Below are 144,179 nucleotides of genomic sequence, written 5' to 3'. Positions count from 1 at the left end.
TCTATGACGTAATAAGGGGTGATAATTCTTATCTTATTTGTGCTTTGGTAGACAACTTGGTATTTAATCTATAACGTTTTCAAAGTGGTTTTTTTCTGCATCAATGAGTGTGTAGAGCCTTGAGCTAAATTCCGTGATGACTTTCTGAAGAACATCAATTTCGGCTGCACGAATCTCTCTGGAAACTGCAGTACGAACAGCCTGGAATATTGCAGGAACACCTTTGAAGAATCTGTCCTTTAAATATCCCGTAAGGAACAATCACACAGTTTGAGATTGTGACTATAAGGCCTCCATCCCACACGATGTCTCATGAACGTTGAGGTGTCGAGGACGGCGATCCTATATCTGAAAGTCGCGTGAAGAAAACTGAAGACGTCTGCAATGTCTGCAGTACGGTGCGGAAGTGCTCCATCCTGCATGAACCAGTAGTTTCAGAGCATTCGGCGTCGTCGTGCAGCCGGTACACATTCATGTTGCAAGACTTGTCTGTTTTTCTTTTCTGTGACAGGTCGCTCAATAAAAATGAGCCCAATGCGTTGTGCACAGATTGGGCACCAAACAGTGCCTTTTTGTGGATGAAATGGAGCAACAGCTTGAACGTGTTGGTTCATGGTACCGTTGTTCCAAAGTTACTGCTTCCATTCTGAAGCGTGAATTGAGACATCAGTGAGTGAGCTATAGAGTTTTCATAGTCACAATAGAGCAATATCACATGAAGAATCCTTTACGCCATACGATTAAACCACAGTAGACAAACACTTTGTAACGCGTATTTTGCGCCATCCTGTAGGAGTATTATTAAGAAGCGACATGTGTAGGATGAGCACATAAAAGCAATATAAGGAAAGGTGATTGTATGAATAGATTCACCGACCCTAATAGCCACGCGCATTAACATGCCACTTCCAAGATTCGGGAGGGGGAGGGGGGGGAGGGGGGGGGCAGGGGTACGCCGGCCGTACAGAATCCACCCGACGGATTAACGATGAGGGTAGATGTGCCGGCAAGCAAGGATGTGGTTTCAAGGTGGTCTCCCACATTCGAGTAGATGAGTATTGCTGCTAAACACGTCCGGCCTCAGTTACACGATTCGCAAACACTTAGAAAACGTTCCAACACTTTCACATGAGATGACACGAGCCGCAGACAGATCAGGGACACAAGTTACGCTCCGGCAGGGGAAAGAGTGGTGACATTAACGGCGTCAGGCCACCCTCTACCACTAACATCGCCAAATCCTATACACAACATGCTGACCCCGTGAAGACGCGGGATAAGGCGAGGGAAAAAGGAGGAGATTTTATAATCTAGGTTTGTTAAATGAGTTCTCGGAAAGTACAATCTACACTCATGTTCAGAAAGAAAAAACAGAACACCTTGAACGACTAGAGATAGGACGTTCATATTCACAGGACATATACATTAGTATGTCGTACAAAAAAAATTCGCATTTGAACAACGTCGCCTTGCGGGTTCAAGGTCAACATCGATATCGCGGCGCAACACCACCTACCGGTAAGATGTGCCAGCGGCTCTCGTTGTCGCTATAAACCGAAGGTAAGCGATCAGTGTGACTTGAGCAGACGTGCAGGATGCCTCGCAGACGTTTGTGGGAACCGTACTGTCAAGTCAGTGAGTCTGAAAGAGGGCGCATCATTGACTTGAGAGAACGTGATGCATCCATCCAGGAAATTCTGCTCGTGTAGGACGAAATGTTTCGGCTGTGCAACGCGTGTATGCAGAATGGTCGGAAGGCCGTATAACACGAATAGATGGGTCAGGGCGCACACCCAGACCACCCACCCCCAAAGGAGATCGACACCTCATCCGGGTGGCATTGCAGGACAGATCTGCGTCCTCCTCGGCTCTGGAGCAACACGGAACATCGTAACACATCGTACACTATCAGGGGTGACAGTCCATCGCCGTTTATTACGGCATGGGTTATGTGCACGTTGTCCACTTCTCCGCCTACCTTTGACGATTGTACAGAAACTTGTCAGATGGCGATGGTGTGTAGAACGACATCAGCAGGGACAGGAATGGCATCATGTAGTGTTTTTGGACGAATCCAGGTTCTATTTGTTTGAATGTGGTGGCCGCATTTTGGTTCGCTTCAGACAGAGGGAGCGACATTACAGAGATTGTGTTCACACAAGACATACAGCGCCAACTCAAGACCCTATGGTGTGGGAAGCTACTGGATACAACCACAAATCACAGACGGTGCGTGTACACGGCACTATGACCAACGTGACCTACAGGAGTGACATCCTGCGACCCGTAGCCAAACCCTTTATGCACATAATCCCAGACGCCATTTTTCAGCAGGACAATGCACGACCACATGTTGCTGCATGAACACGTGCCTTCTTTACGTCACAGGATGTCCAGCCTTTTGCCCTGATCCACCAGACCATCAGACTTGTTGCCAGTCGAAACTGTGTGGAAAATGGTGAAACGACTGGTGCAGCGCTTTGGCTCAACGCCACCTACCACAGATGAACCTTCAAACCAGGTGAATTCAGCATGCATGGCTATACCACAGGTTGCCTTTCGTGACTTATACGCGTCGATTCCATCTCGCATGAAACAAGTTATCGGGGTCCATGGTGGACCCTGGACCTGCTTGGCAACAGGACATATGCTGAACTGAGGTAACTGAAATGCTAATCAGTTTCGCAGAACATTCTAATGTACATATCGTCTTAATATGAACGTCCTGTCTCTAGCCGTTCAATGTGTTCTGCTTTTTTCTGAACATGAGTGCATATATAATAGGTAATGTCGTGAGTGACAAACTGACTTATCATCGTCCAGCCCAAACTGCTAAGGATAGAAACCTGAAGTTGGAGAGGGTGTGGATGTTATACTGCACCCACCGTTTAAGAAAGGATTGTCCGAAATTCCACTCCTAAGGAGGTGAACAAGGAGATGAAAGGCTTTTTGAAAGTATGTCGCTATTAAGAGAATTTTGATGTTAGAAGTACGAAAACTGGTATTTGGTTTCTCAGCCAGAAAATAAAAAACATATGTTTCAGTATTTTTGGAAATTCGATCACTATGTGGGTAAAACATTGGGTGAAAGTTTTCTTGAAAATAATTAATTACTGAAGAACTACTAAAGGATTTTAAAGGCTACATCAATGCAGTTGGTATTTGATTTCTCTCTTAGAAATTAAAAAAAAATACATGTTTCAGTGTTATTGGAAATTCAACCCCTAAGGAAATGCATTCGGGGATAAAAATTTTTGAGAAAATATTTCATTACATCAAAAAAAATTTTAAAGTTAAATTTATGAAAATTGGTATTTCAGTTCTCGGTTTGATGTAAAGAAATATTTGTTAGGGGATGAAAGTTGCTGTGGAAATATCGCCACAAGAATGCAAAAGGCATGATTAACAAAAACTTTGGACTCCAGCTACCGGAATCGGTTTTTGGTCAGAAGTAAATTCGGAAAAGACCATGATTATACAGCCTTATCTAGCGTGAAAAGCTTAGAAAGTGTTGCAATATGTGATCAACATAAAAAGTCCATTAAATAAAAACAAAAAAAATCTGTGCAGGCCATACAGTCTACGCGAGAGAAGCAGCGGGCGCTAACCTAGTCGATGTGTAGAATGATCCCATAAAAGCCACTACTCTATCCGACTAAGAAGTATTGTTCCAACGATTCGAGTACCTCTCAAGTAGGCGCGGCGGGCTGACAGGAAGTAGACTGTGTTACCAAGGACACGATCGTTCCTGCTGCACGTGATCGTCTTACAACCACTGCCATAGTAAAAGCTTCCCTGTACGAGGCATAATATTAGAGTGAGAGTGATCCTGTTCTAGGCTATTTATACGACGGCATTTCGGCTAATGATGTCAGCAACGTACGTTGGCATTTGCTTTCATGTTTCCACACCGATAGTTCACCACTCTCTTACCTTCTGACAGTATTGTTCTACGGGGTCAGACCGGGGAGTAGGTCTGCATGTAAGGTATGTGTCTAAAATCTTAATAAATTTTTGCTGGTACACTGTCCTACACAGTCGCTCAAAGTTCGGGTTCAATGTACCTTTTCACAAACTTTAGTGTATTTTTAAAAACTCAATTTTTGCTTAAAAACGTTTCGTAAAAACCACTGCATGTGTGTAAGGATATAAGAAGATAAACAGCACTGTTATTGTTACTCTTACTGTGTATTCTGAGACGAATATAATTAAAACAGAAATACCTAAAGAAGACTTAACTACTAACCCACTGAACACAACAATCACTGTCTCTCATTCATCTTCCCAATCATACCTGATCACGAAGATAATAATAATTAGTTCAAATGAGCTGCTAAAATTATATTTTATGCAAAATCTTAACCCAGGAATGTTTGGCTGGCTGATCACTTACAAGAAACGCACACTGATTACACATTAAAACCTTATCTATACTAATAGTAAAACTATAAAAGTGTCGTGTCTTTCTGTTTGTCTTGTTGAACATGCTAATTTCCAAAACTGCTAGAGGAATTATCATGGGATTTTCACAAGTATCTTGAGCTTAGCCTGAGGCAGCGTCTAGGCTTTATTTCATTTAAATAGGATCACAGAGAAAAGATACCGCAATTTAAAGTTTTATCTAAAATCCTCTGCTCAGCTTGATAGTGTGGATGTTTAATCACACGCATACACCAAAGAACCAATAGATGGTCTGTTAGTTTTTTATCTCAGTCATAGATGTATTTTCGGAACTTTGCGTCAGTAACAGAATTAAGCGCCACAATCTTATCTTTGCAAATACAAACTAACATTGAATTTACTTGGCTAGGTGATACGAATTTATTGATCTCACTTTGTATATTAAAAACTTAATGACATTTCTTACCTTCTCTCGGTAGGTTTTATTTATATTATTTGCTAGGAAAAATGTATTTGTTAAGTTTTATTGGTGATTTTATTGCCTACTCATTACATTTTGACTTCGTTTTGTTTGCGAATAAAAATACCTAGAAAACGGTCGAGTCTTTCTGAGCACATCAGAACGGCTAAAAGACTGAGGACTATACACGGCCTCAAGAATGCTATGGAGATCGTGTGGCGAGTCTTGCTGCAGCTCGAGAACATTAGGTTTTAACTCACTCTTTGAAAGCTTCTTCCCAAAGAGAGGCGTGACTTAACTCTGATCGAAAGATTCGAGCAATACCTCGCCCTCACAACCTTTCACTCACAGACTTTTCTCCAGTGTAAAATCACACAAGCGGAAATTTTGGTCGGTAGTGACACAAGCGAGTGAGTCTTTATACCCCGAATTCCACTTATTCTTAACAATTTACCGTTTCGCTTTAAACGTGTACAATTTTTGCTGAGCTTATGTTACGCCATGACTGGAAACAAAGCACAGGACCAGACGCTGCATATTGCAGGCGTGAACCTTATGAATTACTTTTCGCACGGCCAGCTCTGCGAGGCTCACGCCCGTGTTAGTGAAGCAAACAGCTGTTTCAAACGTCGTATACAAAGAAGCTTTATACGTCAAAAATAAATTGCTCGCGTACGAAGTCTTCGCCACAGCAATAAACAATACCCAGGCATCGCCATGTTTCTCATCTAGCCCCTAATAACTTACGGAGGAAGTCATACATTTCGCAAAATTTTAAAACTCGTAAAAGTTCGTTTCTCTGTCTGCTAAAAAAGAAGACTGATCAGCTGGTAAACTAGCATCTCCCCTCTTGTCTGAATATAAAATAGATTCGAGTAATGTGGCGTACTGAAATGTATACACCACAAGCACCAGTCGTTGGAGGGTTCCCTCGCAGCATTACAGAGACGTGCCTCATTGGGCAGTGCGCTCTCAGTAGTCAGTTGAGAATTTCATCTCACCTCAGTAGCCAGAAATAAGTATGCCACGGCCCATTTATTGATTTTGTCGGCCACATCTTACAGTCCGTCACTTCCATCACCCTTCTTCTGACCGAAATATGAACCTGAACCTCAAGAGTGTGAAAATAACGCTTAGGAGGCGGGCGCTTTGAGCGACTGAATTTTTAATACGTGATGGCTTGGCTGCCACATCTTATAAATCATTTCCCCGAATTTTGTGCTGCACAGTAGAATGACAACACTTTGCTCACCCATTATAGGTGGAGTAGGAAGCTATGGACAATGCCATAATTCTAGAAGTTACCTGCAGGTGGCATTAGATGAACTAAGGAAGGAAAAAAGTGAAATAAAAAAGTGAACCATCTACTCTGGGACAAATTTGAATCTTATTATTAATCACTTTACGAATTAGGCTTTTAGTCTTTCTCCGTCACTACTAATTCCTATTCCGATATTTTTCCTCTCTTGTGGTTTTTCAAACTAAGGCTCAGCTGAGGAAATTTTTACCATCCATCCATTGTATGTGTTGATACCAATTATTTCGTTACTTGGTCGTCTCCTCCCTGGCCTGACTATCCCCCCCCCCCTCACTCACCCCTGCCCCCCCCCCCCCCCTTCAATGTCTCTAGTTCTTGCTGTGTTATTTCGTTTATTATGTGTTTTATTTTAGAGTAGACTTTTGTTTTTCTGAGAAATTTCATTTCGCCACACTCTGTTCAACTTAGTCTAAACCCCAAGCAATGCACTCCTCTCTGAGGGTAGCAAACGGGTAAGGCTGAAACCCCTCACAGAAAAAGATAACAGACAGGATTAAAGGTCTAGAGACGTATCTCTCATCACAGAACTATCCTGCCTGGTGGGAGTTCGATGTCCTCTCCTGGAAGAATGTTAGCCAAGCACTCCAGTTCCTCCCAGAAAAGACATCTGGACACATCAAAACATTGAGCCTAGTAGCTCCGGTAGAATTCTGCAGAATATACAACATCTTCAAGCCATTACTTAAAACAGAGGGCAGGTCATTATCTAAGCTAATCGCTGCCTTCTTTTAAGAACAGAAGGAGCAATCAGTTAAAATATACACATCGAAACTGCCATACCACTGGCACCGCTTACTTGTGATTAGGCGTCCCTGTGCCTGTGTGAACGTTCGATGTGGCTAGTTTACCACGTAAGCTGACCCGCAATCAAAAACCCATCAGCAGAATTACTTTTTCGGTTCTTGAGTACCCGTATTATGTTGAACGGGTCCTCCTTCCGATCATAGCAAGAACGTGGCTATGGCAGATATTGAAATAAGCAGTCATTGAACAGAAAAACCAACTAAAATCGCATCGTAGTTGTAGGACAGCCAGATGTGGTGCAGATTATGTTCTACACAGATTATGTAAAAGAACCTGTTCTCCTATGTAAAAGAACCTGTTCTCCCTCTAGTACAACGGTTTCTAAACCTTTCCTCTGGCAGAAAACTTTGGGAATACTGGTAATTTGATAGAACACCTTGTTTATTTCCGAAATAAATAAAATTTTTAAAAATTAGAAAAACTTGGTTTATTCAGTGATTACATCAATTTTAAATCGTAAGTAATAATAAAGACATAGTAATAAAATTTTAAAAAATAATTAATAGCGTCTAAACGTTGAAAAAATACCATGTTATTAATAGCTTTTCGTAGAGTTCTTATTCATTTCCCGCGGAATGCCAATGTTTCGCGGAACGCAGTTTGGGGGACATCTTGCTGTAGCAGCTCATTATTTGATGTAGTTGGAACAACAGAGGGTACCATGTGAATGGAAGAAAGTTTACGTCATTCCCGTTTTAAACAATGGTTGTTGGACACATTGTTGTAATTTACACCTACCAGTATAACGCTGATGACAGTGAGTTGTAGAATTATGCAGCGCGTTGTTTTCTTACCTTCTGTACCACTCTTCCATAGACATTCAAACACCTCATTGAAAGTGTCTCCAGCAGATGTCAAGCCGTCATAAAGGCAATGGACGAACACACCATATATTAATGTCCACTAATAGATGTCCGAATACATTTAGTCACATAGAGTATTTACCACCAATCCTGGAATCGTATATTATAGCGTTATATCTCTCTGTTGTAGGCTTTTTTTCGCTTATCCCATTTAAAGAGAGAGATTATTCATTATATCAAGTGGATATTTTGTCCAAGTCTCTCTACATTTCGTACGATCGTCCAACGAGGACATTTGCTGCGGTCAACAGCATCGTCAGCGAACAATTAGTCATTGTTGCAGACCCGACCAGATAAACAGTTCATTTATATTGAGAACATTTCAAGTGCTATTAAAGTTACTTGGAGCACACCCAGTGTTACATTTGTTCCTGTTGAACGTTTGCCGTCCAGATCGAAGTACGGAGCTAGGTAAATATTCATAAAGCCAGTTATACCAACTGGTTAATGATTCCCTTGAGAAAATATTTTATTTTGTATAATATATTGCTCTTTTGTAATCTGTGCCTTGGAACAAGAGGATCTTTGCGTACCATACATACACACATAAATACATACATCCAGCGGAAGCTGCCATAGAGTAGTTTCAGAAAGACACATGTGGCTGAATGCACCCAGCACTGATTGTGCGGTTTTTCCAAGGAGCTAATCTAGAGGCGTGAGATCCAAGTAATGTACAGTGTTCCACGCCTCCTGTGGCAGCCAGTGGAACGAAAAGCTCTCTCTTAGTCTCGAACATAACAGACGGTTCCTGAGACCATTTGTCCACCCCCGTTCTATGGTGGTGCACTCTTCTTGCCAAATACCTTCGATTCACCACTAACTTTACTAAACCTCACGTGCCACACTAGAAACCACTCACAGATCTCCAGCCAATTTCTGTCAGCTCTTCTCCTCCCCAGCAGACTGGTTACAGGATTCAGTCCCTTAACTCTGGCTCCAAGGCCCGTACTTGAGGTAACCCCCTCTGTCTCCTTCCGAAACACCTGTTAATCATTTAATCCATCCTTGCCCACTGCCTAGCTGCTCATTCGTCCTATGAACACAATAGTTTATCTGTGAAGGTATTAGGAAGCATTTTATGAATGTATTTGTCTGCAGTTTAACCTTGCACGGAATTCAAATGTGCACAATAAACAGTTCAGGCGAGAAGACAACAGAAGCATTTCAAATGTGGCGTTGCAGAAGAATACTCAAGATTAGACATGCAGATGGAAAAACTAATGAGGAGATACTGAGTATAAATGGGGAAAAAGGAATTTTACGGTACAACTTGAAAAAAGAGTAAGGTCAGATTGGTAAAACATCAAGGAATTGTCAGCGAGGTGAGTGGTGGTGTAAAAGTGGTAGGAGATGACCTTCAAGAAATTAGCAAGCAGTTCGGGAAAGAATTCTAGTGTGCACTCTTAATGTTTTGCCAGGAGGTCTCAACCGAGTGCAACCGGATGCAAATCGTGGCTGATGTCAGCATCAATGACGCTTGCCACTTGAGTCCTGAGGTCACCCTTGGTTCCTTTCGACAGTCGGCTGATTTGGTGAAGGCAGCTAACACCGCATGTGGGGAACAGGTTAAGTTCATTATTTGTAGCTTTGTACCGACAGTTGTCGCTGTTTTCTGGTCTGAAGCTGAGTGGAAGGTCTAAAGCAAAGGGTCTGACGATTCTGCAATGATATCGGATGCAGATTTCTCGAGCTCCATTGTAGGATGGAGAATTGTAGGGCCCTCCTCCATAGATCAGGCATGCTCCATATGCAGGAAACGGCTACTGGATTCTTCCACCACCAATGTAGATTTTTTCCAAGTGCGTAAGTTCTTACCAACGGCGGAAACATTCCATTATATTCCACGAGTCCCACGGAGAGGTATTACTGGGACGTAGAAATAAGAGAAAAATGCACATTTTTATCTAGCTAAAACACAATTAAATGACTTAACAATATGAAATACTGCATTCCAGTTCTGTGTTGTAAACTAGAATGAAAGATTAGTTTTAAAGTGGTTTTCAATGGAGTACAAAGAGCTGCTTAATAGAAAGTGTTTTAATTCAATCTTAAGCTCCAACACATTATCCGTCATACATTTAATATGTTTAATATGATGAACATATGTTTACACGTGTATGTCACTTTCTTCGGTACTAATGTAACTAATGGAGTTCTATGACAAGTGCTGAATTGTATGTACTGAGTCTTGACAAAATTTAATGATAATCCATTTGCCTCAATCCACATGTTAATGTTTTCAAGTGATTCGCTAGTTGCCTCATAGGAAGAGAAATAGCACTGCTTTCTGTTCCTAATTAGTATCACCTGCAAAAGGTCAAATGATGCATCTGCTAACAGTGTTAAAAAATATCGTATATATATATATATATATATATATATATATATATATATATATATATATATATAAACATTTTCATTAGGATATCATGGTTCACGACATCAAAAAATTAGCTAACTCACAAAATATTGCCAACGGTGACAACTGCTGATTTATTGACTCTAGTATACCGTATCTGTCAAGAAAAAAACCTTTGTAAGCGTGTCTTGCCCTCCAACCGTCTCTAATGATGTTAACCATTACGAATAGTCTTCCTCCAGTCTTTGACAGGAGATGCACATACGCAGCAACGAATTTCGACAAATGCCTCATACGCCACGTTACGTAGCTGCTGTCGTCTCAGCGTGGCGGCTGCTTACCTGCGGCGCTCTGGACTGCGCGCCCGACTAATGTTAAATCGATTCAGATGTTGCCTGTCGTCGTTAACCCCCTTCCCATTTTAATGAGCGACACGGGAATTACTCGAGCGTTATCTCGCGTGACTCCAAGTGGCAATAACGGCAAGAAGGCAATCGAAACTGGGCCTTGAGATGAAGGTTCTGAGACTCCGTCGCAGAAACACGAAGGAAAACTGGAAGTATCAACGTTCTTTATGTTTCTACTACCACATATACATCTAAGTTCAAACTTCGCCGAAATGCAGGTTCCTATTATTATAAAAAACAGTATTTCTGCTTATTTAAAACTTGACTTTAATACTGATCCTATTTACTGTATCGAATTCAAGAAGAGCATAAATCCTATATGGTAATTAAAAAGTCATTACCACGTAACTTTTTTGTCTTCGCACTGACCAGTTGGCATCACGTAACAACTAAAATTTCTCTGCTTTCCGTGTTGTTTAATCTTTTTTTCTAGTCCTCTTGCTGCTTTTTCTTTCTTCTGTCCGTACAGATCCTGTAGTTTACTTCCTTTCTCCTGCCGTCGTAGCCTTCTTAATTGATAACCATGTGTATAAAAGATTTTCTATCTGTTGTTTCTAATTCTTTGGTGTTGTTTCTTTCCAGTTCCTCCCTTGTTTCTGTGACCCAGGCTATCATTGACCTCATTTTCTAGAAATAAAAGAATATTTAACCATCTGTTTTACATAATTTCGAATTCTAATCCATTCTGTTGTATGGTTTCTCCAATATATTTTAATTCACTAACGTCTACTGTTTTGCTTGCTTATATTTCTATACATTCTGGTGACTTCTTTGTATTTGTCATAAATTACGTTGTTTCTGCTGAAATTCAGAGACCAGTTTTCTTTCAAGATTTATTTTTCTTTCTTCTGTTAGATTTGCTGGGTGTACTGCGAAGTCATCATTAATTACTAGCTGTTGTTGTTGTTGTTGTTGCTGCTGTGGTCTTCAGTCCTGATACTGGTTTGATGCAGCTCTCCATGCTACCCTATCCCGTGCAAGCTTCTTCATCTCCCAGTACTTACTGCAACCTACATCCTTCTCAATCTGCTTAGTGTATTCATCTCTTGGTCTCCCTCTATGATTTTTACCCTCCACACTACCCTCCAATGCTAAATTTGTGATCCCTTTATGCCTCAGAACACGCCCTACCAACCGGTCTCTTCTTCTTGTCAAGTTGTGCCACAAACTCCTCCCCAATTCTATTCAATACTTCCTCATTAGTTATGTGATCTACCCATCTAATCTTCAGCATTCTTCTGTAGCACCACATTTCGAAAGCTTCTATTCTCTTCTTGTCCAAACTATTTGTCGTCCATGTTTCACTTCCATACATGGCTACACTCCGTACAAATACTTTCAGAAACGACTTCCTGACATTTAAATCTATACTCGATGTTAACAAATTCCTCTTCTTCAGAAACGCTTTCCTTGCCATTGCCAGTCTACATTTTATATCCTCTCTACTTCGACCATCATCAGTTATTTTACTCCACAAATAGCAAAACTCCTTTACTACTTTAAGTGTCTCATTTCCTAATCTAATTCCCTCAGCATCACCCGACTTAATTCGACTACATTCCATTATCCTCGTTTTGCTTTTGTTGATGTTCATCTTATATCCTCCTTTCAAGACACTGTCCATTCCGTTCAACTGCTCTTCCAAGTCCTTTGCTGTCTCTGACAGAATTACAATGTCATCGGCGAACCTCAAAGTTTTTATTTCTTCTCCATGGATTTATATACCTACTCCGAATTTTTCTTTTGTTTCCTTTACTGCTTGCTCAATATACAGATTGAATAACATCGGGGAGAGGCTACAACCCTGTCTCACTCCCTTCCCAATCACTGCTTCCCTTTCATGCCCCTCGACTCTTATAACTGCCATCTGGTTTCTGTACAAATTGTAGTAGCCTTTCGCTCCCTGTATTTTACCCCTGTCACCTTTAGACCAGTCAACATTGTTAAAACTTTCTCTAATTCTACAAATGCTAGAAACGTAGGTTTGACTTTCCTTAATCTTCCTTCTAAGATAAGGCGTAAGGTCAGTATTGCCCAACATGTTCCAACATTTCTACGGAATGTTAATACTTTGCAGCTGTGACTTATTAAACTGATAGTTCGGTAATTTGCACATCTGTCAACACCTGCTTTCTTTGGGATTGGAATTATTATATTCTTCTTGAAGTCTGAGGGTATTTCACCTGTCTCATACATCTTGCTCACCAGATGGTAGAGTTTTGTCATGACTGGCTTTCCCAAAGCCGTCAGTAGTTCTAATGGAATGTTGTCTATTCCCGGGGCCTTGTTTCGACTCAGGTCTTTCAGTGCTCTGTCAAACTCTTCATGCAGTATCGTATCTCCCATTTCATCTTCACCTACATCCTCTTCCATTTCCATAATATTGTCCTCGAGTACATCGCCCTTGTATAGACCCTCTATATACTCCTTCCACCTTTCTGCTTTCCCTTCTTTGCTTAGAACTGGGTTTCCATCTGAGCTCTTAATATTCATATAAGTGGTTCTCTTTTCTCCAAAGGTCTCTTTAATTTTCCTGTAGGCAGTATCTATCTTACCCCTAGTGAGATAAGCCTCTACATCCTTACATTTATCCTCTAGCCATCCCTGCTCAGCAGTTTTGCACTTCCTGTCAATCTTATTTTTGAGACGTTTGTATTCCTTTTCGCCTGCTTCATTTACTGCGTTTTTATATTTTCTCCTTTCATCAATTAAATTCAATATTTCTTCTGTTACCCAAGGATTTCTACTAGCCCTCGTCTTTTTACCTACTTGATCCTCTGCTGCCTTCACTACTTCATCCCTCAAAGCTACCCATTCCTCTTCTACTGTATTTATTTCCCCCGTTCTTGTCAATTGTTCCCTTATGCTCTCCCTGAAACTCTCTACAACCTCTGGTTTAGTCAGTTCATCCAGGTCCCGTCTCCTTAAATTCCCACCTTTTTGCAGTTTCTTCAGTTTTAATCTACAGTTCATAACCAATAGATTGTGGTCAGAGTCCACATCTGCCCCAGGAAATGTCTTACAATTTAAAACCTGGTTCCTAAATCTCTGTCTTACCATTATATAATCTATCTAATACCTTTTAGTATCACCAGGGTTCTTCCATGTATACAACCTTCTTTCATGATTCTTAAACCAAGTGTTAGCTGTGATTAATTTATGCTCTGTGCAAAATTCTAACAGACGGCTTCCTCTTTCATATCTTACTCCCAGTCCGTATTCACCTACTATGTTTCCTTCTCTCCCTTTTCCTACTCTCGAATTCCAGTCACTCATGACTATTAAATTTTCGTCTCCCTTCAATACCTGAATAATTCCTTTTATCTCATCATACATTTCATCTATTTCTTCATCATCTGCAGAGCTAGTTGGCTTATAAGCTTGTACTACTGTAGTAGGCTTGGGCTTCGTGTCTATCTTGGCCACAATAATGCGTTCACTATGCTGTTTGTAGTAGCTTACCCGCACTCCTATTTTTGTATTCATTATTAAACCTACTCCTGCATTACCCCTATTTGATTTTGTATATCTAACTTTAGCCTATTCATTTCCGTTTTTAAATTTTCTAATCTAACTGCCCGATTAAGGGATCTGATATTCCACGCTCCGATCCGTAGAACGCCAGTTCTACTAGCTAGTTGATCTTAATTCCACTCAGCTTCCTCCATGGGGTTATTGTTTAAATGTTGTGAGTTTGGGTCCCATATTTCAGACCCTTACACTCTCCTGTAAACCACAGTTAAACAGCAAAGGTGATAACCCTTCCTCCTGCGTTACACTAATGTTTATGTTAAATGGCTGAGATTTTTTCCTTGAAGAACCCTATTTATTTGTAAGGCTAGATTGGACCATGTGGTTCGTAACCAAGGCGCGCTTTCACAGTATTACGTAATCCTAATGCTATGAATGTATTTTCTGTTTAGCATCCAATTCGCACTTCTCAAGGGCGCAGTTTCAACAGTAAGTGACTAATGTGAGGCGGAAGCTTTGATTAAAGTACCGTTATTATCTGTAGATTTCTCCAGAATCCATGTCTAAGTGTTCTGTATCTTTCAGAATTAATTTTTTATTTTTCTATGGAGAAAATGCAGAATATTCGTTACGCGAGTCGTAAGGTGTCCATCCTGATTGTATATTTTCCTATAGCTGTTGTGATGGTACATCTTTGAGTGTGCATTTCTTTGCTGTAGATAAGAGATCGCAGGTCCGCTTCCTCTCTCTTTCAGGCCGTCCGTCTCTGATGTGCTTTTATGCTTCCCGCCTCTACTTCCTCTCCAGTAGCGAACTCTTCATCTCAGAGTAGCAGCTACAGCTACTGTCGTAAATTACTTATTATAGTAGACCAATCTCTGTCTTCCTATAAAACTTTTGCGCTCTATTGCTTCCTCTAGTACTGTGAATGCTATTCCCTGCTGTCTTAACAGATGTCAGTTTTCCACGTAATCCTTCCCTCAGTGATTCTGAGGAGAACGAGCTCGTTTTCCTTAACAGAAACTTGGCTTTTGTCAGGGTCTTAGGATCTCTCGGTTTCATTTTCGGAGTCACCTTTCGTGAGTCATGTTTAGGCATTCGGAAACATGCAGTGTAGAAGGCACGGTAGTGTGCAAGATTAAGTGACAAGAATTTAGATTTATTTTCACTCTTACAGAGATGATAAGTTTTTTACAGTCTGGTACAGCAGTTTATTGCAAGGTTTACTTTTGTCCCTGAGATGTCCGTTACACAAGGTAACTGAAGAAATTAGCCTCTCATATCACTATGTCGCCGAGTGAGACTGATTCGGACGCCTATCTAATTTTGATGAGGAACCCTGTTTTAGTAACCACATTAGGTACTTTAGCTGCTATGTCATTGAGTGAGTGGAAATGACTTTTGGATTTTTTCACGTATGATCCCCAGAGTGCAACGTTAACGAGAAAGGATCAAAGGGAAATAATAGTACACATCGTGTCGGGCGGTGGCAGAATGCTCAACTGTTCTGTGCATCCACTGCAAATAACCGCCGACAGACAATGAGATTTATTCTTACTCCGGCCTCTGGGACGTGATCACCGACTACACGACAATGGCTGCTCTCTTCCAGGATTACAACGTGGCCATACTTACGCACTAATACAGTTTCATCCCTGTTGTCCACAACAACACTTTGTTTTGCTTGGAAACTTGAAAGGTGTTTGCTCCCCACCGCCATCACCACGTGTAAGCAAACATCATCTCCTTCACGCTTCTCTATCGCTCTCTCTCTCTCTCTCTCTCTCTCTCTCTCTCTCTCTCTCTCTCTCTCTCTCCCTCTCTCTCTCCCTCTGCACAGAGGTGCCTGATGACGTATGCACCCTACAATGGAGGGATAAAAGGCCGACTTATAGTTGGACCAAAACTTAATCTTTCACATCCTATTACAGCCGTGGATCGCATTTCTGCTGTGTAACTGTGAACTAACTATGGTATTGTTACTATTTTTCTGCCTCCTGACTCATTCTTTTTCATCCCTCTTGTGCTGTGGTGTATCTTTTATGACACCTGTTTGTTCTTGCGAAAATTATTTGTAGTTTTCCAACATTTTGGCAAGCTCTCTTTGTTCAGCGTTCCATTATCTTGTGATATTAATTATTTTATAACAAAACTCTTCTTTAGACATTTCAGGTGCTTCTCCATCATTCGTCGGAGCTCGAGTGGATCCGTCTTATCTTCATATGCTATTTCTTCCTCACGATTTGCATATTCAACTATTTAGTAGGTACGAGTAAGTCTTTGTATGTGGGACGATGATGTCTTCTCGCAAGAAAACTTAATTTTTTTTCTCCTTCTTCTCGGCGTACTCTCACTTCATTTCTTGCGTATTCTGTTTCTTTTTAATTCTTCTTTACATCATTTCACTTCATTTCTTCCACAGTCCGTTTCTTCTTAATTCTTCTCTATTTCATTTCACGTCTTTTCTTACGTAGTCTGTTTCTTCTTAATTCTTCGTTACATCATTTCACGTCATTTCTTCCGTAGTCTGTTTATTTTTTTATTTTTTTACATAATTTCGCATAATTTAGTCCAAAGTCTGTTTCTTCTTTATACACCTTCAACCACTTTGATTCGACAATAACTTCTTCTTACAAATACGGTACGATGGCTGTGTGCGAGCAGTACAATTCATCTTTAATTTCAAATTCTCCAACGGTACTTTTTATTTTCAAAGCCACTAACTGGTAAACTCGCGATATACAGGGCTATTCAAAACGAAGGAACAGATTTCAAACATTTATTGCTTCGAAACAACAAAAGATAGAAACACAGTTTTACGTTCCTGGAAAGAGAAAAGTTCAAGTTTTTATGCATTCAATATGTGCATCAAAGTGTTGGAGAATTTCTCAAAGGACGACCGACGTCATCTGAATGACACCATTTCAGGACGTTGGATTGGAAGAGGAGGAGCAGAAGATGAACTTCATAGCCGGTGGCCTCCCAGGTCTCCAGACCTCACTCCTTGTGAGTTTTATCTGTGGGGTTACGTAAAAGACCGCGTTTTTTTTTTTTTATCCCACACTATTCCTGACACTCTTGAAAGTCCGTGACATCGAATTGTTGAAGCTGTGCATTCGATAACGAGAGACCAGCGGCTTCGTGTGTGGCAGGAAATCGGCTACCGTTTTGATATTTGTCGTGTAACACTTGGTACTCACATTGAATGCACAGAAATTTGAACTTTACTCTTTCCAGGTATGTTGGAATTGTGGTTATATCTTCTGTAGTTTGAAAGCAATAAATGTCTGAAACCTGTTACTCTTTTTTGAATGGCCCTGTACAATCTTGTCTTGAATACTTCATTATGAAAGCTGTTTGCTACTGTACAAAACTGACACTTCAGATCATTTAAATTTTAGTTTTTTGCCACAAAGTTTAACTTTAACAATTTGAGTAACTACCACATTATTCCTTATTATGATCTTCTAGTAAGCTGTATTGTTCGTCATTTAATTTCTCCTTATTTAGTTGTAAACTGATTGCACGCTACTAGCCACACTCTTATGACCCTGCAGATAGATTTCGTTCCAAAAACCAGCGGAAGTTTCTTGTCCCCCATTCTTCATATTCTTCTTCGCTCGTCCGGCATCGTTTTTCCCTCTCTTATGCCTGTCATCTGCGCTTCACTGTCTCTGAAAGGATATCCTCCGTATTCACGATTCTTTGCCCACTGTTTATTATCTGCTTCTCTGAGGTAGCGCAGATCGCTGATCTGATTCCTTTCCGCTTTGCGACGGACAGTTTATCGCTGTCCGTCCCCATCGAAGACCTTGTTTTGCGCGTTTGGGTGTCTCTTTATGCATCTTTGTTACGTTTCTATAATTCTTTCTTATTCCATCGGTTCTGCCTCCTTGCCTGTCAGGTAGCTGCGTACTTCGTGTTCGACCTGTGCCCTTATTATAAGTTCTTGTTCCATGCTTTCCATTATCGTGACTGATTGATGGTTGCAAATTTTGCGTGGGAGTACCTTCTCTGTCTAGTGTCATCCTGCACGTCTAGAAACTTATTCTGAATGCAGACAATTCGCATTTCGCAAGCTTTTCCCACCGTTTCTTTTGGTGTGGAGCATCTACATCTACATACCTTTGGGAGCTAACATCCCAAATATGTTCGGGCTCATATGCGGTTCCTCTTCGTCGAAATGTCTTGGCTCAAACTCGTCTAGGGGTTGAACCGCACGTGTCGCAATACACACACTAAATTAGACACTTGCGACCCTTTGGTTAAATTGTCTGGCTGATGGCAAGTTGGCGAAATACGAAGTAAACATAAAATAGAATAAAAATAATAATAATATCGGGAACTAAATTAACGACCCAGAAATGACTTAGGCCACGCAGTTGCGATTTGGTTAGAATAATGTTTATTCAGAAAGCAAATTAACCGCGAAAGTGGTCGTATTTAAAGTTTCTGTTAAACTTCAGCGCATATCCATTTGACACAGTTCGATCATTCACAATCTCATAGCAAAATACAAGTTATCTACGCAAAAAGTTGGAGTTCACACCAGGCACGCGACTGCTCACCGCTCAGAGACTAAGTCCCGCGATACCACACAACGCAAAATTTCCTAAGTCGTTTCACTTCCTAAAGACCGACCGTCTGCCTCCGTGTCTCAATCCGACCTGTGGCCTTTGGTGTTTCCAACCAAACTGTCCGCTTTCGCGTCAGCACCAGCACTGCCCTCTGCCCGTCCCCGACCGCGTTTTCCCGCGGGCCGAATATCCTCGCTCAACTGACTAGGGCAGTTCCCTTCTTGAAGCCGTCCATGCGATTGGCTACAGCTTACTCTACGTTATTTTACATTTTACCATATTTAAATAATCAAAACTTGACCACTTTCACGTTGTAAATAAACTAACAATAATATCCATTACATAATAAACGTTAAATTCTTTTACATAAAACCAATACAATTTCCTTCTTAGCTTATCCCGCGGCCAGTAGCCTTGCACCAATGTGCTTACTGGTAAACAAATAAAGAAAAAAAGTAACTATTATCACTAGACTATTATACACTAAACAACTATTCTATTACCTAATAATTCAATAAGGTATCATGCTGTCATCGTTCAATGTGTTTTGTGCGGAGGAAATAATGATCTGATGCTTAACTGAAAATACGGATATTTTAAGTTTACTATATCTTTTAAACAAATAAAGTTACAGAGTTGATATTTACAACGTTTGTCATTTTAATGATGCGCTTCTGTATGAAATGTCGATTGTTAAGATCAACCAAAGCGTTCAGATTTTAGCATTCAGGTCTTGTTACAAAACTTGTTAATTTCACTTTAATAGTAAATCCTAAACTATTATACATATGATCACTATTCAAGTTTTATTAGTATCACTACGAAAATTTATGGAGGATGGCAGATTAAAACTACTGTGGCTCGATTCCCTGCATTACTACAGAATTAAATAGTTTTCATAAATGTATCCCTTTATAGCCGTTCTTAGGTCCGCCATATTTGACACTGCTACGTCTCCTCGGCCACAAACGGCTTCTATTGGGTTTCCCTATGACGTAGGTTCTCGCCTGTCTCATGCGCGCACTACAGCACTCAGGCCTCAATAGACAATAGACGCCTTTGAGTTTCCCCATCTCGTAGTGAGTCTGCCCCCTTTGTGGCACGCGCTGCTGCACGACACGGTTCGTTTCACAATTCCTGTAGGCTGACTCTTTCGGCCATATATTTAAATGAGACCGCAATGCTCGTTAACTCACACACTGACGGGACAGAAGTCGTGATATACCTCCTAATATCGTGTCGGACCACCTTTTGCCCTAAGCAGTCCAGCAGATCGATGTGGCTTGGACTCCACAAGTCATTTGAAGTCCTGTGCAGAAACATTGAGCCATGCTACCTGTATAGCCGTCTGTAATTAAGAAAGTGTTGCCGGTGCAGGATTTTGTGCGCGAATTGACGGCACGGTTACGTCCTATAAATGATCGATGGGATTCATGTCGGGATCTCGAATCATCCAGAATGTTCTTCAAACCAATAGCGAACAATTGTGGCTGGTAACATGACGCACTATTATCCATACAAATTTCGTCCTTGTTTTGGGAACGTGAAGTCCATGAATGACTGAAAATAATCTACAGGTAGCCGAACGTAACCATTTCTAGTCAATGATCGATTTAGTTGGATCAGAGGACCCAATCCATTCCGTGTAAGCATTGCCCACACCAGTGCCTTATTAACAACCGGAGTCCGTGGCTTCGTAGGGTGTGCGCCACACTCGAACCCTACCATCAGTTCTTACCAACTGAAACCGGGACTCGTGTGACCAGATCACGGTGTTCCAGCCGTCTAGGTTCCAACCGATATGGTCACGAGCCCAGGAAAGGCGCTACAGGCGATGTCGCGCTGTTGGCAAAGGCACTCGTCTCGGGCGCCAGCTGCCGTAGCCCACTAACGTCAAATTTCGCCACATTTTCTTAGCGGATACGTTCATCGTACTTCTCAGATTGATTTCTGCGGTTATTTCCCGCAGTGTTGCTTGTCTGTTAGCACTGACAATTTTACACAAACTCCGCTGCTCTCGGCTGTTAAGTGAAGAGCTACGGTCAGTGTGTTGTCCGTGGTGAGAGATAATACCAACGTAAAAATTTCCGAAGTGGAATGTAGTATACGTCTAGCTCCAACGACCATCCCGTATTCAAAGTTGGTTAATTTCTGTCGTGCTGCCATAATCACATCGGAAACCTTTTCACATTAACCACCTCGGTATAAGTTACGCAAATGCTTTGCCCTTTTATGCCTTGCGTACGCGGTACTACCGCCACCTGCATATGTGCATATGGATATCCTATGATTTTTGTCACCTCAGTGTACATACATCGCAAGCTATACAGTGCATGGCAGAGTGTACCTTGTACTGTTAGTGGCCATTCCCTTCCCCGTTCCATTCGTTAACTGAGCGAGGAGAAAAACGATTGCCTATATGCCTCTGTCAGAGCCCTAATTTCTCATATCTTGTCTCCGCGGTCCTTAGGTGAAATGGTGCCTGTATGATCTATCTATTGTCTGCCACAAATGCCGGTTTTTAAATTTGCCCACTGGTGTTTCAAGAACAGAACGCATTCTTCCCTGCGGAGATTCCCTTTTGAGTTCGCGAAGCATCTCCGGAAAACCTGCACACTGATCGAACCTATCGTAACAAATTTAGCGGCACGCTTCTGAATTACTTCAATGTCTTCCTTTAACCCGCTTCCAAACACTCGAGCAGTATCCAAGAACGGGTCGCACTAATGTTCTATATGTGGTCTCATTTATAAAAAAAATTGTTCAAATGGCTCTGAGCACTATGGGACTTAACATCTATGGTCATCAGTCCCCTAGAACTTATAACTACTTAAACCTAACTAACCTAAGGACATCACACAACACCCAGTCATCACGATACAGAGAAAATCCCTGACCCCGCCGGGAATCGAACCCGGGAACCCGGGCGCGAGAAGCGAGAACGCTACCGTCTCATTTATAGATGAGCTACAGTTTCATAGAATTCTCCGAACAAACCGAAGTCGACCATTCACCTTCCCCACTACTGACCTTACATCCTCTTTTCAGTCGTGACCCTATCGCTTTGCATGTTCAGTATGTCGCGTATCTCCATTGTTTTCTGGATATTGAATGCATGTAGAAGAGTCCATGAATCCGATTCTATACGTGGTATAATAAAATGATAGTGACAGACTTCGAGAGATTGTACATAGTGTCATAGGAGACAAATTGAAGGTAGGAACTCATTCCAGAATCGTTATCCAGAGATGCTACAGACCGGCACCTGCTGCTAGATCAATCCTTCGGCTCTGAACTTGAGCTCTATAGCATTGTGCCAGACTTGTACGGGTTCGACGCCCACTAATGGAATGAATGCTGTCGCGACAGGCACACAGCGAGAAATTCTGCTTGTGGCACTTAGTCTTCCAACTCACGTTTTCTGTCAAAGGGGTAGCCTACCGGCAGGCGTTGATACCTGCAACTTCGAAGCACTGTAGCGTCATTGTCTAACGTTCCCGCACACGGCTTTCTGTCTTCAATTTGTTTCGCAAGAGTCCCTTTACAACCCCTCGGATTTGGTCAGTATCGTTTTGTTGTACGCAGCAGAGCTCGCAACAACAGGTATGTCCCAATTCTATTCGGATATTTGATGAAAAGTGTCTCCTCGGCAGATTCCTCCAGCTATGCAACTGTATTCTAGATACGGTGCACTGGCTGAAGTATATAAAAGCCGATCTTAATGTTGGAATGTTTGCCACTACCCTTGACATTGCCGGTATTCCTCCTTTCTTAAAGCGTGGAGTAAAGAAACTCTGTAAGTGCGAAATTGGTCCGAAAAGTAAGGTAACAAGTCACTCTGTGAGAAAAGAGATAGGATAAGTTACTAAGGCCCTGGTACGTATTACTTTCGCACCTTGGTCACCATGTTGTCTAAGCATTTGTTTATTCTTTAAACCAACCTGTCGAAACCGGCATAAAAAATTAGGGTCCGGGTCTAGGAATAGGAACCATTTAACAACTGCCTGCCGAACTTTGGAGTCTGTTCTTAAGTGGCGATCGGCCAGGTGCTTCTGTAACGATGTGAAACGAGGAAATTCGTCTGGAATAGGCATCAACATAACATCATTTCCGCCCTTTTTATTGCTCATGAAGACCACACATTGCATGTTGTACCACCATACACCGAGACCTTCAGAGGTGTTGGTTCAGATTGCTGTACACACCGGTACCTCTAACACCCATTAGCACGTTCTCTTGCATTGACGCATGTCTGTATTCGTTGTGGCATACTATCGACAGGTTCATCAAGGCACTGTTGGTCCAGACTGTTCCGCTCCTCAACGGCGATTCGGCGTAGATCCCTCAGAGTGGTTGGTGGATCACGTCGTCCATAAACAGCCGTTTTCATTCTATCCAAGGTATGTTCGATAGGGTACATGTCTGGAGAACATGCTGGCCACTCTAGTCGAGCGATGTCGTTATCCTGCCGGCCGCGGTGGTCTAGCGGTTCTAGGCGCGCAGTCCGGAACCGCGCGACTGCTACGGTCGCAGGTTCGAATCCTGCATCGGGCATGGATGTGTGTGATGTCATTAGGTTTGTTAGGTTTAAGTAGTTCTAAGTTCTAGGGGACTGATGACCACAGATGTTTAGTCCCATAGTGCTCAGAGCCATTTGAACCATTTGAATTGTCGTTATCCTGAAGGAAGTCATTCACACACGTGCACGATGAGGGCGCGAATTGTCGTCCATGAAGACAAATGCTTCGCCAATATGCTGTCGATATGGTTGCACTATCGGTCGGAGGATGGCATTCTCGTATCGTACAGCTGTTACGGCGCCTTCCATGACCACCAGCGGCGTACATCGCCCCACATAATGCCTCTCCAAAAACAGCAGAGAAGCTCCACCTTGCTGCACTCGCTGGACAGTATGTCTAAGGCGTTCAGCCTGCCGGGTTGCCTCCAAATACGTCTCCGACGATTGTCTGGTCGAAGCCATGTGCGACACTCGTCGGTGAAGAGAACGCGATGCCTATCCTGAGCGGTCCATTCGGCATGTTGTTGGGTTCATCTGTACTGCGCTGCATGTTGCCGTGGTAGCAAAGATGGACTTCGCCATGGACGTCTGGAGTAAAGTTGCGCTTCATGCAGGATACTCTGCACAGTTTGAGTCGTAACACGACGTCCTGTGGCTGCACGAAAAGCATTGTTCAAGTTGGTGGCGTTATTGTCAGGGTTTCTCCGAGTCTTATCGGCAGGTAGCGGTCATCCACTGCAGTAGTATCCCTTGGGCGGCCTGAGCGAGGCATGTCATCAGTTCCTGTCTCTCTGTATCTCCTCCACGTCCGCACAACACCGCTTTGGTTCGCTCCTAGACGCCTGGACACTTCCCTTGTTAGCCGGCCGGAGTGGCCGTGCGATTCTAGGCGCTGCAGTCTGGAACCGAGCGACCGCTATGGTCGCAGGTTCGAATCCTGCCTCGGGCATGGATGTGTGTGATGTCTTTAGGTTAGTTAGGTTTAATTAGTTCTAAGTTCTAGGCGACTGATGACCTCAGAAGTTAAGTCGCATAGTGCTCAGAGCCAGAGCCACTTCCCTTGTTGAGAGCCCTTCCTGGCACAAAGTAACAATGCGGACGCGATCGAACCGCGGTATTGACCGTCTAAGCATAGTTGAACTGCAGACAACAGGAGCCGTGTACCTCCTTCCTGGTGGGATGACTGGAACTGATCCGGCTGTCGGACGGCCTCCGTCTAATAGGCGCTGCTCATGCATGGTTGTTTACATCTTTGGGCGGGTTTAGTGATATCACTGAACAGTCAAAGGCACTGTGTCTGTGATACAATATCCACAGTCAACGTCTATCTTCAGGAATTCTGGGAACTGGGGTGATGCAAAACTTGTTTTGATGTGTGTACGTGCCATGCTTGACAGTGTCGAGCTGTGACTGTTGCATCCTCCAACAGCTGCCAGAGGAGTTCAACAGTCAGCCGTGCCACACAACACAGCCGGCGCCTCCATCAACCCATGCTCGCCACGAGCGACGACACAGCCGAGCGGTAAAACCCCCGAGTCAGATATCACGTAACATTGCGTAAACCTACCATCACTAGCTGGACTTGAAAGAACCAATCCAGTCCCGGAATCGCCAGTCTTCAGCCTCTTCAAGGAAACGATATAAAACATAAGCTGGCTTTTTCCGTTACGTCCTGTATTAGCAGTTTCCGTGGAGTTAATCGGATTTGATTTTAGCCGGCGGTATTGTGATCACATTAAGATAACCTAGCAGGGACTTCATATTAATTTGTGTGTGTGTGTGCCTACTTAATTACTAATTTAATGGCATTTGGCTCAAAAGCAGCAACATGTCTGCCACCAGCCCGACTCTCCCCCCAACTGAATTCACATAGCGAATCCGAGAGAGCGGCCTACATTCCCCATCAGCCGCTGTTCACTTAACGTTTGCGACACTGCGCAGGCGTGGCTTTCCGCGTAAGCCTCACTACAGATACCGGTTAGTAGACCCGGCAAAGCCGGCCGTTGTGGCCGAGCGGTTCTAGGCGCTTCGGTCCGGAACCGCGCTGCTGCTACGGTCTGCGAATCCTGCCTCGGGCATGGGTGTGTGTGATGTCCTTAGGTTAGTTGGGTTTAAGTAGTTCTAAGTCTAGGGGACTGATGACCTCAGGTCTTAAGTCCCATAGTGCTTAGAGCCAATTGAACCATCTGAAGGCCCGGCACCAGCAACGCCTCCCCCCCCGGGCTGTCTACACTGGAGGTAAAGTCTGACACTATTGACAACTACTTTTCTTTTCATTTTATAAACGCCGAGTTTTGGTTAAATATTTTAATTATTTTTTATTATAAATTATTAATTTTAATAGCTACTACGGTCTTACTTTGACGTTTTTACAGGTTCTTTTTTTAGATTGGGGATGGCCTTAGCCCCGAATACGTTTTATCACAGACGCTCACACCTTCGCGAGTCAGAAGCTTTTAATACGTGAGTATCAATGTTGGGAATGGCTGTACGCTGTTTAAATAGAAGCTTAATCATTTGACTGTAAATAGACAGACATTATCGCTTTTCTTTGTCCATTTCTTGGCATGGCTAAATTTCTGATAAGTTCTTTTATTCTTTTGTATACAGTGAAGTACCTGAAGATGCAAATTTAATTTGCGAAAGTGGTCATGTTCTCCAATAAAGAATTCTAACTATCGCGGCGGCCTTGTTTATTCAAATCGTGGAAAATTTTGCCTGACGTTGCCTGCATATAAAGCAGTGTTCTGTCGACGTGGCATGGCCTAACTTGCTTTCATGCGGGCGAGCAGTCGCCGAATGCGACTCAACAGGCGCGTGGCGCCTGCCACGCAGCTAAGGAAAGCTCGTGATTAGTTACCTCACGTTGCAACGCGAGGCGCACAGAAAGGGCAATGATCGTGCATGCACTGCAACTTTGCGGCCTAAGCGTTCACGCGTAAGGTCTGCGGGCCATATAAGCCAAGCAGGTGATTGTCTCATTTGGTGGATACTGTGGGTCATCTTCGGCAACCTTCGCAAAGCTGTGTGAAGTTTAGTGCCGCCCTCTCTTTCGAACATTGCAGCCGTGTGTACAGGGGCGGTTCGAAGCGACATATCTTTTGGCGTCCTCCAACGACCATTTCCTCATACTAGTTGCCTTTCTTTGGCTTTTGTTAAGACTGTTTAAAGACATAGGTTATAATGTTAAACGTACCTGTACAAAATATGTAATAGTGCACGTGTTAATTGATGCAACAATAACCCGCACACAAAACTTCGGAGGACTGAGGCAAACACTCGCTTTCAATGCATTCACAAAGCTACCTTTATGTGAAGCTCTATGAGTTTATGATATGGAGAGATGGATAGTCGCGAGCAAAACAGTCGAGTCTCTGTTGCATTCATCAATTTTTAAAAAGCATTTACTTTAATTTCTTTGATTACAAACCTAAATAGTGATTGCAATCGTACATTGACATAAAAAAAATCCCAACACCAAGAAGGAATTGAGCGACATACACGAAAGCTGGTAGGCCTTTTTTGTACATCTGAAAGATTATGTCCAATCACATTTCGCGGCAGTCGCGCTAGTAGAGCCACTGTGAGGATGCACATCAGGTTCGTTTTAAGTACACGCTTCAACGGTCTTGAGCGTTAGTTAACTCTTATATTGGTTGCGGTTAGTTGATGTTAGTCAAGAATGCCTTTAAGGCGGTGGTCACGAGCACGTACATTCGTATGAGCGTATTCCATGCATCCTGTGATGCCATTCATGAGCACAATTCTGGCGGATGTTTTCCTACAGGATAACGCTCGCCCACATACCGCTGCTGTAACCCAATATGCTCTACAAAGTCTCGACATGTTGCCGTGGCCTGCTCCATCATCAGATCTGTCTCAGATCTGATCAAGCACACGTAGGACATCGTCGGACAACGACACAATCGTTATCTACAAACAGCGTTAACGGTCCCTGTATTGACCGACCAAATGCCACAGGCACGGAAACCCACCCCACAAACAGACATCCAGCACTTGTACAACACAATCCTTTCAAGTTTGCATGGTTGTTTCAACATTCTGGTTGTTACACTGGTTATTAATGTATCAATATTTCACATTTGCAATGCCTTATCTCGCGGTTACATTAACCTGTGATCAGGCAATGTAAATCACTTAAATATGTTACCTAGACAAATGTATTCCTAAAATTTCGGTACTGTATAGTAATTATTTTTTGGTGTTGAGGTTTTTGCGATCAGTGTTAATAATTACACTAATAAGCATTTATCATATAAGATGAACAATTTTTTAGAAACAACTGACTCAATTTGGCAACAAGTAAATATAATAAGCACTTACCAGCACTAGTAATGGTTCCACTCTTGAGGAGATAGTTGTAGCTGTAGGGCGGTCATGACCGTACCTCACAGTATTTCTATTTGGAAAGCTGGCATCTTTACAATATTTTTCGCTGCTCGCTCTTAGACGGCGATGTAAAAAAAAATCTTTCATAGCATTAGTTTGCTCATTATTTTCCCTCTTTTTTGCTCACTTCTTTTTCGATAATATGCACCAGACCGTTTTTTTTCCGACATATTTTCTTCAGTTGGGTCGTCGTTATGAAGGCAATACATATACGCAGTAACATCACAAAAGTGCTACACATGCAAACACGGAATGTACTATAGTTGGAGTCACGAACGATGGCTTCTTCTGCGCACCTACGACAAGCATTCTCTGACAGCCAATGAGCGTTCAGTAGCGTTCTGAGCGCCCTGCTGTGAACGCGAGTATTAAACGACACAGTATTGGGTTATTTAGTGAATTTTTATTTCGTTAGTTGCGAGTTGTCATTGCTGATGGTGGTGGTAAACGGCAAATTCTTCAAAATCAAGCGAGAGACGTAATTTGCAGGATTCAGCCATTCTTCAAGCTCAAAGCACGTGTATGCGCGTATCGCAGCTGTCGCCCGGAACGGGCAACAATGCAATCCCCGGAGTTCGTGAGTCTTGCTTGGAGTTCCGGTCGGCGTGTTGTGGCATGCGGAGGTGGCTAAGGGTGAGTATTGTACCAGGTATGTCCGGATAGTAAGTACCGTTTTGAAAAAGAAACTCATAAAAAGGTTTTTCTCAAACCGAAATTTATTTTTACAAGAAAGAGGAGTTCTTAAACTCTTTCTCTACACAGTTGCCACATTTGTTCAGACATTTTTCATAGTGGGAAACCAACTTTTCAGCGCCCTCTTCATAGAAAGATGCCGCCAGTAAAAAAATCACTGCTGAACACCGTTTTTCGTATCGTCATCGCTATCAAAGCACCTTCTTCCAAAATCAGACTTGAGGTCCAAGAATAAGTGGTAATCAGGAGGTGCGAAATCGGGGCTACACAACTGATGATAGAACTGCTCCCAACTGAATTGTTTGAATGGGGTTTTGAGTGACACCAGCAGAATTTGGACGCGCATTGTCCTGAAGCAACACAAGGCCTTCAGCGAGCATTCTACGCCTTTTGAACTGCGCGCTGAAATTTTCTCAAAGTTTCCAGTGTCGTACTGCATTGACGATTCCACCTCTGGGAAGGAACACAACAAGCAGATTACCCTGTTTGTCCCAGAATATAGTGCACATGATTGCTGACAACGTTTTTGTGAATGTCTGTTTTTTGGGGAATCATGAGTGCCTCCAGTCCATCGACTACTACACTCCTGGAAATGGAAAAAAGAACACATTGACACCGGTGTGTCAGACCCACCATACTTGCTCCGGACACTGCGAGAGGGCTGTACAAGCAATGATCACACGCACGGCACAGCGGACACACCAGGAACCGCGGTGTTGGCCGTCGAATGGCGCTAGCTGCGCAGCATTTGTGCACCGCCGCCGTCAGTGTCACCCAGTTTGCCGTGGCATACGGAGCTCCATCGCAGTCTTTAACACTGGTAGCATGCCGCGACAGCGTGGACGTGAACCGTATGTGCAGTTGACGGACTTTGAGCGAGGCCGTATAGTGGACATGCGGGAGGCCGGGTGGACGTACCGCCGAATTGCTCAACACGTGGGGCGTGAGGTCTCCACAGTACATCGATGTTGTCGCCAGTGGTCGGCGAAAGGTGCACGTGCCCGTCGACCTGGGACCGGACCGCAGCGACGCACGGATGCACGCCAAGACCGTAGGATCCTACGCAGTGCCGTAGGGGACCGCACCGCCACTTCCCAGCAAATTAGGGACACTGTTGCTCCTGGGGTATCGGCGAGGACCATTCGCAACCGTCTCCATGAAGCTGGGCTACGGTCCCGCACACCGTTAGCCCGTCTTCCGCTCACGCCCCAACATCGTGCAGCCCGCCTCCAGTGGTGTCGCGACAGGCGTGAATGGAGGGACGAATGGAGACGTGTCGTCTTCAGCGATGAGAGTCGTTTCTGCCTTGGTGCCAATGATGGTCGTATGCGTGTTTGGCGCCGTGCAGGTGAGCGCCACAATCAGGACTGCATACGACCGAGGCACACAGGGCCAACACCCGGCATCATGGTGTGGGGAGCGATTTCCTACACTGGCCGTACACCACTGGTGATCGTCGAGGGGACACTGAATAGTGCACGGTACATCCAAACCGTCATCGAACCCATCGTTCTACCATTCCTAGACCGGCAAGGGAACTTGCTGTTCCAACAGGACAATGCACGTCCGCATGTATCCCGTGCCACCCAACGTGCTCTAGAAGGTGTAAGTCAACTACCCTGGCCAGCAAGATCTCCGGATCTGTCCCCCATTGAGCATGTTTGGGACTGGATGAAGCGTCGTCTCACGCGGTCTGCACGTCCAGCACGAACGCTGGTCCAACTGAGGCGCCAGGTGAAAATGGCATGGCAAGCCGTTCCACAGGACTACATCCAGCATCTCTACGATCGTCTCCATGGGAGACTAGCAGCCTGCATTGCTGCGATAGGTGGATATACACTGTACTAGTGCCGACATTGTGCATGCTCTGTTGCCTGTGTCTATGTGCCTGTGGTTCTGTCAGTGTGATCATGTGATGTATCTGACCCCAGGAATGTGTCAATAAAGTTTCCCCTTCCTGGGACGATGAATTCACGGTGTTCTTATTTCAATTTCCAGGAGTGTATTTTGATTCTGGAGTGACATGACGAACCCAAGTTTCATCATCGGTCACCGTTGTTTTTAAGAATTCATCTCCTTCATCCTTGTATTGGGTAAGAAATTTCAAAGCACTGGCAAGTCGCTTCATTTTGTGGATATCCGTAGACATTTTCGGAACCCAACGGGAACAAAATCTCGAAAATTTAAGCAATTTCTGATAATCTCATGTAAAACAGTTTTTGAAATTTGTGCACCGTCTGTTTTCACGAATTTTCTCATTTACTTTCTTAACCAAACCATCATTAACGAAAGAAGGGCGCCACTCCGTGCTTCGTCATAAACACTGGTTCGTCAATCATTGACCTGTCTCTCCTACTTCCTCAACATTTCATCAGTCATTACATTTTTAGCATCAATCTCTACAGTTTGATGATAAATTTCAGCTGGCGTAACATTATTTATTACAGAACGCATTTCACGGACAGCGGACTTGGATATTATCTTAAACATTTTGAACCCTTACTGACGAGTATAAACACGATACAATCCGGCTGTAATGGCTTCTGTGGAAAGACAGTAAACCAAAAAGACGAGTGCGAATGTGTGGAACTGCGACACTAGTGCTTGCGGTGGCTGCAAAACGAAACGGTACTTCCTTTCCGGGCAGTCCACGTATTAACTGTTGATAATTTTGAGATTTCGTGTTTGCAATGCGCGGCTTGGCGTATTACTACTTCCTGTGTTTCGAGATCTTTAACGTGCATTATTTGTGTTGAAACGTAACGTACCTTGTTAAGTGAGATGGTCAGTTTTCGAAACATGGTACAGTAGTCCACCCCAATATTAGGGCCTTGGAATTAATCACACCCTCGTTCTTAAAACTTCTTTTAACTCTTCTACAGAGGGGAGTTTCTTTTGTTTAAAACTTTCTTTTGTGGTGATCTCTTGTACCATGCGTTTCATGCACCGACGATTGTGTGTTCCATTGTGGCCGCGATTTGCTTTAGATTAAACTATAGTCTCTTGAATCAAAACGTAAGTGGTTTATTCGTTATCTCATGTCACTGTTTAAGGGTTCTAATATTTTTACGATTGAGTGTGTACTTTGCAATCTGTATCGTGCTACCTTACGTAATGCCACAGATTTTGTGCCTTCAGTAAGATAACAGCCATACTGAGCCACTTTTCCAACCAGTATACACGTTTCTCAAAACTCCTGGCACCAGAACACTTCTTTGCATGCGTTTCAGGCCGGAGTGCAAATCAGCGACAGGAAATGACCAAAGTACAAAGGACAACTAAAACAAGCAGAAAGATGTATATGTTCAGTAAACTAGATAGAAAATCAGTAGGGTCATACCTCAATGAGGAACTTGAAACTTTCAGCATAGGGCAGGAGCATGTAGATGAACTGTAGCTCAAGGTTAAAAGAATAGTTGACCATGGACTGGATAGACATGTACCCAGCAGTATAGTTCATAATGAGCGGGAGCCTCCATGGCATACCGTCACTGTGAACAAACTTCTAAAGAAACAGAGATTAATACATAATAGGTGTAAAATAAAGCGTAGGTCTGTGGATAGAGATATGCTGAATTAAACGTATTTGGCTGTCAAGACAGCAATGCGTGATGCCTTTAACGACTACCATAGCAAAATAATGTCACGTGATCTTTCCCAGAACCGAAAGAAATTCTGGTCATGTGCAAAGACTGTTAGTGGCACCAAAATTAATGTCCAGTCCCTAGCGAATGAGACAGGAACTGAAATTGAGGGTAGCAAAGCAAAAGCTGAAATCGCTTTTCAAATGTTCCTTTACAAAGGAAAACTTAGGAGGATTGACCCAATTTAGTCCTCGTACCACCGAAAAGATGAATGAAATAAGTATTAGCGTCAGTGGTGTTGAGAAATCATTGAAGTTGAACAAAGCACCAGGCCCCGATGGAATCCCTGTCAGATTCTATACTGAATTTGCGGGTGAGTTAGCCCCTCTTCTGCATATAATCTATAGAAAATCTCTCGGAAAAAAAACCGCACCCATTTCTTGCGAAAAGGCACGGGTGACACCGGTCTGCAAGAAGGGTAGAAGAAGTGATCAACATAACTACCGTCCAACATCCTTGATATCCGTTTGTTGTAGAATCTTAGAACATATTCTGAGCGCAAACATAATGAGGTATCTTGAACAGAGTAACCTCCTCAATGTCAACCACTACGGATTTCGAAAACATCGATCATGTAAAACCCAACTCGCACTTCTCTCACATGACATAGTAAAAGCTTTGGATTAAGGCTACTACCTAGATGCAGTATCTCTTTTAATCCAGAAAGCATTTGACTCCGTACCGCACCTACGCTTATTTTTAAAAGTACGATCATATGCAGTATCGAGCGAAAATTGTGACTGCTGGTTTGAGGACATTTTGGTAGGAAGGGCACAGAATGTTACCTTGGATGGTGAGTCATCGTCAGATGTAGAAGTAACTTTGGGTATGCGTAGGGAAGTGTATTGGGTCCCTTCCTGTTCATATTGTATATTAATGACCTTGCATTGCCGGCCGGTGTGGCCGTGCGGTTAAAGGCGCTTCAGTCTGGAACCGCGTGACCGCTACGGTCGCAGGTTCGAATCCTGCCTCGGGCATGGATGTGTGTGATGTCCTTAGGTTAGTTAGGTTTAATTAGTTCTAAGTTCTAAGCGACTGATGACCTCAGAAGTTAAGTCGCATAGTGCTCAGAGCCATTTTGACCTTGCATACAGTATTAATAGTAAAATCGGGCTTTTTGCAGATGATGCAGTTATCTATAATGAAGTGCTATCTTAAAGAGGCTGCTTAAATATTCATTCAGATCTTGATGACATTTCAAGGTGGTCCAGAGACTGGAAAATTGCTCTAAATGATCAGAAATGTTAAATTATGCACTTCAAAAAACTAAAAAATGTAGTATCCTATGACTATAATATCAATGAGTCACTGTTAGAATCGACCAACATATTCAAATACCTGGGTATAACACTTTCTAGGAATATGAAACAGTATGATCACATAGGTTCAGTCGTGGGTAAAGTAGATGGTAGACTTCGGTTTATTGGTAGAATCCTGGGGAAGAGCAACCAATCTACAACGAAGATTGCTTACAAATCACTAGTGCGACCGGTTCTAGAATATTGCTCAAGTGTGTGGGACCCATATCAGATAGGACTAACTGGGGATGCTGGAAGTATACAGAGAAGGGCAACACGAATGATCACAGGTTTGTTTAATCCGTGGGAGAGTGTCATAGAGATACTGAAAGAAGTGAACTGGAAGACTCTTCAAGATAGACATAAACTATCCCGAGGAAGACTATTAACAAAGTTTCAAGAACAAGCTTTAAATGATGACTCTAGGAATATACTACGACTCCCTTTGTATCGCTCAACTAGGGATCGTGAGGATAAGATCAGAATAATTGCTGCACGCTTAGAAGCATTCAAACAATCATTCTTCCCGCGCTCCATTCGTGAATGGAACAGGAAGAAACACTAATAACTAGTAGAATGGGCCGTACCCTCTGCCATGCACCTCACGGTTGTTTGCAGAATATAGATATAAATGTAGATTTCCTGTAATATGTAATGACTGGCGTCACGAGTGAGTTCGAATGAATTGGATGCCTGTCTGAGGCACGGTTGATGAGTTCACCTCGTCATCTTCTGAACAACGTTCGTTGATCCGCCGGCGAACGACTGCTGCAGCTTTTTGCATCTCAGAGTGAGAGGGTGGACGCTCGAAGGGAGAACCAGTGCGATGAAAATTCGTCAGAGAGAAGCTGTAACGAGAAGTTGCAGTCTATTAGTCAAATGCCCTGACGTTAATATTATTTATACTCATGTTACAAATATTATAATTCCTATCTGTAGCTGAATGGTAGTGTTCAAGTGGAGGATCTGGGTTCGATTACTGGTGATACTACCAATTTACACTAAGATGGCATCATATAAAAAATGTGTACCAACTATAAGCCACAAGACTTTAATTATTTGCACTAAGTGACAAAGAAAGTTGTATAGAAATGCATATTCAAATACAGAGATATATAAACAGGCAGAATACGGCGCTGACGTCGGCAACGCCTATATAAGACAATTGTCTGACGCAGCTGTTGGTTACTGTTGCTACAATGGCAGCTTATCAAGATTTAAGTGAGTTTGAACGTGTTATTATAGTCGGCGCAGGAGCGATGGGACACAACATCTCCTAGGTAGCGATGAAGTGGAGATTTTCCAGTACGACTATTTCACGAGTGTACCGTCAATATCAGGAATCCGGTAAAACATCAAATCTCCTACATCGCTGTGGCCGGTAAAAGATACTGCAAGAATAGGACCAATGACGACAGAAGAGAATCGTTCAATGCGACAGAAGTGCAGCCCTTCCGTAAATTGCTGCAGATTTCAAAACTGGGACATCAACAAGTGTCAGCATGAGAAGCATTCAACGAAACGTCACCGATATAGGCATTCGGAGCCGAACGCCAATCTTGTACCCTTGATGGCTGCACGACACAAAGCTTTACGCCTCGCCTGAGGCCGTCAGCGTCGATTGGACTGTAGACGACTGGAAACATGTTACCTGGTGGAACGAGTCTCGTTTCCAAATTGTATCGCACGGATGGATTTGTACGGGCATGAAGACAACCTCATGATTCCATGGACTCTGCTTGTCGGCAGGGGACTTTTCAAGGTGGTAGAGGCTCTGTAAAGGTGTGGGGCGTGTGCAGTTGGAGTGAAATAGGTTCCCTGATACTTCTAGATACGACTCTGGCAGTGACACGTATTTAATCATCCTGTCTGATCACCTGCATCCTTTCATGTCCATGCCCTACTCGATATTAGATAGGTGTACCAGTTTCCTTAGCGCTCTAGTGCATTTATCTGTAAGCTTTATAATGAAAATTTTGTTATTATGCAGGTGCTCGAGACAAATATCGAAACACCACGAAAAATGCATTCTCGCAAATAAACGCAGATGCTAGCAAAGTCTGCAGGTTGCGCTGTTGTATCTGACAGCGAGCCGCACCTGTGCAACATCCTCAATACGTCACAAATGTGTTCTCTCTAGTTTTGAGTGCGTTATGTCGGAGCTCACTGCATTCGAAAGTGGGCAAATTGTTGGTGCTCATTGTGGTGTGTGCTTCCCTGAACAAGGTAGCCGAAGTTTTCGGTGTTTCAACAGGCACGGTATCGATGCTTTATACCGCCTGCAGGGAAAGCGGAAAAACATCATCCGCTAAATCGCGACATGGACGGAAGTGTTTGGTGAGTGATCGTGACAGTCACTAAAGACGATTACGACGAAAAATAAGAGGACGACAGCTCCAAAAGTCCCAGCAGACCTGAATGTCGCACTCGTAAACTTCGTCAGCACCGAAACAACACGAAGGGAGCTCCATCAGCAGGGAAATGCAAGGCGGGCTGGAATTCAAAACCAGTGATCAGCGACGCAACGCCCAAATCAGGAAAACGTGGCGCCAGAGCCATAAAAACTGGATTATAGAGCAACAGAAGAATATCGTTTTGCATCTGACCCAAGCCGTCCCAAGCCTATAATGCAAACAGCTTGCTGCCAAGACTGGAACATGGCGGGGTTCAAATGGCTCTGAGCACTATGGGACGTAACATCTATGGTTCAAATGGTTCAAATGGCTCTGAGCACTATGGGACTTAACATCAGTGGTCATCAGTCCCCTAGAACTTAGAACTACTTAAACCTAACTAACCTAAGGACATCACACACATCCATGCCCGAGGCAGGATTCGAACCTGCGACCGTAGCAGTCGCGCAGCTCCGGACTGAGCGCCTAGAACCGCGTGACCACCGCGGCCGGCTAATATCTATGGTCATCAGTCCCCTAGGACTTAGAACTACTTAAACCTAACTAACCTAAGGACATCACACAACATGGCGGGGATTCGGTGATGATTTAGGCCGTCCTATTATGGCATTCCATAGACTTCATTGTTACTCTGAAAGGTCGTGTTACTTTCAAGGATTAAATGACTACTTTGGCTGTTCAGGTCCATCCCACGGTACAATGTTTGTTCCCCCAATGTTGCTGCTGCATTCCAAGACTACAGGAAACCTGCTCACACTGCTCGCAGCGTCCAGGACTGGTCTTGTGATCATGGCAATGAACTGTCTCATCTCCCGTGGCCACCACAATCAACAGATATCAATATCATTGACTCTTTGTGGTCTACTTTGGAGAGAAGAGTGCGTCATCCTTGTCCACCTGCATCACTGTCACCCGAACTTGCCATCGTGTTGCAGGAAGAGTGGTATAAAACACCTTTGATAACTGTACAGCACTCGTATTTACCGATTGCTAGACGATTGAAAGCTGTTTTAACCCGCCTAGGTAGCCGAGAGCGCTAATGCGCTTCTTCCTGGACTCGGGTAGGCGCGCGGGCCCCACATAGAATCCGCCCGGCGGACTAACGACGACGGCCGGTGTGCCGGCCCGCCTGGAAGTGGTTTTTAGGCGGTTTTCCACATCCTCCTAGGTGAATACCGGGCTGGTCCCCACGTCTCAGTTACACGACTTGCAGACATTTGAAAGACATTCACATTCTTTCACGATTTACATTAGAAGCAGACAGCTGGGGTACACTAATTCCGTCCTGGGGGGTATGTGGTGGCGGCAGGAAGGGCATCCGTCCACCGCTAACAGTTAACCATGCCAATTCCGTACTTAACCCTGCCGACCCTGCGCACAATGCGGGATAAAGGCAGTAGCAGAAGAAAGAAAAGAAAGAAAGAAAGACGATTGAAAGCTGTTTTGAATGCCAACGGGTTTACGATGCTGTGTTAGGCACGGTAATGTGTTGTGTTTTTGGTGTTTACATATTTTCAATTTTTACGTTTCTTACACTGAAAACAAAGAGAAATAATGCTCAGATATTGCATTTAGTAATATTTTCATTTAATATGTAAAAAAGAAAGGTGAAATAAAATTTGACACTTTCAAGAAAAGATTGTACTTAACAGCGTCCGCGAGGACTCTGCAAATAACTTTCCAAGAATGGTTTGTCACTGAAGCAACCAGAACTTTATATTTTCACCTTCGAGCAGAACCTCGGCAGCTGCACACCAACAGTTGGTTCCAGGTGAAAGTAAAGTAGGTCCAACAAGACAGAAAAAGAAATTGTATCCCGAGAAGACCACATCAAAACGCATTCCATTGCGCAGCACCGCTTACAGTCGCCAGTGTTTGGTGAAATGCTGCGTTAGTCCTGGTTTACTGCCAAAATGCGCAATGAGAGATAATCCTTTATGAATGTAAACAAAGACTGTTTTTCTGTAGAAACTTTAAAAAATGATTTCGTTCCTCATAATCGATGTTTTTGAAAGCCTTGCAACAGTGTCATCATTCATGATTTAAACAATAAAAAACTACGCCAGTTATTTATTTGTTCACACTTAGAACAACACCTTTCGAGTATTTATTCTCATTTTAAAGTGCATTTGTTACATAAAGATGTTTTGTGGCGTCTGCATGCGTGATTTTCTGCCTCTCTTGTTTTGTAGACAACTAGAATCCAAGGGAGGGGAAAAATCACAGACTGAAACATCACAAAAAATGTTGCAGAGCCATTTCAACTGATTTATTTTTGCTTCTGTCGTATACTTTCACACATGTCATTTATCGCTATTAATTTTGATCACTTCTGTAAATAAATCTGAGCAGTTGGGCACATCTGGCGCCCCTCTCAGCTTGGCGCGCCAAGACGTCTCTTGTGCCACTTGACCGTTAAGGGGAGTTAGAACGGAATTAATTCCACATTTTCGGATTTTTATCTCATTATAAAATTTGTAATTTTCAGAATAAAGTGCATATACATCACTTACAAACTCACATGCGAAGTATTTTACTTTATTTTTTTAAATATAATCTACACCGGTTGAAAATGTTAAAATTTTTATGAGCGTTACTTCAAGATAGAATAAAATCGGTAATTTTTTACATAGAAGGCTGTGCATTGCTGGAATGTGTGGTCATGTCCAGAAGAGGGTGGGCACCAGGTTGAGGAAGTTGAAACAAAGTTTGAGAGAGAAGAAACTTTATGATGGTAAAACCATAAGAGACAGGCTGACAGACAAAATGATTGATGAACTACAGCAGTATTATGGGGTGGCCATTAGAAATAGTACTGAGGATTTGTTGAAAATGAAGCAGGCGGTATAGGCTACCTTCTTTCACAGATTGTCAACCGATGAAAAACCAGTACACCACCTTTGACCTCCTGGACCTGATTCATGGTGCAACTATCACAATGCCCAGTGCTCAAACAGTTCGTACAGCCATAAACATTCCATCCCAGCTGCAGTCATGGATTTCATAAAACCTATTTACAGGGACCTGGCAAATCCTGAATTACTGAAGAAGTGTCTGCATGGTAAGATTCAAAACCCCAATCTTATATGGACTCTCTTACCAAAAAATGTTTTTGTTGGAATGTTGGAATGAAGACACTAAAGTGGAGGCAGGGGGGTGTCAGTGATGCTATTATTGCTTTTAATTATGGCAACATTGATAGGGTGAAAGTGCTACAGCATATGGGAATCAATCCTGGAGCAAATTGCATTAGAGAACTTGATCGGATGGACAAGGTTCGCATTAATAAAGCAGAGTATGCAGCACAGTTGACCACTAAGGTGCCATAAAGAAGAAAAAACTTGAAAAAAGATCAAGAGGATGATATACAGTATGGTGCATGGTGCTTCTGAGTGACTAAAAACTTTAGAAGCCATTCCTGAAATGTTTCAATTTCTGTTCCATGTTTCCCTGTAAAGTATTCAAATTTTTAGGGAATAATAACATACATATCCTGAGTCTACTGAACTAAAAGGAGAACATAATGTTATGTACAATTAAAATTATTTAGGATGACGTATAAAAAAGCACACAACATTTTAACGTGTACGTAATTAAAAAATTGTATTTCCGAAAGCAGTGGCTGAAATGCAGTTATTGTAGTTCAGTAGACTCAAAACATACAGTTTAATGTCCTGTAAAAGTTTCATGTCAGTGGCTACAGTGGTTCCTGAAATACGGGAAAGGCAATTCACTAACTTTAACATTGTCGGGCTAGGGCGTTCCAACTCCCCTTAAATCAGCCCTGCGTGTCAACACCATGCGGTTTGGGCACACGCTTGCAGTGCTCAAAAACCATCACCCTACCGTCTGTGGGGAGAACGAAGTGATCAGTAAGGGAAAAAACCTTGTTACGTTTATTATTGAATAACTTGGATGCAATGCTTGTTACGCCATATTAAATGAGTGTCCATGTGCACATATTCAACAAAAGTTTTCCATATCTCCTTTATTTCCCAATTCATGGCACAGAAAACAGACTTTGGCTCTGAGGCATGCGTATGTTTTCATTTGCAGTGTATCCAGAGCACCAAATCAGAAAACAAACATTTTTGTGACGACTGAGTCGTCTGATATCCTTGGTGTGTTTCTCACAGCAATCCCGAAAAACGTCAGTGCTTGGTGACGTGGTGGACCGTCCACTTGCTCGGAAGAAGCCTTGCATCCGTCGTAGCATACCATAGATGAGGTCATCAAACCAGTGTTGGTCCGAATTGTCCGACCCTTCAATGGTAATTGTGCGTAAGCCACGTAGAATACATGGTCGCTTGTCGACGTCGAAAAACAGCTCGTTTCAATTGATCCCAAACGTGTTCAGTTGGATTCATGTCCAGGGACAGGCAAGCCACTGCCAAAGAGGCAATACGATCCCACTATTGGTTGTGGCCGGCCTGGCACGAAGTCGCAAAGGTGTTCTACAGGCTGACCGCTACGGTCGCAGGTTCGAATCCTGCCTCGGGTGTGGATGTGTGTGATGTCCTTAGGTTAGTTAGGTTTAAGTATGACCTCTTATGTTAAGTCCCATAGTGCTCAGAGCCATTTGAACCCCACCGACCGACATCGCTACCTCTCCTCAGTGTAGCACTCCGTGACGAATGGGCTGCCATTGTCCAAGAAACCTTCCAGCACCTGACTTAACGTAAGCCAGCGAGAGTGGAAGGTGTCTTCAAGGCTAAGGGTGGGCCAAAACCATGTTGAATTCCGGCATTACCAATGGAGGGCGCCACGAACTTGTAAGTCGTTTTCAGCCAGATGTTCGGATACTTTCGATCACATAGTGTATGTTACCAAACAACATCAGGGGTGACACTCTGATCAGTGAGGGACATTCACAAAAGCATCACGCCAGCACGACGCGTCCAGGATGATGCAAAACTTTTGATGTGTGTACTACACTGAAGAGCCAAAGAAACTGATACACCTGCCTAATATCGTGTAGGGACACCGCCAGCACACTGAAGTGCCGCAACATGACGTGACATGGATTCGAGTAATGTCTGAAATAGTGCTGAAGGTAATCGACATCACGACTCCTACAGATCTGTCCATAAATCCGTAAGAGTAAGAGCGGGTGGAGATCTCTTCTGAACAGCACGTTGCAATGCATCCCGGATATGCTCAGTTATGTTCATCTGGGGTGTTTAGTGCCCAGCGGAAGAGTTTAAACTCAGAAGAATGTTCCTGGAGCCACTCTATAGCAATTGTGGACGCCACACGGGATAGCCGCGTGGTCCAGGGCGCCTTGTCACGGTCCACGCAGCTCCATCCGTCGGAGGTTCGAGTCCTCCCTCGGGCATGGGTGTGTGTGTTGTCCTTAGCGTAAGTTAAAGTTACATTAAGTAGAACGTAAGCCTAGGGACCGATGAACTCAGCAATTTGGTCCCATATGACATTACCACAAATTTCAAATTTCAATTATGGACGTGTTGGGTGTCGCATTGTCCTGCCGGATTTGCCAAAGTCCGTCGAAATGCACAATTGACATGAATGGAAGCAGGTGATCAGAGAGAATTTTTCCGTAGGTGTCACCTATCAGAGTCGTATCTAGACGTATCAGGGATCCCACATCATTCCAACTGAACGCGCCCCATATCGTTACAGAGCCTCCACCAGCTTGAACAGTCCCCTGCTGACATGTAGGGACCATGGATTCAATACCCTTACAATTCCATCCGCTCGATACTATTTGAAACGAGAGTCGTCCCACCAGGCAACATGTTTGCTGTCATCAACAGTCCAATGTAGGTGTTGACGGGCCAGGCAAGGCGTAAAGCTTTGTGTCGTGCAGTCATCAAGGTTACACGAATGGGCCTTCGGCTTCGAAAGCCCATATGGATTATGTTTCGTTGAAAGGTTCGTACACCGTCACTTGTTCATGGCCCAGCACTGAAATCTGCTGCGATCTACAAAGTGCTGTTACGTTGGCCAGCCGGTGTGACCGAGCGGTTCTAGGCGATACAGTCTGGAACCGCGCGACCGCTACGGTCGCAGGTTCGAATCCTGCCTGGGGCGTGGATGTGTGTCATGTCCTTAGGTTAGTTAGGTTTAAGTAGGACTAAGTTCTAGGGGACTGATGACCTCAGAAGTTAAGTCCCATAGTGGTCAGAGCCATTTTTTTCTGTTAGGTTGAACGATTCACTTCGGTCGTCGTTGGTCCCGTTCTCGTAGTATCTTTCTCCGGCCGCAGTGATGTCAGAGATTTCATGTTTTGCCGGATTCCTGATATTCCCTGTACATTTGTGAAACGGTCGTACGGGAAAATCTCCACTTCACCACTACCTAGGACATGCTGTGTCCTATCGCTCGTGCGCCGACTATAAGAGAACGTTCAAACTCACTTAAATCTCGATAACCTGCCATTGTAGCAACAGTAACCGATCCAACAATGAGGCAGACATTTGTTGTCTTACATAGACGTTGCCGACCGCAGCATCCATTTCTGCCTGTTTGCATAACTGTGTATCTGAACATGCATGCCTACAAAAATGGTTCAAATGGCTCTGAGCACTATGGGACATCTGAGGTCATCAGTTCCCTAGAACTTAGAACTACTTAAATCTAACTAACCTAAGGGCATGACACACATCCATGCCCGAGGCAGGATTCGACCCTGCGACCGTAGCGGTCGCGCGGTTCCAGACTGTAGCACCTAGAACCGCTCGTCCACCCCGGCAGGCATGCATGCCTACACTAGTTTCTTTAGAGCTTCAGTGCATTTTCAATTTGTGCGTGGTTTTAAGGGACGGCTCGTGTGTGTGCAGGCGCAGGCCTGACGGAGGCGATGAATGCGACCGGCGTGGGCGCCGCGCCTCCGACCGCCGCCGCCGCCGCCGACACGACAGCCGCCGCCGCTTCCGCCCCCGCCTCCGCCTCCGACGCCGCCGCCGACGGGTCGACGACGATGAGCCCGCGCGAGGTGGCGCGTGCCGAGTTCTACGGCACGTACGACCCGATGACGGGCATCCGTATCGCGGGCACGCTGGGCGGCTTCTTCAGCCTGATGGTGCTGCTGGTGGTGTACAAGAGCCGGTGCAAGGGCGGCAGCTCGCGCTGCAGCCTGGCGGGCGACCCGGCCGTGCAGCGCGCCTGGGCGGAGCGGCTGCAGCGCGAGGCCGACGCCGCCGAGGAGGCGGAGGACCGCAGCCGCCGCGAGCAGCTCGCCAAGCTGTACGCCGCCGCCGCCGCAGAGCGCCTCTCGCACCGCGTAAGCCAGCGCTGCCGCCGACACCCGTTTCTCGTTCCTGTAAATTGAAGGGGAAGGGGCAGGGGAGGAAAGAAAGAGAAGGGATTGCCTTATCATTTTAAATCATTCACTAATCGAGCAGTCGCTCGGCAACAGCTACAGTTAGCAAACAATGTTGCTAGAATGTAAAAGGTGAACGACCTGTGACGTAACTTGTTTATTGTCGAAGCGCCGTCAGAGATGCAGCGAGTTACTGACTCTGAAAACCGCGGCGCGACAAACGGACAGAAGAAGAACACTTTTACACATTCTTTTGATGTACGAGATACGAGGGCTGTCCAGAAAGTAAGTTACGGTTGATCGCGAAATGAAAATCACAGTGAAAATCATAAATGTTTCATTTGTAACAGTTAGCTACACCTTTCAGCTACTTCTCTACGTAGTCGCCGTTCTGACTCAGACATTCGTCGTAGCGTTGTACCAACTTGACAATATCCTCATCATAGAAGGCAGCCGCCAGTGCTTTCCGCCAATTGTCAACGCTGGCCTAAAGATCGTTGTCTGTGCCAAAATGTTGCCTTCATAGCCAGCGGTTCGTTTGAGCAGAGATGAAACTCAGTGCGAGACAATTACGGGCTGTATTGTGGGTAACCAAACATTTCCAATTGAAACGATGCAGGAACATCTTCATTGCCCCTGCAGAATGAGGCTGAGAATTCTTTTGAAGAAGAAACCGCACGACAGTTATGTAAAGTTGGTTGCATAGCTTCAGGGGAAAATTCTCACCAGGCCCTCGTACTTGGCGGGAGACACTATTTTCTATAACATCTTTATGCGCTCACTAAGAGCTCAGGAATGAAAAGAGCGACATAATTCTACCTACAGTCATACTAGAGACACTGCCCAACACATCTTGGCAAAGCTTTATCGGATTTTCATACTCGTTTCCATTTCGCGACCGATAGTAACTTACTTTCTGGACAGCCCTCGTATTCTCGATGAACAGTTACTCAGTTACTCATTTTTTTTCTCTTGTCTCTTGTAACTCGTGTCGGACGTGCATGTCTAGCCGCCGTATTATTATTGTTAAAAATAATATTATTTTAGTGTAAAGTAAAAGTGCAATACTAAAAGTGCAATACTGCGTAGCAGTAGATTTATTGTGCGACTTGTATACGAAAACGTCAAAGGAATTATTTTCATTACGAGAAATGCCAGTCAAAACGGCATCCACGTTAAATCCTTCACTGCAGTGTAAGTTCATCTATTGATTGCCATAAATTCAGAGTTAAATGGAACTGGTGTATGGACTATTTATTTAGTATAGAATCTATGTCTCACTCCTTCATGAAGTTATTTAATTTTCTTTACGTTTATGCCAAATAGAGAGTTCATAGTCACGAATTCTTTCGTCGAAATCGGACGGAAGTTGCATGGGGCGAAATATTTTCTCCGCGCCATATTCTACTGGTAAATACATGATAAACTACGGTCCCTTAGGAAATTCTTGTTGAGCTATCCAAAACTAATTATATTTTGAATAGGCATTTACTCTCCTCTGCAATGCAGCTTCCGACTGATCAGACGATACAACAAGAACCAGCCGCACACGGTCGGCGTTCGCAAATATATTTCCATCGCTGATTAAAGCTAGATGTTACAGCACAAAAGTAAACATATTGTTATAATTAGCGACTACGAACGGGGACATTTATAACTGTATGTTTATATATACACATTACATAAACATATCGTTATAAGCTCCATCGGGACTGTATGCAAAATCGCCGGCCGGAGTGGCCGAGCGGTTAAAGGCGCTACAGTCTGGAACCGCACGACCACTACGGTCGCAGGTTCGAATTCTGCCTCGGGCATGGATGTGTGTGATGTCCTTAGGTTAGTTAGGTTTAAGTAGTTCTAAGTTCTAGGGGACTTATGACCACTGCAGTTGAGTCCCCTAGTGCTCAGAGCCATTTGAACCATTTGTATGCAGAATCAGCGACGACGAGTGAAAATGTGTGTCGGACGGAGATTCGAAACCGGGATCTTTTGCTTGCTACGCAGTTGCGTTAACTCCGAAAGAACAGACACCAGGCATTCATGCACTACTGGCCAATAAAATTGCTACATCAAGAAGAAATGCAGATGATAAACGGGTATTCATTGGACAAATATATTATACTAGACCTGACATGTGATTACATTTTCACGCAATTTGGGTTTATAGATCCTAAGAAACCAGTACCCAGAACAACCACCTCTGGCCGTAATAACGGCCTTGATACGCCTGGGCATTGAGTCAAACAGAGCTTGGATGGCGTGCACAGGTTCAGCTGCCCATGCAGCTTCAACATGATACCACAGTTCATCAAGAGTAATGGCTGACGTATTGTGACGAGCCAGTTGCTCGGCCACTATCGAGCAGACGTTTTCAATTGGTGAGAGATCTGGAGAATGTGCTGGCCAGAGCAGCAGTCGCACATTTTCCGTATCCAGAAAGGCCCGTACAGGACTTGCAACATGCGGTCGTGCATTATCCTGCTGAAATGTAGGGTTTCGCAGGGATCGAATGAAGGGTAGAGCCACGGGTCGTAACACATCTGAAATGTAACGTCCACTGTTCACAGTGCCGTCAATGCGAACAAGAGGTGACCGAGACGTGTAACCAATGGCACCCCATACCATCATGCCAGGTGATACGCCAGTATGCCAATGACGAATACACGCTTCCAATGTACTTTCACCGCGATGTCGCCAAACACAGATGCGATCATCATGATGCTGTAAACAGAACCTGGATTCATGCGAAAAAATGACGTCTTGCCATTCGTACACACAGGTTCGTCGTTGAGTACACCATCGCAGGTGCTCCCGTGTGTGATGCAGCGTCAAGGGTAACAGCAGCCACGGTCTCCGAGCTGATAGTCCATGCTGCTGCAAACGTCTTCGAACTGTTCGTGCAGATGGTTGTTGTCTTGCAAACGTCCCCATCTGTTGACTCAGGGATCGAGACGTGGATGCTCGATCCGTTACAGCCATGCGGATAAGATGCCTGTCATCTCGACTGTTAGTGATACGAGGTCGTTGGGTTCCAGCACGGCGTTCCGTATTACCCTCCTGAACCCACCGATTCCATATTCTGCTAACAGGCATTGGATCTCAACCAGCGAGAGCAGCAATGTCGCGATACGATAAACCGCAATCGCGATAGGCTACAATCCGACCTTTATCAAAGTCGGAAACGTGATGGAACGTATTTCTCCTCCTTACACGAGGCATCACAACAACGTTTCACCTGGCAACGCCGGTCAGCTGCTGTTTGTGTATGAGAAATCGGTTGGAAACTTTCCTCATGTCAGCACGTTGTAGGAGTCGCCACCGGCGCCAACCTTGTGTGAATGCTCTGGAAAGCTAATCATTTGCATATCACAACATCCTCTTCCTGTCTGTTAAATTTCGCGTCTGTAGCACGTTATCTTCGTGGTGTAGCATTTTTAATGGCCAGTAGTGTATAATGGACTCGCCACGATGGGCAATGAATCCACCACCTTCAGTGCGCGTGCACAGTTACGTTTGAACTCCTGCGAAAATCTCAAAGTAGCTGCGTGTAGGACATGGACGAGGACTGTGAATAAGTGGCAGGAAGGCTTGCCTAGATAGTTCGCGCAATTCCAATTCACACTACGTCCGGATGGGGCAGTGGTTAACGCAAGTGCCTTAGTAAGCAGGAGAGCTCGGGTCGAATCCCGAGGTGGCACACATTTTCACTCGTCGCCGCTGATTTCGCAGTCCAGATGCAGCTGACATCTATAGTTCCTTTCATTAGCTTACTCATACTGAGTATGAAGGGGTGATCTGTATTTGCTTACTTAGGAGAAGAAAACTTCTTAGCCAAAATCGCAATAAAACACCGTATTGTGGATAACCGTTTTCGGTAAAACTATGTCGCCATCATCAGATCTTCGTACGGGTTATTATAAACATCTTCTGCTAGATGCTCACAAAATCTTTCCATGAATTCTCCACATGCACAACAAATGACATCAATGATGTGTTGGCACGTCAAAAGTAAAAGTTAAAATTACTATGCTCTCAAATCGGCAGATATTTGACGTGGCAACACGTCATTCGTGTCATACGTCATGCATCTGAAGATTTACTGGAAAGTTTTTGTGCGCATCTGGCACAAGATGTTTATAATAACCTGTACGAAGATCTGATGATGGCAACATAGTTTTACCGAAACCGGGTACCCACAATACAGTGTTTTATTGCCATTTTGGCTAAGAAGATCTTCTTCTCCGAAGATAATTCCTTCCCTGTACTTTCCTTTCTCCGCCATTTCCCTTCAACTTGCGTAATATGTTTCACAGCTGCAATTTCCGCATGGTGTCTGTTCTTTCGCCCGTGTCCGAATGAATAGATACGACACATTCATATAATGTTTTTTTAATCGATATATCTAGGGACGGGTGCCGCTTATAGAGGCTGGCTGCAGCGCAATGCGGACGCAACGCACTGTCGGCTTCAGTTTCCTCCTCCTGGGCGCTGGGCGGGTGGGTGGGATGTGGAAGGGTGGAGTGGAGGCCACACACAGCCTCTGGTCATGACAACTCGAGCTATGTAATCACAACGTTCAGTTGATTTACATGCAGGAACAAGCTGTCTTCGACATTCACTGCAATGTCTGTGCTCCAGTCGACAGCTACAAAACGGCAGCGTGCGCACGGACCGGTCTGGGAGAGGCGCTGTCGCTTTTTTTTTCAGTTTTAAATAACGAAGTAATGGTAACCCTCTCTCCACGGCCTTCGTGATATCAAGACAAGCACTTTGTACAGTGCGGTGCAGTGCAATAGGAAACTCTGTGCAAAGTACGTAAAGTTATTGTCTTTTAGTACAGTTCATTTCTCTGCTATCCTTAACCTGGCGGTAGCGGTGCAAGTGTGCAGCATGCCAGCGAAGTACACTGAGGTGTCAAAAGTCAGGGGATGCCTCCCAATGTCGTGTCCCACCTCCTTTTGCCCGGCGTAGTGCAGCAATTCGACGTGGCATGAACTCAAAACTGCTGGAACTACACTGCAGAAATATTGAGCCATGCTGCATCTATAGGCGCCCACAATTGCGAAAGTGTCGCCAGTGCAGGAGTTCGTGCATGAACTGACATCTCGGTAATGTCCCACAAATGTTCGATGGCATTCATGTCGGGCGGTCTGGGCAGCCAAATCATTCGATCGAATTGTCCAGGATGTTCTTCAAATCAAACGTATACAGTTGTGGTCCAGTGACATGGCACATCGGTATCTATAAAAATTCCATCGTTGTTGAGGAACATGAAGTTCATGAATGGCTACAAATGGATTCCAGAGAGACCCGTTTGACCAGAGGATCCAGTCCATTCCATGTAAACACAGCCTACACCATTGTGGAACCAACGCCAACTCGCACAGTACCTAGTTGACAACCCTCTTCGTGGGGTCTGCACCACACCGCAACCCTACCATCAGCTCTTATCAACTGAAATCTGGACTCATCTGACCAGACCACCGTTTTCCAGTCGTCTAGGATCCAACCTATATGGTCAGAGCCCAGGAGAGGAGCTGCAGGTGATGTCGTGCCGCCATATCCCATTAACGCCATATTTTGCCGCACTTACCTAACGGATATGGTCGTCGTACGTCCCACATTGTTTTCTGACGTTATTTCACGAAGTATTCCTTGTCCGTTAGCACTCGTAACTATACGCAAACTCCGCTGCTCTCGGTCGTTAAATTTGGAAATTTGTAGTAAGGACTATGAGACCAAACTACTAAGGCTTACGCACTACTTAATCGAACTAAAACTAACTTACGCTAAGGACAACACACTCACCCATGCGTGAGGGAGGACTCGAAACTCCGTCGGAGGAGCCGCGAGAACCGTGACTAGACGCCTCGGACCCAACAGCTACCCCGCGCGGCTCTCGGTCGTTAAGTGAAGGTCGTCGGCCTCTGCGTTGTCCGTGGTGAGAGGCAATGCCTGAAATCTGGTATTCTGGGCACACTCTTGACCCTATGCCTCGTGGAATATTGAACTCCCCATCGATTTCCGAAATTGAATGTTCCGTAGTTCTAGCTCCAACTATCATTCGGGGTTCAAAGTCTCTTAATTCCCGTCGTGCAGCCAGAATCACGTCGCCAACCTACTGACATGAATCAACTGAGCACAAATGACAGCTCTTCCAATGCACTGCCCTTTTCTACTTTGTGTACGCGATACTACCGCCAGCTGTATATAGGCATATCGCTATCCCATGACTGTTGTCACCTCACAGTGTGTACCTTACTGGAGAAGCATTCCAGCTGTTATTTTTTACAGGTCCACTATAATCATATAGTCGATAGTGAAGTCACACACTGAAAGTGCAGCTAGTAAGTTCGTTTTAATTGAAATGTAAGCTTGGTGCATATTTTGTTGTTAAATAAAACTTCAAATTTCGGTATAATTTGTTAGATTACCGCGATGTGGTGATTGTTTGGAAGATATTTTTACGCGGGTATTCTTAAAAAAAAGGAGATATTTGTGGAGAAATAGGTTTTAACGAAATCCCGTGTTTAGGTGCGTCGTCTTAAAAAATCAGTAAAATTATAGGTATTTGCAGAATACTACGGGGAAATCGATAAAATTTGCCTAAAAACCGTAAATAGCGTCATATGTTGCTTGTGTTAGTTATTAAACATTTAAAGGTACGTGTGGCGTCGATAGTTCCGATGCCCCAGCGTAGATGCACGCTCGTAGGTTGGCACTGCGAGAGCGGACGAACTACGCCGACCGCAGCGCCCTCTTGCCGACGCTGTGGAGCTCAGCTCGACGAGCGCCGCTCTGCTTTCTGTCCCAGTTGATCAGGAGCAGACGACCAAGCAACTTAGCTTCTACTTCATAGGGGGCTAGCCATTACAGACTTTGCCTTTGTTACTTCAGTGATAGTTTGTCCAACTACTAGTAACTGTTAGCTTTGATATATGAACAACTCCGCATCTACCGGGTGATCAAAAAGCCAGTATAAATTTGAAAACTGAGTAAATCACTGAATAATGTAGATAGGGAGGTAAAAATTGACACACATGCTTGGATTGACATGGGGTTTCATTAGAATCAAAAAAAAAAAAAAAAAATACAAACGTTCAAAAAATGTCCGACAGTTGGCGCTTCATCTGATCAGAATAGCAATAATTTAGCATAACAAAGTAAGACAAGGCAAAGATGATGTTCTTTACAGGAAATGCTCAATATGTCCACCATCAGTCCTCAACAATAGTTGTAGTTGAGGAATAATGTTGTGAACAGCACTGTAACGCATGTGCGGAGTTATGGTGAGGCATCGGCGTCGGATGTTGTCTTTCAGCATCCCTAGAGATGTCGGTCGATCACGATACACTTGCGACCTGGGAGGCCAAGCATGACGAAAGTGGCGGCTGAGCACACGATCATCACCAAACGACGCGCGCAAGAGATCTTTTACGCGTCTATCAATACTTTGCTTTTTTTTATCTAATAAAACCCCATGTCATTCCAAGCATGTGTGTCAATTTTTACCTCTCTATCAACATTATTCCGTTGTTTATTAAGTTTTCAAATTTATACTGACTTTTTGATCACCCGGTACGTGCTCATCAAGACTAAGTAAAGTAGATGCCATTTACTAATATTCTCCATTAAATGTGCTTTTACTTTACATGCAGTACCGAAGTGCTTTACCTCTCCTGCTCCTACTCGCTTCCTTCATTCGGCCTATTTTGCAAATCACAGGAGCCGACCCACGCGCCGCCTTCCAGGCGGGATTCAAAAGTACGTATTCTGCGTCTGTTTCCTGAAAATCGATAAAGTAGCAGCGAAATCCGTATTTCTGTGTGTTGTCTTAAAAATGGGTAAAATTAGCCACAAAAACCCATATTTTTATCTATCTTCTTAAAATGTGGGGAGGGGGGGGGGACAGAAGAGAAACTCATATTTGTGTGTATCTTCTTTTAAGGTGAAGGGGAATCAGAAAATAGCAGTGAAATGTGTTTCTTCTTTTTAAAAAAATCGGTATAAATTAGACAAATGGCTCTGAGCACTATGGGACTTAACTTCTGAGGCCATCAGTCCCCTAGAACTTACAACTACTTAAACCTAACTAACCTAAGGACATCACACACACCCATGCCCGAGGCAGGATTCGAACCTGCGACCGTAACAGTCCCGCGGTTCCGGACTGCAGCGCCAGAACCGCTAGACCACCGCGGCCGGCTATAAATTAGACATGAAGCCGTAAATAGCGAAATATGTTGCAGAAAATAGTGTGCGTGTCGAAAATTTGCAAAAACTAGGCCAAAACCGCTGGGTACTACCCTATGCTGAAAATTCGCAACATCACCTGAATTTACTGCTGCTGCTGTGAGATCGATATTAAGAATGACGATTTCAAGGACGCTAAGGAGCAGTGGGGCAGTGGATGTGTTGGGGACTTCATTTTTTTGGGTCATGTGTTGCCGTAATTAAAAAAGGCAATTGTCACTTTAAGCTAAAAGTATTGAACACATGGGTAAAAATGTAGCCACTAGGCCGCCATCTTGCCCATAAATTACGGTAATTATAGTTACAGTCAGCACCCTTTAAGTATGTTGCAAATAAACAAAACATGCCTCCAAGTGAACAGTTTGTTTACGTAAGGGTCATCAAATTAGGCTAGCGCAACTGTGCGGTGTGTTTACTTAAGGAGAACATATTACTACCATTATCCGGCATACGTCTGGTCAGCCGACTATTAATAGACCCCACCCCTTCTGCATTTGCCTCTCCTTGACGTAGGACACACCACGTTTACAACAGGTGAAGTGAGTCTCAGTGGAACAGTTTTAGTTTCAGCACAGAACAGTAAACTTGTTGCGTAAGCGGATGGATGTAACAACGTGAGTTCCCCTGGTCCCCGCCTTCCCCGTGCAGGGCGCCTGCTCCTGCTCTGCCACTGACAGAGCAGTGATAGACGAGCAGTGAGAGATCCTGTTCTTCCTGCAGGGGAGATAGGATCTGCAAGAGAGGATAGTATTTGAGGTAACTTAGGTATCTTTGGTACCTGACTTTCGGCTAACCTCCCGACATACCTATTTGCAGCATCTCTCAATCGCTTGACAGTGATCAGAGCAATTTCCGGCTGCTTACGAATGTCAGCTAACTCATCCTGTATTCGCGAACAGCATTCACAGGGGAGCTGCATTCCGACTGGTGCAATTTTTTACACAACCGTAAACGAATAAGCGTAAGATAAGCATTCTGAATCTTTTTAATTTCTGGATCTGTTAAGTAAATGTATTACGAATTCCCTTTAAGATATGAAGTAGTTAATGCGTTAAACGAGATTTCTATTAAGGCAACAGAAAAACCTGGGATTAAAGTTTCTGCTTTCCTGAAATTTTTTTGGAGGGTGTGGTCGCCATGAAACTCGAAAATAGTGTTAACAGGAGACACAAGCAGAAAATAAGCATTCCTTTTGAAAAGGAAAACTAAACGCGACTTGATATGCCCACCATAACTGCAGTAACTGGAAGTCAACAACGGCGGATTAGTGCGAAATATGTTATGAACAACACTCTCAAAAATTAATCTTTATTGATGGAGATACACGCCGAAATTTGGGGTCAACATTTTATTTTCAGCGAGGAAACTGTTGCTAAAATTCCATAAAGTACGAATGTTGATTACAACTGATGCTACAGCACGAATTATGTTTTCCACGGTGCTCAGCGTACGAATATGTACAATACAGCACGACTCAAAAGCGAGTTTTCATGCAATTAACACGAAAAGCACGTTTAAATTTTCCGTGCACTTTGAACTTAGGTAATGGAACCGAATTCACATGACACAGTAATGTTATTCAGGTACAGGAAATACCGGAAGTAATTAAACGTACGAGATTCTTGCACTTAACTGGTTACGTAATACCTTCTACAGTAGCATGCCAAAGATGAACACTGTAGCGTCAGTATATATCATAAAAACGACATAAAACGTGGAGCACAAGCAAGCATGTCTTCCATTTGGGGAGGATGGGGGGCGGGGAGATAGCAATGATGGTGTGAGGGGTGCTTTCACGTTTGCATGTTGTGTGGGACAAAACATTTTCCCCCCGCATGTGAATGTGAATTTTTTAAGTTATTGTTATCTACTCATCATTCCTCCTATTACTTGTACATTCTCTAGTGCACTTTTAGTATCTGGTCAATGTCATAAACTAGCTAACAAAATAATTATGCAAAACCTATTTTTACATTCCTTGACTTTACTTTTTCCAGTAACTTAATGTTATTTTCTGTTGGTCCCGCCACACGCCCAGTTCTCTCAGTTAACTTTTCCTTGACTTAAAAATTTCGTTTGTATAACATTTCCCATACTTTTGGACCGCTAACACGAATTCAACATCGATTTTCAAACAGAATTATGTGGAAACTACATCGTGTCCCCTCTCACGCTCAAGCACAACCAGTAGGATAATGCATAACAAAACTATACAGTTTGTTTCTGATTAGTTAGTCTCTCCATTAGGACAATTACTGGGATTTTTAATAAAGATGTTTAAGTCCGAATCACCCTTTTCTTGTATTATTTCACTGCAGGAACCAGTGACGCCTCGTGCAGAATTATACCAGTGTGCCATAATGTGGCGACCTATGGCCTTCTGACTTACAAGGGCCGCAATCGTAACTAAACTGAATATATTAATTTTACATAGATACATTGAAATGTTTAAATATATTTAAATTGTATAATTAATCATTCAACATTCTGACTAATAAAATAAAATGAATATATCTAACAGTAGTACCGGGCATCGAACCCGAGCCAATAAATTGCCAGTTGATGCGCTTCACTACTCTTTTTCGGCATTGTTCGTTGCGTTTGGTCTAGGCGGACGTCATAAGACGTCCTTTCAAGTTGATTGTTGATTCCTTTACTCAGGTTTTTTTTAATAAAGAGCGCGAGCAGCCCTCTGACCGAACACGCTGAGCTACCGAGCCGGCGTCTTTGATCATTGTGTTTGGTCGTTACGGACGTCACCTGACATCCGTTCAAGTTCTTTTGTTGATCCTTCCACCCAGTTCTTTTTTTTATTACAGACACCAACCAGCTCTCTGACTGAACACCCTGAGCTACCGTGCCGGCGTCTACTGGGCCACCTTGTCAGTGCGAAAAGTGTTCTTCAGAAATCCCTTGTACTCTATGTGTGAATCTATAGAGATTGTTTTACCCTCTCCTATGGCCCACTCGGGCAAAATATTCTGAGAACTTGAAAAAGACGTGTACCTGCATCTACTCAAATAGTTTAAGCCAAATTGGTGAACCTCGTCCCCTTCCATTGTTAGATTAAGGTTTGGAGAACATCTACCTAACTCTTTAAATTTCTCTTTCTACTCCAAAGATCTACTGGAAAAGGGCCTCTTTAGCGGATCATCTACAGAAAACACTCTCTTACTGAACTGCCTTTTAGACTCACTTTTTTTACCACCATATAGAGCCTCTTTCTTAGAAGGATAGTAATCGTAACTAAACTGAATATATCAATTTTACATACATAAATTGAAATGTTTAAATACATTTTTAATTACTGGTTTAACATTACGAGTAATAAAATAAAATGAAAAAGTAGGATATTAGGAACGGGAATGGTTCAAATGGCTCTGAGCACTATGCGACTTAGCTTCTGAGGTCATCAGTCGCCTAGAACTTAAAAACTACTTAAACCTAACTAACCTAAGGACATCACAAACATCCACGCCCGAGGCAGGATTCGAACCTGCGACCGTAGCGGTCGCTCTGCTCCAGACTGTAGCGCCTAGAACCGCACTCACAGTCGCACTGTATATTACATGTATTACTGTGTATTACATGTACTGACCTGGTGCTGTGAACAACATAGCACTCAAAGATCCAGTAGATCTGAGGTCACATCGGAGCATGTGCAGTCGAAAACAGATAGCTGCGTCCCTTCTCTGAGCTGAACATAGCACGGTTCACATCATTTCAGAACTCGACTCTGGTTTCCAGCTATCGCAGAAAGAGTGCTACATAACATGTTTTCGTCCATTGTATGTGCACGACAGCATGTAGTTGAAGAGAAATGCTATAATTTTAGTGTGATTTCAGTCTCGATTTGCAGAGAAATTGCATAATTATAGTATCTTGTAGCACATTAACACATGATAACCGGCTGCCGTTGGCAATTATATTTTTCGATTCCCCCACTTTCGTTTTAGGATTTCATTCGTTTATGAGGTACTAAAAACTTACCAATAACGGTCATTTTTTCACTGTATTCACTATGAATTTACAAAGTGCAATGGTTAAAATTCTACGTAAACCACTTTCATCCATCATTGCTCACTTACATCTCTTTTTTGACGGTGGAAAAACTGAGAGGAAACTTCAATCAGCACCGAGAACACTCTCGCGCAACACCGATAAGCTGGGATTCGTGAAAGTGCACTACAGACATGTTCATGCTCAAATTCGGTGCATATTTGTCATAGTGATTATAAAATCAGTTAAATGAAAGGCGTTGCACAATAATTACTCACTGAGCCACCCCTCTTAGATCGCATATTTGGCAGTAGTCCCAATGACAATGACTTCCTGCTTCTGCTGGAAAACTCAGGGGAGTGGCCACACAGGACAGATTAATAATCCTTCAGTACATAAAAGAAATGTAACGCAGTATACTGCTTTAAATTAGCACCTCACAGTTGTTGTTGTTGTGGTCTTCAGTCCAAAGCCTGGTTTGATGCAGCTCCCCATGCTACTCTATCCCGTGCAAGCCTCTTCACTTCCGAGTAACTACTGCGACCTACATACTTCTGAATCTGCTTACTGTATTCATCTCTTGGTCTCCCTGTACGATTTTCACTCCCAAGTTTCCCTCCAGTACTAAACTGGTGATCCTGTGATGCCTCAGAATGTGTCCTACCAACCGATCCCTTCTTCTAGTCAGGTTGTACCGCAAACTTATCTTCTCGCCCGTTCTATTCAGTTCCTCCTCATTAGTTACATGATCTACCCACCTAATATTCGGCATTCTTCTGTAACACCACATCTCAAAAGCCTTTATTCTCTTCTTGCCTACACTATTTATCGTCCATGTTTCACTTCCATATGAATACTTTCAGAAAGACTTCCTGACACTTAAATTTACACTCGATGTTAATAAATTTCTCTTCTTCAGAAACGCTTTTCTTGCCATAGCCAGTCTTCATTTTATATCCTCTCTACATCGACCATCATTTACTTTGCTTCCCAAACAGCAAACTCATCCACTACTTTAAGTGTCTCATTTCCTAATCTAATTCCCTCAGCATCACCCGACTTAATTCGACAACATTCCATTATCCTCGTTTTGCTTTTGTTGATGTTCATCTTATACCCTCCTTTCATGACACTGTACATTCCGTTCAACTGCTCTTCCAAGTCCTTTGCTGTCTCTGACAGAATTACAATGTCATCGGCGAACCCCAAATATTTTAATTCTTCTCCATGGATTTTAATACCTACTCCGAACTTTTCTTTTGTTTCCTTTACTGCTTGCTCAATATACAGATCGAAAAACATCGGGGAGAGGCTACAACCCTGTCTCACTCCCTTCTCAACCACTGCTTCCCTTTCGTGCCCCTCGACTCTTATAACTGCCATCTGTTTTCGGTACAAATTTTAAATAGTCTTTCGCTCCCTGTATTTTACCTCTTTCAGTGCTTTGTCAAATTCTTCACACAGTATCATATCTCCCTCCTCATCTTCATCTACGTCCTCTGCCATCTCCATAAAATGCCCTCAATTAAATCTCCCTTGTATAGATCACCCATACTCCTTCCACATTTCTGCTTCCTCTTCTTTGCTTAGGACTGGTTTTCCATCGGAGCTCTTGATATTCATACAGGTGATTCTGTTTTCTCCAAAGGTCTCTTTAATTTTCCTGCATGCAACATCTATCTTACCACTAGTGAAAAATGTTTCTACATCCTTACATTTGTCCTCCAACCATTCCTGCTTAGCCATTTTGCACTTCCGGTCGATCTCATCTTTTAGACGTTTGTATTCACATTCACCTTACAGTTACTAACCATTATTTAAATTGTGACTGAGCAACTCTTTATCGAGTGTGTTTTGTAACAAAACTATTTTGTCACACCAATAGCCATTTAAGATTTATGACGATCCGTGCACGTAGTGATGTGGGAACTGGGAAGGTGACTTTTTCGTTCCTCATCAAGGAAATATGTCCGAGATAGAACTCTGACCATGGATATCGTTGGTAATGGGACCGCATACACATTTAGTAGTTTCGTCACTCAGTTTATCTGCAGCGTCATTTCATTTATTCGTGGCTTATTTGTATTGCCCGAGGTTGTTGAGATACTGTAAATACTTGGTTGTTGTAAATACTAAAATCCTGAATAGTGTGGGTATAGAAATCTAAATTCAGTTTTGCATACTGTGTGCCATTTTCTCAACGATGATGTCATTTTTAAGATTTTACTTCATTTTCTTACATGATTGTGCTTAACTTCCATTTGTAACACAACAGTACATTCTTTTAATGTTGGTAAGGTGCCTCTACAAAGTTGCGCAAGAACACATTCTTAGATGTTGAAAATAAATTGATGGTTCATCTGCTGGTTGGCATTGTCGCAACACTTGATGGTGATAACTTGTACATACTAGGGATGGCCGATTAATTGCGATTAATCGATTAATCGTCACTATTCAAGGAATCGATTATGCATATACTGGCATTTCTTGCACGTCAATTAAGTTTACGTAATCTGTTATCCCTAGAACTAACTATTTCGATGTTTTCTTTTATGTTTCAAAGGCTGTCAAGTGGACGAAAAGAAATCCAACAGTCCACTAGTACTTGTCGTGCTTCGACGGCGCAGCTCGTAACATTTCGCCTCGACTGTGTTCTGTTTACGACTGCTGCCAACATCAGCTATCTAAAATAGTAGCTCTTAAGGCCGGTCCACACGCAATCTGTACATTTCCAAGAGCAAACCTTATCTGCACATTTCCAAGCGCAAAACTAGCAGAACTAATAATCTGGCTCAAGTCCACAACTACTTTTTTTAAAAAAATTACAGTTTCCATCTTTATCTTAGGTAATTACTCATGTCTTCTCTATTAACGAATTATAAGTAGCTACCTTCTTATGTCGATCGCTGTAATCATTGGTCGTAGGTTTTCACAAACATATCTAACTCCTATGAATTTCAATAAACCCAGCAGTGAACTCTCTACAGCACTTACGCATATGAATCAGTTTATAATTCACTGCGTACGCAATGACTAGAAATACTAGACAGAACATAGAACTAACTTAAAGACGTTTCGCACAGGAGACCTGAGGCGAGCTCCTGTCCACAAGCTACGATTAGTCTGCACCGATGTCATTTGCACCACCAGATCTGAATAATTTTGCTTCTGACTCTAGCTTTCAGGGTAGCACAGTATGTGCACTTCTCATATCTGCACGATATGATCTGTCTGCGTAGATGTGATGTACACAGACAGATCGTTGTGTGTGGTGGCGGCTAACACACGACCGCAATAATGATAAATACAGGTGAAACCTGAAGTCGAAAATTTACACTGAGAACTGATTTGAAATTAGTTAATCTACAAGTGTGTTCGTCGAATGCAGTGACACAGTGCAACCGGAATTCAAACAGTTTAGATTTCCCAAGACCTCAATGGGCAGCCAAAACCGTATCAACACACATTTTTTTAAATATGTGAAATTTAATAGATTTTTGTCGATTTATTGTGAAAATTACTTTTTTAAGTATTGTAGACATTTTCTTTGTTTAATAATTCGTATGGAAACAATTGTGAAAAATGTTCCAAAGGCTTTGAACGTCAGACTAATGTACCAGTGTATACACTGAGGCGACAAAAATCATGAGACAGCGATATGGACGTATAAAAGGTATCAGATAGATTATATAATGGTAAGACAGAGATTTAGGAACCAGGTTTTAAATTGTAAGACATTTCCAGGAGCAGATGTGGACTCTGACCACAATCTATTGGTTATGATCTGTAGATTAAAACTGAAGAAACTGCAAAAAGGTGGGAATTTAAGGAGATGGGACCTGGATAAACTGACTTAACAAGAGGTTGTACAGAGTTTCAGGGAGAGCGTAAGGGAACAAATGGCAGTAATGGGGGAAAGAAATACAGTAGAAGAAGAATGGGTAGCTTTGAGGGATGAAGTAGAGAAGGCAGCAGAGGATCAAGTAGGTAAAAAGACGAGGGCTAGTAGAAATCCTTGGGTAACAGAAGAAGTATTGAATTTAATTGATGAAAGGAGAAAATGTAAAAATGCAGTAAATGAAATAGGCAAAAAGGAATACAAACGTCTCAAAAATGAGACCAACAGGAAGTGCAAAATGGCTAAGCAGGGATGGCTAGAAAAGAGAACCACTTGTATGACTATCAAGAGCTCAGATGGAAACTCAGTTCTAAGCAAAGAAGGGAAAGCAGAAAGGTGGAAGGAGTATATAGAGGGCCTATACAAGGGCGATGTACTTGAGGACAATATTATAGAAATGGAAGCGGATGTAGATGAAGATGAAATGGGAGATATGATACTGCGTGAAGGGTTTGACAGAGCACTGATAGACCTGAGTCGAAACAAGGCCCCGGGAGTAGACAACATTCCATTAGAATTACTGACGGCCTTGGGAGAGCCAGTCCTGACAAAACTCTACCACCTGTTGAGCAAGATGTGTGAGGCAGGCCAAATACCCTCAGACTTCAAGAAGAATATAATAATTCCAATCCCAAAGAAAGCAGGTGTTGACAGATGTGAAAATTACAGAACTATCAGTTTAATAAGTCACGGCTCCAAATTCTAACACGAATTCTTTAGAGACGAATGGAAAAACTAGTAGAAGCCGACCTTGGGGAAGATCAGTTTGGATTCCGTAGAAATATTGGAACACGTGAGGCAATACTGACCTCACGACTTATCTTAGAAGCTAGATTAAGGAAAGGCAAACCTACGTTTCTAGCATTTGTAGACTTAGAGAAAGCTTTTGACAATGTTGACTGGAATACTCACTTTCAAATTCTGAAGGTGGCAGGGGTAAAATATAGGGAGCGAAAGGCTATTTACAATTTGTACAGAAACTAGATGGCAGTTACAAGAGTTGAGGGCCATGAAAGGGAAGCAGTGGTTGGGAAGGGAGTGAGACAGGGTTGTAGCCTCTCCCTGATGTTATTCAATCTGTATATTGAGCAAGCAGTGAAGGAAACAAAAGAAAAATTCGGAGTAGGTATTAAATTCCATGAAGAAGAAATGAAAACTTTGAGGTTCGTCGATGACATTGTAATTCGGTCAGAACCAGCAAAGGACTTGGAAGAGTAGTTGAACGGAATGCATAGTGTCGTGAAAGGAGCATATAAGATGAACATCAACAAAAGCAAAACGAGGATAATGGAATGTAGTCGAATGAAGTCGGGTGATGCTGAGGGTATTAGATTAGGAAATGAGACACTTAAAGCAGTAAAGGAGTTTTGCTATTTGGGGAGTAAAATAACTGATGATGGTCGAAGTAGAGAGGATATAAAATGTAGACTGGCAATGGGAAGGAAAGCGTTTCTGGAGAAGAGAAATTTGTTAACATCGAATATAGATTTAAGTGTCAGGAAGTCGCTTCTGAAAGTATTTGTATAGAGTGTAGCCATTTATGGAAGTGAAATGTGGACGATAAATAGTTTAGACGAGAAGAGAATAGAAGCTTTCGAAATGTGGTGCTACAGAAGAATGGTGAAGATTAAATGGGTAGATCACATAACTAACGAGGAGGTACTGAGTAGAATTGGAGAGAAGAGGAGTTTGTGGGACAACTTGACTAGAAGAAGGGATTGGTTGGTAGGAAATGTTCTGAGGCATCAAGGGATCACAAATTTAGTATTGGAGGGCAATGTGGAGGGTAAAAATCGTAGAGGGAGACCAAGATATGAATACACCAAGCACATTCAGAAGGATGTAGGTTGCAGTAGGTACTGGGAGATGAAGAAGCTTGCACAAGATAGAGTAGCATGGAGAGCTGCATCAAGCCAGTCTCAGGATTGAAGACCATAACAACAACACTGATGGCGGTAGTATCGCGTGCGCAATGTATAAAAGTGTGTGTCAAATTTATTCAGGTGATTCACGTCCAAAAGTATACGACGTGATTATGGCCGCACGGTGAGAATTAACAGACTTTAAACGCGGAATAGTAGTTGGGATAGGAGCATAGGGCATTCCGCTCCGGAAATTCTTAGGGAATTCAATATTCTGAGATCCACAGTGTCAAGAGTGTGCCAAGAATGACAAACTCTCTCGGCGGACAACGCTGTGGCCGACGGCTTTCACTTAACGACCGAGATCAGCGGCGCTTGCATAGCGTTGTCAGTGCTAATAGACAAACGACACTGCTTTAAATAACCACAGTCATTAATGTGGGACATACGACGAACATATCCTTTAGGACAGTGCGGCGTAATTTGTCGTTAATGGGCTTTAGCAGCAGATGACCGATGCGAGTGCCTTCGGTAACGGCTGGAAAGTTGTGGCTGATAGAATGAGACCTGCTTTCGGTTGTTAAGAGCAGATGGTAGAGTTCGAGTGTGACGCAGACGACGAAGCCATGGATCCAGATTGCTAACAAGACGCTGTGCAAGCTGGTGGTGGCTCCATAATGGTGTGAGCTGTGTTTACGTGAAATGGATTGGGTCGCTGGTCCAACTGAACTGATCATTGACCACAAACGATTACGTCCAGCTACTTGAAGACTATTTGCTGCTATTCATAGACTTCATGTTCCCAAACAACCACGGAACTGTCAATAGGTTACAACTGTTCGATTGGTTTGAAGAATGTTCTATACCAGTGGTCCCCAAAATGAAATTTTCTGAGAGATGAAAACTAAACGATTCGTTTCTGTTTCAGTCACGAAACTAAATTATTTTCCAAAGATCATTGCTATTATCATAACTTTGGAAGACCCTAATACTGATTACATAAGTTATTCAATAATTACTTTTTCTTAATTGGTAACATTAATGCGGTGGAGGTTACAGGTTCCTCACCTAGTCCGCCCACTACACACATACATTGTTCTTTGTCCCGTGCGAGACAAATACGTAACAACTGCTAACTATCTCAAAAAAATGTCTCCTCGAAGTTGTAGACAGTACCTACAGTAGTACGAAAATTGCTTCATTTCTCGCTTCGAATCAGATAAATGAATTAATTGACAGCACGACACAGCAGTAACTACATAAGCGCTACTATAGTGCTGTATACATTATTATTATTACTATTACTGTCTGTGGTTAGACACAAAGCATTAACAACCTGTATTGTTCTAATTTCTGCTGTTCAGTAATAAGGAGTGCAGCAATCAAGTGATTTACGAATAGTAAGTATAGTGCACACATTTAAACTCGGTTGATTTTAAGTGGGGTTGCAGTGTACAGGTCAAGCAAAGATATAACATAGCAGTTACTCGAATAATCAGTTATTATCAAGCGATGATAGATCACATTAATCGATTCATTTAAATAAGTGAGAAGGCCTATTAATGGACTCTTACTCATAACCCCTCCATCCCTAGGTATGGGTATTGAAACAGAGATACCGATATTTTGAATCGGATTTGTACTTAAAGTAATGTCCAGTAATATCGATATTCGTGTAGTGATTTTAGAGACTCGGTTTTGACAGTAAAGGGAAATATCAATGTATACGCTCCAGTTGTTCCAGAAAATGTTGCAGAGTTTTTAACTACAATCACATGCTGGCCGACAGCAGACCTTTGCTCATGTTCGAGAACTTCTGCATGTTGACTATCGTCCCCCAACCCCCCCCCCCCCACACCCCTCCCCTCCCCACCACCACCCTCGCCGCCCACCTGGCCGACGAATGATGTTTCTGAACGGCTCCATAACAAACTATGAACATTTAATGACCTAATATTGTATGATCCCTGGGAAGACACGTAAGCTGACCACTACTGTGAATATGTAACATTGTCATTTTCATTGTTTACATATTCTTACATTTTGTTGAGATCTTTTCATGTTACAGTTTTCCATTATATACAGATACCGCAAGTAGAAAATGAAAGTTTGTGAATGAAATAACTTTCCCTGATGTCCTATAATGACGGTTCAAAGTGAATACTGTATGTAGTTATGTTTCACATTAGGCAGTGTGAACAGTTGTCAAAGAAGTACAGTAAATGGTGCAGGGATCTTGACTACTTTTAATCATTTAGTATCTCTTCTTTGAACATATGTTTTACTATTTCTGAAGATACTGAGATCAGATGCATAAAGCTGTAGTTACTGACGATGATGAAACAGTTACAGTACCCGTAAAAAAATTAAATAAGTAATAAACTAAAACCCCAGCTGCAATCTCTGTTTACATTTTTGTGTGTGTCTTACATTGGCTTAATTGATATATTGTCATCGTTGTGCAAGTGGAAGTAAACAACTGGTGATGCAAATTATGTGTCAAGGTGAATACATATGTGTTGTGTGAGAAATGATAGTTTTCTTATCCTTAAACAAGGACCAAAATTTTTTCAGCAGGTTACGTATAGACCTAAGAAAAAGCAGCAAGCTGATAATTTGAGTTTCGTATTTTTCATTTTATTATGAAATAATTTCATTGGCAAACTGACAACTTCTAAAACACTTTCGACAGGCTGTCACTTGACATTATGTTTATACAATTTAATAAAATATTTTTATGTCTGCCCACAATCTGGTTGTGAAGTGTTTTCACTTTCTTCATTTCGTTGCATACAAATATAATGAGTAAATATTGCCTAATTATTAAGGATCATTTTGTAGCGATATTGGCTATTAATAGGCCATGACTGTGAGTTTAAAACTTATAATCAGATTTGTGAATTATAATATTATTGCTCAATAGATGAATTAATGTTTTTCAGCCTGGTAATATAAAAGTCGTTGTTACTGAACTAGCGTTTGCAGTGTCTATTTGTACATCTGTGAAGGACAATCGGCGTCAGCTACTCCCCCAGCATACGTAATTTCGTACACGTACACAAGTTACTCTCGTGGTGTAGAAGCAGCTGCCGACTCCGACGGTTGCCTGTAAAATTCTTTGAAATGTAAGAGGGTCTTATCGAATTGGAACACTGCCATTCACATTTGGTCATTCGTTGATTGCCTGCGAGTGAAATGAGTTCGTTTTAGCAGAGAAAACATTCTCTATGCTTTTGACCGTGTTATTGAAGCAGGTTCTACAGCAAATATCTACGACCAAATGTTCGAAGTCCTATACCAGCTTATAGTACAGAATCCTTTGATCAAAATTAAATACCCACAATTACCTTTGAAATGCAACAGACTGTATTATGGCTGTTACTAAACTCAACATTAACATTACATATCGCTTTGAATCTCAAAAAAACACAAATTATACAATCTGGTGGATAACAATGACTGTCTTGTAACAAAGTCCAGTCACATTCGGATTTTCTTACTTTTCTCCGCTCGGCATGGAGCAACGCGAAGTCAGGGAATAAATATTTCGCTTGCGTAGGCGAAACGCACCACCTCGCGATACATATTAACTTTTAACCATTAATAATAAGTAGATCGCTGATCGATTCACGACTTCTACTAGCTAGTACGGACCAAGGGATATTATATGGCCCCCGTGGGAGCGAAACTTTTCGTGAACCCACCGTGCGCTAGCTGTATGCAGTCATCCATACCTCAGCCTAGACTACGCTCACCGAACACCGTTGACAATAGGCGACTGGTATGGCCATGCCTTTTCAAATTTCGAACCTCCCCATCTCGGCAATGCCTCCGCGGAAAACCATGGAAAACCCGGTATGAGGTCAGTCAACCTGGTTTCCAAATTCCATTTCGCATTTTGGTACTTTTGACTGAAATTTCTTAATTTAAATTACAATCTTCTTGGTTAGTTTTTTCACAATTAGTTATTGCAGAAAAACTGGATGACGTCGGTTGATCTCGCAGGGAAGCTGGGCACTGCAGGCCGAGCTTGTCTCGAATGATGACTCTCTCTCCCCCACGACTGCTCCCAGGATGTGCAGTCGATAGTTCGGGATCGGGTTGTCTCTCATGGTGGACCAGGTGGTTACGGGCTCGCATCGGGATCAGGAATGGGATGTCGTGGAATGAAATAGAATTCCAAGTCTGAGCATTCTGACCCCTTACTCTGAATTTGTTCCTGGCTCTGAAATTGTTTGTAGATTGGCATGCTAACATGTTTCTGCACTGGCATGATAGATTCGGAACAAGTTTTTTTTTCTTTGTTCACTTTTCACCATCCTTTCTCATTTCTAACACTTCTGTTAAATGTCACTGTTTTTACATCCTATTTTGATCGAATTACACCGTGGATCAGTCTCAACTCGATATGTATTCTCATAATGTTCCTCATTATGGTGCATGGTGCATTAGCTGTACCCTATGAACAGTCAAGGTTGTCCGTTGGCACGCACAATTGCACTGCACTTACATTTCGATAACTTCATAGGTAATTTAATCAGTCATATATTCCGTTATTTACAATGCCTTATTATTTTGCTTGCTTCACTGGAAGCCCATTTCGCTCAAGTAATACAAACATAGTAATTTCTCGCTAGCATCCGAATCTAACATAGCTCAGCCACCGTTATTTTACCTTTTACAAGACACTGAAAATTTGGTTATATAGCAAAGGTCCACGTAATTGTAGCAAAGCCAACCGCAAGATGACATGCACACCCCTGCTCTTTGTTGTCTAGTATCCCCAGAAAATTATCATGCATTATCATACTTCTCAGACAAATGCGTGAAGTTCAATGTCCAGAGCTACTTGGACTTCATTTCTCGTCAAAATATCTGCTTCCCATAAGTACTGACACTATCATTTACGAACTACGTTATTATATATACACTCCTGGAAATTGAAATAAGAACACCGTGAATTCATTGTCCCAGGAAGGGGAAACTTTATTGACACATTCCTGGGGTCAGATACATCACATGATCACACTGACAGAACCACAGGCACATAGACACAGGCAACAGAGCATGCACAATGTCGGCACTTGTACAGTGTATATCCACCTTTCGCAGCAATGCAGGCTGCTATTCTCCCATGGAGACGATCGTACAGATGCTGAGTGTAGTTCTGTGGAACGGCTTGCCATGCCATTTCCACCTGGCGCCTCAGTTGGACCAGCGTTCGTGCTGGACGTGCAGACCGCGTGAGACGACGCTTCATCCAGTCCCAAACATGCTCAATGGGGGACAGATCCGGAGATCTTGCTGGCCAGGGTAGTTGACTTACGCCTTCTAGAGCACGTTGGGTGGCACGGGATACATGCGGACGTGAATTGTCCAGTTGGAACAGCAAGTTACCTTGCCGGTCTAGGAATGGTAGAACGATGGGTTCGATGACGGTTTGGATGTACCGTGCACTATTCAGTGTCCCCTCGACGATCACCAGTGGTGTACGGCCAGTGTAGGAGATCGCTCCCCACACCATGATGCCGGGTGTTGGCCCTGTGTGCCTCGGTCGTATGCAGTCCTGATTGTGGCGCTCACCTGCACGGCGCCAAACACGCATACGACCATCATTGGCACCAAGGCAGAAGCGACTCTCATCGCTGAAGACGACACGTCTCCATTCGTCCCTCCATTCACGCCTGTCGCGACACCACTGGAGGCGGGCTGCACGATGTTGGGGCGTGAGCGGAAGACGGCCTAACGGTGTGCGGGACCGTAGCCTAGCTTCATGGAGACGGTTACTAATGGTCCTCGCCGATACCCCAGGAGCAACAGTGTCCCTAATTTGCTGGGAAGTGGCGGTGCGGTCCCCTACGGCACTGCGTAGGATCCTACGGTCTTGGCGTGCATCCGTGCGTCGCTGCGGTCCGGTCCCAGGTCGACGGGCACGTGCACCTTCCGCCGACCACTGGCGACAACATCGATGTACTGTGGAGACCCCACGCCCCACGTGTTGAGCAATTCGGCGGTACGTCCACCCGGCCTCCCGCATGCCCACTATACGCCCTCGCTCAAAGTCCGTCAACTGCACATACGGTTCACGTCCACGCTGTCGCGGCATGCTACCAGTGTTAAAGACTGCGATGGAGCTCCGTATGCCACGGCAAACTGGCTGACACTGACGGCGGCGGTGCACAAATGCTGCGCAGCTAGCGCCATTCGACGGCCAACACCGCGGTTCCTGGCGTGTCCGCTGTGCCGTGCGTGTGATCATTGCTTGTACAGCCCTCTCGCAGTGTCCGGAGCAAGTATCGTGGGTCTGACACACCGGGGTCAATGTGTTCTTTTTTCCATTTCCAGGAGTGTACTTAATCGAGAACGTGAACACACGCTAAATTAAAATTCATTCTGGAAATAAACACAAAAGTTATTCATACAAACATAAAAGTATACAATTAGCATTACACGACGAGGCATGTTGCCGACTGTGCGTCAGCAACCGGAAACACGCTATTTATAGACGACACGTCACCCAAGGCCACGGACTTAGAATAATTTCGACTGCCGCGGTGCGCTTATCCCGCCGTCGCGCATAGGAGCTCTAGTATGCGCGACGGTAGCTGGGCGGGCGGCCTAACAGCAAGGGGAACGAGCACACACATGATATCAAGATATTAGAGTGTGGAATGTTTGGGATGGGTCATTCATTCTGACCCAACAGGTTTCCTTTTTGCTGTCATGTGGTTTATTAAAACAAAGGGTACAGCTCTATGTCTACAGTTCAGAGGATGTACCACCACTTTATTACATACTATTATATACAGTCATATCGCCAACTATTTTACATTTAATATCAACACCTCTACCACGGACAAAGACACAGATATTATCATCCATGAGACAGTTTACAAGACCTACGGGTTCTAACACACAATGGTTTATCAATAAAAAAATTATTCGATGTTTCACCAACACCACGAACTTGAGACATGCTTACCATGAACGTCCGATAACCGAGAACATCACGAGGAGGTATCTGCTCTAATATCTTGATATCACTCGTGTGCTCGGTCCCCTTGTTGTTAGGCCGCCCGCCCAGCTGCCGTCGCGCATACTAGAGCTCCTATGCGCGACGGCGGGATAAGCGCACCGCGGCAGTCGAAATTATTCTAAGTCCGTGGCCTTGGGTGACGTGTCGTCTATAAATAGCGTGTTTCCGGTAGCTGACGCACAGTCGGCAGCATGCCTCGTCGTAGGATACATCGTGTCTTCCGATGGAAGAGTCTGTTTGGGATGTGGAGACTGAGTATAACATGAACGTCAGTTCTTCCGTTTTGGTTGATGTGCGTCAGCTACCAGAAACACGCTATTTATAGACGACACGTCACCCAAGGTCGTTTTGATTTTACTTTTTCTGTTACTGACAATCCTGTTGGTCAGTGTTGGTTGACTGTTGCGATAATTCGTATTGATACTACTACTAAGTTGACTGCAACGTCTTTGGAGCAGATACCTCCTCGTATGTTCTCGGTTATCGGACGTTCATGGTAAGCATGTCTCAAGTTTGTGGTGTTGGTGAAACATCGACTAATTTTTTTATTGATAAACCTACGACGAGGCCGCCCGCCCAGCTGCCGTCGCGCATACTAGAGCTCCTTTGGTTCTGCTGAAAACAAACATCAATACACTTACTGAAACCTACCTACACCCAAAAACTCAATGAAATAAAATCTCCTTAATATATACAATCTTTACTAGAGACTGGACTAATTCTAATTTTCACTTCGCATAGTACTTTTTAATATCATGGTGAGGCTAGAGTCCCTTCACTGTTCCCGTTACTGGGCAGGCCATGCCCCATGATGTGCAGTCCTCATTATTTCAAACGGTCCAACAAATAACAATTGCCATTTATTGTTCCTCTTCTTCAATAAAGATGCTTGTGGATGAGTGCGCAACAACACTCTATCCCCAACAGCAAAAGTTTGTACTTCCTTTAACTTATCGTCATATTTTACCTTTCTCTTTCTGGCCCTTTTGGCCATGTTCACTAAAGCTAGCTTAATCTTTTCTTCCCAAATGGACTTATCATGTGGCATCTTTGGTAAATTGTTCACCCACTCTTTCCTTTCTTCCTTTTGAAACACCAGTTCCTCTGGTCTAGGTACAACTAACAGTGGACTGCAACATGGACTGACCGATGGTTCTGTTTATCATCCTGTTTATTTCTTCACTTACTGATTTCTTCAGTCTCCACGGAATTGGGTATGATTTACTACAGTACGTCTCACGAGGAAACACCTTCAAATGGCACGTAAATCCCTTAATAATTCCTGGTCTTTCTTCAAAAACCTGGATGTATTTCTCCAAAAGATCTACCAACTGATCATTTTGTTCGTTTTCCAATCCATCAGCTTCCTTTGCCTTTTCTTCCACTTGTTCTGCTATTCGAAGTATCTTGGTTTCCTTTACCTCTTCTGTACGTTTAGATCTCCTTTCTTTTCTGATGAGCTTAATACCATGCCCAATGCTCCTTTATTCCCTGGTCAGATCAACTTGTGTCATTTCCCCCTTATCCCAAGAACTGACTTTCCCGAGAAGAAGTCTATTTTTAAGTCCTTCTCCCTCATAGACTAATCCGTGGCTACAATCTTCTATTAATTTTTGAATTACTAGGAACACGCATCTTATCGCTGTATTTCCTATTATTTCATCTAACAAAGTTTGTATCCGGACTGGCTGCAAGCAGGTACCTAAGGTTCCAATGATCCTACAGTTTCGTATCTGCAACGTTGGTATCTCTGTCTTCTGGGATAGCCGTTTAAATAAATTGTTGGAGATTGCATTTATCGAAGCTCCGGTGTCCCAGATTATTCTGATAGGTATGTCCAATATTTCGGCAGGGATCGCTGATGTTGGCACTTATTAGAAACTTGTTGCCCAGGATTTGCGTCTTCCGTTAACTCCTCAGTGATCATTCCATCGTTGTATCTAAAACAGTTTACAGGTAATTCCTATCCCATCATTACTCTTTTACCGACCGAACCTCTGGGGCGGAATCCGGTCCGATTCAGTTTAAATTGGTCGGTCTAGCCGGTCCGTTGTTGTCATTGATTGCTATGACCGGTGGTTGTTCTCGCCAGGCTTGATTATTTGTTGGCCTTGGCCTCGCCTCGTATATGGTTTGATTACTTTGTCCTTGATTCCTTCGGTCATTATATACAGGATTGTACCTCCTTTCAAATCGCCTCTATCTGTTTCTGTTCGGCTCGTAATTTCTTCCGTTATTCTGCTGTTCCATACAGTTTGCTCCATTGTTGTATCCATTATTCATATTGGTTCATTCTTCCGATATTACTGTTGTAGCCTATCTGCCTGTTTTCCATTTGACAGGTTTTCTCGTAAGTATTTCTTTCTCTTTGCTTCTCCTGTAGCATATCGATTGAATCTCCTGCAGACATGAGTTCTTCCAGATTATCTTCTGAACCATGCAGCAGTTTTTCCCTAATCTCCATCGGAAGATGAGCTTTGATGACCATTATCACACTTTTGCGATCTGTTAGTTGATCCCAATATCTGGCTTTATTCAAATATTTTTCGAAGTATCTCCTTAAGCTCTCGTTTCGGTAAGAGAAGGGTTCCGGGTTATGTACTTCCTTCTTCAATCTCTCCTGAATGCCTCTTGACCAATATCTATTGAGGAATGGCTTCTCAAATTCTCCGTAACTGTCACACTTAGTTAGTACGTCAGTCACCCACAGATTACCATCACCTTGGATGTATCCTGATACATATTCGATTTTCAGTCGATCAGACCAAGCTCGTGCTAACACTTCTCTGAATCGTCTTATAAATACGACAGGATTTAATATCTTATTTTCCGGAAAAAATATTTGGAATTGCCTATGCTGTAACATTTTGTCTTCCATGATAAATTGGTATAATCACTCATAGGTGACGTGCTCTGGGTACTGCTCATCACCCCCATAATTATACAGGGTTATTACAAATGACTGAAGCGATTTCACAGCTCTACAATAACTTCATTATTTGAGATATTTTCACAATGCTGTGCACACACATACAAAAACTCAAAAAGTTTTTTTAGGCATTCACAAATGTTCGATATGTGTCCCTTTAGTGATTCGGCAGACATCAAGCCGACAATCAAGTTCCTCCCACACTCGGCGCAGCATGTCCCCATCAATGAGTTCGAAAGCATCGTTGATGCGAGCTCGCAGTTCTGGCACGTTTCTTGGTAAAGGAGGTTTAAACACTGAATCTTTCACATAACCCCACAGAAAGAAATCGTATGGGGTTAAGTCGGGAGAGCGTGGAGGCAATGACATGAATTGCTGATCATGATCTCCACCACGACCGATCCATCGGTTTTCCAATCTCCTGTTTAAGAAATGCCGAACATCATGATGTAAGTGCGGTGGAGCACCATCCTGTTGAAAGATGAAGTCGGCGCTGTCGGTCTCCAGTTGTGGCATGAGCCAATTTTCCAGCATGTCCAGATACACGTGTCCTGTAACGTTTTTTTCGCAGAAGAAAAATGGGCCGTAAACTTTAAACCGTGAGATTGCACAAAACACGTTAACTTTTGGTGAGTTGCGAATTTGCTGCACGAATGCGTGAGGATTCTCTACCGCCCAGATTCGCACATTGTGTCTGTTCACTTCACCATTAAGAAAAAATGTTGCTTCATCACTGAAAACAAGTTTCGCACTGAACGCATCCTCTTCCATGAGCTGTTGCAACCGCGCCGAAAATTCAAAGCGTTTGACTTTGTCATAGGGTGTCAGGGCTTGTAGCAATTGTAAACGGTAAGGCTTCTGCTTTAGCCTTTTCCGTAAGATTTTCCAAACCGTCGGCTGTGGTACGTTTAGCTCCCTGCTTGCTTTATTCGTCGACTTCCGTAGGCTACGCGTGAAACTTGCCCGCACGCGTTCAACCGTTTCTTCGCTCACTGCAGGCCGACCCGTTGATTTCCCCTTACAGAGGCATCCAGAAGCTTTAAACTGTGCATACCATCGCCGAATGGAGGTAGCAGTTGGTGGATCTTTGTTGAACTTCGTCCTGAAGCGTCGTTGCACTGTTATGACTGACTGATGTGAGTGCATTTCAAGCACGACATACGCTTTCTCGGCTCCTGTCGCCATTTTGTCTCACTGCGCTCTCGAGCGCTCTGGCAGCAGAAACCTGAAGTGCGGCTTCAGCCGAACAAAACTTTATGAGTTTTTCTACGTATCTGTAGTGTGTCGTGACCATATGTCAATGAATGGAGCTACAGTGAATTTATGAAATCGCTTCAATCATTTGTAATAGCCCTGTACATCGAGCACTGATATCTACCTTTAGCTCTCCACTCTGGGCTGGCTTCCTTTCTTTCTTCCGTAGCCGCTCCCTGCAATTCTGCTATCCTCTGAGTGCACGTTTGCAAATTCTGTGTAACTTCTCCTTTCCATCTTTGGAACTCGGTTCCTATCTGCTCGCGAACTTCCTTCAACTCTTGATCTATTTGGTGAGGTAACGGTAGGCCTTCACTCACTGTACTCTCTACCGCTTCCTCGATACCTTTATTAACAGACAATATCATCTGCTGTTCCTTATCCACTACCCAGTCGTCTAATTGTTGCTTAAACTGCCGGGTCTTTTTCTTGGAACTTTCGTTCCATTCGCCCTTTACATCCAGACACTAATTCCTTTACTGTTGAGGCCAGGTTTTGTACCTCTACTTCTACCGTTTGTTGTCTCCCGCACGGTATCAGTTTCACTGTTTACTCTGTTTATTTCGATCGAAAATTGCTGGTGGGTTTGCTTCATACTGTTTATTTCTTTCCTGATTTCTGTCTGTTCATTTGTCAATTTACTCACATCAGCTAATACCGTAACAAAACGTCCCCTGTGGCCAGCTCGTTCACTTTATTTGTTATACCCTTTACTTTCTCGGCTAACTCTGCCTGTTCTGTAGCTAAACTGCTCACAGTCGTGGTCAGATTTGTTACTTCAGCCACTAAATTTGCCTGTTCCACAGCTATAGTTTCTACATTTGCAGAAATAGCCGCCTGTGCAGCTGACATATTCGCTTGCTCAGCAAGCAGTTTCGTCTGAGTAGCAGACATGTTGGACTTTTCCGAAGCTAAATTCTCAACTGTTGTTGAAATATTCGCTTTGTAGCAGATATGCAAGACTGTTCCGAAGTTAAATTTTCAACTGTTGTTGAAATATTCGCTTGAATAGCAGACATGTGAGACTGTTCTGCAGCATAACTACCTACGGTATTCATCAAAAGGTTCATTTGATTTAAGAGCTCAGCCATAGGATCTTTGGATTCTCCTTGGCCAGCATCTACCGTTTGCCCTGCGTTTTGTACATCCCCACTGGGCTGCACATTCACTTCCTGTTCCCTCTGCATTTTAAACTGTGACCTGGTTTTAACCACAAGAATACAGTTGTTCACTATTCCTTTAATTACTTTACTCTGGACACAAACCAACTTTATCCCACTAAAATACACAGCAGGTTCTATACCCCAGAATATCTCTCCACAATTGTGAACACATCAACAAAAAAACACGTATAACTCTGCATACACTAAAGCATATAATAACTAAATCTACAAATATTCCTAACCTAATCGTTGTCTATAAAGACCATACTAATGTTTGCATTGAGTTAGCATGTCATTCTTGTGCATGCCTTTACTGCAGAGTATAACAGCATGAAGTTCGTATGTGATGGACCCGCGTTGTCGCGGCTATCCGATGTCGGATGTAGTTCACATAGAATGAATCCATCAGTCGTACAAGAAATTATACAAAACACAACATTATTACATATACATAACATAAAACATGCATTTATCACAACAAACCGCAATCCATACAATAAATACAAATAACTGAATGATCGTGCATTAATTTGTTTTTGGTTATGAAATGCTTGACAGTGTCTATGTTTCACTCCTTGTAGGTCCTGTCACGTTTTAGACATTTTTTTTAATATTACTGCTCAAAAGAAGAATTAATGTTTTTCAGCTTGGTAATACTAAACGCGTTGTTATTGAATTAGTCTGTTTAGTGTCTCTGTTTGTATGTCTGTGAAGGACAATATCTCGATCGGCGCAACTAATCCCTCAGCATAAATAATTTCGTACACGTACACGAGTTACTCTCGTGATGTAGAAGCAGCTGCCGACTCCGACGCTTGCCTGTAAAATTCTTTGAAATGTAAGAGAAAGAAAACTTCTAAACGATCTTCTCGAATTGGAACATTGCCATTCGCATTTGGTCATTCGATGATTGTCTGCGAGTGAAATGAGTTCGTTTCAGCAGAGAACTTTCTCTATGCTTTTGACCGTGTTGTTGAAGCAGGTTCTACAGCAAACATCGACGACCAAATGTTCGAAGTCCTATACAAGCTTGTAATACATAACAGTTCATCACAGAATCCTTTGATCAAAATTAAATACGCACAATTACCTTTGAAATGCAACAGACTGTATTATGGCTGTTACTAAACTCAACATTAACATTACATATCGCTTGTGAATCTCAAAAAACACAAGTTATACAATCTGGTGGCTGACAATGACTGTTTCATTGCACACACTTCATACATGTGAGAACTTTCCGTACATTATTATAATCAGATTTCATAGAGATCTTAACAGTTACGTATCTTTGTTACCCTTCATAAGTTACTTTTGCCGTATTTTTCAAGGTAAGATCCCGTCATCAAGCAAATATGGTAACACAAGAACATTTAACTTAAGTATACATAGATTTTACTGTAGTATTATTTAGTATCGCTCCATATTATGATCCTCCTGCGGAGAAAGAGAATAAGCTTGTTGATTAGTTGTTAATACAAAAATATAACTAATCATCAAAAATAGCTGTCTTCTTGTGGCGTGTGGCCCTCACTGTTGTTCCCTGCATTTTGTTGTCTACTGTCTGTAATCTAGTGAAGTGCTCTAACAAAAGATTGTTTATTATCTACAACATCAGAGAGATAATTCTGGTGAACAGACTGAGCGTTTATTTACATTTTTTATGTTAACGAATGACCAACAAATGGTGGTAAACACTGCCTCAGGCGTGTTGTACTTCCCTTTCTTCACAGGCAGACGACAGCACTCGCCGAAATTAAAAATATACTACCGTAAACTCTGTATACATGGTCTAACAACTACCAAAAGACATTGACAAATTTCGAGTTGTAGACGGTGTCTTGTGGAGCGTCAAATTTATGAGGGAAAAGCCCTCCACCTTTTCTCCGTTCCAGCAGTAACTTGAGTTCACACGTTGACGGACAGCAAGTGGAGCTCCTCGCAATGTGTCTGGCAGCCATCAGAAGGTTAGATAGCATCGAACGGCCTGTCACAACATTGCGGAGACAGCTAAGCGCAGCGGCAGCAGAAGCGCCGGCAGACAAACTCACCTCACGTTTGCTGTCGTTGGTGGACATGTGCACCAATCCTTAATCTGTTACTCAAGAAACCCTCCACAGTTTCTCGACGTTTATCGGTATGCTCTATCTCAGTGATTTCCAACATTTCTGAGACAACCACCCCTGGACAAGAGCAGATACCAGTTAATACCCTCAAAAAATTTGGACACCTAATGGAACTATAGATTAAAAAAGTTACCACTGCTTTTTTACAGTGACAACTGATAAATAATATAATTATTTATGTCCAAAAGAAAGAAATTCACATATTTTTTGCAGTATTTATGAAACCAAAAAATAATGAATCACTGAGACAGTTAGAGCTGTTTATGTGTAACAGTCCTTGTTATTTTGGGCTTGGCGTCGAACAGTGCACCTAGTAGATTATGCCGAAATCAACATTAGCTTTCTCGCTTTTTTCCAATGTTACTACAGCCGATTGTCTATTTTCGCATCTGTAAGAAGTGATAAACTGAATGGTACTCTCGATAGCAGTGGATACTAGTCACCGACCATTCACCAAAAGAATGATAGTTCTGTTTTATCAAAACGTGTTTTACAGTGTTGTCTTCGCGGACTCCAAGACATAGCACTGTGGTTGGAATTTCGCTATTAGAAAATATTCCTGCCTTAATTCAAAATTGTCATAGACCCCAGATATTTACTTGTCGATTTATGAAACTCAAGAAAATAGCAGCTAATATAATTTGTTTCTCATGACAACTGATGAAAACTACGACTATATTTACAGCAAACGAAATAAAAATAAAGATATAGCTGTCCTGGAATGCTTTTAGTAAAGTAAATTGGTTTACGAAACGGAGTTTCCAATGTGTCTGAAACTGGAGTTGTACAGGTCATTTGTGTCGACAGTTTTTACTAACAGCAGTGGTTCAAAAATGGTTCAAATGGCTCTGAGCACTATGGGACTTAACATCTGAGGTCATCAGTCCCCTACAACTTAGAACTACTTAAACCTAACTAACCTAAGGACATCACACACACCCATGCCCGAGACAGGATTCGAACCTGCGACCGTAGCGGTCGCGCGGTTCCAGACTGAAGCGCCTAGAACCGCTCGGTCACACTGGCCGGCTAACAGCAGTGGTACTTGAACAGCAACGGAGATTCCAGAACGAAATTTTTACCCTGCAGTGTAGTGCACACTGATATGAAACTTCCTGGCAGATTAAACTGTGTAGCGAACCGAGACTCGAACTCGGGACCTTTTCCTTTTGCGAATAATTGCTCTACCAACTCAGTTACTCTTTTTTTCCGTAGTTCGACCAGGAACTTTTTTTAATGTCCAACTGACTCGGTAAGGGTACCTAGCAGAAGGAAACAAAGAAGCACTTGTGACCGTACCAAACAAAAATAAACTGATCCCTCTTCAGGCCTTTCCATCCTAACTACACCTAAATTTCTGCCCCCCTCCCCCCAACTAATATAACTGAAAAGGGCAATCGTTCGAGTGCCAGTCCTTAAGCGTGATAAGAATGAGGGATAGGAGATCCAATATCCATTTGTTAGCATGTACGTGTCGGTGCACATCACCGTGGAAAGTAATCACGGATGCGTCATGAAATGGGGATACGGGGCACGCCTCAACTATGTGGTGGTGGCAGAGAGGGGGGGGGGGGGGGGGACTCAAGAAACTCGCTATTGAGGTATCCCGCGAACGTTCCTCGGTAATGGGGCGACCAGGTGAGCTAACTGTGCGCGATCACAACCCTAGTCCAGAACTCGAGGACTGTATGTGTACCGTTGTGAAAGACGTTCTAAAGCCTTGTGATTAGTGTGTGACGTTTCGAACAAGGGTAGTGCGAAGGCTGGGGCAACAGTAGGAACTCCAGGGTAACAGTCGTTGGCAGAGCACAGAGGTAACAGCCCACAACGCTCTGGATAAGGTGCCAAACGTCCCGTTTCAGGGAGCACCTAAGACGATGCTCGTCGGTGTCTATGAGCTGGCAGTCGGAGCAAAGAGGCGATGCAGGCAGCCCTATATGAAGAAGTTGACGATTTGTCAGGAATTTACCGATGTCCACAACATACCAAAGTGCAGACAGGTTCAATGGTAAAATGGGTGCGTGCACGCACCGTCAAACCGTCTGCCAGTTAATTCATGGTGCTGTACTTTCACGGAGTTGCGAGGGGTAGACGATATAAACAAAGGATAGAAGTCCGCACGGGGAGGGCGAGTGACTGAGAGATCATTCCGAACGTAGCTGGGTTCGACGAAATAAGTTACGATATGGTATAGTAAAGGGAAGATACGTGCTATGACGATCGGTTGTTGGAGAGAAGCTGGTCGGAGGATATGTTGGCAACGAAGGAACAACGACATCGGGAAGATCTGGGCAACGTGTACCAGCTTAGGGCCACATAAGTGTTGACATAGGACACGTGTTATAATTTGTTCAAGCTATGGTGGACATGAGCCACTCAAGTACGACTCAAGTCTTTACTCCCGCCAGTACCTCTCCTGCCACCTTCTAAACTTCACAAAAGCTCTCCTGCGAGGAGGACTCTTGTTCGCAGGAGAACTGCGAAGATTGGAAGGAGGGAGACGAGGTACTGGCGGAAGTAAAACTTTGAGGACGGGTCATGAGTCGTGTTTGAATGGCTCAGTTGGCATAGCACTTGCCCGCTATAGGTAAAGGTTCCGAATTCGAGTCTTGGTCCGACACTCATTATTAATCTGTCATGAAGTTTCGGGAATGGGGTTTATTCGAAATCTGAGAGTTGTCCAGTGATAAATGGGGAAGTATGTGTTGTGATTTATTGCGAGAGACAGGAAACAAGTTGGAGTAGAAGATGACATTGTGAGAATAACGAAAATGTCATTGAAGTGCATAGGATAAGTAGACAGGTGAATGAATGGGAGATGAACCGAGGGTATTTATTGCTGGATTTCAAAAGATAAGAGACAAACGGAATGTAGACCTACTGGGATACGTGACTGTTAGAACTGAACGACCAGAAAGTGTGGCAAGTAACTAAGTGCTAGTTTTTGTGAGTGTACAGCATAATATGAAGAACACTGGGTTAAATACGTAGGTAACTTGGGGTAGGCAGGCTGCAATATTTAGCGCACAGGGCTGCCAACCTCTGAGACCAATAGCAGTTCTAATCCAGCTAGGCGTCGAGTTAAACTGAGCTTTGATGTCAGATAAAGGCACGTCATTCCATATACCTTCTGTATTGCGATAGGCCACGACCCCACTGGCAACATGCAGTCTTGTGTTATTCTGATTAAAGGCAACGTAACGGGTACTTCAAGATTAAGGCATAGCCATAAAAGTACACTACTGGCCACTATAATTGCTACACCACGAAGATGACGTGCTACAGACGCGAAATTTAACCGACAGGAAGAAGATGCTATGATATGCAAATGATTAGCTTTTCAGAGCGTTCACACAAGGTTGGCTCCGGTGGCGACACCTACAACGTGCTGACATGAGGAAAGTTTCCAACCGATTTCTCATACACAAACAGCAGTTGACCGGCGTTGCCTGGTGAAACGTTGTTGTGATGCCTCGTGTAAGGAGGAGAAATGCGTATCATCACGTTTCCGACTTTGATAAAGGTCGGATTGTAGCCTATCGCGATTGTGGTTTATCGTATCGCGACATTGCTGCTCGCTTTGGTCGAGATCCAATGCCTGTTAGCAGAATATGGAATCGGTGGGATCAGGAGCGTAATACCGAACACCATGCTGGATCCCAACGGCCTCGTGTCAGTAGCAGTCGAGATGACAGGCGTCTTATCCGCATGGCTTAACGGTCGTGCAGCCACGTCTCGATCCCTGAGTCAATACATGGGGGCGTCTGCAAGACAACAACCATCTGCACGAACAGTTCGACGACGTTTGCAGCAGCATGGACTATCAGCTCGGAGACCATGGCTGCGGTTACCCTTGACGCTACATCACAGACAGGAGCGCCTGCGATGGTGTACTCAACGACGAACCTGGGTGCACGAATGGCAAAACGTATTTTTTTCGGATGAATCCAGGTTCTGTTTACAGCTCCACGATGGTCGCATCCGTGTTTGGCGACATCGCGGTGAACGCACGTTGGAAGCGTGTATTCGTCATCGCCATACTGGCGTATCACCAGGCGTGATGGTATGGGGTGCCATTGGTTATACGTCTCTGTCACCTCTTGTTCGCACTGACGGCTCTTTGAATAATGGACGTTACATTTCAGATGTGTTACGACCCGTGGCTTTACCCTTCATTCGATCCCTGCGAAACCCTACATTTCAGCAGGATAATTCACGACGGCATGTTGCGGGTCCTGTACGGGCCTTTCTGAATACAGAAAATGTTCGACTGCTGCCCTGGCCAGCACATTCTCCAGATCTCTCCCCAATTGAAAACGTCTGGTCAATGGTGGTCGAGCAACTGGCTCACCACAATACGCCAGTCACTACTCTTGATGAGCTGTGGTATCGTGTTGAAGCTGCATGGGTAGCTGTACCTGTACTCGCCATCCAAGCTCTGTTTGACTCAATGTTCAGGCGTGTCAAGGCCGTTGTTACGGCCAGAGGTGGTTGTTCTGGGTACTGATTTCTCAGGATCTATGCACCCAAATTGCATGAAAATGTAATCACATGTCAGTTCTAGTATAATATATTTGTCCAATGAATACCTGTTTATCATCTGCATTTCTTCTTGGTGTAGCAATTTTAATGGCCAGTAGTGTAACTGTTGTAACCTCGGTCTTGCAGCATGTTATCGTCAATTACACTCCGCGATATTTCAACTGCCAGTCATCTTCAGTTTCCAGTCAACCACTCTCCAGTGGTATCGCTCTTTACACCACGTCAAGAGTCGCTTTGCACTGACTACAAAAATGTGTCGCTTGTGAGGAGCTCCTTGACCACTGCACCCGGCTCTTCCCAACTCTCTGCGCACAGCCATCGTGCTACCTGGCCTGATGGTATCGCTTTGGACCTCACGAGTGATTCCTTTCGCCGATTTCGAGCGATTTTTCACAGCCACGCTCCGCAATGCTCGACGTCCGCTGTCGGCCAGTGCATCAAGTTTGCCTGGTCTTGGTATAACTGTGGTTGTTCATTAACGTTTCCACATCACAATCACATCACCAACGGTCCACCGGCAGCTTTGGAAGGTTGAAATGTCGCTGATGGATTTCTTATTCAGGTGCCATCCAATGACTAGTCCATGTTCGGTGTCACTGAGCTCTCCTGACCTACCCATTCTGCTGTTACTGCTTACCTATTGACAAAAAGATACTCTCTACCTCCTTTAATATGTTTGAATCTGCCGCTCGTGGCACCTATCAGTCAATTCCACATCACGTCGTGATGTCTGGATACTTTTGACCAGATTGTGTATTTTTGTGACGCATGGTATATTTATGCAAAAGGTTATCGTGTTTCCATATTTGCCTGACGAAGAGGTCATCCCTCAAAAACATGGACCAGGAATAAAATAATTCCAGGACAAAGAATTCTGACTTATAGCAATATCCATCTCGCTCTATTCCTCCATGAGATTCACAGCGCAATGGAAAACGGTTCTCAAGTTGATGCCGTGTTCCCTGATTTCAGTAAGGCATTTGACACCGTCCCGCACTGCCGTTCAATGAAACAAATAGTAGCTTACGGAGTATCGGAGCAGACCTGCGATTGGATTCAAGACTTTGTTGCTGATAGAACTGAACACGTTGCTCTTAACGGAACTAATTCGACAGATGTAAAGGTAATATCCGGAGTACCACAGGGAAGTGTGATAGGACCTATGCTGCTTACAATATATATAAATGATCTAGTAGAAAGCGTCGGATGCTCTTTAAGGCTACTAAGTTAGAAGGTATTTTCGGTTGACTCTACTTTACAACGTTAATACAGAGTCATCTACATTTGTTGTAAATAGAACTAGAACTACTTACTGCTTCAGACGTATCAGAAGTAGGCCCATATGCAAGGTTCAGTTCTGAATGGGTAGTAGGCGGGGGGTGAGGGTGGTAAGGGGGAGAGTTCACATTTTCTCATTGTCTCCTCCCTCTCCCTCTACGAAATATGATTTGTCTCCACATTTAACATTCCACGCAAGGCTCTAATATTAATAATAATAACAAGAGAACGTATAGAGTGTTTTAAAACAATGATTATAAATTGTTTACATCAGGGGTAAAATACAGGGAGAGAAAGGCTATTTACAATTTGTACAGAAACGAGATGGCGGTTATAAGAGTAAAGGGGCATGAAAGGGAAGCAGTGGTTGGGAAGGGAGTGAGACAGGGTTGTAGCCTCTCCCCGATGCTATTCAATTTGTATATTGAGCAAGCAGTAAAGGAAACAAAAGAAAAGTTCGGAGTAGGTATTAAAATCCATGGAGAAGAATTAAAATATTTGAGGTTCGCCGATGACATTGTAATTCTGTCAGAGACAGCAAAGGACTTGGAAGAGCAGTTGAACGGAATGTACAGTGTCATGAAAGGAGGGTATAAGATGAACATCAACAAAAGCAAAACGAGGTTAATGGAATGAAGTCGAATTAAGTCGGGTGATGCTGAGAGAATTAGATTAGGAAATGAGACACTTAAAGTAGTAAAGGAGTTTTGCTATTTGGGGAGCAAAATAACAGATGATGGTCGAAGTAGAGAGGAATAAAAATGTAGATTGGCAATGGCAAGTAAAGCATTTCTCAAGAATAAAAATTTGTTAACATCGAGTATAGATTTAATTGTTAGGAAGCTGTTTCTGAAAGTATTTGTATGGAGTGTAGCCATGTATGGAAGTGAAACATGGACGATAAATAGTTTGGACAAGAAGAGAATAGAAGCTTTCGAAATGTGGTGCTACAGAAGACTGCTGAAGATTAGATGGGTAGATCACATAACTAATGAGGAGGTATTGAATAGAATTGGGGAGGAGTTTGTGGCACAGCTTGACAAGAAGTAGGGATCGGTTGGTAGGACATGTTCTGAGGCATCAAGGGATCACCAATTTAGTATTGGAGGGCAGCGTGGAGGGTAAAAATCGTAGAGGGAGACCAAGAGATGAATACACTAAGCAGATTCAGAAGGATGTAGGCTTGTAGGCTGCAGTAGGTACTGGGAGATGAAGAAGCTTGCACAGTATAGAGTAGCATGGAGAGCTGCATCAAACCAGTCTCAGGACTGAAGACCACAACAACAACAACAACCCACCGCTGTCATAGCTTCTTATCAGATAGCAAGCGATATTTGTACCGAGTTCGTTTGAAATTGATTCAATAGTACAGAAGGATATAATGAGCGTACATACGTATATTCATTCATTTTTATAAGCTACAAGTTGAGCACCCAGTATTGCTTGGTTATGTATTCATTCCAATCATCTATTTGTCCATCTCCTCATTCCCCCACTCTGACCATATTCTCCCCCCTCCTCACTGCCGTCTTATCCTTCCCTTCTCCCTATTCACCTCCTGCACGTCTCACTCTTTGTCTACCGCCTCCTGCCCCTCTCTCTGCCCATCTTCTCCTCCTCCCTCTTTCTGTCCATCTTCTATCTTCTCCTCCCCCCTCTTTCTGTCCATATCCTCCTCCCACTCTGTCTGTGCATCTCCTCCACCCCCAACCTCTGTCCATCCCTTCCTGCCCCTCTGTAGGTCCATCTTCTCTTACCCCTCTCTCTGTCCATCTCCTTCTCCCTCGTCTTTCCGTTCATCTGCTCCCCCTCCCCTTTCTCTGTCCTAGTCATCCTCCCTCCCCTTTCCCTTCTCTGTCCATCTCCTTCTTCTCCGCCTCTTTCTCTCAATCCATCTCCTCCTCTTCGCTCTCTCTGTCCTTTTCCTTCTCCCCCAGTCTCTGTCCTACGCCTCCTCCCCCCCTCTCTGTCCACCTGTTCTTTCCCCTCTGTCTGTCCATTTCCTCCTCTTCCCTTTCCGTACACTTTCTCCTCCCACTCTCACAATATATCTCGTTCTCCTCCATTCTCTCTCTGTGTGTTATCACCTCCACCCCAGTAGGACATTTCTGGGTCGTGCCCCACAGAGATTCTTTCCAGACAGCATACTTATATCAAGTTTGATTGAAATCTGTCCAGTGGTTTAATTTTTATGATAAAAATGGACGGAGGAAGAGACGTAGATTTATGTGAAAAGTTTCAACGCCAATATTAGCACGCAATGTATCACACTTATCGTCTTTTCAAGAGCCTCTGAGAACCGTTTTTGAAAAGTAAAGTGTTCGATTAAAGAAAGTACTTCGTCTGTTATCTCGGCTGAAACAAGAGTTAAGAGTGTTATCCATACAACAAAAATACTCTGCCGCTATCATCTGCTGAAAACGTGGTATTGACATCTACAGTCATTCACGATGTAAGGGTGTGCTAGTTTTATGTGATCTCCCTCCTCACTTTGAAATAAAACCTAGTCCGTATCATACGTTAGCAAATTCACCTCATCGTCTGCTATAGATTATCAAAACTGCACCTCGATATACGCTCTAAATTAAACCAAAAAAAGAGAGACTCACCACGAATGAATTATCCGAAGGGGACGGAAACCGGCAAGTGTGATGTACATGTACAGACAAACAAGTGACTGCAGTTTCAGAAAAAATGTACGATTTAATCAAGAGAAATGGCTTCACAAATTGAGCAAGTCAGTAGCTCGTTGGTCCGTCTCTGGCCCTCATGCAAGCAGTTATTCGGCTTGGCACTAATTGGCGGATGTTTTCCTGAGAGAGATCTTGCCAAATTCTGTCCAATTGGCGCGTTAGAGAGTCAAAATATCGAGATGGTTGGAGGGCCCTGCACATAATGCTCCAAACTTTGTCAATTGGGTAGAGATCCGGCGACCTTGTTGGCCAAGGTAGGGTTTGGCGGCCACGAAGACAAGCAGTAGAAACTCTCATTGTGTGTGGGCGGGCATTATCTTGCTGAAATGTGAGCCCAGGATGGCTTGCCACGAAGGGCAACAAAACGAGGCGTAGTATATCGTCGACGTATCGCCGTGCTGTAACGATGCCACAGATGACAACGAAGGAGTCCTGCACCCCAGACGATCATTCCTGGTTGTCGAGCCATATGGAGGACGGCAGTCGTCCCCCCCCCCCCCCCCCGCCCCTCTTGTCTCAGGCGTCTCCAGACACGTCATTGCTCGTCATTGGAGATCAGTTCGAAGCGGGGTTCATCACTAAAGACAATTCTACTTCCGCCAGTGAGATTGCAGTCCGAAGAAGTGTCTGGAGAAGCCCTGGACAGTGGTGGAGTACAGACCTGATTGTACCCCGCCATACGGCCCGACAACCACGACTGGTGATCTATGCTGCCGTTTCTTTTCTTTGGTTGTCAACTGCAGCACTGTTACAGCACAGCGGTAAGTCGACGATATTCTACACCTCGTTTTGTTGTCCTTCGTGGTAAGCCGTTCTGGCCTTACATTTCAGCAAGATGATGACCACTCACACACAGCAAGTGTTTCTGCTGCTTGTCTTCGTGCTTACCGAACACTACCTTGGCCAGCAGGGTCGCCGGATCTGTCCTCAGTTGAGAACGTTTGGAACATTACGGACAGGGCCGTTAGATGAGGTCGGGATTTTGACGATCTAAGGTGCCAGTTGGACAGAATTTGGCACTATGTCGCTCAGAAATAATCTACAACTCTGTCAATGAATTTCAAGCCTAATAAGTGCTTGCACAAGACTCAGAGGTGGAACGACGTGTTATTGTCTTGCTCAATTTGTGAAACTCTAGCTCTTGAATAAATCATTCAATTTTTTTGGAACTGTAATCATTTGTTTTGACAGTTTACCATCTAACCTCCTTGCCTAGGGACGCCAGATGAAAGTTGATGTTGTCAAGCCCTGAATCAAAATTGCGCAACGGATAACTGGGGAGAGGAGCTTGAGAGCGCTACCTAGAGAGCGTGCCCTTTCTGTATGATACTAGGCAAGGGGCTGGAGGGCTCACACGTTGATGTATGGGTCCCTGCATTCTATATCTTTTATTTTATATGAATTCCTTTAACTTGACTTCTTTGTGATTTTTAAGGTATGTTAAAGATTGATGACAGTTGATTACCTACTTATTTTAAACATTATCGCTCGACTTTACAGCGATTGCAGCAATTGTTTCAGTTTACAGATACTACAATTTTACAACTTATAGCTCTGGTATATTATATACTAATCTGCACGCACATTTCTACGGGTAAGACGGAATTGCGTTGGCCAAATGTATACCACCAAAGTCTCCCAATATTTTACATAGGACATTAACTATGTGAGGAGGATAACGGGCAAACTGGGGACCAGATACTTAAACACGGGGGTCAAATATTCGGAATTAAACGAGCACATTCATTACCTTGCACAATCCGAAGCTGTAAATAAAAGAATTAGTACAAATATTCAAATACCTCTCTTCCATGCGTGTGCATTGAGACAGACGCACTGAGGGCACGTCTGCTCACTTACCCGTCTTCTGTAACCACCCCTGAGAATATGGCGGGCACCCGGAGGTCTTCCTGGGCCACGGTGGAGGGGGTGGTGGAACCACTCGGCCGTGACCAACCTCTCCACCCCAATCTTGTGACACTGGAAAGTCTTTGACTTTTACCTGCCTCTGCTGTCTCTCTGATCCCCTACCCAGGAGTAAGGTTGGCACTACTATACTACAGAACTACTTCCCAACAAAGATTTGGCCACGCTTTACGGAAAGGTGTGAGGAGGATTAGGAAAGTTCATGTGCAGATTCACTTTCACGTACAAGAAATGCATAATACACGACACATATAAATACGTATTATGAAGCCTTGACACATTTCTTTCCGCCCGTCCACATGGGTTCTGTTGCACCCGCGGTCGGCCGCGTCGTGTAATAAAATTGGCTGCGGAGCCGCCTCTGTTTCTATTTCCCGGTGCGAGTGAGCAGCGAAACCTGCTGCTTATAGAGCGGAAACTTCTGTACCGTTTCAGTTTGTCCGCACTTGTAGATCACATCCGTAGGTCTCTGTCCAGTTCGGAGAAGTCCTTCGTGGTGTGTCTTTTTTTGCTGTATTTACTCGTTCTGGATGTATTCGATGTGGCTTGCCTTCTCTGTCCCACACTGTACGCGGCACACGCAGCTGACGGAGGGCGTGTTTGTGCGTGTTGCAGTCGTCGGGCAGCACGCGCCGTTCGTCGCGGGGCACGGGGACGCCGCGCCACCTGTCGAGCGCGGCCTCCTCGCGCCTCGGCCTGGGCCTCAACCCCGGAGAGGCGTCCGGCGGCAGCCGGCACTGCGGCCTGCAGATGGCCGCGGCCCCGATGGGGGTGGTGGGGGCGGACGCGGTGGCGGAGGGCGCGCCCGCCGCGGCCGGCCTGCAGCTGCTGTCGGTGCCGGGCTGGTCGCGCCGCCTCAGCTCCGTCACGTGCTCCTCGTCAGACACGTCCTACCTGGAGCGGCGAGGCTCCGCCGTCGAGTGCGGGCTGCCCGCGCCGCCCCCGGGCGCCTTCCGCCGCCTGCGGCCGCCGCTGCTGCCGCGCTGCGACGACGTGCGCGACTGGGACTTCTACTACCCCATCGACATACAGGTACAGTGCGCGGCCGACGGCGAAGGAACAACCCGAACTCGCTCCCTCCCACCCAGCGGCTGCCGGCGTCCTGTGTTTTTCGCTGTCCGAAAAATTCCACGGCTCTTTTCTTCAACCTCCGACAGGTCACGAAATGCAAACTACAGTGAATATCAAAACTGTTTTATTTGCAACATTTTGCAAGGGGCATTCAAATGAAAACCGGTCACTAGTGTAAAATAACGGTAACGATTTCATTAACTCAAAAATGTAGTTATACGCACTACACATACTCAAAAATAGCCGCCAAAACTGTTGGCAGATTTATCCCATTGCGACACTAACTGGTCGATTCCATCCTTGAAGAAGCTAATAGGCTGCTGTCGGATACAGGTCTGGACCCAGTTAGACACTTCTACATCTACATACATACTCTGCAATCCAGCATAGAGTGCGTGGCGGAGGATACCTCGTACCACAACTAGCATCTTCTCTCCCTGTTCCACTCCCAAACAGAACGAGGGAGAAATGACCGCCTATATGCCTCTGTACGAGCCTTAATCTCTCTTTTCTTATCTTTGTGGTCTTTCCGTGAAATATAAGTCGGCGGCAGTAAGCTTGTACTACAGTCAGCCTCAAATGCTGATTCTCTAAATTTCCTCAGCAGCGATTCACGAAAAGAACGCCTCCTTCCCTCCAGAGATTCCCACCCGAGTTCCTGAAGCATTTCCGTAACACTTTCGTGATGATCAAACCTAACAGTAACAAATCTAAGTTGGCGGCAGTAAACTTGTACTGCAGTCAGCCTCAAATGCTGATTCTCTAAATTTCCTCAGCAGCGATTCACGAAAAGAACGCCACCTTTCCTCCAGAGACTCCCATCCGAGTTCCTGAAGCATTTCCGTAACACTTTCGTGATGATCAAACCTAACAGTAACAAATCTAGCAGCCCGCCTCTGAATTGCTTCTATGTTCTCCCTCAATCCGACCTGATAGGGATCCCAAACGCTCGAGCAGTACTCGAGAATAGGTCGCACCAGCGTTCTATAAGCGCTCTCCTTTATAGATGAACCACATCTTCCCAAAATTCTACCAATGAACCGAAGACGACTATCCGCCTTCCCCACAACTGCCATTACATGCTTTTCCCACTTCATATCGCTCTGTAATGTTACGCCCAAATATTGAATCGACGTGACTGTGTCATGTGCTACATTACTAATGGAGTATTCAAACATTACGGGATTCTTTTTCCTATTCATCTGCATCAATTTACATTTATCTGTATTTAGAATTAGCTGCCATTCTTTGCACCAATCACACTTCGTCGGCCGTTGCGAATCGATGCCCGCGAATGGCTTCTTTTAGAGGTCACACATGAAGGTCACACGGTGAAAGGTCGGGACTGTACGGTGGATGTTCCAGCGTTTCCCAGCGAAACTGCTGCAATGTCGTCTTCACTGCATTGGCCGTGTGTTGGCGGGCATTATCACGCAGGAGGCTAACGCCATTGGCCAACATGACTCGGCGTTTCGACTTCGTGGCTCCTCTAAGGTTATGTAAAGTGGCTTGATAACGCTGGGCATTGATAGTGGTCCCCCGTTCCAGGAACTCGACAAGCAGTGGACCCTTGTGGTAAAAAAAAGAAGGACACCGTGACCTTACCACAACTGGTGAGCATAGCCTTTGATTTCTTTGGAGGTGGTGAAGTCGCATGTGTCCACTGCTTGGTGCGACGCTTGCTTTCCGGTTCAAAATCGTGACATCATGTTTCGTCCCCTATGACAATACGCGACAGAAATTAGTATTCCTCCTCATGATAACGTTGCAGAGGACTCAAAGACAGCGACATTCGAGTATTGCTCTGTTCGGCGGTCAGTTGGTCGGGAACCCACCGCGCAGAGATTTTTCGAAAGTTCCATTGTTGATGCATTATGGAGTGGGCGGTGTCCACTCTAGTACCCAGTAACCGATGGACCTCGTCCACGGTGATCCTGCGGTTGTCCAAGACTAAAGCATTCACTTCCGCAACCAATTCCTGTGTGATGACACGATGAGCCTGTCCAGGACGAGCATCGTCTTCCAGTGACGCGCGCCCCTCAAGGAATCGTTTGCGCCATTCCGCAACACTTGAAAGACTCAGACTGTACTCACCGTACACAACCTTCATCCGTCGATACATTTCACGGCCTCCAACTCCCTCCGCTGCCAAAAATCGAGTCACTCCTCGTTGTTCCTGCTTACTCGCCTTCATGTGCGGTAGTGGAAGATAACTTGTGTGACCACTTTCTCTTCGGCTTGAAACCACACTGGCGCTATTCAACATCAAACGGTGCGCATGCGTCAGTCTCTCTACCAATAGATAGCGCCACCATACCCGCAGTTACGTTGTGCCACCTTACGTGTAAGGCAAAGGACCACGTTTCATTTGAATGTACCTCATACTACACCTTCCAGCTACTTCTATACACTGAGGAGTCAAAAAATTATGACCAAGTACTTAATAGCTTGTATGTCCGTCTTTGGAACGAAATACATCACTGATCCTGCGTATCAGGAATCCGAAAGTTTGTTGGTAGGTTTTTGGAGGTATGTGGCATTAGACGTCTACGCACAGGTGATGTAATTCGCGTAAATAACGGGCCGCTGATCTGCGTACGAGGTGCTGGTTTCCAATATGGTTCCAGATGGGTTCCATAGGATTTAAATCAGGCGAATTTGGTTGCCGAAAAGTCAACGTCAGTTCACTATAAGGCTCCTCAAATCAGTATCACGGTTCTGGCTGTAAGACATGGACAGTTATACTGACGAAAGATGACACTGTCGTAAGGGAAGACATCAAGCATGAAGGGATACAGGTGGTTCGCTGCCGTTATCGTGTCTTCGGTTACTACTACAGAGAGCCGCCAGTCGCCTCGACGACAGCGAGCTGTTGTAGGAAGAAACGTAATTCACCCGAAGAGCCGACGCGTTTTCAGTGACTCATGGTCGAAGCCCGATGGTCCCGTGACCACTGCAGGCGTAACTGTCGATGTCGTTGTGTCATCACAGGAACACGTAGGGGGCATCATCTGCGGAGTACCATGCTCAACAATGTACAATGTTCTCTGAAACACGTGTGCGTGCACCAGCATTGTGCTCCTTTGATGGAGTCGCCACAGATCAAAATCTGTCCTACTTTACAGAGCAGACGAGCCTGTGAACCCCACGCTCTGTGAAAAGTCGTGGACGTCTAACCACTTAGCGCTTAATGGTAGCTTCACTGACCTTCTACCTCTTTCCGTAGATGATCTAGACAGGAGTACGTGAACATTCGACCAGCTTCGCCGTTTTCGAGATACTTGTTCATAGGTTCTGCGTAATAATAATCTGCCCTTTCTCAAAGTCGCTTATTTCAATGGATATCGTCATTTGTAGCCCGTATCTTCGCTAGTGTGATCCCCATACGTCTCCGCTCCGCTTACATACTTTTGTTACGCGTCACGTGCCCGCAAGGCCACCAGGCCGCATCCAACGTCGTGGTGGGCAGCGGTCATAATGTTTCGGTTGTTCAGTGTGTATAGCCACCACTCCGACTTAAGGTCCGATCACTCATGTCCGGGCTGTGTCAGGACAGAGCACTGGACGAGTGACTGTCGGGATCCAGACCGTTTCTCTGCGAACCACACATAACCGAGTCTCGTTCGCGTTTCCGCTGTTCCTTGTAGTGACTCGGAAGAAGTGGTCTGTGTTTCTGTTTGTGAAAGTTCTAAATATAATAGGGAATTTTCATAATAGTGAATTGCGACTTACAGCTCTTGCTTTAGAGGAAGAACAAAAAGGAGCGAGGCAAAAAAAGAAGAGATATGTGGATTCATAGTGCCTGGAAAAAAGACCAGCGCAGAGAGAATTTCAGACATTATGTCCTCATCACATTAATGATGAGTTAAAGTTTTATTTGTGGGGTCCTGCACAGTCGTCGCTTATAGGGTGCCTAAAGCATGCAGTGTTCTCGGATAGCTATACAACAACTCAAGCAAATCACATTAATAGTTTTTATTACAATAATGAAGATTGACAATACTTAACTTTGTATTTACAACAAATGTCGCAAACAATGGGCAATATGCAGACAGTAATGTTCTTCGTTACAGACAATGTCCATATAAGCAGTGGACATGGATCACTAATAGCTGTTCTGCGAGTACCGATCTACAACTGTGCAGCCGAGGCTGGCAGGAGCGGTGCTTATATTCTCTTCTTGTAGAGGCCGCTAATGTCGTGGCGCGGTCCGTGTCAGCGGGCTGTTGGCTGACGTCGTCTCACAGCCTTCTCTGCGGTTACGTTCTGAATCTTCGTGCCGGTGCTTGTGGTTACGCAGAACATTATTAGCATTGTAAGATAGTACAGTACACATTTTGTCATCTTTTAAACAAACTAGAAACAAAGACAGTGGATCAGAAGGAAACTGCTGAAGGACCCGAAATATCACCAAAGCTTCGAAACCTACCTTGAACTCGTGGGATAATACTAGATGCTGCATTTACTGTACGAGACTAACTAAAAACTTCCTAAATTCTTCACAGGGGAGTTTGAAATAGCAAGAACGCGTCGCCTTGATATATAATGATGGGCATGAAGCCAAAATTTCAATTTACTTGCAAAATAAAAAGTAAATAAATATCTTTCTGGTGTTAAAATTTGTATAATTTTTACCTTACCTTTGATCTGAAAATCTGTTGCAATTTTTCCAGACTTTGTACTTGGCATTCCAGTATTTTTCATTTGTCTCGTCGTAAAGCACAAGAAACTTACGAACTTCTTCCATTAGCCTTTCCACACCATTTTTTTGTATACAAAACAATCTTGCATAGCCCACAAAACGATTCTACCGTCGCGTGGTCTGGCACGTGAGAATTTAAACAGAACAAATTCCGCCCGGCACGCTCTCAGCTCACTGACGTTCCTCGAGAACGGCCCGGTCATGTGTGGACCACTACATTTATTCTGATGGTTTATTTCGTCCTCCATCCGCTTCAAAAAATCGACTCTGTTTTTCATCTTAAACCGATGTTTCGAGTTTCTTCATCAAAATAGCACTTAAAACAACTGAATTGGATACAGGGAAGTTGTTTAGAAATCAACTTACAGATCTCTCAGTGAGCCTCCACGCCCAGTTTCCGCTTTTTTTACATGTCAGTGTAAAATTTCGACAAACACATGCTATATAACTGTTTCTCAAGTTGGAAGGTCTGTCAGAAGATACGCTTTACGATGCTCTTATGTTTCCCTTATATGTCTTTTGTTTCTGAGTATTGTTTTCTTTATAGACTTTTCTGACAATATTACGAAAAGAATATATTACTGTTCACTATATAGCGGAGACGCTGAGTCGCAGATAAGTACAACAAAAAGCTGTCAAACAAGTAAGCTTTCAGCCAAAAAGGCCTTCATCGAAATTAGACAACATACACGCACACACTCAAGCAAACGCAACTCACACACACATTACCACAGTCTCTGGCTGCCGAGGTAAGTCCGAAGGAAGATACATACTGATCAATTACAATTATTAGATGTAATTATTTCTAGAATAAAAATTTGTGGTTGAAATGACGTAATTGTAGTCTATACAGATCAGCCAGGCCACCGACCTACTGTCGATATAAACTCGTAGAAGGGACAGCAGTGTCACCTACCGAGAAATAACTGCCAATCAGACATGCGCACGGTGCATGTAGTATCAGTGAGCGTGTTGTCCATGCGTAGAATGGGGAAGGCACCGAGGGCAGATTGTGATAACCCGGAGGTCCGGCAAGAACATTTCCGAAACTGCGCGGCTTGTCGGGCTTTCGAGGAGTACAGTGGTGATCAAATCAAGGTGAAATCACGTTCAGACGTCGTGGAATTGGGCAGCCACCCCTCATTACAGATGTCGGACATCGTACACTGGGCAGACTGGTTAAACAGGACAGGGCAGCGAACTGTGGTGGAACTAACATCAGATTTGTCGCTGTGCAGAATACAAGTGTTTCTGAACACATACGAGGGGCGTTTGAAAAGTCAGTGCAAAGTCCGAGAGATGGCACCACCAGCGCGTATCGAGGTCATGTTTAGTTAATAGCATCTTTGGAAAGAACGCACACCAAGTTTCAGCCATATTGGTCTATTTCGTTGTGTTTGGCATTCGTGTGAATCAAGGAAGTCGAGTGATTATCAAAAAATGGACAAAAAAGAATTTCGTGTGACGGTTAAACATTACTTTATGGAAGGCAAAACGCCTCAGGAGACTAAAGAGAAGCTTGATAAACATTACGGTGGCTCTGCACCTTCGATTAGCACAGTTTATAAGTGGTATCAAAATTTTCGGAGTGACCATAGGGGCACAAGTGATACTGAACGTTTTGGACACCCTGTGGAGATTACAACTCCAGAAATCATTGATAAAATCCGTGATATGGTGATGAAATATGGTGATCGATGGCAGAAGAGTTAAGGTGTGTGAGATTGCTAGTGCTGTGGGCATCTCGAATGAACGGGTACATAATATTTTGCATAAACATTTGGACATGAGATAGCTTTCCGCAAGATGGATTCCGCGACTGCTCACGCTTGACCAAAAACGGAATCGTGTGAAGTGTTGCAAGGATTGTTTGCAGCTGTTCAGGAAGAATCCGCAGGACTTTAAGCGTCTTTTCGTCACTGTGGATGAAACATGGACACATTACTATACTTCTGAGACCAAAGAACAATCTAAACAACGGGTACCAAGGGAGAATCTGCACCAAAAAAGGCGAAGACCATTCCTGCGGCCGGAAAGGTTATGACGACTGTCTTTTGGGATTCGCACGGGATAATCCTCATCGACTATCTGGAAAGGGGTAAAACTATTACAGGTGCATGTTATTCATCGTTATTGGACCGTTTGAATACCGAGCTGCAAGATTGGACCGCAAAAAAGTGCTTTTCCATCACGACAATGCACCAGAACACACCTCAGCAGTTGTGGTCCCAAAATTAATTGCAATAGGATTCCAGCTCGTTTCACATCCCCCCTATTCTTCAGACTTGGCTCACTCGGACTGGTATTTGTTCCCCAATTCGAATGGCTGGCGGGACAAAGATTTTATTCAAACGAGGAGGTGATTGCAGCAACTAATAGCTATTTTGCAGACTTGGACAATTCCTATTATTCGAAAGGGATCAACAAATTAGAACAGCGTTGGACGAAATGTATAAGTCTAAAAGGAGACTATGTCGAAAAATAAAGGTTTACCCCAAACACGTAAGTAGTTTTTATTTTTGCACGGACTTTTCAAACGCCCCTCGTAGTCCACTCATCACTCCTAATGATGGGCCTCCACAGCAAATTGGGCACGTGACTATCGGCATTGGACGTTGTCGCAGTAGCAGAGTTTTTCATTATCCGATGAATCCCGATACATTCTTCATCGGCATTGGACGTTGTCGCAGTGGCAGAGTTTTTCATTATCTGATGAATCCCGATACATTCTTCATTATGCCGATGGCAGGGGTCGAATCCGTCGTCTTCCAGGGAAAGAGCTCCTTGACACCTGTACTGCGAACGGAGACAAGCCGGCGGTGGCTCCATTATGCTATGAGGAACATTCACGTGGGCATCCACGGGTCCAGTAGAGCTCGTGCAAGGCACCATGACATCAAAGGAGTATTGCGCACTGGTTTCAGACCATGTACACTAATTCATGACGATCATGTTTCCTGGCGGCAATGGCATTTTTCAACAAGACAATGTGTCATGTCACAAGGCCGGGGTGAGATGGAGTGGTTCGAGGAACACAGTGGCGAATTCTAATTGATGTGCTGGCCCCCCAACTTGCTAGATCTGAACCCGATCGAACACATCTATTATTTGATTGAACATGACGTTAGAACTCATCGGCCCCCTCCCCAGAATTTACGGGAATTAAGAGACTCATGTAGACCACATGTAGATGTGGTGCCAACTCCCTCCAGCGACCTATCAAGGGCTCATTCTTTCCATGCCACGACACGTCGCCGCTGTTATCCGTGCGAAAGGTGGCTATTAGGTATAGGGTCATAAAGTTCTTGCTGAACAGTGTACTTTTTACACTGAAGCGCCAGAGACTGGTACAGGCATGCGTATTCAAATAAGAGATATGTAAACAAGCAGAATACGGCACAGCGGTCGGCAATGCCTATATGGGACAACAAGTGTCTGGCGCAGTTGTTAGGTCGGTTACTTATGCTACAATGACAGGTCATCGAGATTTAAATGAGTTTGAACGTGGTGTTACAGTCGGCACACGAGCGATGAGACACAGCATCGCCGCGGTAGCAATGAAGTGGGGATTTTCCCGAACGACCATTTCACGAGTGTACCGTGAATAACAGGAATCCAGTAAAACATCAAATCTCCGTCATCGCTGTGGCCAGAAAAAGATACTGCAAGAACGGGACCGACGACGACTGAAGAGAATCGTTCAACGTGACAGAAGTGCAGCCCTTTCGCAAATTGCTGCAGATTTCAATGCTGGGTCATCAACAACTGTTAGCGTGCGAACTACTCAACGAAACGTCATCGGTATGGGCTTTCGGAGCCAAAGGCCAACTCGTGTATCCTCGAAGAGTGCACGATACAAAGCTTTACGCCTCACCTGAGCCCGTCAACACCGAAATTGGACTGTAGATGACTGGAAACATGTTGCATGGTCGGACGAGTCTCGTTTCAAGTTGTATCGAGCGGATGGACGCGTACGGGTCTGGAGACAACCTCATGAATCCGTGGACCCTGTATGTCAGCAGGGGACTGTTCAAGCTGGTAGAGGCTCTGAAATAGTGTGAGGCGTGTGCAGTTGGAGTGATACGGGACCCCTGATACGTCTAGATACGACTCTGAAAGGTGCCACGTACGTAAGCATCCTGTCTGATCACCTGCATCCATTCATGTCCATTGTGCATTCCGACGGACTTGGGCAATTCCAGCAGATCAATGCGATAACCCACACGTCCAGAATTGCTACGGAGTGGCTCCAGGAACACTCTTCTGGGTTTAACCACTTTCGCTGGCCGCCAAACTTCCCAGACATGAACACTATTGAGCATATGTGGGATGCCTTGCAACGTGCTGTTCAGAAGAGATCTCCATCCCCTCGTACTCTTACGTATTTATGGACAGCCCTGCAGATTCATGATGTCCTTGAGACATTATTCGAGTGCATGCCACGTCGTGTTGCAGCACCAATTTCTTTCGCTCTTCAGTGTATATAATCTTTAAAAACATTTCATTGATGTTTTTGCGATCAAAATGAGAAAATCTCTCGTAAATTTACAGAATTGTCAACGAAAAACTTTTTAAATAATTTGTTAAGTTTTCCCTGCAGTTGCATATATTTTCTTTTTATTATTGAGTAGTTTCGAACGCTTGCGTTTATCTACTAACCATTCCCTACGTTAGAATGTATAACATCAATAAAAACATAAAATATCAAATAAATATGTTGATCTGATAAGCCGACCGTTGTGGCCGAGCGGTTATAGGCGCTTCAGTCTAGAACCGCGCGACGGCTACGGTCGCAGGTTCGAATCCTGCCTCGGGCATGGATGTGTGTGATGTCCTTAGGTTAGTTAGGTTTAAGTAGTTATAAGTTCTAGGGGACTCATGATCTCAGATGTTAAGTCCCTTAGTGCTCAGAGCCATTTGAATCATTTTTTAAAGTAATTGTATGTGTAAAATGGGCACAGCCTGAAAACAAATGAAATAAAACATTACGGTAGAAGTTGCAGTTATAATTGAGGCACTCAGATACACAAGGCGTATAATATCAACGATATTCTGATAATAACAGATTCGCGCAGCGCTGTGAAAAAGTAGAACACAAATCATGGAACATGAAAACGAACTGTAACCTTTTTGAGGTACAAGAACTAATTTATCAGTGTACCCAATAACACAAAAGAGTGCAGCTTCCCTGAGTGAAAGGGCTTTCCAGAATCAGAGACAACGAAATGATCGACCTTTTAGCAAAAGGAATACCTTTCTTAGTACGGCTATGTTAGACAGATTTCGTAACTGCTACAATAAAGAAGCATTTCATTATGTTCCTAGACTGAATTTTAACGACGAGCCCTGTCAGAAGTTCTTTAATCCTTTCAGGACAGGAGGGTACACCAAGAACAAAAAATGCACATGAACTACCTTCCACTCCTCCTGCAGTATGGCACGTACACTAACTATCCGGATTCTGGCTAATGTCCAAGAGTCCGGCAGAAAATAAACAATCTACACAGATAGCACTATAAACGAAGCTTCACTTCGGATCGTCGTTTACTTCGCTGGCACGCCGACGAGAGCTATTGAGGGACTGCAGCCGGCGCATGAGATGGCCAGCTTTCGCCGACGGGATCTGCCCGCTGTGGTCGCTGCGTTTGCTTAAATATCCGTTCTTCCGGAAGAGACGTACTGCCCTCTCCGCACACGTGACCAGCAGGGGCGTGGCTAGGCGGTACTGCAGCAGCCTCTGGCTACGGCTGGTGAGGCTTCTCGCTCCCGGTACGCCTCCTGGTGACTTTCCAGTAACTTACGCGTCCAGCGATGTCGCGAACGCGTGCATGAGCGGCGCTGTTCCTTGCCTGTGCAACGTATTCGTCTTGTGGGTTGCGGATGGTGTCCCTAAACACAATAGCAATCTCTTCCCCCACCGATGCGTCGAAGCGCCGACGGTGGCTTCAATGAAGTCGGATTCAAACGGTTCAAATGGCTCTAAGCACAATGGGACTTAACATCTGAGGTCATCTGTCTCATAGACTTAGAACTACTTAAACCTAACTAACCTAAGGACATCACACACATCCCTGCCCGAGGCAGGATTCGAAGCTGCGACCGTAACAGCAGCGCGGTTCCAGACTGAAGTCCTCATCCAGTGGCCGCTGCAGATATATTTCCCAAAGGTTGATTTTTGCAAACACCCAGCCACCTATGAGACGGGGAATAATGTACTCCAGTTTGGAAACGGGATATGCAGCGATCATTGACTGGGCATTGACAATGGCCTTTAAATCGCGCAGATACGAAGATCGCCTTTAGGTTTCTCTACTATAACAATGGGGGAGGCCCACTGGCTATATTTGGTTGGGACGATGATACCGTCATCCTGGAGGCATTGTAGTTCAGGTCCAAGCCTGTCCTGGAGGACAATCTCGATGCTACAGGCCTTGAAGAATTTTGAAACAGCAGTCAGTGACAGAGGAACATGGGCGTGGAACCCAGAAACACCCTTTGATGACTTCTTGAACACCAACCCGAATTTAGCCAACAGTTCCTCAGTATAGGGGCACCAGCCCATTGCAGGAACAGCTTCAGATGTATTGTGTATTTCGAGACCCAAGGTGTTAAACAAGTCGAGTCCTAATACACTGGATGCCCCAGGGGCGTTCACCATCAGGATTTGAGCTGGTATCAACATGGCACCATGACGAAATTGGCGTTGGAAGTAATCCTTCACTGGAATGAGATCATTACTGAGGCTGCACAACTTCGTTTCAGAAGGGTGGATTGGGAGAGACCCAACAGCTTTATAAGTGGCCCAATCATTGCCGCTGATCCAGTATCAATCAGTAGGGTGTCAGATTCATGTTCCATCTCTACTTGTATAGACATCAGCTTTGTGGACCGGGGAAGGACAGCCTGCACAAGCGCCACGTCAGGAAAAATGGGTTCAGAGTCCAGTCTAGAGGCATGGAAGTGGGCGAACGACAAACTTAGGCCGTGCGCTGAGATTTACCATAGGCGGAGTACTTTGTCTTGCAGGACCGACACTGATACTGGAGATGGTGAACAAAACAATGCTTGCACTATGGTAAGGTTTTGACAGAATGGCTCCTAGGAGGATCTTGATTGGCTGTAGCAGCAGCGTGCTGACGTGAGTATCAGAAGAGGGTCAGGCGGGAAAAACCAGAGCCGGATCCTGAATGGAAGCGGCTGCTCGGATAGACTTTTCAAAGGCTCTGATAATAGGGAGATATATCTCAAGGGAGGAGTGCTTTAATTTCAAGAGATCTTGCTTCAACGGGTGCATGAACTAAAATCATATCCCTAACTAGGGCTGAAGCATAGGAAAGCTTACATTGACCGTTATAGCAGTGAAACCAGCAATGCCGGGAGAGAACCTGGAATAGGGCACTCCATTCCCTGTGTAACTCAGAATGTAGTTTTTGACAACTAAAAAACTTGTATCGAGTCACGGAAATGTGCATTTGTGCATCAAAATAGTCAGCCAAACCCTTGTTTAGGAAGACATATGGTACAGCGTGAGGTTCTGCCTGTGGATACAACGGCTGTAAGAGCTTGTAGATGATGGGACTCGCATTGTCCAAAAGGAAAGCTCATTATTGTTCATCACCACAAACATTGTACACCGCAAAATGCTGTTCTAACTGAGCCATGTAACACGCCCACTGTTCGATATTCCTATCAAAAGGTTTGAACAACGGTGGTGCCGATGTGCCGCGGCGCCCTGGTGCGGTAGATAGGGAACTGAACTCTGCAGAACGGGGAGGGGGGACTCATTCAAATCGAGGATTTGCTCGATGAGAGCTTCATTAGTATGCTGCATCCTTTGAAGCAAAAGCAGCACTGGACTCGTAATGTCCATGAGGGGCGGCGCAAATGCCGCTTGATCCTGCTCTACCAGGGGCATTGCACACGGAACTAAAGTCCAAAATTGTCCTCATCGCCACTATTGTATTCTTAGATTGAGTCTTAACGACTAGACGTGGTAAAAGTTCACAGTAGTTCTGTATTCCTTTCAGGAGGGTACACCAAGAACAAAATTTACACAGAAACTACCTTCTGCTCCTCCTGCAGGATGACACACTAACAGTCTGGGTTCGGGTTAGTGCCCATGTGTCGGGCAGAAAATAAACACTCTACACTTTCCACATCTGATGATTGGTACCGATTCAGAGAAACTTCTCGGATGACGAGAGGACGTGTTTCTGCAAATACTTAACCATTCACGGCATTCGGAGTTCAAACTTGCACTACGTCATGCAACATCAATAATAAGAATGCGAAATGATCACGGATACAATCCTGCACATCTCCGCAGAATAAAAGCTTTAAGTACTACTTGTTGCAAAAATCTTCACTCAGAACTTGCAGATCTAATGCTGTTTTGGGTTGGGATGTTTTGGGGGGAGGAGATCCAACTGCGGGGCCATCGGTCTCATCGGATTAGAGAAGGATGGGGATGGAAGTCCGCAGTGCCCTTTCAAAGAAACCATCCCGGCATTTGGCTGAAGCGATTTAGGGAAATCACGGAAAACCTAAATCAGGATAATTCTATAAAGCAACTGTCAAGGTAGGAATTCACATGCCCCGAGTGTCCAAGCTTCAACCGACGGTCAAATCTCTAGTGTTCACTGCAAAATATTTTCGCGAAATGGACATTCATCAGCAGAATTCCAAGACGGGAAGACACCGAGCCACAGCAACCACATTATCTAATTGACTCCACAGCTGCACGCTAGCCAAACGATTCCACAATAAGAAACCGTCTGCAGTGATTCTCATAACTGCTTATTTGTTCACAGTTTTAATACGCAGCCCTACTACGATCGAAATACGATAGTCAGCTATTAACATCCTGAGCACAATATCGGTGCATCACCTGATAAAGAAAAATATTAATATAAAGCAGATGAAATAAGTTTACACGGCTGTATTATTTGGACTGACATCTACATCGCAATCAAGAAAGAGAAGAAATGCATAGAAATCTCAGCGTAAATATATCAAATGAATATGTATTGCTCAGCAAAGCGAACGAAAGACCTAGTCGTGGTAGAAGTACCATCATGTTTTGCCCTAGAAACAGGAGGAGACATAGCAGCAGCGTACGCTCCAGTATAATTACAAGTGGAGTGTGGCAGTACTTTACACGTCCGCACGACAGCGGCCTGCGTAGCACAATTAAATATAGATAACTTTATTTTTGACAATGTTCTTGGCATATTTCGACAGAGTATACTGTGTTTGAAACCATTTTTCGTCAGAATATACCACCGGCCCCATTTCTCCTGATGCATAATTTTTACATATGACTTTAATGTTGTATGCCTTCTTTGAAACTAAATAGTCTTTCTCGCACACCACAGCTCCTTTGTTCTGGCAATATATCCCATGGACATGATAATTTTTCGAAGCATTTCTTTGCTAGCCTCGAATCTAGTTATGAACATAAAAATACTGAAGTTTCGCAGTGTTGGTATTTCTTTATATTGTTCATAATATCGCAGAAACTGTTGCCTTACAACACATTTATCTATACCGCAATGGGATATTTATTGTGTGCCCTTTGATTCTAGACAGTTGAATCGCCGTTCTCTCAGCATGCTGTCCCTCCTTCCATAATTCACGCACCACAGACGTACTCAAGATTTACACATTGCTTGTGCATTCTGTCATGCTTCCAGTGCGCCCTGTCACTCCTACTTCTTCTCATAATTGATAAAGTTGGTGATGTTGACATGAAGCCGACGTGGCAGCCCAAGAACGTACTTTACCAAATTACTTGCTATATTTGCACTGCGAAACAACAATGCCTTTCATTTTGAACTCGAACAGCGCTGTACATAGTCACTTGAAGAGATTATTCCCTGCTGCGACCAGGTCTTCGCTTTGTCGAGCAATGACTTGTAAACATATTACGAGGGTGCGCTTAAAAGTAATGACTCAGAATTTTTATGCGAAAACTCTTGAAACTTATTGAATAAAACAAGCGTTTGTAACATTCTACATCATTCCAGAATGAGATTTTCACTCTGCAGCGGAGTGTGCGCTGATATGAAACTTCCTGGCAGATTAAAACTGTGTGCCCGACCGAGACTCGAACTCGGGACCTTTGCCTTCCGCGGGCAAGTGCTCAGGTCCTGAGTTCGAGTCTCGGTCGGGCACACAGTTTTAATCTGCCAGGAAGTTTCATATCAGCGCACACTCCGCTGCAGAGTGAAAATCTCATTCTGGAAACATCCCCCAGGCTGTGGCTAAGCCATGTCTCCGCAATATCCTTTCTTTCAGGAGTGCTGGTTCTGCAGGTTCGCAGGAGAGCTTCTGTAAAGTTTGGAAGGTAGGAGACGAGGTACTGGCAGAAGTACAGCTGTGGGTACCGGGCGTGAGTCGTGCTTCGGTAGCTCAGTTGGTCGAGCACTTGCCCGCGGAAGGCAAGGGTCCCGAGTTCGAGTCTCGGTCGGGCACACAGTTTTAATCTGCCAGGAAGTTTCATATCAGCGCACACTCCGCTGCAGAGTGAAAATCTCATTCTGGAAACATCCCTCAGGCTGTGGCTAAGCCATGTCTCCGCAATATCCTTTCTTTCAGGAGTGTTGATTCTGCAGGTTCGCAGGAGAGCTTCTGCAAAGTCTGGAAGGTAGGAGACGAGGTACTGGCAGAAGTAAAGCTGTGGGTACCGGGCGTGAGTCGTGCTTCGGTAGCTCAGTTGGTAGAGTTCGAGTCTCGGTCGGGCACACAGTTTTAATCTGCCAGGAAGTTTCATATCAGCGCACACTCCGCTGCAGAGTGAAAATCTCATTCTGGAAACATCCCCCAGGCTGTGGCTAAGCCATGTCTCCGCAATATCCTTTCTTTCAGGAGTGATGGTTCTGCAGGTTCGCAGGAGAGCTTCTGTAAAGTTTGGAAGGTAGGAGACGAGGTACTGGCAGAAGTAAAGCTGTGGGTACCGGGCGTGAGTCGTGCTTCGGTAGCTCAGTTGGCGAGCACTTGCCCGCGGAAGGCAAAGGTCCCGAGTTCGAGTCTCGGTCGGGCACACAGTTTTAATCTGCCAGGAAGTTTCATTCTACATCTTTATTGTTCATCACTACTTATTGTCCGCCCTCTGCCATTAGAGGGCTCCGAATTGTAGCATATAACATTGACGATCTGTAATGTAACTATGTCGATGCGTGAAAAATAGAATGCTGTAATCGAACTTCGAATTCGTAGAGTTCGTCCACACATGGAGCACTCTCTCCTTCATAATTACACTGGCAGACCACGCACGAGCGCTGCGACTCCTGCAACAATCTGACGCCTTGGATTCGCTGTCCATACAGTCCCGACTTGGCCTCACCCGATTTTCATGTTTCCAGAGCTCAAAGAACACGTTCAAGGACTTGTGTTTGAAAGTGATGAAGTATTGAAGGCACAGATGAGGTTGTGGCTCCGTCAACAAAGTCATACATTCTGCAATGACAGTATCAACAAGCTGGTCTCTCGTTGGGACAAATGTGTTCGTCACCAAGGTGACCATCTTGGGAAATAAATATGAAGACATGAAGAATAAAGATGGAGAATGTTAATACGTTTGTTTTATTTACAAAGCTTTAATAGTTTTCACTTAAAAATTCGGAGGTATTACTTTTCAGCTTGACCCCGTAAATAACAATGTACTTGGCTATATAGCTGGGCACTTAGAGGTCAAATAAATGCAGGACAATTCAAAATGAAAACAGCGATTACGAATGGTTATAACTATTTAATGTGAAAGAAAGTTCAGTATTTTTACGTACTTTATACGTGATCTATATCTTTCCTCTTGATCCCACGGACAGCTTCTAAGACATAATCCATTTTACGCCATACGTCCTAAACCGCATGTGGAAGCACAGACGCGAGTACATTAGAAATGATGATTTTTCATTCTGGAATTATTTTCGGCAACGGAGGTGCATACAGAAGGTGTTTCACATAACCTCATAAAAAGATCTCACAATCAAATTTTCCTCGAGACATAAAGTCTCGTCTTTATCTACGAGAATAATTCAAAAATGGTTCGAATGGCTCGGAGCACTATGGGACTTAACAGCTGAGGTCATCAGTCCCCTAGTACTTAGAACTACTTAAACCTAACTAACCCAAGGACACACACACATCCATGCCCGAGGCAGAATTCGAACCTGTGACTGTAGCGGTCGCGCGGTTCCAGACTGAAGCGCCTAGAACGGCTCGGTCACAGTGGCCGGCTCTATGAGAATGATGGAAGCTGAACGAATGAAATAAAATTCGTAATACGGCCGCTTCTTGAGCCCAGTCTCCTTGTTTACGAGGCAGGAATGGTGACCATTATACCACCGCATCAGATGCAGGAATGTCAGCCGTAGTGCTGTGGTGGTTTAACAATGAAGTAGAACAAGCGGCATGGGACGACCGCCCCGGACGAATAGAACGAAAAAAAAAGTAGCTCAGCGTGTTCAGGCAGGGGGCTAGATCCCCTCTGTAATAAGAAAAAACAGAGTGAATGGATCAACGATGAACTTGAACAAGCGTCATTGGACGTCCGCCCAGAACAAGTACAACGACCATTAACGAACAAAATGAGATCAACACCAAAAAAAAAATGGTCAACATTCCTGCCTAGTAAGCAAAGAGACCCGGATTCAAGTCCCGGCCGTAGCACAAATTTTATTTCATTTATTCTATTTCCATCATTACCCACAAAAATAAATTTATAAGAATCAGACCCGGAGACGTAATTGGCCAACAGCAGAATTCAGGGTCGTCATGATCAGAATCATCAGTGCAACTGTTTGGGAGATGCTCACTTAGAAACGTGCGAACTCCCGTAACCCAATGTGGTGGCTGTTCCATCTTATTGAAGTTGTAGCACCCGCCATTGCTCAAGCACGTCCAGACAACAATTTCTTCAAAAACATTTGATTCAATGAAGAAAACTGGGCCGTACAGTTTTTGTGCTGAGTAACACTGTGCTTGTACAGCAATCGAAATTTTGAACTTTGTTTTGGATTCTCTGTCATTCTTGGCGATGTATGAATCAATTACACAGGTGTGCGAAACGTAAGAACGAAAGTAACGTTCACATGACGTGTCACTGCCAAATAACATAGCTCAATGAAACTTGGACCATACACAGAAAGAATTGCTAGGATACATTACAGTACAGTACAGAAAATAACTGAACGAAATACGCAAAGAGGCGAACATAAATGACACTTTTATTCGTGATGGTGTCCTGTACATTACAATAGACGAAACATTGTTCTTAATAGGATGTGTGATCACCGCAAACAGCAATGCAAACGCTATGTGCTCTTATGCTGGTCACAAGCAAGATAAGGGGTTCTTGTAGTAGGGGTTCGGTTGTAGGCGCTTCAGTCCGGAACCACGCGGCTGCTACGGTCGCGGGTTCGAATCCTGCCTCGGGCATCGATGTGTGTGGTGTCCTTAGGTTAGTTAGGTTTAAGTAGTTCTAAGTCTAGGGGACTGATAACCTCAGATGTTAAGTCCCATAGTGTTTAGAGCCATTTGAACCATTTTTGGTAGGGCTTCCATTCCGCCACCATTGCAGCTGACAGCTGCTGGAGAGTCGTTGGTGCATATGGACATGTTGCAGAACGTCTTCCCAATGCATCGCACAGGTGCTCAATGAGATTTAAGTCAGGAAACGGAAAGACCACCTATTCGCCGAATACGCCCTCGTTCCAAGAGCACCTCCACCTGCGCTGTCGATGCGATCGCGCATTGCCTTCCTTAAAAATGAAGTTAGGGTCGAATTCGCCCGTGAAAAGACGCACATGAGGAAGAAGGAAAATGTCATAATAACTTTGACCAGTCAGTATATGTTGTTCGAAGAGCTGAAGGTCAGTACGCCTATGCAACATTATGCTTCCCCATGCCACATCACCTGGACCACCAAAACGACCATTTTCGAGAATACTGGACATACAATCATATGGAGAGAGGTGGAAATATGTAATTCATCCAGAAACACTGTCGAGCATGATCATTTTGATGTTGTGGTATGGTGAGGCATAATAGTGCATGGGCTTGCTGACTTCCAAATCTAAACACAGTACACTCATTGGTCAGAGTTATTGCGACACTGTACTCCTTCCCCATCTGCCTCATTTCAGTGATGCATTCGGCCCAGACTTCACTGTTATGAATCACAATGCGCGTCTGCATCGAACTGTGTATGTAGAGGAGCTCTTGAAACGAGAGGATATTCGGAGAATGGACTGGCCTGCCCGTTCTGCCGACTTAAATCTCATCGAGCACGTGTCGGCTGTGTTGGGGAGACCTGCTGCAGTATGTCCACATGCACCAACGACGATCCAGCAGTTGTCAACCGCGCTATAGGAAAAACTGAACGCCTTGCAACTACAAGTACTTACCAGCCTTGTACCCAGCACGGGAACACATTGCAGAACGTGAACTGTCGCCTGGGGTGATTACCCAACCTACTAAGAACCATGTCCCGCCTCTCTTAATGGCCAGGGGACCATCAAGAATTGCGATGACTTTATTCTAATTATTGTCTTTAAATAAAATAAGCATTTCTGTTAGTCTTATTGTACATTTATTTCAGTTACCTTACTTTACTTTACTGATTCGTGTCTGGAAATCAATCTCACTACTGGGCCACGTCCAGTGTTCTTTCTTGTCCAGAGGCAACATCTATAGGCACACTTTGGACAGGCCAGGATGTGCCCCATGTCTTGCAGAGCACCACAATCGCGTCTGCTGTCATCCACCTTACCGTGACCCCACCTGATAACTTTTTTTTTTTCACCAGGGGCCACTCCTGTTCTTATACGGTTCAGAGTCCTCCATGTTTCCTAGTTTGTTGTGGAGCCACCAGGCACTACCTTTGCTGGTGGATATTCAGGTGGTGGTTCTTCAATGACCACTTTTAAGAACCTTCTACGGGATCTCAGTCGTCCAGGATGGCATGTGGTGCCAAAAAGAGGATGTATCTCATCAACAGTTTGTCTGAGCCTCTCTGTGAATTCGTGAAGTGTTCTTCAGGGGCTGGGACTCGCAAGACCAGCAGCTCTGTAAATATTTGCTAGGGGTGCGGCTTTCATACACTCCACTGTTACTGAACATGTTTCATTAAGGCTCATGTCGACCTTCTTCGCATATGTCGTTGTGGTCCATACTGGGGCAGGCATATTCAGCTGAAGAGAAGCACAGTATAGTGCTTGGGCGGTGGTTCTCAAGATAGTAATTTGCTGTTTATGAGTCTCCGCAAAATATTATTTCTGGGGGCCACATTCTGACTGATCTTTTCATAGTGATATCGTCTATATGTCAAAGATATATTCAACGTTACACCCAAATAGGTTGGTTTATCTGTGTGTTCCAGTGTGGCATTATTCAAGGATGCACTGAGCTTTCCCTTCGCTTGAGATCAAAAGTGGAAAACACTTACTTTAGTCTTCTAATGATATGGTCTGAGAGAGTTATTTTGATGGTACTCTGACAAGACTTTGAGTGTTTTCTCCAGTTTCTGCTCTACCTGGTTGAAAGACCTCCCCTCAGCTGTGATAGCCAAGCCATCTGCATATGGGAAATGCTTAGTACGATTAGATATTGGCTGGTCGTTAGTGTCATCATCATCATTTCCTTAGCCCCTTGTCCCACTTCAATCCGGGGTCAGCCCTGTTACTATGGATTTGGCAATGTCAGTGTAAAAGGGTGGCCAGATACCCTTCCTGTCGGCACCTGTACCACCTGGGGCGGAAGTAGTGTACCTCAGCTGTCTGCATCTAGTATAAGCCATGAAATAGTGCGAACGTTTGCAAATGTCTGTGGGTCGTGTAAATGGGGCGGTACATGGGGACCAGCCCAGTATTCACCTAGTTGGATGTGGAAAACCGCCTAAAAACCACATCCAGCCTGGCCGACACACTGGCCCTCTTCGTTAATCCGCCAGGCGGATTCGATCCGGGGCCAGCACACCTACCCGAGTCCAGGAAGCAGTGCATTAGTGCTCTCAGCTAACCTGGTGGATTTGACTGGTCGTTAGCGTACATATTAAAAAAAGGAAGGAGGCCAGAACGCATCCCTGGACTAGTCAATTTCTTTGTTTTCTATACTGCTGCAGTTCCTTCTATGTGCAGTTCAAGTTTTGTTGACCTATGTTACTTGGCTGTGACACATTGTGCGAAAGTTTCTTTCATCCTAAAGTTTTTGCACATCAATGTCGTTATAGCTGTTTGTAATCGCTACATTCATTTTTAATTGTCCTGTACATTAATAATACACTACTGGATATTAAAATTGCTACACCAAGAAGAAATGCAGATGATAAACGCGTATTCATTGGACAAATATATTATACTAGAACTGACAGGTGACTACATTTCCACGCAATGTGGGTGCATAGATCCTGAGAAATCATTACCCAGAACAACCACCTCTGGCCGTAATAACGGCCTTGATACGCCTGGGCATTGAGTCAAACAGAGCTTGGATGGCGTGTACAGGTACAGCTGCCCCATGCAGCTTCAACACGATACCACAGTTCATCAAGAGTAGTGACTAGCGTATTGTGACGAGCCAGTTGCTCGGCCACCATTGACCAGACGTTTTCAATTGGTGAGAGATCTGGAGAAAGTGCAGCAGTCGAACATTTTCTGTGTCCAGAAAGGCCCATAAAGGACCTGCAACATGCAGTCGTGCATTATCCTGCTGAAATGTAGAGTTTCGCAGGGATCGAATGAAGGGTAGAGCCACAGGTCAAAACACATCTGAAATGTAAAGTCCACTGTTCAAAGTGCCGTCAATAAGAACAAGAGGTGACCGAGACGTGTAACCAATGGCACCCCATACCATCACGTGGGGTGATACGCCAGTATGGCAATGACGAATACATGCTTCCAATGTGCGTTCACCACGATGTCGCCAAACACGGATGCGACCATCACGATGCTGTAACCAGAACCTGGATTCATCCGAAAAAATTACGTTTTGCCATTCGTGCACCCAGGTTCGTCATTGAGTACACCATCTCAGGCGCTCCTGTCTGTGATGTAGCGTCAAGGGTAAACGCAGCCACGGTCTCCGAGCTGATAGTCCATGCTGCTGCAAACGTCGTCGAACTGTTCGTGCAGATGGTTGCTGTCTTGCAAACGTCCCCATCTGTTGGCTCAGGGATCGCGACGTGGGTGCACCTTCCGTTACTGCCATGCGGATAAGATGACTGTCATCTCGACTGCTAGTGATACTAGGCCGTTGGAATCCAGCACGGCGTTCCGTATTACCCTCCTGAACCCACCTATTCCGTATTCTGCTAACAGTCATCGGATCTCGACCAACGCGAGTAGCAATGTCGGGATACGACAAACCGATCGGCATTTCTCCTCCTTAAACGAGGCATCACAACAACGTTTCACCAGGCAACGCCGGTCAACTGCTGTTTGTGTATGAGAAATCGGTTGGGAACTTTCCTCATGTCAACACGTTGTCTTTTGTGAATGCTCTGAAAAGCTATTCATTTGCATATCACAGCATCTTCTTCCTGTCGGTTAAATTTCGCGTCTGTAGTACGTCATCTTCGTGGTGTAGCAATTTTAATGGCCAGTAGTCCTTCCGCCCCCTGAGCCGGCCCGTGTTGCAGGTGATCCAGCCGACGCCGGACGCGTCGCCGTGCGGCAGCGAGCGCACGCTGTACGCGGCGGTGCTGCCGCAGGCGCAGCTGCTGCCCGGCGCCGCCAGCGCGCGGCCGTCGCTGAGCAGACCCGCCTCCCCCGCCGCCTCCGCGTCGCTGTCGCCGCCGGCGCCGCCCCCGAGGCTCGCGCCGCTCGCCTCCATCAGCTCCTGCGCAGCTTCGCTGCGCACCGACGACTGCGCCTCCGTCGGCTCCGACTCTGTCTTCCTCGACGACGATGACGTGCTGGACACCGAGGACGAGGTAAAGAGCCGTGTTCTGTTGCTAGAACCATGAATGCGTTTGACATACGAGGATTGAACGACAATACGAAAACACGAGGTGAAATGCATGCTTCAACATACAAAGTGTGTGAGAAAAGTAATGAGATTGATTTTTTTATCTACCAAAGTTTTTGTTTTTTCCGCTTCAAAGTAGCTACCCCGGCAGCTATACGAGGTCCGTTCAAAAAATTCGTAATTTCGCGCCAATGGTGTGTCGGAGCGAAATGCTGTTGGCATCCCTGCACACGCCTGTGTTCAACCCATTACAATCTGACGGGACTTCAACGTCCCACTTTATGAAAATGAGTGTAAAACATTCTTTGTCATTTGAATTGCCCGGAAATGTAGCGCGCCACTTATTCTTGCTATGGTAAATTTTTAATGCATCGCAGTTCTTTCACGGATGTGTTATCTGTGAGGCCAAACCAATTTGAATTTCAGCGCGTGCAGTCCTCGCAGTATTTGGTTGTATACAGTTGCAGGATGATCGTTCAGTTTTTATTCCGTGCATTTCCAGTGACATTCCGACCTCCATATTTCTTTTTCCTATTACTCGGTAAGTCAATTTATGCTAATAATTGGCTAGAAGCGGAATATATTATAAATCCTTAGATTAAATCTGTAAAGACAATTTCGTACTTGTAAGTCTCGTCAGGCCTATAGATATGTGTTCTTGCATGACAGGCTATGGCGAGAAAGTTGTAAGGTGAAGAGATCCTGGAGTTACTCTTGGAGTATTTGTCATCTCACATCGATACACCTGATAAGGAAAGTAGAGATTCTGACACAGAACGAGTTTTAGAAAAATTCGAACTCAACAATGTACAAGTGCAAAGAACAAAAAATTGTGCCACACCCTCTACCAGTCAACAAGAGAATATTTCCACTTGTTCTGAAGAAGCTGAAGAAATGCACGCTTCAACACTGGAAGTGTGTGAGAAAAGTAATGAGACTGATTTTTTATCTACAAAAGTTTTTTTTTCCTTCTGAATTTGAAAATGACCTGACAGATGACGAACAAGAAATCAACAATGTACATGCGCACCAAGAGGAACTAACAAAAAACACGCTGCTAGGCGCAAAGACAATACAGACTCTCCCTCTACCGAAAATGAATGAAATGCTGAAATCATGAATGGCAATCTAAAAGTTTCTCGCAAATTTAGGAGACAAAACTGTGCAACACTTGTGAATTCATACATTAGATATTCATGACAAAAGGTAAAACACTTCTGAAGGAAAGAGGAAGGCCAAAGCAAGAAACGTCTCCAAGTTCTTCGCTGAATAAAAGAAGGAAGAAAGGCTTTTCAGCTTCAAATGAAATTCAGACCCAAAGTCTCGAAGCTCATTGGCCAAATTTTGTTGCAAATCGTGGTCGATGTGAAAACTGTGGTATTCATAACATAGAATCAAAGCCTCATTCTAAATGTTCTCATTTAAAGTATTTTTGTGTGTCAATGAAAGAAAAAACTGTCTTTATGAGTACCACTTTTCATGAAGTACTGTCTGTTGCTGTCTGTACCGCTGTGACCTGAAGGGACACTCAAGTCCCTTTTTGATAAAAATTAATAAAATTTGCATAATGTTATTTGACCTGGTTTTTCTTTGTACTAAACCTATTTCCTAACAACTAGAATACCACGGAAAAATTTCGAAACGTCCAAGTCAAAAAATTAAAAAATTCAGACCACAAAGGGTTAATGTGTAACTGCTGGAAGTTTTGTTGTTGTATATGTGTTAGTTATTGTTCAGTGCTATATTGAGTACAACGTTGTGTCACACACCTTGCGAATTTCAAGATGGCAGAGTTAGAGGAACAACGCGTCTGCATTAGATTTTACGTGAAACTCGAGAAAATTTTTACAGGCACACTAAATGCTGCAGAAAGCCTACAGGATGAGTGCTTAAGCGGTACTCAGTGTTACGAATGGTTCACAGGGTTTTAAACTGGCCGGATCGAAGTTAAAGATGAGTCTTCGACGTCTACCGACTACGCTCACGTGAGGAACGTCAACGAAATTGTGTGTGCCAATCGGAGACTATCTGCCCTAGAGATTGCAGAAGAATGTAACATTTCAGTTGAATCATGTCATGAAATCCTGACACAGCATATTGGAATGCATCATGCTGCCGCCAAGTTCGTCCCACGTCTCACGAGTCAAGACCAGAAAGACCACAGCCTCGCATTCTGTGAAGAGCTTTCGGACTGCGCAAATGTGAGGGAGATGTTCCTTAAGAGAATCATAACTGGTGATGGGACATAGGTGTATAGTTATGATATTGAGACCAAAGGTCAGTCTTCACAATAGGTCGATAAAGGTTCTACAAGACCAAAAAAAGCTCGTCAGCTCAGGTCAAATGACAAAGCCATTCTGATAGTTTTATTTGACTTTGAAGGATGAGTTCATCATGAACTCGTGCCACGGGGAAAAACGGTTAATCGATGGTACTACTGGGATGTGTTGCGACGCCTGCGAGAAAATGTGAGAAGGAAATGACCTGAAAAGTGGAAAGACAATTCATGGCTCTTGCATCATGGTAACGCATCCAGACATTGATTCTTGCTGGTGCGTGATTATTGCACAAAAAACGAAATCACTGCGTTGCCTCATCCTCCGTACTCTCCAGATCTGGCCCCTGCAGACTTTTTTTTTTATTTCAAAGTTGAAAACCTCGTTGAAAGGAATAAGATTTGCAACGATAGACGATATAAAAGGTGCTTCACGTGATCCAGCAACAGGTGTACAAAGACTACTTCTGGAAGTGGAAACAGCGTTGGGGGCGATGTTATCAGTTGCGGAAATGCGTCTTACGAAGGAGACCATGCACAATAAGCAAAAGCTAATCGTAGACAAATTTTATGGACAAAGTTCTGGAATTTTTTGAACAGACCTCGTACACCGACGGCGTCGTTGTTCCCTGACTTGGTAGTAGCGCTGAAATACTTCAACTTATAGGGCCTTTACCATGTCGATCACATTCTTTTGAATGTTCTCCAGAGTCCCAAAATGACATCCTTTTAAGACACTTTTCAGTTTTGGGGAAAAGAAAAAAAGTCACGAGGACGCAGATCTGATGAATAGGGGGGCTGTGTAATAACAGGAACTCCTTTCGAGGCCAAAAATTCCGTGATGGAAGTGTTAGAGTGACATGAGGTGTTGTCATACTGTAACATCCACATGTCTGCAATGGGCAAAACTTTGGTCAAAATTTTATGTACAGTGAAAGTGTTTAACAGGTTACCCATCATCCTTATTGTCATACGATTGTCTGATCTCACACCAGCACACACGCATTCGACGTTTTCGTTGGTTTTTGAAGTTGAAGGTCTCCCTGAGCGAGGTTCATCTTCGACATGTTCCCGGCCTTCCAAAAATGATTTGTGCCAGTGAAAAACTTGTGCTCTTAATAAGGAATATTCCCCACGGGCCTGTTTCAACTTTTCAAAGGCCACACTCGAGGATTCTCAAGTTTAATACAAAACTTGATTGCATAACATTGTTCTAAATTCCGCTGTTCCATTTTAACAGCTCACAACAAAGACACTACTTACTTTCTGGCGCTCTCAAAAATCACGTGATAGCTGTACACAGCTGAAACTCTGACAGAGCATGTAGAAGAGACGGACGAATACGCCAGTGTACACTAGTAGAACAACACAGCGTTGTCATATTGTTTGCCGTGTTGTCAGTCTAATTATTTTTCTCACGCACCTCATAAATGCAGAAGCTAACCAAGCCTGCAGGTTGCGCTGTTGTATTTGACAACAAACGGTATCTGGGTAATGTCCTCAATCCATTGCGATTAACAGCTGCGGTCAGAACAGTGTTCTACACAGTTGTCACTGCACTGTGTTGGAGATTCGTGAATTCTCATGTGGGCAAATTTATGGTGCCCTTATGACGGGTGCTTCCAAAACCAAGGTAGCTGAAGTGTTCATTGTTTCAAGAAGCATTGTATCTAAGATTTATAGCAAATACAGGGAAAGCGGGAAAACATCGTCTGTTTAGTCACAATGCAGATGAAACTGTGTGTTCAGTGTTCACGACAGAAGCTCATCTAAGAGGATTGTGACGAAAAATAAGAGGACAGCAGCTCCAGATGTCACTGCAGAACTGAATGCCACACCCCTGAACGCTGTCAGCACTAAAATAACATGAACAAAGCACCATAAGCTGCTAATCACAAAATGCTCATCAGTGACACAAATGCCAGTAACAGAAAAAACTTGGTTCTGAAGCCATAAAACCTGGACTATGGAGCAATGGAGGAATGGCATTTGGTCAGATGAGCTTGCACACTGTTGCCAACTTCTGGCTGAGTTTTCGTCCAAAGACTGAAACATGGTGGGGGGTCAGTGACGATTTCAATAGCCATAGTGGTGTATGTTTGGAGTTCAATGACGCTCAACATCAGGGTTATCAGCACCCCAAAGGCAGCTGTAGTGGCATATTCCTTGGTTACGCTGCAAAGTAGCATTACTGCCAAGGTTTATGTGACCATTTTGGCTATTAGGTCCATCCCACGGTACAATGTTAGTTCCCCAATGGTGATTCTGGGGTCCAAGACTGCAGGGTCCCTGCACATCGTCCAATCCCATGGTACAATGTTAGTTCCCCAATGGTGATTCCGGGGTCCAAGACTGCAGGGTCCCTGCACATCGTCCAGCACTGGATTGTTGCTTCCTCCATGTCCGCCACTGTCACTAGGTCTCTACATTATTGAGCCTTTGGAGAGAAGGGCGTATGATCGCTACCTACCTCCATCCCCGCTACCTGAACTTGCCACTCTTTTCAGGAAGAATGGTGCACTCCCTTCTTAGGTTGGTGTACAGATTGCACCTCGCAACTCTCGCGATTTATCTCAGGGACCAGCTATGCTGTGCACTATTCTTCCTTAGCATCAAACTTCTTTCTTCCGTGCAGATTTCTGTAAGTGAAGTGGCTATAAAACAAAACTCAGCTTCTCTACTTAAATAAAGTGTGGATTGGTTCCAATAAACTCTGTATATTGTCACAAACTTTCATAAACAGTTACAGATTGCATGGGAAGTTATTACTCCCAGAACCAACTCATATTGCTGTCTTAAAGCCATCTCATTAACATGTCTGTGAATAGTATAAAACAGCAACTACTTACATACATCATATTCATCTTCTTGGTGCTGGATGTCTTCCATGGTACCATAGCTCCTTCATTCCTCCTTGCTCCATGGAGATTACATATGCTCTCGAGCATGTTAACTCTGCACCTGTTGAGTAATACTTTCCCACAGTATGTGGTCTGCTGTTTACAAACTAATTGCAGTGGCACACGTCTTTACTCTAAGCTCTATATTTTACGATGTGATACATGCCTTTCCATGAATGGCATGTATCACCGCATATCCCTCCACTAAAAGAAAGACATCATAATCATATATTTAACAATCTATCAATACAAACATACATATCCTCTAATTAGAATTTTCGTTAGCTCTGTTGTTTTATATTTAATAGCTCCCCTAACTTTGGCTAGCAAAGTGGCATAGAGTGAACCACAATTACATTGCTTTCTCTCAGAGCGCTTTCATCTCTTTAAACATTAATTCCATTAATCTGTATTCTTGTCTTTGGATGAAGCAATTGTTATACACTATTTTAGGACCAAACTTCAGATTATGCAGAGACTCAAATACTAGTGGTAAACTACAGAGTTAGCTAATATTTACTTTCTCAATTTATTATCCAGTTTAGAGGAGATGTTCCCTTAAGCAGAGTCCTTATTCCTTTTCTTCACAAATATTATTCTTAAGCATTTCTCTCTTCTTTAAGGCTATCTTTCTGGGGATTCAGTACCCTTTTCCTCTTATTTTGTAGGCCCAGTCAGTGTGATGTACCTCTCCTTTCCTCTGAAGAGTTTGGGGTCCTTCCTTCCACAGGTCCACTTGAACCTGGCATAAGATCCCTTGTTTGGGGTTTACTTACCCACAAATTGGTTGGGATCCCCCTTTCCTTGAGTACTTCATTATTTCTTCCCTTCCACTTTACCTCATCTTAAGGACACACCCTCCATGGAACTCCAACTATCTCCTGCTTTTCCACTACATGTTCTCCTGTCTATTTTCCTCCCCCCAATACTCCTTTTCCTTCTTAATGTGGGCTTGTTATTTTTATATCAAGCTTATTAGTAAGACACTCTGTCCAACTCCTCCCTCCCCTTGAAACAGCGTCTAGCCTAGCAAAAAAATACCCTTAAATCATTTTTGTTTGTGCATAGTCTGTACGTGTGTATATGCATGTGGGTGGGTGTTTGTGTATGTGCGTGTGTGTATGTGTGTGTGTGTGTGTGTGAGAGAGAGAGAGAGAGAGAGAGAGAGAGAGAGAGAGACGAGTAGTATACACAAATCCCATACCTCCCCTGTAAAAGTTAAAAATAAACTCATCCACAAAACATCAAATTACTACAAAAGTTAACAAAGATCGTCACTTACATTCTCGATAATCATGAAATGACACATTTTGTACCATGTTCGTCAAATTCATAGCCAACTGACTATTTTTTCATCACGTAGTTCATTGTTTGTACTTCTTTACCATTTCCACATTGTATAACCTATCTCTTTCTCCATTGTTGACTTTATCAAAAATAATGCTTTGAGGTGTGGCACCCTGTCAACTCTGTATGGACCAACAAACTTAGGAAAAAATGTACTTATCTCTTTCTTGAGGTTTGAACTCGTGTGATGGTCGTTAATTGGTACCAGATCTCCAATATTAAATTCTGGTATTTGTGCCTGTATATTATACTGTTTCACTCATGAATCCTCACTATCTATTATGTTTTTCTGCACTTGTGGATTTACGTCGGCTATCGCTCTCATTGCAGCCTGAGGCCAACTAAACAATTTTAATAAAGGTTCTCCCGTAAATGGCTTATCCATTATTTACATAGATGACAATTGTAATCTTACCCCCCCCCCCCCCCTACACATCACTATTAAAATTCTCTTAGTCTCTTCACTGTTTTCAAAAGCTTTGAGAGGTGTAAGATATACCGAAGGAAAACTTTTTACTTATCTTCATCATCTCATTGTTGTTGGCTCCAAGTCTTTCATCTGGGGTACATTCTTGAGGCTGTAATTTTTATAACATTGTGGGTTCTTGTGGACCTGAGTAACTGATGAAGATTTGCCTATTGCTATGAATATCTTTGTAGTTTATCCCATTCTTCTAAATCTCAATCTACATCTACATCTACATTTATACTCCGCAAGCCACCCAACGGTGCGTGGCGGAGGGCACTTTACGTGCCACTGTCATTACCTCCCTTTCCTGTTCCACTCGCGTATGGTTCACAGGAAGAACGACTGCCGGAAAGCCTCCGTGCACGCTCGAATCTCTCTAATTTTATATTTGTGATCTCCTCGGGAGGTATAAGTAGGGGGAAGCAATATATTCAATACCTCATCCAGAAATGCATCCTCTCGAAACCTGGACAGCAAGCTACACCGCGATGCAGAGCACCTCTCTGCCACTTGAGCTTGCTAAACAGCTCTGTAACGCTATCATGCTTACCAAATAACCCTGTGATGAAACACACCGCTCTTCTTTGGATCTTCTCTATCTCCTCTGTCAACCTGACCTGGTACAGATCCCACACTGATGAGCAATACTCAAGTATAGGCCAAACGAGTTTTTTGTAGGCCACCTCCTTTGTTGATGGACTACATTTTCTAAGGACTCTCCCAATGAACTTCAATCTGGCACCCGCCTTACCAACAATTAATTTTATATGATCATTCCACTTCAAATCATTCTGTACGCATACTCCCAGATATTTTACAGAAGTAACTGCTACCAGTGTTTGTTCCACTATCATATAATCATACAATAAAGGATCCTTCTTTCTATGTATTCGCAATACATTACATTTGTCTATGTTAAGGGTCAGTTGCCACTCCCTGCACCAAGTGCCTATCTGCTGCAGATTTTCCTGCATTTCGCTGCAATTTTCTAATGCTGCAACTTCTCTGTATCCTACAGCATCATCCGCGAAAAGTCGCATGGAACTTCCGACACTATCTACTAGGTCATTTATATATATTGTGAAAAGCAATGGTCCCATAACACTCCCCTATGGTACGCCAGAGGTTACTTTAACGTCTGTAGACGTCTCTCCATTGAGAACAACATGCTGTGTTCTGTTTGCTAAAAATTCTTCGATCCAGCCACACAGCTGGTCTGATATCCCGTAGGCTCTTACTTTGTTTATCAGGCGACAGTGCAGAACTGTTTCAAATGCCTTCTGGAAGTCAAGGAAAATGGCAGCTACCTCGGAGCCTGTATCTAACATTTTCTGGGTCTCATGAACAAATAAAGCGAGTTGGGTCTCACACGATCGCTGTTTCCAGAACCCATGTTGATTCCTACAGAGTAGATTCTGGGTTTCCAGAAATGACATGATACGTGAGCAAAAAAACATGTTCTAAACTTCTACAACAGATTGATGTCAGAGATATTGGCCTATAGTTTTGCGCATCTGCTCGACGACCCTTCTTGAAAACTGGGACTTCCTGTGCTCTTTTCCAATCATTTGGAACCTTCCGTTCCTCTAGAGACTTGCGGTACACACCTGTTAGAAGGGGGGCAAGTTCTTTCGCGTACTCTGTGTAGAATTGAACTGGTATCCTGTCAGGTCCAGTGGAGTTTCCTTTGTTGAGTGATTTCAGTTGCTTTTCTATTCCTTGGACACTTATTTTGATGTCAGCCATTTTTTCATTTGTGCGAGGATTTAGAGAAGGAACTGCAGTGTGGTCTTCCTCTGTGAAACAGCTTTGGAAAAATGACTTCACAATCTCCATTTCAGAACACTAATTCACATTGATGTTGACAAACTTAGAAAAACGTCTACTTCCATCTAAGACATGCCCACTACTCCTTACATTCTGCCATACTAACTATATTCCAAAGAGTTTACAAAACAAAAGAGCTTGCAAACTTTCTTAACAAAAGAAGGATCTTCAAGTTATATCATTATTTTATAAATGTGTCCAGAAATCAATTTAATAATTAACGTTAGATTGTGCAATTAATAATATGAATTTTAGATTACCTATAAATTTTGTTACTTCAAATATTTTTAAAAGAAGAGTAATTTTAACCATTATAGTTCAATTTTTTTATCTTGGCGGCTCGCGCATGCCCGCCCAGACGCGGGAGATTGCTGTGTTGCCAGTTGCACACGACGCACGCGCCAATAGAAGCAGCGCCATAGTATAGTATAGTTCGCAAGCTTACGTTTAGGAGGGAGCGCGCAGTACATGAAGTAAAGCCACCACGGCCGCATTAACCCTTTCGCTGCTACAAAGACGTGCTCCCTGCATTCCGCGCTGTGCGCGATTTTGTCACTGCACTGCTCGCCTGCACTCTTCAAAATTTCGTGCAATGGTTTACTACATTTAATGCTGCATAATAACTGCGTTGAACATCGAAACAAAATTAAGTCATTTATGGGGGAAAGGTATCAGTCAAGAAGATGTGTAAAAATCAAATTTTTGGGCCAAATAGTTTTTGTCCAAGCAGTGGGAACACCATGTGTCTGCACAGGCGAGCAGTGCAGTGATGACAAAATCGCGCACAGCGTGGAATGCGGCGAGCACGTGTCTGCAGCAGCGAAAGGGTTAATGAAGAGACAAAGCACTAGAAATTTCAAAAAATTGCATTCAAACGAATATAATTCGTGTAGTAAGGCACTTCGGTATTGCTTTTAAATAATGAAACTATTAAGCACTGCGCAAGGTTTGAACTCATAACCTTTCGCATGGCAGCCCAACACCTTAACTGTTACGCTAACGCACCTCGCCTGACTATAGAACGCCATGAGGACTATAACACGTCACGCAAAATACTGACAAACACTGTTGGTATGACTATGAATTACTCACGCTTCGTTGAAGTACAATAGGAAATAAACAATTACCACTGTTCTTTATTGCGAAAAAGTGGTTCGTGAGAGTGATACAAGCACCTTTCCTTGCTATCGCCTGAATTAGGAGTGTTATTGCTTGTTTGGTTTAATTAATTAATAGAATATGAAGCAATTGGTATAAAGAATGCTTTTTCCAAACTTTCTATAAAAGAATGTCTGCTATCAAGACATTGCTTTTGTTCTATTACTTTATTTATGACTGAACGTTTCTAAAACTGAAGACTTTCGTCCATGCTCTACACTGCAGTCGAGATGTGGCAACGTCGTTCTCTATTCATTGGCTGACAGTGTTTTGTGACGTCAGATGCACAGAACGAACCTAAACTCGGGCGCCAACATAAATGACGCGCACTTTAGTACATATCGATTGTAACAAATTAATTTCTTTTTATACATTTTAGCCTGAAACATAACACATCATATACAAAATCATATGAAGTCTATGCAGTTAGACAGCTGATACAATGTTCACCATTACAAGAAATGATAGTGTACATGGTATTAGTTATTTGTATAAAAAAAGGTAATGTTAGAGGAGGGTGACCCATTACACAGTACTGTTGTTAAATGTGGATATTCATTAATTATCCCTTAGAATTTGGGAATCAATTGCAACCAACCTGAATGCCTCATCAAACAGTAAGTCCTACACAACCTAGCAATTTTTTTTCAATGTGCATTCACTATGGTTACTTTGCAGGTGGTATTTCAAAATAGCAACGTGTCTAACATTTTCCCAAGTTTTAAAGTTCTACCCACAAACTATGGGCCATTGTCTGTCAACAATGTACATGGCTTTCCTATATCTGAGAAATATTTTCGTAGACATCTAATTGCTGTCTCTGTGTTGACATGCTTAATAGGATAGAGTTTAACATACTTAGATCAATGCTCAACTAGTACAAATATTTAAGTCAACTCCCTCCACTCATTGGTAATTCACACACCCTATTAAGAACAATGTTGTGTCTATTGTAATGTGCAGGGCACCATCACGAATAAAAGTGTCATTTATGTTTGTCTCATTGCGTATTTTGTTCAGTTATTTTCTATTGCTTGCACAACAATCGAAATTTTGAACTCTCTTTTGGATTCTCTGTAATTCTTGTCGATGTATGAATCAAGTACACAGGTGCGCAAAACATAAGAACAAAAGTAACATTTACATGACATGTCACTGCCAAATAACATAGCTCAATGAAACTTGGACCATATATATATAAAGAATTGCTAGAATACATCACAGTACAGTACAGAAAATAAGAAATCAATTGTCCCTCCTTGGCTTAAGGTTTTCCACTTACCCCAAAAATATGGATCATCAGTTATATCCTTTATTCTTAAGGCTAGGTTTCTTACTTCATTATTAGTATAAGTTATTGATAAATAATGAATGTTGAAGGCAACACCAGGACCTTCCATTCTTACTAAATCATTCATGCTCAATGGTAAGCATGATGATGCATCAGGAACTACATTTTATGAGCCATTTTTATACTTAATGTTAGTTTGATAGTCTATCATAATCAGTACCCAACGTATTGACCTCCTATGTAGTAGTCAACTTTCCATAAGGAAAGCTAGTGCTTGATGATCAGTCTACACTATTAATTTAGATTCCCAAATTAGAATTAGAATTTTTTGTACACTCCACACTATAGCAAGTGATTCTTTCTCTGTTGCTGTGTAGTTCAAGTCATGTTTGGTTAGAGCTCGGCTCTCAAAAGCTAGTGTATTATGTTCTCCCATGCTAATATCCCACTCTCCCTGAAACAACTCACATGTTATTCCATAATCTGAGGCTTCAGTACTTGAAATAAAAGGTTTGTCCATCTGAGGTGTTTTAAAATGGGTGCCTCTGCTAGACCTACTTTAATCTCATTAAAGGCCTAACACTCTTCGTTACCCCAAATCCATTTTGTTTTTTTCTCCAGTAAGTTTGATAGGTTTATAGGTTGACATTGAATATATTTGCTATAGAATCCTGCTAACCTCAGAAATGCTTTCAGTTGTTTTGTACTTTTAGGTTCTTGACATTATTTTATGGCTCTTATCTTATGTGGACTTGCTTTTATTCCATTTATGCCTACCAAGTGACCAAGAAACTTAAGTTCTTCTCTTCCAAAATCGACTTTGACAGTCTTATAGTGATTCCTTTAACATGAAACCTTTCTAATGTTTGAACCAGTAAATCACAATGTCCTTCCCATGTCTTGAGTTCTAGGAGTGTGTCATGTAAATGGATTATTGGTTCTTTCAATAAATCCTTTCCCAGCGCATCATCCAAGACTTATTAATACTGACACTGATATATTTAATCCAAAGGGTAACACTCTAACCTGATATGACTTACCCTTATACAAAAAAACAGTAACTTTCTTTGAAGTATCATCAAGTTTGACTTGCCAGTGCCTAATATGAGATCCATTGAGCTAAAATACTTTGCTTGCTCAAACATCATCAATATTTCATTTATACTGACCAGTTGACCTTCTTCAGTTTCTATAAGGTTATATAGAGCATGGGGGTTCAACACTAGACGTACTGCCGCCATTGCTTTATGCACTACTAATAACAGGTTATTGCACACACTAGAACGCCTTTCTATCATTCCTCCTTCTATCATTTTATTAATCGCCTATTGTATTGATGGTGGTACACTTAATGGTACCGGATAGGGTTTATAGAAAAAAGGCGATTCATCTTTGATCTTAAAACTACATATATAGTTACCAAGTATTCGAGGTTTACCTGAGATAACTTCACTACACTTCATCAATATGTGGTATAGATCATTTTTCTATAACTCAGTTAACAGATCAGATTCATAAGCTTTTGTCCTAATTAATTCTTGCGGTATACTTTGCGTATCCAAAGCATTCTCTCAATCTATCGTGGTGCTCGTTGCTACAAGGTAGATGTTACATGCCTTGGTATAACCAATAATCTTGCCACTAAATGGTACTACAAATACTTGGTCTTGCTTTGTATATGTTAATATCTATGCTGAAAAATCCGGTATTACTTTAAATCTTATCAGTCAGTCAATACCTAGTAACAACTGCAAATTTACATTAGACATTACTAAGCATGTCTGCATAAATATAATATTGTTTAATGCCATCAGTAACCGCACTTTATGATTAATTTTCTTGCTTTGCTTCCAGTTAATCCTACAATGTGTACCCCTGTAAGTGGCCATATTGGATACACTCTCTTATATTTTAATGCACCAAACAAAGACTGAGATACAATAGAAATTTCACTCCCTGAATCTATGTGCACACTCACTTCCTGACCGTCAATCATCCCAAAACTATTATTTTAGTAAACTCAATATCTGTTTCTTTGTCTTCTTCAGCAAGTACCAGTTTTGAAGTCATGTTACCTTTTTTTTCATATGGGCCTACACTTAGTTGAAGATGTGCTGAATCATGACCCCTTGACCAGGACATTGATTGTCTACAACTATTGTTGTATGGTATGGTTTGTCAAAAAAGGCTGCACTATCCTAGCACCTTCCTTTAGTCCACTATTTGTATATGATTGTGTATCAATGCTTTGTACTCCCAGTCTTTGTTGTTTAGATTTACTGTTCTGACTTTTATTTACCTGAGAATAATTAACCTCCTGTTTTTTCTGGTATTTAGGGTTAAATTTACCTCATTCCTGGCATGTATCCTCATGACTGGGATTAGGTGCTTATTATTCATCCCATCGAGATTTTCAACAAATGACAGCAATTCATTCATAGTAGACCAACTTCTATATAAAATTTCCTTTCTACATGGTACAGTAAATGCCTTACCAGTACCTTTGTTGGATTACCTTAATAGTTAGATCCTGTTAGATATCATTCTATATACTTTTTGAGACTACCCCATGAACTGTTAAAATCTTCTGGGTCTAATAGTTCTGGCATCAAATTCTCTCATATTGTTTTAGACAGTTGAATTTCTCCTGAAAATCATCCCACTTAGCAGCATCCCCTAGCAAATAACTCAATGTGAAATCTATCTTTCTGGAGTCTTCCCACTTCTGTGATAATGACCTGCGAATCACTCACAGGAAGTACATTGGACTTACTTCTCCATCTGGTTTAAACTTTGGAAAATGCTTGTAAAAGTTCATTCCACTTCCCAACTGTTATTCCTCTAATAGTGTTAAATCAAAAGATTTACCTTTAAGTTGACTTTCTGTTAATAGCCTTCCACTTTTTGCCAGTTTGTCCCATAGTCCTTTTAGCTCATTGGTGTTGTTAGTGACTCCCTCACAATTTCCTAAAGCTTGTGGAGTCTCCTGACATTTCTGATCTAACAATGCTTGTATTTTTTTCAACAAACCTGAGTGTATCTCATACAAATATACAGAATCTCTGTTGTTGCTTCCCTGTTCTAAAATTTCTATGCACATTTGGGCATCTGATGCCTGATCTTTTACCAGTTTACATTCTGTTTCTGCAAAGTAATGTAAACTATCTACATCCATATGCAAATCTTTAATATTTTCATGTATCTCTTCCCAAAATAAGTCACATTCTTTCAAGACTTTGGTGTGTATTTCTTCTGTTAACACATTGAGTCTTTGATCTAGATTATGTACTAAATGTGCTGTAATGCTTCATGAGTGTCTTTAATCTGGGTTTCTAATTCTTGTCAAAGTCTGTTTTGGTTTTCTGTTACTTGCTGATGAGTGTCTTTAATGTTATTTCCTAAGTATCTTAGAAAATTTTTCATTAGGTCCCTTTATTACTTGTGAAAATTCATCATTTGACTGTCTCTGTATGTCTTCCAGTTTTTGTAATAACAGAGTTTGTAATAACATTTCACATTGACATCTGTCAACATTTTCCTTTTTTGCACTGGCATAAACAGACTCACAAATATTATCAAATCACAGCACTACACCCACAAAACCAATTTTGACGTGAAGTACTGGTGTAGCTCACCGTAATTGTACTGCATGCTGGTGATGGTCTGCTCATTGATGATTGCATTATGATGACACAATGACTTAGACTGCATGTTGGCATTGCGGTGGTGTAGACTGCTTGCTGGTAGTATGGTGATGCAGACTTCACTCTGACAATGGATCAGTTGTCAACAGCTGTGTGCTGGCCAGATGTCATTCGCTGCATGTTGGCTCTTGGTGAGTCATCTACGGCCACGTGTTTGTCAGTTTAGAAACATGTTCTTCACCCAAACACATTGACTTGTTGTTTATGATACATATTGCCTTGCCAATGTGTCTTCTCTTTGCTGATTTATTACAGAATTGCTTCCTTTCAATCAATTTTTTATCTGCCACTTTCTACTCATGACCATACTGACACCATGTGGAGTGTTTTTAATGACTGATGACTGCTATATTCAGCATGTGTGGTGATGTTTTGACTGCTTGAGCAACATCTGTTCAAGACCTGTTACTCCATGCAACTACACTTAACATCACTGCCTAACACTTCCCTATTAGAAAGGTGCACAGATTCAACTTTGCAACTCTTGCTATGGTGTGCCCTACTCTTCCTTATGGAATAAGACTGCTACTCATAAAAGAAATATTAATTTATTAATTAGCTTGCTTGCTCTTTGACTTATTGTCTTTGACACAGATAAGACAGATACTGGATTTAAACTCAGTTTTGATTATTTTTCCTAGATGCATACATTCTAATTTTTTCCCCTATCTAAGATTAAAAAATCTGTGAAAAAAAATTGACTATGGATGAATATGTTTTCTTTTTGGCTGCTGTAGGGATAGAATGGGTTAGATACAGGACGAGTTGGCAGTTGGAGGTTTCTGCTTCTCCAGTTCTCAGAGAAAGCCAGGCAAGGTTGGAGAAAACTGCTACAGCTCGTGAGGAAGACTCCATCTCTCTCCTGGCCACAAAAGTACTCACAATCACCATAACATTTTCTAGAAAACACTCTCAAAATGAGAAAGTTGAACAAACAGTATCAGTATGGTATCTTCTGACTAACAAACTGGTCGCTTAGGGAACGTCTTGAACACACAAGCTGACAGCGAAATATTTCATGTCATTCAGACTGTGATAGTAGCAGATTCACCCAGTATTGTTAATTCACAAAGAAATCACTATGCACTGTATTGCAAAACACACCAACAGTTTTTATGAAGGTCCAGGGATCCAACATCGAATAAAAGTTCATAAATGATATATACCTTTTTCACAAATTAAATTTTTTAATGCTTGATAATTGCTATTACAAGTTGACTTCATATTACTTCTATATACAAACTTATCTGACCTCAAAAGGCATAATGTCCAATCAGAATTTCTTATCTCCAACAACTAGAAGAAAACATAGGTGCTCCTCTTTTTTTCAGCAGAGAGGATCGTCAGAGCAAAGAGTGTTGTCATATCAAATTCCAGTAGCAGAAGCCTGCCAAGCTGATCTGTGGAAAACAAAGTCCCCTATGGACAGCAAAAGAGAAGTTATCATCAGGCTGCCATCTCCAGTACAGGACTTGGCAGGCTCTTAATAAATTGAAAACAGGAGTGACAAGATGCAAAATTTATTTAAAGAAAGAGGGTATCAGAGAGGAAAACTCTGTGAATTTGGGGTAAAGGAGGATTCTAAAATTTTGTTGGTTTGCAGTAATCTGAGCGAACCCTTTGACAAGAAAGGCTCAGCTGCAGCCAATGACCATGCTGTTCTGATGGCTGCACACTGCACTCACAAAGCATGAAATTTGCTTAATAATTAATAGTGGATTGTAGTTAATTTACAAAATATTCTCCTCCATCACTCCAATTCAGAAATGAACATCGGGAAATTGCCCATACTAACACCGAAAACTGTGAAATTCTTGCAAAATACTTTTCTAAATTATTGAATTGTGAAAAGCCTGCAGAAAAATTTGAGTTCCGTCACACACAACAAAACCCAGACTCAAAGCCACTAAGTTTACAGAAGATTAAAGAGATAATTCAGTCACGGAAAAATAACAAACCATCAGGAGAAGACCAAATCATCACAGAATTATGGAGAAATGCAGGAGAAAATCTTATTGCAAAACTCAAAGAAATTATACATGAAATCTGGGAAACTGAAAAAATCCCCACAGATTGGAAGACAGCAATCATACATCCTATGTACAAAAAAGGAAGTAAAATAGACTCCAACAACTATTGTGGAATCTCTTTACTGTCAATAACATACAAAATTCTGTCTAAAGCCCTACTAAGCCCAGCAGAACCTCAGCTGGATTCAAAACTAGGCGAATACCAAGGTGGATTCAGAAAAGGTCGATCATGTGTAGAACAAATCCTTAACTTGAAAAACTCGATGAAATATTTGTATAGTACTTCAAACAAAAGTTATGTCATCACATTTGTCGACTTTAAAAAAAGCATATGACAGTATAGACCGAGAATCCCTTTTTGAAGTATCAGCGGAATTTGGACTAGATCAAAAGACAACAAACATCATAAAAGAAACACTCATGGAGACCAAATCCAAAGTAAAATTTATGGGACAATTGAGCACAGAATTTGAAATAGACACAGGAGTATGACAATGGGATGTACTGTCCCCAGTGCTCTTCAATTGTGCTCTTGAAAAAGTTGTTGAAGAATGGAGAAAAGCAGGTGCACCAGCACAAATACTGGGACCAAATCGTAAGGGCATAGAATTAGACTGTTTAGCATTTGCTGACGACATGGCACTGATCGTACAAGACATTACTAATGCATAGAAACAGCTAGAATTATTACAAGAGCAGGCAGCAAAAATAGGATTACAAATTTCATTTGGAAAAACAAAATTCATGACTGACATCAAAGATGCACCTTCTGATCTCAAAATTGATAATAACTACAGCTCTTGAGTAAAAGAATTTAAATATTTAAGTGAAAGGATTGCAGAAAATTGTAATGAAAAGAAATTTGTCAGATCAAGAGACCAGAAAATCATAAAATGGAGACGGCGTTTCGGTTAACAAATCCAGAAAATCAGAAAATGGAGACGGCGTTTCAGTTAGCAAAAAACGTTTACAACAAAAAGAGTCTCTCGTGGAACTGCAAAGTACGACACTATACAACAGTAATTAAACCCGAAGCTCTCTACGCATCTGAGACACTAAACCTTCAACACAGAACACTAAAAGGGGAATCAGAAGTAAAATAATGAGGAAAATCCTAGGATCAAAAACTAAAGATGGTGTGCATTATCCAAAACCCAATGCAGAAATATATAAAAATATCTCCAAAATAACAGACACAATGCACATGAGAAGAATCCAATTCATGGGGCATTTAGAAAGAATGGACCCAAACAGGTTAACGCACAAAATCCATACATTTTTCAAGAACAAAACTACAAGACCGAACTGGTACAAACAGATGGAAAAAGACCTGAGAGAATTAGGGTCTCCAAATCTACATGACAGAAATGAAATTAGAAAAATCACAGACACACAGCATTTTGAGGAAGAAGAGAGAAAAACTAACTGACATACATGGTCTACGCAATGAAAGCCAGCCCATTTGTTGCTTATGAAGGAATACTGGGAGAAAAGGAAGGCCAACAAATGTTGATTACGTGTGGTCCTAAGTGATCCATCTGTGAAGAAGAAGAAGAATGATTGTAGTTCTAGCATTATATTGTGCTTTAGTGTTTATCTGGACTCAGATAAATAAAAATCTGGAAAAAAGCTTCACTGTGAAATAAAACAAAGTACAAACCAAACTGGACCCATTCTGTTCAAACAAGTGCATCTTCGCCCATACTATGCTACTTCCTCCCAAGAACTGTAACATGCTTGGGTCCTTGTTGGCATGCCATCCACATTGTGGTTGAAACATTTCTGCTCAATCTTATCCCACTCTTCAATAGTAGCCCTCCTGCAGTCATCCAGTATGTGACAAGTGTTCCTGCGTAGACACATAGATATTAAAGATGCCCAATTTCATTCACAGTATCAACTCACAGTAAGATTGACCCATCTCCCTGCTAAACTCACTGAACTGCCTACTTGATGATATACATTGGTACATGGCAGCCTCCTTTTATTAATGATCATCAGTGTTGGACAAATCTTGTTCTTGTTGGTGAAAAGAACCCAATGTCAATGATTCAGTTCCACTGCAGGTGTTCCTCTGTCCAAGCTATTCATGCATTATGGTGCTGGAGAGTTATACTGTGTTCAAAATGGAAGCATAGATCCTAAATTAGCCCTCAAAGTTGCGTCCAATAAGGCTTTGTTTTCCCTGAGAGTACTCATGAAAGTTAATTTGAAGGCAGTGGCCGGTGGTGCTGACAATGGGAAATCAATATGAGTTTGATCTTTGGTGTTTTGTGTCCAGGTAGTGATTGAATATTCAAAAAACTTTCTTATTGACAATCCTTCTTACCATAATATGATAATGCATGCATGAGATTAACCTGAAATGAGAATCCAAGGCACGTTCACAAACTGAACATTGTACACAAGATGCAATGTCTCAATCACAGTTGCAGGTACACCATACTGTACTGAAATATGCTCAGAATGCTGGTTAATGTTTTACCTCCATTACACAGGTGATTTTGTGTAATGAAAATAGTAACAAGGAAATGTTTTCCAATGAAAAAAACACAAAATATGGAAGTCATGAGGATGCCACTGAACTTTTTTTGAGTAGTTTAGGAACCGTTTGTAACATCTACAATTCCAACGAAGTAATAAAAATTACTTTATTATCATATACTACCAACTTTACATCATGGGTTGACACATTGTGTAACTAGATCACATGATGACACACTATGCTTAAAGAATTGCAGACATCAAATTCACTGTTAAAGAGAAAAACTCTGATGTTGAAATTCATCTTGCACTACAGATTGCATACGGAGATGTGTTCACGGGCTCAAACAATGCTAGGAAATGGGTGAAACACTTTGCAGATGGGAACACGACCATCTGAGATGAACCTCAACACAATCACCTTCAAACTGCATACAATTTTATGGAACAAGGAAAGAACTGATGAGTTAATCAGAAAACCTCATATTGCTGTAATTGGAATTGCAACAAAACTTGTGGCAGGACCTAGTGCAGAGCAGGAAATTATACAAACCTTCAGTCATCAAAAAGTTTGTGCCTTTTGGCTACATGATTAATGACTGAAGATCATTCAGTTCAAGTTTTCAAATGAAGGGTGTAATCTTACCCTCCCACACATCACCATCAAAGTTCACATTCTTTGCACAAATTTTGAAAACTTCGAGAGGAGTAAGATTACAAAAGAAGAACTTTTTACTTATCTTGATTATCTAGTTGTTGTTATTGTTGCTGATTCAAAATCTAATTGTGTCTAGGAGTGCATTCTTGCTGCTGAAAATTTTGATTTAATGTTGTGAATTCTTAAAGACGAAATAACTGATGAAGAGTTGCCTGTTGCTATGAATAGCTATTTATTTTATTCCATTCTTCTAAATCACGCCGACTTTATAATTTCCACATTCAAAAAACCAATAATTACATTGTTGATGACAAACTTATAAAACCGTCTACTTCCGTCTGAGGCATGCCCGCTGCTACTTACATTCTGCGGTACTCACAGTTTGCAAGGAGTTTACAAAGCAAGAGAAATTACAAACTTTCTTGACAGGAGAAGAATTTTTACCAAATTATATCATTTTTCATAATTAAATCCAGAAACAAATTTAATAATTTGTGTTTGGTTGTGCAATTAATAATATGAATTTTAAGTATGCCTGATATTTTGAATTTTCAATTATTCTTAAAAGAAGAGTAATTTTAACTGTTAGTACATATTTATTGTAACACTTTAACTTCTTTTTTATACATTTTAGCCTGAAATATAATACATCGTACACAAAGTCATATGAATACTTTTAGTGAAACAGCTGAGGTAATTTTAACCTATGCAAGAATCAATAGTACATATGGTATCAATTATCTCTATATAAAAAAAGGTAATGTTGCAGGAGGATGATTCATTACAAGGGGAGAATTTATTAGTGAATATTATGACAGGTGATGAAGGGTAGTTCCGTTGAAATGAACCTGGAACAAAATACCAATGGATAACTTGGTACCATTTTGGTTCACCATCAAAAAAGAAAGCAAGGATGGTGTAATCTGCTGGGAAAGTCATGGGCAGTGTCTTTTGGAATGCATGGGTTTGTATTCTTGGTGTTCTTCTTGAGTACAGTTGGATCTTAAATGCTGTCTACAACATCTGCTTTAGAAGTTCCATGATGCATTGTACAATAGATGCCCTGGAGAGATGATCATCCGGTAATGCTGCATCACACTGTTTGTGTGACCAAGGAGAAAGTTAGGACATTTGGTGAGAAAACCTTCTGCACCCACCCAACTGTCCTGTCTCGCCACCTTCCAAATGACATCTTTTTGGTTGACTGAAAGAATAGCTGTGAGCAAGAGGTTACAACACACTGGAGGCTCTTGTAAAAGAATCTGCTATGCTGGTTCACGCATATAGCTCACCTTGAGCTGCACCCAAATCACAGCAGCATCAGTCTGTGAAATTTGAAATGTATTTTATTCATCTTATAATGTACAGAATTTCAGAACATATCTCTGATGTGCAGGAGACATGTTGAGGTTAGAATTTGCTTATTTGAAATTTTGTCACATTTACAGTAGTACTTGTGAAGAATTTACTTATTTAAAATTTGTCAAACTTACAATATGTACATCCGCTATAACTATTGTAAATTTTTATTCCATTTTAGGGATCCAGCTCAAAGTATCACTTGATCCTTCGTGAAATCTTCCAAAGAGTAGTAGCATCCTTCAATTAGAAAATCATGTAGCTTGTTTTTTAAAATATTTATTTTCGTATTCGTAATGTTGCACCATTTTATTGTGTTGTGAATTTTCATAGCTATATACTGAGGAGTCTGAGCACACTATTTTAAGTGATGTGGGTTGAGCATGAAGTTTTCTTTATTTATTGTCTTTTATGCATGATCAATTTTTTTTTTTTTTTTTCCTTTCTATGTTTTGGATCAGCTCTGCTGCGTAGGAAAAGAATCACCTCAAAGACATATAAAGAGGGGACTGCTAATATTTTTAGGTCTTTAAATAATGATTAACATGACGCCCTCTGCTATGCAGTGCACATGTTACAAATGATTCTTTTTTGCAACTTTAAAAGTCGTGTAATGTTTCCCAAGTTTCCCCAAAAAATTATGCCATATCTAATAACAGATTAGAGTAGCTATAGTATGCTATATTTTCCTGTTGTCCAAATGAGTGGCACTGGCTAAAATTTGCAATGCAAATGCAATGCTGTTTAATTTATTTGCTAGGTATTCTGTATGTGAATTCCAACTAAAATTTCTTTCTAAATTTATTCTTAGGAATCTGACTGAGTCAAGTTCAGTTTCTTGATTATTGTGAGTAATACAGATTTCTTCAGTTTTTGACTGTTTGGTTTTAAAACTCATCACGTGGGTTTTTGAAATGTTTAGCCTTAAGCCATTTAGAGTAAACCATGTTTCCAAGCTACTTAACATATTTGTGCCAATGCAAAGATATAATTAGGTGGATGGTAAGTGCAACACAATTTAATGGGACAGGTACACAAACACCTAGAGGAAATACTGTTCATGCAAAGAAAAAGAGAGGGGCAGTCAGTAGTCAAGAATCTGACAAATTTCAGAGAAATCATTAAATCTGGTGCTATGTGCCTGCCTCCAGACATCTGAGGTTTGATTGCAAATGTGAACACACTTTCATGGCAGTATCAAATTCTTTTTCTGGTGTCTCTAGGACTGTACAGACTGTAAGAGTGCAGAGTCCTCAACTGGAGTGAGAGATTTAAAACTGTTGGTGAGAACATTAACATCTTGTGGAAAATCACAGACACCTAATAGCCTACTATGTGCAGATAAATAAGCCATTCTTGGTTGTAACTAGGTTGTTGTACTGTAAACAAGAAGTGTAAGTGCTGGCCTGTTCTTTCAGTCACAATTCAACCTTACAGCATAGAAGATAAGAATAGAGAAAAGCAGTTACTGAATGAGCAGCTTGACTGAACTAGGTCAAGCCTGATTAATTCTTCCTGTTTGTGAGTGCTCAGTATACACTTACATCCAGATGACAAGAAACAAAAAAATTCTCACAGACTGATAAGATCTGTGATCCACACTCGATATTCCCATCCCTTCTGTGATCATTTGCCTCGTCACATTCCATAATTGGTGCATGTTCTTAATATGTTTCCCAATAGCTTGAAAATCACCATCATCAAACCCTAGTATAACCAACCACATACGTTAAAGCAATGAGCAGGCATCAGAGTATTGGAACAATTCATCTTGTCATTGAAGAAGCTTCTGATAATAATCTGGAATGATATTTTTTAGAGCCAGTATCTCCAAAAACTTATGAAAATTAAAGCCCGTTTTGTGTGTCTGTTCCCCTGCTACTGCTTGGAGAGTAGATTTTTTCCTATCTGCCCATTTACATTATATTATCAATAATTTATTATTTTTGTTGGAACAATATTCTGATACACCAACTACCTCAAATAGATTTTTCTTACACTCAAACACAGCTCTTTATTTTGCTGCTTGTAGTCAATTATCAGTGGATAGTCACACTTTCTGAAAGTGTGGATAAGCAAACAATATAACATAAACAAGAATGATTCCAGTCTAACAACTCATCTAATGCCACACACTACAAAAAATTACAATGGCAAGAAAATATTAAAGTCCAGGTTGATAAGTCAGTTTCAGTGTCATTCACTATAAGTTTGAGCGCTGAGCTGCACAGAACACTGAACTGGACGTGGCTACTCTGGAATGACTTTTTGTCAACATAAATTAGCTACAGAAATACTCATAAAAATTTGGTCACAATTGCTAGCATCATGGGCACGATTGCTGTGACCTCCTGAAGAAGAAAATCTTTGTGCCTTGTTGATATGCTATCCAATTCAAGCCTTTTTCTTCTTCATAGCATCTACAAGTTTACACTGCACATAAGAAGCTGCCACTTGGGTAGCAACTGTGTGTGGAGAGCACACGAGGATTTTTTAGGTTTATTGACTCTCCATTCAGTCCTTATAATGATAACAGTAGAAGATGTGGAAGTATCAATGTAAGATCCAACAAGATGCCCCCACAAAAGTGAGAGTATCAAAAACCTAGTGGTTCACTGCTGAAGCACTTGTAGGAAAGGGTCAAAGTTTGAAGCTTTTCCTAAAAAGCAATGGAGCTCACATAACACTAGATACTACAGAAAACTCTTTAAAACACAAAATTGAAAAAAAGCAGGATTTTTGTGGAAAACTGAAACAGACATTGAAATGATAGGCTTAAGGGAAATGGTCAAGAAACTCAAATCAACTGAGATAGAAATTGAAGATGCATGTGACGTTTTTTAGGGATTGTATCAAAGGTGGCATAAGCTTATAAATGGGTCCTTCTGCTGATGATTGGATTCATCCCCAGATGTAACTGAAAACTTCAAAGAAAATCTTTATTTGCCACTATGTAAGTTTCCCAATCATACTGTACTCATTGGAGGAGATTTCCATTATCTATCAATTGATAGAGATAATTACAGTTTTGCTAGTGACACTGAAGTTAGTACCCAGGCACTCACAGATGAGATGGGCACTGAAATTGAGGATAGCAGTGCTCCTTTACAAATGCAATTCCAGGAGTATTGCCCCAATTTAACTATTGTAACATTGCCAAAATGACTGAAATAGAGACTAGTGTCAGTGACACTAGAATACAGCTAAAAACATTAAAATTGAACAAAGATCCAGAATCTCTATGAAATTCTCTACTGAATTTGCAGCTGTGTTAGTCCCTCTTTTTACCATACTATATCATGCATATTCTGATATCAAATGTAATGACGGGCCTTGAACAGAATGACTAGCATGGATTTCGAAAATATCAGTCATGTGAAACCCTACTCATTCTTTTTTCACATGATATCCTACAAGCCAAGAATCAAGGCAGCCAGGCAAATGCAGTATTTCTTGTCTTCCACAAAGCATGTGACTCCATATGTACATATACTTATTATCAAAAGTATGATTGTATGAGATATCAAGTGAAGTTTGTGACTGGACTAAGGACTTTTTAGTAGGGAGGACAAAGCACGTTATCTTGTTTGCAGCATCATCAACAGGTGTAGAAATTGATATATGTAACCCAAGAACCTGTCTTTCACTGCAGATGCACACCATGCCTGACCTCTTAAGGGAATCAGGAACTGTGAATAAGGAGTCCATGGGTAGGTGATGCAATGTCAGTACTGTGTGGCAGGCTGGGAATTTTGGGTCAGATGGTTAGCATGATCAGATGGTCCAGGCAGCTATGTCAACTGCTCACATTGAGCAGAAGGTCCAGGTTTGAGTTGTGGTCCAGCACAAATTTTCACTTGTTACCATTGATTCATTTCAATATCCAATGCAGCTACCATCATTGATACCTCTGAACAAAGATGTAGAAGTAACTTCAAATCTGCCCCAGGGACATGAGTTGGAATCCTTGGTTGGTTGGTCAGTTAGTTGGTTGATTGGATGGTTGGTTGATTTGGGGGAGAGGACCATACAGCAAGATCATTGGTCACATCAGATTAGGGAAGGGTGGGGAAGGAAGTCAGCCATGCCCTTTCAAAGGTACCATCCCAGCATTTGCCTGAAGCAATTTATGGAACTCATGGAAAACCTAAATCAAGATCACTGCACACAGGTTTGAACTGTCATCTTCCCGAATGTGAGTCCAGTGTGCTACCCACTGTGCTGCCTCACTCAGTGTTGTTGGAATTCTTGCTGTTCTTGTTGTATATTGCTAACCTTGCAGACAATATTAATAGTAATCTCAGACTTTTTGCAGATGATACAATTATCTATAATGAAATACTGTCCAGAAAAGATGTACAAACATTCAATCAGATATTTATAAGATTTAAAAGTGGTGCAAAGACTGGCAGCTTGTTTTAAATGTCCAGAAAAGTTAAATTTTGCACTTCACAAAACAAACAATGAAGCATTATATGAGCACAATATCAATGAGTCACAGTTGGAATCATTTAACTCGTACAAACATCCGAGTGTAATAATTTATAGGGATATGAAATGAAATGATCACACAGGCACACTCACAGGCAAAGCAGGTGGCAAACTTTGGTTCATTGCTAGAATATTAGGGACTGCAATCAGTCTATGAAGGGGACAACTTACATAACATCTGTGTGACCCATCATAGAATATTATTCATGTGTGTGGGACCCATACTAAATAGGGCCAACACAAGAGATTGAATGTATACAAAAAATGGCAGCAAAGATATATTTAACCAATGGGAAAGTGTCATGAAGACACTGAAGGAACTGAAACGCAAAATGCCTGAATACAGATCCCAACTAGCTCGTGGAAGTGTAATATGTTTTAAGAAACATTTTTCAGTGATGCCTAGGAATGTACTAGAACCCCTTACATATCACTCCCATTGGTATCATAAGAATAAGATTAGACTAACTCCTGAGAGTCATGTACCTGTGATACCATTATCAGAGGTACCTCAAGTACTATTATGTCCTGTGAATCCTGTCTCCTCTGCAGAAGTACAGGGTCTGTCATTACTCATCCACTTGATAGTGAGTGGCAGATCTAGGAGACCTGTAAAGGATGTATGGTACCAGGGAGGCCTCTGTGTGTTGTACCGATCCCCCTAACCAACAAGTTTGAGGTGCTGTCTTTCACTTAAATTGAGCCTGTGGGACTCACATCACCTGTTTTGGGGAACCTTGTTCTATCTGATATCAAGAGGAGGCAAACACAAAGCGGTAGGTTTTATCAGCAGGTTATCATCAGCAGCTCAAATGTACAGCAAATGATGGTATGCCATAGGGAAATGGCAGGAAGGGGCATGAAAGGACACCAGGTGCACGCAATGTATATTCTTGGGGGCCTCATTCAACATGTTGAAGAGGCTATTCCAGCAGCCAATGACAGAATAGGGTGCAACCAACTGCAGATTGTGGCACACATTGGAACAAATGATGCCTGTTGTCTGCGTTTCAAGGTCATACTTGGGTCATTCCAGCAACTGGCAGAGGAGGCTGAGAAGTCCAGTCTTGTGCATGGAGTTTTAACGAAGCTCACAATTTGAAGCATTGTCTTCAGAACTGATCTTGGCCCTTTAGTTCTGAGTCAAGAGGAAGGACAGAACCAGAGACTTCAAAGGTTCTGTGACAAGCTAGGCTGTGACTTCCTGGACTTTCACCATAGGGCTGAGAACTGTAGGGTCCCCCTGAATAGATCAGGAGTGCACTACACATTAGGCCACTTCTCAGGTAGCTGACTGTGTGTGGGGTGCACACAAGGGATTTTTAAATTAGGCAGCTCCCCAGCCAACCCAGATAACTATAGCCATAAGAAAACCAGAAGTATCAGTGTAAGACTGAAAGAAATGCTTCCCACAGGTGAGAGTATTAAACATTCACAACCAAGTGCCAGAGTTTGAAACACTCATGAAAAGCAGTGCAGGTCAGATAATACTAGGTACAGAAAGCTGGTTGAAACCTGAAATTGATTGCAGTGAGATTTTTGTCAGAAATTTGAGCATGTATCAAAAGGAAAGGCAAATGGGAAATGGAGGTGGTGTTTATGTTCCAGCAGACAAAAACCTCAAATCCACAGGGACAGAAACTGAAGCTGCACATGACATTGTTTGGGCAAGACTCAGTATCAGAGGTGAGCATAAAATGGTAACTGCACCCTTCCATCACCCACCACACCCATCTCCTGATGCAACAAAAAACTTAAGAGAATATCTCAGTTCCTTTGTACTCATTTCCCAAATCATACTGGAATAGCTGGCAGAGACTTTAGTCATCCAACAATTAATTGAGAAAATTGCAATTTTGTTAGTCGTGCACATGATAAAGATGTCCTGTGAAACATTACTAAATGACTTCTCTGTAAACTATCTAGAACATATAGTTTGGAACCCCACTCATGATAAAAATATATTGGATCATATTGCAACAAACAGACCTGACTTCTTTAAGGATCTCCACGTCTGAACTGGAATCAGTGACCATGGCATGGTTGTGGCAACGATCATTACCAGAGTACAAAGGACAACTAAAACAAGTAGAAAGATACTTATGTTCAATAAACTAGTTAAAAAATCAATAGTGTCATTCCTCAATGAGCAACTTTAAATTTTCAGCATAGGGTAGGAACACTTAGAGGAACTATGCTCAAGTTTAAAAGAAAAGTTGACCACGCACTGGATAGATATGTATCCAGTAGAATAGTTCATAAAGGGAGGAAACCTCCCTTGTATAGAATCATTGTGAAGGAAACAGATTAACGCATAATAGGTGTAAAACAAAGCGTAGAGCTGTAGACCAAGAGATGCTGAATGGAATGCATTTGGCAAGAAACCAAACTACCATAGCAGAATATTATCAAATGATATTTCACAAAATCCAGAGAGATTCTGGTCATATGTAAAGGCATATGTGACAACAAAATTATTTTCCTGCTGCTAGTGAATGAGACAGGAACTGAAATCGAGTGTGGCAGAGCAAAAGCTGAAATGCTTAATTCTGTTCTGAAATGTTTCTTCACAAAAGAAAGCCCGGATAATTGCACCATTTTAATCCTTGTACCACTGAAAAGATGAATGACATAAATGCACTACTGGTCATTAAAATTGCTACACCAAGAAGAAATGCAGATGATAAACCGGTATTCTTTGAACAAATATATTATACTAGAACTGACATGTGATTACATTTTCACGCAATTTGGGTGCATAGATATTGAGAAATTGGTACCTAGAACAACCACCTCTGGCCGTAATAACGGCCTTGATACGCCTGGGCATTGAGTCAAACAGAGCTTGAATGGTGTGTACAGGTACAGCTGCCCATGCAGCTTCAACACGATACCACAGTTCATCAAGAGTAGTGACTGACGAATTGTGATGAGCCAGTTGCTTGGCCACCATTGACCAGACGTTTTCAATTGGTGAGAGATCTGGAGAATGTGCTGGCCAGGGCAACAGTTGAACATTTTGTGTAGCCAGAAAGGCCCGTACAGGACCTGCAACATATGGTCGTGCATTATTCTGCTGAAATGTAGGGTTTTGCAGGGATCGAATGAAGGGTGGAGCCACGGGTCGTAACACATCTGAAATGTAACGTCCACTGTTCAAAGTGGCGTCAATGCGAACAAGAGATGACCGAAACGTGTAACCAGTGGCACCCCATACCATCACGCCGGGTGATACGCCAGTGTGGCGATGATGAGTGCATGCTTCCAATGTGTGTTCACTGCGATGTTGCCAAACATGGATGCGACCATCATGATGCTGTAAACAGAACCTGGATTCATCCGAAAAAATGACGTTTTGCCATTCATGCACCCAGGTTCATTGTTGAGTACACCATTGCAGGCGCTCCTGTCTGTGATGCAGCATCAAGGGTAACCACAGCTGATAGTCCATGCTGCTGCAAACGTCATCAAACGGTTTGTGCACATGGTGGTTGTCTTGCAAATGTCCCCATCTGTTGACTCAGGGATCGAGAGGTGGCTGCACGATCTGTTACAGTGATGTGGATAAGATGCCTGTTATCTCGACTGCTAGTGATATGAGGCCATTGGGATCCAGCATGGTGTTCTGTATTATCCTCCTGAACCCACCAATTCCATATTCTGCTAACAGTTATTGGATCTTGTCCAACGCAAGCAGCAGTGTTGTGATATGATAAACCGCAATCACGATAGGCCACAATCTGACCTTTATCAAAGTCGAAAACGTGATGGTATACATTTCTCCTCATTACACAAGGCATCACAACAACGTTTCACTAGGAAACGCTGGTCAACTGCTGTTTCTGTATGAGAAATCGGTTGGAAACTTTCCTCATGTCAGCACATTGTGGGTGTCGCCACTGGCGCCAACCTTGTGTGAATGCTCTGAAAACCTAATCAATTGTATGTCACAGCATCTTCTTGCTGTCGGTTAAATTTCGCATCTGTAGCACGTCATCTTCGTGGTGTAGCAATTTTAATGGTCAGTAGTGTATTAGAGTCAGTGGTGTTCTGAAACAGCTGAAATCCTGAAAGCTGAACAAAGCTCCAGGGCCCAATGGAATCCCTATCAGATTCATACTGAATTTGTGGTTGAGCGAGCCCCTCTTCTAATTATAATCTATCACGGATACCTCAGACAAAAAACAGTGCCCAGTTCTTGCAAAAAAGCACAGGTCACACTCATCTACAAGAAGGGTAGTAGAAGTGATCCACAAAACTACCATCCTATATCCTTCATATCAATTTGTTTTAGAATCTTATAATATCCTGAGCTCAAACATAATGAGGTATCTTGAACAGAATAGCCCCCTCAATGCCATCCAGCACGAAATCTGAAAACATCAGTCATGTTTTTCTACACGACATAATGAAAGCTTTGGATCAAGGCAATCAGGTAGATGCAGTATTGCTTGATTTCTGAAAACCATTTGACTCAGTAGTAAACCTATGCATAATGCCAAAAGTATGATCATATGGGGCATCAAGTGAAATTTATGACTGGACTGAGGATTTTTTGGTAGGAAGGATGCAACATGTTATCTTGGATGGAGAGTCATCATCAAATGTAGTAGTAACTTCAGATGTGTCCCAGGGAAGTGTGACCTTGCAGACACTATTAATAGTAACCTCAAACTTTTTGCAGATTATGCAGTTATTTATAATGAAGTACTATCTGAAAGAAGTTACATAAATATTCACTCACATCTTGATATAATTTCAAAGTGGTGCAGAGATTGGCAATTTGCTTTAAATATTCAGAAATATAAAATTATGCACTTCACAAAATGAAAAAATGTAATATCCTATGTGTTGCAATTGGCCAGTTCATAAATATCTGGGTGTAACACTTTGTAGGGATACGAAATGGATGATCACATAGGTTTACTTGTGAGTAAAGCAGGTGGCAGACTTGGATTTTTTGGTAGACCACAAGGGAAGTGCAATCAGTCTACAAAGGAGACTGCTTACAAATCACTTGTGAACTGGTTTTAGAATAATAGTCAAGTGTGTGGGACCCATAAAAATAAGACTAATAGGGGATATTGATGTATACAAAGAAGGGCAGCATGAATGGTCACAGGTTTGTTTGATTCATGGGAGAGTGTCAGAGGAACTGAACTGGAACTCTCTTGAAGATAGAAATAAACTATCATGTGAAAGTCTATTAACAAAGCTTTAAATGAAGACTCTAGGAATATACTAAAACCCTCTAATATCACTCACATAGGGTTCATGAGGATAACATTATAATAATTACTGCATGAACAGAGGCATTTAAACAATCAATCTTCCTGTGCTCTATACATGAATGGTACAAGAAGAAACCATAATAACTGGTACAGTGGGACATACCCTCTGTCATGCAACACATTGCCTCTTACCACTACTAAATGAAGTAACAAATTATGGCTACAATGTTGATGCATGAAGAAATCAGAATCAGAATTCATGTGTGGTGGACCACGTTTCATTCTACAGAAATGATATATAAACACAAGCAGTCAAAGCTTCTGTTATAATGCTGAAATTTCTTTTTCTGTCATTTCAGTTGTTTTTAAGAAGACTTGAACTATGGAAGACATAAGATGCATATTTGTGTATATGTGTAATCTGTTTATTAACATTCAAAATGATGAGACTAATTAATGATTCCTCAAAAATAATGAATACCATGAACCAGCAAAAATGACATATGGCATTTTACTAAATACAACCAAAATTGATGCAAAGAGTTAAATAAAACTTGAATGGCATTTCTACTTATACTTTAATTTCAAAGTAAGTTCCCAACATGATTTAATGAAACTGTGCTTCATCCTGCGATTCACTATTAAAGATGAATGAACATAAATTTGCTCCAGACAGCACCACAAGATCAACCAATAGGTGCTTATGAACATGAGCATTAATACTAGAAAGTGATACAATTTTTAAAAATTCTCTAAAATCCAAATTGAAATAAAAACAGCAGATCCAGTCACAAACATAGACCCTTCAGGTAGCCGCAACAAACAGCCACAACATGTTTTACTTAGTGATTCCCCCTTCCCCTTTCTTCCCCTCCCCCCCTTTCCTATCGCTTATAGCACTGTGCAAACAGAAAGGTAAAGAAGTCATTGCACAACAGAATTTTACAAATTTGCTGTATTTTAACATACTAAATAAAATGAAAAAAAATAAAAAATTACAAAGATGATTTTGAAACAGGATTAACTTATCCTACAGAATTCATGAATGGATGAGAATCTGTCTTCTCTGTCTAAGCTGCGGTTTGTCATTTTATCCCCATACAAGCTCAATATAAAGCATTTGCTGCTTAAAATAACTGATGAGAGGTATTAATTGATTATTTTTATGTTACGTATTGCTGTATTAAGCTTTAATGTATCCACTGCCATAAATAAAATATATCAAGCAGATTTAGAAAACCAAAATAGTATGTCCACGAGGATAGCTTCAACTATTTTAATGGAATAGGAAACTGAAACTGGCCGTTTCCCAATAAAAGTAAAATGATTGCTTACCTGATTTCAGTCAAAGACTCTTGGATCAGTAATAGTTAATGTTTTTCAAAATTTTATGGTTATGTAACATTTTCCTGCAAGTGTTATGGAATTCTTAGTTGTGTGATTCATGCATCTCTCCACTGTTCTTAAAAGCCAAAACCCATATTTAGTGAACAGGACTGACTTATCTAAAACTATATTGAGAGCCTTAGTGACGTGGTATCTGGAAGAAACTATCAAAAACAGATGTTAATTTTTAATGAATCCTATGCCTCTTATCTTCTCATGCATAATAAGTCTCATTATTTTTCATGCAAAATCTCTGATAATTGTTCACTTCTGCTCTCAGGTGGAAGGGTTCTCGACAGACAGCGATGAAGGTGATGGTAGCAACCGTGTACGTCACTTCCTGCAAGTGCCACCTACTGTGCGGACGTTCACCCCTACGAAACGCTGGAGTGACGGAGCTGCTTCTTACTACCGGCCACGGAGGTTGCTGCCACGCCAGGCAGCTATAACCTCACAGCTGTCTGTATCGACGGAAGACACAGCAGCAGCTGCAGAAGTGGAGCGAGTTGCTCGGCGACCGCCCTGTCCATTGCCACCGGATGCCCGTCATTCCTCAAGCAGCTCTAGTGGGAGCCCCACACTCAAAGAGACACGCTTCTAAACATCCACTGCAAACTTTGTGGTTAACAAATGCCCATGATAGCGGTGAAGACAGCAACATGTTCCTCACTGAGTAAAATTACAGAGCCACTATGCAGGACCTGTCAGATTTTTGAAAACATTCAGCTGCAACAGGCTAAAGTGTGTGCTTCAAAAGGACTAAGACTGGTAATGAATGTAAATGAAGGGAGCCCAAGTGGAACAAATTTAAACTCTGCCGTATCTCAGGAGCCCACATACAACAAGAATGGACAGACAGACATAGATGTATTAATATTAGCTGGGTAAAACCAATCAGTTAATTCTGTACTGGCAACAGCACATTACAAATAAAACTGTTGAGCATGGTACTCAGCAGTTTCTCCAAACATATGAGTTTTTTTCTCATCAATAGTATGGAATTCAATAAAGTTATGGAGCTACTACAAGGTGTCCACAAATCAGAGTAGCAAAACAATATTGCTGTCCAATTTCTGTACGTGACTGATGTAGTGAACATATGTTAGGCCTTTCAGTCTTTGTTTAGTGCCCTAGGAGTTAAATAAATATTGAAAACTGTTAGAACGACGGGTGTAACATACCAAATTAACATGGTACAATCTCATTGGTGACTTATGTCAAATTGGCGTGGAAATGGAAGATGTGCAATGATTTCTAAAGAACTAAATAACTGCAGTGAGATAGCAATTGTTAATGTCCAAAAGACCCTAATACTCAGGTGAGACCAGTACGAGTTTTGTGTATTACAGCCAGTTGATAGGTTGTTGACCCACTCTTAGTATTGTCGGATGCCTAATGGTAATCATGTATGGAAACCAGAAAATGTTGGTATACCTCCTTTGAAACATCAGGACTTCAGGACTCCTGCATGTGGCAACTCTGTACGGGGGCTGAATGCTGTATTGTGTCCGATTATCCACATCAGTGCATATATGCTATGATGGTTGTCAGACACTGTTTTCTAACATTATGAATTTCTCTGGGCAATTGTAGTTCCATACATCTCCCATTTCTTAACTTTTCAAATACGCGACATAGATAGACCTAAGAAAAATTGCAGTCTGTGTATAGAGTGTATGCACATTTTTCTATGCTTTTATGTGTAAGTTAGTGTGTGAGTGCCACAGGTATCCTATACAATGCTTAACCATTACAGTGTATATGGATATTCACACTGTGCCTTGTCTTGTATGTGCTTTTCAGAATCAACAAGCTCATGGGAGAACAGTGCAGCTAACGAAAACAGTCACTTTATGTGAAAGTACGCTATTACCATTACTGTCTCAAAGTTTCCCTATCATGAAGCTGTATTCATTTTTCATTTTGCCAATGCTGGTTGCTGGTAAATGT

At 42.8% G+C, this 144,179-nt stretch overlaps 1 protein-coding gene across 1 annotated transcript; it reads left to right on the top strand.

The window, feature by feature from the left end:
* The first annotated feature begins 42,581 nt into the window (after window positions 1–42,581).
* LOC124805739 lies at window positions 42,582–143,950 on the top strand. Its single transcript, XM_047266308.1, has 5 exons — window positions 42,582–42,717; window positions 45,765–45,796; window positions 86,498–86,914; window positions 109,291–109,584; window positions 142,510–143,950. Exons 1-5 carry the CDS (start codon window positions 42,582–42,584, stop codon window positions 142,828–142,830), a joined length of 1,200 nt encoding a protein of 399 aa, XP_047122264.1. The 3' UTR covers window positions 142,831–143,950.
* Window positions 143,951–144,179: the final 229 nt, after the last annotated feature.

The sequence above is a fragment of the Schistocerca piceifrons genome, chromosome 7 (assembly GCF_021461385.2).
Source record: "Schistocerca piceifrons isolate TAMUIC-IGC-003096 chromosome 7, iqSchPice1.1, whole genome shotgun sequence".
NCBI lineage: Eukaryota > Metazoa > Arthropoda > Insecta > Orthoptera > Acrididae > Schistocerca > Schistocerca piceifrons.
The sequence above is the reverse complement of the archived record's forward strand: the minus strand, read 5'-3'. Positions and strand labels throughout refer to the sequence as shown.

Excerpts from the sequence above, each read along its gene's own strand:
- LOC124805739 (XM_047266308.1), top strand. The coding sequence starts at position 42,582 with ATGAGCCCGCGCGAGGTGGCGCGTGCCGAGTTCTACGGCACGTACGAC. Across the intron at positions 86,915-109,290 it reads ACTACCCCATCGACATACAG|GTGATCCAGCCGACGCCGGA; the intron begins GTACAGTGCGCG and ends CCCGTGTTGCAG. Across the intron at positions 109,585-142,509 it reads TGCTGGACACCGAGGACGAG|GTGGAAGGGTTCTCGACAGA; the intron begins GTAAAGAGCCGT and ends TTCTGCTCTCAG.